Source organism: Chionomys nivalis, chromosome 3 (assembly GCF_950005125.1).
Source record: "Chionomys nivalis chromosome 3, mChiNiv1.1, whole genome shotgun sequence".
NCBI lineage: Eukaryota > Metazoa > Chordata > Mammalia > Rodentia > Cricetidae > Chionomys > Chionomys nivalis.
In genome coordinates, this window is record NC_080088.1 from 11,405,646 (window position 1) to 11,549,824 (window position 144,179).

General features: G+C 39.6%; 1 protein-coding gene across 1 annotated transcript; it reads left to right on the plus strand.

Annotated features, from left to right (window-relative positions):
- Nucleotides 1-113,777: 113,777 nt before the first annotated feature.
- On the plus strand, nt 113,778-115,847 carry LOC130870892 (60 kDa heat shock protein, mitochondrial-like). Its single transcript, XM_057763843.1, has 2 exons — nt 113,778-113,881; nt 114,893-115,847. The coding sequence occupies exons 1-2, from the start codon at nt 113,778-113,780 to the stop codon at nt 115,401-115,403; spliced, it is 615 nt and encodes a 204-aa protein (XP_057619826.1). The 3' UTR covers nt 115,404-115,847.
- Nucleotides 115,848-144,179: the final 28,332 nt, after the last annotated feature.

Sequence of the window (144,179 nt, forward strand, 5' to 3'; positions counted from 1 at the left end):
TCCTAAACTCATTAGGAATTCAGCCGCTTTGATTCAATTTTAGATATTCTAAACTACAATCAGCTTTGTGAAAAGACTCTTAGGAAATCTATGTCAACTTATATTAAATAGCCGTGGAGTTAGAGACTCTTTTAACCACCCTGGTCAAGTGTGAGGTTCTTAAGAAACAGAGACCCTCCACGGGTCTATTTCATCCCACCCTCCACCTTTATACATTGTTTTATTAGCTCTAGTGGAAGATACAAGCTGACTTGATATATTTGGGGTTCTAGTATGTTTGTTCCTTCACTGCTAAAGGTCTGATGTAAATTAATGTAAACCAACATTCTGATGAGGAGGAGATTGATACTATCTGGTTTAAGACATGCCCTGGTTTCTTTACAAACCTCACTAAGCCTTTGCCTTGCCAGTGTGGAATATATAAAATGGTTTCACTGTTTAATCAGAAGACCCATGTGAGATAAGAATCACATACTTCACATTCAGTTTGTGTAAATTCATATGTATGTGTGTATGTGTGTAATAGTTTCATATGACGACGTGCATTTGCTGTACTTCTCCCTGGTTCTCTCACTTGGTGGAATTTTTGTGCTGAACATATTGAATGCCAGATATAAATTTGTTATGGTTTTTACTGCATATATTCCTGGCTTTCTTCCCAGACCACTGAATTCGGGTGGGGCTTGGAATATGTATTTTAAGAGTGACCTGGCAATCAGCAAGGCTTGGAAATTATTGAGCTAGTGGATTTTGAGGGACCCACCAGCACTGTAATAGTAGGAAAAATCCAGCAGGCTTAGTTATTTTAACTAAATGACTAGTTTGTTAATTTAGTTAAAATAACTATATTGTTAATTGAGAAACATTAACTAATTCACTTCTGCTTGCTCACACCTCTGCTGCAGAATTTCCAGAACATACATACACACACACACACACACACACACACACACACACACACACACACACACACCCCTCAGCTGGTTATACAGATAAGCTTTTCGAAATGGTGTATATTTCCTGGTATGGTATTTTTGAAAAAATTTCCCCTAAGCTTGAACCAGCAAATCTCTCTGGAAAGTCAGTCTATAATCACGAAGATTGAGAGCTTAGATAGTAATCAAAATGAGCCTGCATTAGCTCTGAGTCTTGAAACTCGGCCAGTGCCCTCCATGGAGCATGGGCAGAGGCAGATGCACCTTTTCTTTGGAAGGAAAATACTTAGTAGTGATTTTCGGAATTATTTTCAGGCAATGTTCCCCCGAGTAAAGGAAGCATGGAGACTTTGAGGAGACGGTAAATGATTTAGGGGTAGGTAAATTATAGGCATGCTCAGTTCAGGACCTCATTGCAAAGCAGTCCAGCTTAAGGTCAGATGCCAAGAAGAAAAGATGGCTGACATGCTTTTGCCCATGGTTAGCTCAAGGTCACAGAGCACATGCTCAGAAGGTCACAGTGGAGGAAGGAGCCCCTCAGATATGCTCAGTTTTCTCCAAAATGTTTTTGCTAAAACAAAAGCTGAAGATACTTTGAAGGTATACTAACTACTACAGTCACTTCGCCTTTGGAATTAGTTGCCTGGTAACAAATTGTATGCTGAGATACTTCACTTCTCCGTTCTTGAATGGTTCTAAAATGCAGGGCATTCCTCTGAAGATACAGTCAGACGGGGATATGCTCTATCAGTGAATCTCTCTGAATGCCAGCAGGAGACAGATTTTAGAATCATGAAGAACAGTCTATGATACCATAGTTTGAGTTTCTCTTGTAATCATTTTTTAACACATTAAAGTATATGTAATTATGATCTAAACCACAAATAAATCAGTAAAATTAACATCCCTAATTTAAATTGCCCAAAAAGTATGGACTTAATATTCTGGGGAATAGAGGCCAAGCCACAGTTAAGCAAACATGCTGACTAATTGGATAGTATGGAGGCATTACTTAGTGTTGCATCTAGTTATTAAACTGTATTGCATTTTAAGTCTGGTAAGCCACAAGGCAGCACTGTCAGACTTTAGCATAGTAAAGCTAATTTAATGAACAGACCAATAGGAAAAAAATCAATAAAAATTATTTACTGCTTGCCTCTGTTGATTAATTTTGGTGTATTTTTTGTTGTTAGCTTATTTAAGGTGTGTGTATGGGTCTCTTTCTATTTGCACTGGCTGTCCTAGAACTTGCTATGAAGAACCTGCTGTCCTCGAACTCACAGAATGCCATCTGTCTCTGTCTTCTAAGTGCTAGGATTAATGGAATAGACTGATATGCCTGGCATCCAACTTTTGTTATACTCGGTGTGAGCTGTGGTTCTGATTTGTAGGATCACTTGTGTCTTCTAATTTTTGTTTCTTCTTTGTGTTGGTATGATGAGTTCAGGGAATCATAACTTGGTTCAGATCCATGGACTAGAAGTGTTTTCTAACATTAAAAACATAAACCTACTGGCAAGCAGAACAGAGATTTCTTGCAATTTCTTAGACCTCTTAGGAAGCTTTATATTGTCAGGCATCCTTGACTAACAGCTGCTTCAAGCTGAGGACTCCTTTTAATCTGTCAGTCTTCAGATTCAGATCAGATTCAGCCTGGAGATATATATATTCCCAGCTTTAAGGTTTCAGGACTGAGATGAAACCCCTGTCAAATACCTTTGACAGCCTTGCTGTGATTTATAAACCTGTGTCTTTCCTTCACATATTGATCTCCACGAGCTGACTCCAGCATCAGTACCATTCATTGACAGAGAAAAACTTTCAAACCAAAGTTTCCAAGCAGCTAGCAGTTTACCCAGAAGCCACAGTGACTGTTTGTGACCAGGGCGTCTGGCCTGAAGTGTGATTCCTCTTGCCAGCTCTAGATTTGTTTCCACCATTGCAGGGAGTGAGTGCTAGACACTGCTTTTCTTTGTTGCCCCTCTTTTCAGGAATCAAATAGAACCCCCCCACACACATTTAAGAGTAAATTCTAATTAGGGTTAATGATTTGTAATCAAGTGCAATGTGTTCATAACTGTATAAGTACAATATTCATGTAAGGGTGGCTGGCAAGGAAAATACTTTGTAGCAATTCCTGGAGACATTTAATTTAAAACATCATTAAAACAATGATATGCAATGCTTGTTCGAAAAGAGTAGAGAATGATTATCAGAAGGCTTAAGAATAATTATAGAAGGTTTAAGAAAACCTGAAAATTATTTCCAATACAGTACTCTCCTCACCTGTTTCTTCAATTAACGGAAACAAACATGGAAAGTTGAAGAAAGTAGTTATTGTGTGATTCTCCTCTGTATGCTAATATGTTTTATTATCATTGGTTAATAAAGAAGCTGCTTTGGCCTATGGCAGGAAAGAATAGAGTTAGGTGGGAAAACTAAACTGAGTGAAGAGAGGAAGAAGGCAGAGTCAAGGAGATGCCATGTAGATGCTGGAGGAGAAGGATGCTGTAACCTTACTGGTAGACCATAGTCTCATGGTGATACACAGATTCATAGAAATGGGTTAATTTAAAATGTAATAGCTAGCTAGGAATATGCCTACACTATAGACCAAATAGTGTTGTAATTAATATAGTTTCCATGTAATTATTCCGGTCTGGGAGGCTGGGAAACAAGCAAGTATTCTCCATTTACAATCGTAGAGATTAAGCTGTGTTGACTGTCACTACACTAATGTGCCTTCTGACTTGTTTTGTTGGAGCACTGTGTGTGCCTTTGTGCCTTCTGGACTCTTAGGCAAACCCAGACGCTAGTGGGCTGTAGGTGCATGGAGACAAACAATCTTCAAATGACAGGAGGTCCAGAACAGGGGGGTTCTCACCTCACTTTAAGAGATGAAAGTCGTGGTTATTGCTGGATCAGACTTGAATCTTTAAGGTTTTAGGAATGTAGATTTTTAAAATGATTCTTTGAATAAGCTGCCTGTTTGATTTGTGCCCCAGCCTGGAGCCCACTCTCATACGTGTTTCGTATAGCTCTGATTGATATTTGACTATCACTTATACAGCCAACATCCACAAACACCTTCACTTACCTTGGGATCTTTGTTTTGGAAAAGCATATTGGTGTGGGATTTCCCTCTGTGTCTGTGATTACCACTGATAAATAAAGGAACTACTTTGGGCCTATAGCAGAGCTATAGGGGAGCAGAGATAGGTGGGGTAAACTAAACTGACTGCTGGGAGAAAGGAGGCAGAGTCAGGGGGAGACCATGTAGCCCCTCTGGAGCCAGATAGAACTTTTACCTGGAAGTCACAGTCACATGATGATACACAGATTAATAGAAATGGGTTAAATTAATATGTAATAGTTAGCCAATAAGAAGCTAGAGCTAATGGGCCAAGCAGTGATTTAATTAATACAGTTTCTGTGTAACTATTTTGGGGCTAAGTAGCTAGGAACCAAGAAGCGGTCTCCTCCTACAGCATATGACAGAATACATATGGTAAATGGACTGCAGGGTCCTAGATTGAAGTTTCTAAGTGATGTAGACAAACAAGATTACTTAAAACTAATGGATGTAGACACCCTTATTTTTAACATCAGACAATGTCACATTGACTTAAGCTGCCTCTCTGTAGAAGATGTCACCTACTTCCTCCTCTCCAATTATCAGGGATATGGGAAGGGGAATGATTAAATGGAGGGAGGAAAGGAGGGGATGTATGGGAGTGAGAGAAACCTTCTGAATTCAAAGTGTATTAAATGTGTCAAAGAACTTTGGAAACTATCTGCTGAGTCTCTGAGGTAAACTCTACAACTCACATTATGACTTTACTTCCTAGACTTGGCTCGTCTTGACAGTCTCCAGCTGTGAGGAAGATTAGGGAAAGCCTAGCTTCCAATATAGACCCGAAAAGAGTTATAGTTTCTAGGTCTCATGAGTGAGGGAACGACAGACCTTATGAACAAGCAAGTTTGGGAATCACAACTTTAAATAATGCCCTCAGATTTATTCACTTTTATTGCCTGATAAATGTTCAGTAAATGATGACATAACATAATTACATAATGCTGAGTACAAGGGTAATATGAGGCTAATGTTTCTTGGGATTCTATGGAAATCACAGCAGCATGTAACACTTGCTCTAAGCAGCAAGGCCACTGGGAAAACAATTTGTGCTCTTATCTAAAGCCATGAGAATGCAATGGGAGCCAAAATTGGACTTCTTTATAGTCATAGATTTATGATAGCAATAAATAATTCCTAAATTACAATGTTGGAGGAGAAAAATTAATACTATTGTAAAAATACTAATTTGGGGACATTTTAAATTACATGCACCAGTAAGTTAGCATGCCAAATAATAAGAAAGCAAGCTTTTTATAAGCTACCTATACATTCATCTCTATGAGTATATGTAATGTGTATGTGTATCTATATATGGACAGTGTTCTCTACATATATGAGCACAGGTGCTACTAAGTAAAGGGATTTATGGATTGTAGCTGACTTATTTTATTCTTCAAAAACAATTTTAGTGGAAAAAAGCTTTCAGATAATGGTTTCCAACTGTGGTATGTTACCCACCAGGTTCTAAAGCTCAGGAAAACTAAAAGCAGTTATATTTGGTGTATAGCTCTGGACCACTATGGCAAATATATTATTTAGAGAGTATTTTAAGGCAAATTTCCTGAAAATGTAATTTATGTGAGAAAATGCAGATGTTTTAAGTTCAATAATTTTCTGTCTCTCTGAGGTTTGTGTGGTGTGTGCGTGCATGTGTGCATTGCAGTGTGTGCATATGTGGGGGCATAAATTGACTTTGGGTGTCTTCCTTACTTGCTTCTCCACATTATTTAATTTTTTTATTCTTGGTAACTTTATACACAAATACAAATACAAGGCATTTAGATCATATCCACTCCTTATTCATTCCTCCAACTCTTTTTAGACCTCCTATTCTACTCTAAATTTCATTTCTGTTTTTAAATAATCATCCAAGTCCAATCAGAGCTGCCCATATGTGTATTAAGTATAGAGTGCCAATACCTGGAGCATGGGCTACCTACTATGGGCCACACTGCTGAAGAAGACGGACTCTCCTTTCCCCAGCCCACAGTTCCCCAGCTACAGGTCGGACCTTGTGAAGCTCTTCTTCATTCATGCTGGAATATTGATCAGCTGATCTTATGCAGCTCTTGTGCAGACAACCACAGCTGCTCTGAGTTCACAAGCGCACCTCCCTATTACTTCCAGAAGACATTATTTTGAAGCAATCTTCTTTCATCTCTGGTCATTTAAATCCTTCTTCCCACTCTTTTTTGATGTTCCTGAGCCTTGGGGTATGATATAGATTGCCCATTTATGGTCAAATACTCCCTAGTCACTCATTCATTGCATTTTGATCAGTTGTGAATCCTTGTATTAAACCAACTCCTGCTGCACAAGGAAGCTTCTTGGATGAGATCCTCCTTATTATCCTATTTGAATACAGTTTTTTAATTGAGTCTTTGAGAATTTCACATAATGCAGCCCAATTCCACTCATTTCCTGTTTCCTCTGTATTCACCCTTCACTCTTGTAGAGTCTCCCTCAAAAGAAAATTAAAAAAGAAATAAAAACAAACTAAAAAAAATTATTATTTATGCTGGTGAAGGGTCATTAGATGTCTGAGTTATTGTGAGCATTGTGGACTCCTTGGGTTGTGATTTTCCTTCAATTACTTTCTGTAAGGCTGGATTTGTGGCTACGTATTGTTTAAATTTGTTTTTATCCTGGAAAATTTTGTTTTCTCCATTTATAGTGAACGAAAGCTTGGCTGGGTATAGTAGTCTGGTCTTGCATCCATGGTTTCTTAGTTTCTGCAGTACATCTATCCAGGACCTTCTGGCTTTCATGGTTTCCATAGAGAGTCAGGTGTAAGTCTGATAGGTTTACCTTTATAAGTAACTTGACCTTTTTCCTTTGCAGCTCTTAATATTATTTCTTTATTCTATGTTTTGTGTTTTGATTATTATATGGCGAGGAGATGTTTTTCTTTGATCCAGTCTATTTGGTGTTCTGTATGCTTCTTGGACCTTCAAAGGAATATCTTTCTTAAGGTTGGGAAAGTTTTCTTCTATAATTTTATTAAATATATTTTCTGGATCATTGAGCTGTTCTTCTTCTTCTTCTTCTTCTTCTTCTTCTTCTTCTTCTTCTTCTTCTTCTTCTTCTTCTATCCTTATTATTCTTAAGTTTGGTCTTTTTATTGTGTCCCAGATTTCCTGAATGTTTTGTGATGAGAATTTGTTAGTTTTGCTGTTTTCTTTGATCAGTGTGTTTATTTTCTCTATGGTATCTTCAGTGTCTGAGATTTTTTCTTCTATCTCTTGTAATCTTTTGGTAGTACTTGTCTCTGTAGTTCCTGTTTGTTTACCCAGATTTTCCATCTCCATCCTTCCCTCGGTTTGTGTTTTCTTCATTACTTCCATTTCATTCTTCAAGTCTTGAACCGTTTCCCTTACCTGTTTGATTGCTTTTTCTTGTTTCTCTTGGTTTTCTTGGGTATCTTTGAGAGATATACTCATTTCCTCTACCTTTTTGTTTGTAATCTCTAATTGTTTATGGTAGTTTTTCACCTCCTGTTTAAGGTCCTCTATTATTTTCATATAATTCACTTTTGAGTCGAATTCTTCTAATTCTTCTGGAATAGGGTGTACAATTCTTCTTATTTCGGGATTCCTGGATTCTGGTGACCTTGCAGACAAGGCAGGCTGGGGGGGGGGGTGGTCGTGTCTAGGAAAGAAAGCTCTGCAGCAGGAGCTGGGGGAGGGGGGTTTGTGCTCTCTTCCGGGACAGTCCACCCTTGGATAGCACACCCTCACCCATCCAGATGGAACTCCTCAGCACCTAAACAGGGACGCCTGGAAGCCCAATGAGTCAGGGACAAAAGGAAGAACATGTCAGGCAGGGCGGTGTCCAGTAGAGCACAGGAGACCCTGCAGCCCAAGCTGAAGGTGCCCCAGCTAGTACCTTGGGCAACTGAGGAGAGGGAATCTGAAGAGACCCTATCCTATAATATCTTGCATATCACCTTAGAACCTTCATCTGGCCATGGATCGAGACCCAATTGGGAACAACGGACTGAGCTCTTAAGGTCCAAATGAGGAGCAGAAGGAGGGAGAACATGAGCAAGGAAGTCAGGACCACGAGGTAAAAATTAGATTACAGTGACATTTTGCTAACAGGCAGTCCCCTAGAATTTGCAATTCAATGTATGCCATTTGATTTAAGACCCTTCCGAGTTTGTTCTCCATAGGAGCATGTGGCACAGCCTTACCTAGAGAGACACTCAGACAGAAGTCTCATGGAATCTATAAAACAGACTTGAGATTTAAACATATTGCAGGACTCTGAGCATTCCTTTTCTAGTGAGAAGCCGAAGGAGGGAGAACATGAGCAAGGAAGTCAGGACCACGAGGGGTACACCCACCCACTGAGACAGTGGGGCTGATCTATTGGGAGCTCACCAAGGCCAGCTGGACTGGGACTGAATAAGCATGGGATAAAACCGGACTCTCTGAACATGGTGGACAATGAAGGCTGATGAGAAGCCAAGGACAATGGCACTAGGTTTCGATCCTAATACATGAACTGGCTTTGTGGGAGCTTAGCCTGTTTGGATGCTCACCTTCCTGGACCTGAATGGAGGGGGGAGGACCTTGGACTTCCCACAGGGCAGGGAATTTGGACTGCTCTTCAGTATTGAGAGGGAGGGGGAACGGAGTGGGGGGGAGGGGAGAAAAATGGGGAGAGGGGGAGGGGAGTGGGGGGAGGGGGCAATGTGTGGGAGGAGGGGTAGGAAAATGGGAAACGGGGAGGAGGCAGAAATTTTAATTAAAAAAGAATAAAATAAAGAAAAAAACTTATTATTTAAAAGACAAACCACAAAATAAAATAGAACAACAGAAAAGCAAATCAACACTCACACCCACACCCCCCCCCACACACAAACAAACAAGAACACTTTGCTCCTCCATCTTTCCTGTCTCTCCGTCACTCTCATTCATCTTGGTGGCATTGGGAGCTGCATTGATTCACACAGTAGACCCTTTTGTTCAAATAGCTTTACTAGCAAATGTTCATTGTGTAATGAATTGTTGGTAAGATTCAAGGCCTCTGGCTTCTGGCACACCACCAACACTGGAACCTCACCAAATTCTTCTCAGATATCCTGCGGTTGCCCTGAGTTAAAGAGACACTATGTCTATGATTCCTCAGGGCCAGAAACCTTCATGTGGTCCAACGGATCATAGACGGGGCAGATGTTGGGGTGGGCCAATTCAGAGCCCTGGATATGGGCCTGAGTGGTAGCTGAGCTGGGTAATCCAGGCTGCTTGGACCATCCCTCTCACATGTGGGATAAAAATAGCTTTCCCACCCATGATGAAGGATAGGGTCAGCTTTCCCTAGTGTAGTGGCTAGCTCTCCTTTGAGGATCAGGGCCAGATCTCCCATAATGGATAGAACCAGTTTTCTCAGTGACAGAGAGGGGTGGACCAGCTCAGCACAACCCTCAGACTTCAACATGCACGGTTTGCAGGGCCCCTGTGTTAACACGGGCAACAGACATCAACACAGACCTCAACTGCGGCAGGACCATGATCCTATATATGTTCTCCAGCAGTAACTTGGGCCCTGAGGTAGACTGAATGTAATCGGTTCCTATAATCTCACAGTGAGTGGCATTATTAGGAGGTGTGGCTTTGTTGGAGTGGATATGGCCTTGTTGGAGGAAAGTGTGTTGTTTTGGGGGCAGGCTTTGATGTTTCCTAAGCTCAGGATAACTCTCAGGGTCTCAGCTGACTTCCTGTTATCTGAAAGATTTAGTACTCTCACAATAGGTTACCTTGAAGTAAAGAGCATAGTAGTACATAATGGAGGGGTGTATTGAGGGTTAAAATGAACCTCAAACTCTCTGTTGCAGCTAGACTGGCTGGCCAGAAAGGTCTAGGTATCTGCCTGCCTTTGCCCAGTCTTATAGCACTAGGGTTATAGGCATAGGTTGCTGTACCTACTTTCTTAGATAGCTGCTGGGGATCCAAGTTCAGGCTCTCATGTATGCACAAAAGCAGTTTATATCCCTAAACCACCTCTCTATCCCCTCATTAAATTTTTACAAATTTATTAATTTAGGTAAGCTCCATCTTTTTTATTTTTTATTTTAATTTATTTTAAAATACTATCTTTTCTCATTTTACATGCCAAAACTGTTTCCCACTCCTTCTGCTGCTCCTGCTCCCTTTACCTTTCCCCCACCTCTACGCCACCCTCCCCTCTACTCCTAGCTCTTATAAAATAAAATAACACATATATTTTAACCTATGTTCTTTTGCATGGCTTGGTCATCTTTACTTCTCAATGCTCATGCTGCTTACTCAACATCCCTGGCATCTCTGCCCCTTTTCTTCCCAGCATCCTCTGTGTTTGGAAATCCTGCTTAGCTATTGGCCATTCAGCTTTTTATTAAATCAACCAGAATGACATATTTTCATAATGTACTGTAGAATTGAGACTGTTCATTCATTTCCTGACTGACCAGATCTGAATAATCAAAAAAGAAACTATATTAATTACAAAACTGTTTGGCCAATAGCTTAGGCATATTCCTAGCTAGCTCTTATATCTTACATTAACCCATTTCTATTAATCTGAGTATTACCACAAGTCTTACCTACTGGTAAGGTTCCAGGCATCTTTCTCCTTTAGCAGCTACATAATGCCTCCTTGATTTCACCTACTCTCTTTTTCTCTCTGTGTTCTAATTTCCTGTCTGGCATTACTCTGCTAAGCCATTGGCCCAGTTTTATTCATCAACCAATAAAAGCAACACATATACAGAAGGACATCCCACGTCAGTGTACAAAAAGATTATTCCACAATAATCTTACCTTGAAGTAAGGAGCATAGTAGTACATAATGGAGGAGTGTATTGAGGGTTATAATTTTCAAAAGAGGGAAGAGAAGAGGTATGGGGGAAGTAAGGTATCAAGAAACAGGTGAGCTAATCAAAATGAAGACGATATAAGGAAACCATCCAAAATCTATTGTCTGGTAATACAATGAAGAGCATGAGAAGATACCCCACATGGCTGATTTCACTAATGACAGGGTAATTTTGTTTTTTCTAGAATCTTATATAAATGGAATCATATAAAATGGACTCTTCTAAGCAGTATAAATTGACCCAAGGGTCACTGAAATTGGAAACTGAAGTCAAATCAAATTTATGAGCATTCTTTAAGTTGGATTTCTTTTTACTAAATCAAAAGACTCAAATAAAAGGCATTTGCAAAGCATTCATATCAACACCCACTGGCACTTCTTTAAGAGATACAAAAATGAATTAGCAAAGGAGCTTTTTCTAGTTTTAGAGGGAACGGAGCCACTAAACAAATAATGCCAGTTGTAGAAGCAACGGATTACTAAACAAAAATCCTGGGATCAGGTGTACACTTCCTCTGTAGGAATTATTGGTCGGGAAGGACTTGTAAACTCCCCAAACAATATAGTCTCTTGCTATTTCTCTTGGTTGTTGATGACACCATACACGTTGGCTACATAAAGAAAAATCAAGCTGACACTGAGGGGACGTGTTCTCTGTGTTGACTAGGTGTCACAGTGCTGGAGGGAGCTCTGCAGGCTACTACGGTAGGGGAGATGGGCAATGGTATCAACAGTCTTGCCTAGTTGTGAACTTTATGAGCTATAATACTGAGCTTTCAGGCCAGATGTGTCCTTTGGTGCAATGGTGGCATGACTCTTATGGTTGGAACCAACCATTCTCCGATTAAATTTGAAGATCATGCTAAACAAAAACGCAAGCAAAACCAACAAACATCTACTATGGTCAAGCCCATATGAAGAGGTCTTTAGTCCCAGGAGAAACCTAGGATTGCCACATAACTAAACTGACATACCATCAAACCTTCTAGACATCTGCGTTTGCACCTACAGACTAAGGTTGTTTCTACCCTTAAACAGAGAAACCTCTCCCTGGCAGTGATCAGAGGTAAACAAATGCAAAGCCCCGTAGATGTACAAGATGCTGAGAATTAAGGATGATTGAAGGTTATGACACAAACAGAAATGTGATTTTTATACCTTATGAAAGACGATTGACTTAAATTTGTATAAGATGATGAAATATTTTAGTGGATGTAGGAGGCTACTTGGGTCCGGGGTTCAAACTCCTGTGATTGACTTTAGTGAGAACCTTTTTTAAAATCTAAGATATGATCCTAACGTAACATTCCCTTACACGCCCATTGAACTAGATTTTTTTTTTTTTTTTACATTTTTGTTGTTGTTGAGCTTTATCTTTCTTTAGAAGGGTCATGTGAAAACCAAGACAAATCAGAAACTGTTTTGATAATAAGACAAAATCCTTCTGAGTTTCATAGCCTCTTGCTCACAAGTCTGAGCTGCTGGCATTGGCTTGGCACTGCAAACTGGCCTTGGAGTTTTAAGAGACATTTTCACAGGCTGAGTCATATGGTGTTTGTCTCAGATTATGGTTTGTGGGCATAGTAGTTCCTTGACGCTCTATTGATTTGCATGTTACCCTTAGTCCTTAGCAACCCAAACTCAAATGAAACCCACGTTACTTTAATAGGATCATTAATTACTGTTGACAATGGGAGAGACAAGAAAGCAGTGAGTAGGTCGTTCTTTTGTTCTGCTCTTTTGTAATGAAGACGAATTCTGTATACAGAATGAGCAAAAGATTTCTTTTTTTTATTTTTTTTATTAATTAATTTATTTAATTATTAAAGATTTCTGCCTCTTCCCCGCCACCACCTCCCATTCCCTCCCCCTCCCCCAATCAAGTCTTCCTTCCTCCTCAGCCCAAAGAGCAAGCAGGTTTCTCTGCCCTGTGGGAGGTCCAAGGACCACCCACCTCCATCCAGGTCTATTAAGGTGAGCATCCAAACTACCTGGGCTCCCACAAAGCCATTACGTGCAATAGGATCAAGAACCCATTGCCATTGTTCTTCAGTTCTCGGTAGTCCTCATTGTCCATTATATTCAGCGAGACCGGTTTTGTCCCATGCTTTTTCAGACCCCGGCCAGCTGGCCTTGGTGAGTTCCCGATAGAACATCCCCATTGCCTCAGTGTGTGGGTGCACCCCTCGCAGTCCTGAGTTCCTTGCTCGTGCTCACTCTCCTTCTGCTCCTCCTTTGGATCGTGAGACTTCAGTCCAGTGCTCCAATGTTGGTCTCTGTCTCTGTCTTCTTTCATCGCCTGATGAAGGTTAATATTCAGGGGGATGCTTATATGTTTTTCTTTGGGTTCACCTTCTTATTTAGCTTCTCTAGAATCACGAATTATAGTCTCAATGTCCTTTATTTATGGCTAGAAACCAAATATGAGTGAGTACATCCCATGTTCCTCTTTTTGGGTCTGGCTTACCTCACTCAGGATAGTGTTTTCTATTTCCGTCCATTTGTATGCAAAATTCAAGAAGTCATTGTTTTTTACTGCTGAGTAGTACTCTAATATGTATATATTCCATACTTTCTTCATCCATTCTTCCATTGAAGGACATCTAGGTTGTTTCCAGGTTCTGGCTATTACAAACAATGCTGCTATGAACATAGTTGAGCATATACTTTTGTTGTATGTTTGGGCATCTCTTGGGTATATTCCCAATAGTGGTATTGCTGGGTCGAGAGGTAGGTTGAACCCGACTTTCCTGAGAAACCGCCACACTGCTTTCCAAAGTGGTTGCACAAGTTTGCATTCCCACCAGCAATGGATGAGAGTGCCCCTTTCTCCACAACCTCTCCAGCAGAGGCTATCATTGGTGTTTTTGATTTTAGCCATTCTGACCGGTGTAAGATGGTATCTTAATGTTGTCTTGATTTGCATTTCCCTGATTGCTAAGGAAGTTGAGCACGATCTTAAGTGTCTTTTGGCCATTTGAACTTCTTCTGTTGAAAAGTCTCTGTTCAGCTCAGTGCCCCATTTTATAATTGGATTGATTAACCTTTTACGGTCTAATTTCTTGAGTTCTTTGTATATTTTGGATATCAGACCTTTGTCAGTTGCGGGGTTGGTGAAGATCTTCTCCCAGTCAGTGGGTTGCCTTTCTGTCTTAGTGACCGTGTCCTTTGCTTTACAGAAGCTTCTCAGTCTCAGGAGGTCCCATTTATTCAATGATGTCCTTAGTGTTTGTGCTGCTGGGGTTATACGTAGGAAGTGTTCTCCTGTGCCCATGTGTTGTAGAGTACTCCCCACTTTCTCTTCTATCAGGTTCAGTGTGTTTGGACTGATATTGATGTCTTTAATCCATTTGGACTTGAGTTTTGTGCATGGTGATAGATATGGATCTATTTTCATTCTTCTACAGATTGACCTCCAGTTTTGCCAGCACAATTTGTTGAAGATGCTCTCTTTTTTCCATTGTATACTTTTAGCTCCTTTATCGAAAATCAGGTGTTCATAGGTTTGTGGGCTAAAGTCAGGGTCTTCTATTCTATTCCATTGGTCGACTTCTCTGTTTTTATGCCAGTACCAAGCCGTTTTCAGTACTGTAGCTCTGTAATAGAGTTTGAAGTCAGAAGATTGACAAACCCCTATCCAAACTAATTAAACGACAGAGAGAGAACACGCAAATAAATAAGATCGGAAATGAAAAGGGGGACATAACCACAGACACAGAGGAAATTCAGAGAATCATTAGATCTTACTACAAAAGCCTGTATGCCACAAAACTGGAAAATGCAAAAGAAATGGACACTTTTTTAGATAAGTACCATATACCAAACCTAAACCAAGACCAGGTGAACGATCTAAATAGACCCGTTAGTCGCGAAGAATTAGAAACAGTTATCAAAAATCTCCCTTCCAAAAAAAGCCCAGGACCAGATGGTTTCAATGCAGAATTCTACCAGAACTTCCAAGAAGAGCTAATACCTATACTTCTTAATGTATTTCACAATATAGAAACAGAAGAGTCATTGCCAAATTCCTTTTATGAAGCTACAGTTACCCTGATACCAAAACCACACAAAGACCCAACCAAGAAAGAGAATTACAGGCCTATCTCACTCATGAACATCGACGCAAAAATTCTCAATAAAATACTGGCAAACCGAATCCAAGAACACATTAGAAAAGTTATCCATTATGATCAAGTAGGCTTCATTCCAGAGATGCAGGGCTGGTTCAACATACGCAAATCTATCAATGTAATCAACCATATAAATAAACTGAAAGAAAAAAACCATATGATCATTTCATTAGATGCTGAAAAAGCATTTGACAAAATTCAACATCCCTTTATGATAAAGGTCTTAGAGAGATTAGGGATACAAGGGTCATACCTAAATATAGTAAAAGCTATTTACAGCAAGCCGACAGCTAACATTAAATTAAATGGAGAAAAACTCAAAGCCATCCCACTAAAATCAGGAACACGACAAGGATGTCCACTCTCTCCATACCTCTTCAATATAGTGCTTGAAGTTCTAGCAATAGCAATAAGACAACATAAGGGGATCAAGGGGATCCATATTGGAAAGGAAGAAGTTAAGCTTTCATTATTTGCAGATGATATGATAGTATACATAAGCGACCCCAAAAACTCTACCAAAGAACTTCTACAGCTGATAAACACCTTTGGGAATGTGGCAGGTTACAAAATCAACTCCAAAAAAATCAGTTGCCTTCCTATACACTAAAGATAAGGAAGCAGAGAGGGAAATCAGAGAAGCATCACCTTTCACGATAGCCACAAATAGCATAAAATACCTTGGGGTAACTCTGACTAAGGAAGTGAAAGATCTATTTGGCAAGAACTTTAAGTCTTTGAAGAAAGAAATTGAAGAGGACACCAGAAAATGGAAGGACCTCCCTTGCTCTTGGATTGGGAGGATCAACATAGTAAAAATGGCAATTCTACCAAAAGCAATCTATAGATTCAACGCAATCCCCATCAAAATCCCATCAAAATTCTTCACAGATCTGGAGAAGACAACAATCAACTTTATATGGAAAAACAAAAAACCCAGGATAGCCAAAACAATCTTATACAATAAAGGATTGTCTGGAGGCATTACCATCCCTGAGCAAAAGATTTCAAAGGAAGGTATATTAAAGAAGAACCTGGATAAAATGATGGGTTTATTGGTAGCCAGAAGTAAGGAAGCAAAGAAGAGTTTCTTTAAAAGAGTTCTTTTTCGTATTCCTTGGAGAAGTGCCAGTGGGCAAACAGGTAGCCACTTTGCAGATGCCTTTTGTCTGGGTCTTTTGGTTTAGTAAATTTATAGAATGGTCATTAGTTTGATTTGGCTTCAATTTCCAATTTCAGTGACCTTGTACCAGGTTAAAATATTTACTACTAAAATGCCCTTAAAGATATGTAGCCAGAATGTAACTTCTCAAAAATCATTAAGTTATATGAGCTCTCTCTAATCTTTACAAATTCCTAGGGCAACTGCAACACTGGACCACCATGTGGACAACAGCAGGGTAATGTTTCCATGTTCTCCTGGAAGGAAGCTGAAATCAAATTGTTTGCCAGGCTGGTTTCCTTTGAGGGCTGTGGAGAATTTTCTAGACCTTTTTTCCCTGTTTGTAGCGGCCTGCTTTTTTTCTTTCTTTCTTTCTTTCTTTCTTTCTTTCTTTCTTTCTTTCTTTCTTTCTTTCTTTCTTTTCCTTCCTTCCTTCCTTCCTTCCTTCCTTCCTTCCTTCCTTCCTTCCTTCCTTCCTTCTTTCTTTCTTTCTTTCTTTCTTTCTTTCTTTCTTTCTTTCTTTTTTTTTGGTTTTTCGAGACAGGGTTTCTCTGTGGTTTTGGAGCCTGTCCTGGAACTAGCTCTGTAGACCAGGCTGGTCTCGAACTCACAGAGATCCGCCTGCCTCTGCCTCCCGAGTGCTGGGATTAAAGGCGTGCGCCACCACCGCCCGGCTCTTCCTTCCTTCCTTCCTTCCTTCCTTCCTTCCTTCCTTCCTTCCTTCCTTCCTTCCTTCCTTCCTTTCTTTCTTTCTTTCTTTCTTTCTTTCTTTTCTTTCTGGTTTTCGAGACAGGGTTTCTCCGTAGCTTTTTTTGGTTCCTGTCCTGGAACTACCTCTTGTAGACCAGGCCGGCTTCGAACTCACAGAGATCCACCTGCCTCTGCCTCCCAAGTGCTGGGATTAAAGGCGTGCGCCACCACCGCCCGGCGCTGGCTGCTTTCTTATTCCATTCCATCATTGTCTTTCTGAGTATATACTCTTATAAGTGAATTAATTATGTTGGGTTTGGGATCACTCTAATGGCCCCATTTTAACTTCATCCCTTCTGTTAGGCCACTGTTACCTAATAATACCATATTCTATGGAACTGGATATTAAAATTCACTTTAATATTTTTATATGGATATAATTCAATCACTGGAATTTATTACATATCCCACCAAAAGTTAATTTTTTCATATCAAATAAGTGTAAGCTTATAAGATAATAAGGAGTTCAGCCTATTTTCTGTACTATACTAGTAAGTGTTAATAATATCTCTAATCTTTAGGAAGATGTACTGTCAAATATTTTAAGTACCTGAGGACAGGTAGTCTCTGCAAGTTCCAGGAGGACTGCTGGGGCAGTATTTCATAGGCTCTTTGGCACATTTAAAACTAGTTTGTCACCAGTATCAATTTACACAGTAATTATTGGGAAAAGAGAGTTCAATCCAAGACTCCAAAATACACATTGAATGTGGTTCACCTTGGAGTCAATGTTATTTAACTGATGAGTTTAACTTTGCCTCAATAATCAATTAAAAACAAGATTCCAAGTTCAGTTTTAATACAAATCCTTATTTCCATTGGAGTACCTAGAAGTATTTAATAAACCGTGAACCCTGTGTCAACACGTATGCCATTAATCAAGGAATAACTGCATAGTAATTAAAAGAAAATAGGTCAGCAAAGTCTTCTTGTACAAAGTTCAAGCAAAAAACATTTCTTTTTTTGTGGATATAGGGTTGCATGTCATGGAAACCTGAAAGTTTTATTTTGAAAGTGAAGTGGCAGAGAGAAAGGTTATGAGGGCTTTGAAATTCCTGAATGTCATTTCATGTAAAACTGATTTTAGGACGCTTATTGCACTACTTAAACTACAAAGTTGTCTGACACCCTGTGATTTCTGCTTTTCCTGTTTTTCTTTTTGTCTTTGAGATACTTACAAACTCCAAATACCAGAGTATTAGATGTTGGATAGGCATTTCAAATTTGTCATTTCTAGAAATGACTTACACTTTAAATTTAAAACTCTAGAAATGTTTTTACCCTGTCATTCAGTGAGGAAATGCCTCGTGAGGGGCTGGAGGAGAGACAAGAATCAACAGAGCTTATGGATTGTGGAAAAAACGAGTTTTATAGACTTCTGTATAGCAGAGGTCGATTCTTTGGAGAAGATGAGGAGAAGGATGAGGGGAAAGAGAGCAAGCAGGTGGAAGGGACACTCACTGTTGGAATTTGTGGCAGCAAATTCTAGAACTTGTATAAAGATTGGGTGTTGGAAGTCACAGCAATGGTTATGGAACTGTGAAAGGAAGCCAGTGGGGATTTCAGCATGAATATGGCACAGCTGAGGGTATTCACTAAGAAATCAACACACTGTTAGCATGCGATACAAAACCCTTCATTACTTCATCCCTGCTGTTTCTCCAGCACTTTCTGTACTATTCTCCTCCCTTGTCTCTCTTCTTCTCCTGCCAGACCTCAGGGTTATTTCTTTAGCTGTGCCACTGCCTGACAAGTTCTAGATCTTGGCATAAATGTAACATTCTTAACTGAGCTATTCTGATCCCAATCCCTGGTGGCCACCAAGTCATGCTTTTGCCCTGTGATTATATACTTCTCTGTTTAGATCTATATCTATTTCATATTTTCCTTAATTACTTATTTTATTGCAAGCTAAAAGTTTGTTGTGGCTACTCCAGTGGACTAAGCTCTATGAGAACAAGATCTTACCTGTCTTGCTCTGTTTGTACTTATTAACTAACTGCCTGCCACCCTGGCTAGTTCCAATTGTGACTGATGTGTTATGTGCAAAAAAAGAGCAAACTAGAAACTGTCCCAAGCCAAGACACTGGAATTAAAATGGAGAGTAAAGTTGTCTTGTAAGAGGAACGGGTAATATTCACCTTGGGAAATATCTGAGTGGTCAAGAAAAAGAAGCTACAAGTGCACAGAATCCAATTTGCTAAAAGAAAGTATTTTATGATAATTCCCCAGAGTGGAATAGACCAGTTTCCCAGCACAGGAAGAGTTCATGTACAAATGCATGGCTCTGTATCAGGGAAGTTTCACAGGGAACTTTGTAGGTCGAAGTATTTAGAAGAACTCAACAGATCCCTATAAAAATTAACATCTTACCATTGTAGCACTTCTCATAAAATATTGTGTCTTTTCATTAAAATGATTTTTAAAACTTGTTTTAAGTTAATATAGTTGAGGAAAAATTGTTCTTAATTCTACTGGATGTAATCCATGAATAAACTGATTTTTAATGTTAGGGCTATTGGAAAAAAATTAAAAATCTCGTGGTATACTTGACAAAGCATTTGGTTTTAAGGAGAAGCGTCCTTGTTCCATTTCCTTATTTCTTGTATTAGCCCCACCTGCAATCTCCAGTACTCTTTTAAGGTTACGTTTTTGGTGATAATATAAAAAAGAATGTGTCTAGATAATTCAGTCCATTTGTGGTCTGATGAGTGACAGTTTCACTGATCTGTTCATTACAAAATATCCCCCCAGGAGACCGGATGATGATAATTCATACATGGCCTTAGTGAAAATTCCCTTTATGTCATGCTTCAAATAGATTTTACTTCGTGGTATAAGAACCAACGTAAGTTCTAAAACATGTTCTCATTCTCTAGTGTGTTAGCTTCTGTCTCTTGTGATGTATGTGACCCTCTTTGGAGAGCAATATACTGGGTGCTAGATAGCACAAGTAGGAACACTCTAAGAAACACTTTTAAGAACAGAAGTTAATAATCCCAACAATTCCAGCTCTGCAGAGGCAGGAAGACATGACCTTGCATACTAGATGGGTTATGAGTCCAAGAATTTAACTCCGCATGTTCCAGAACAAAATTCGAAGGCTAAGTCAGTATACGGGCCTGGGAAGATGACCCACCTGTACTGCTCTTCCAGAGGACTGCGCTCTGTTCTCAGCGCGCATGCCCAGCAGTTCGAATTTCCTCTTGCTCCAGCTCCAGACATCTGGTCTGGGCTCTATAGGTATACTTCTGCACATCCCCCCACTCTGACCCAGCCATCTGGTCTGGACTCCTGCGCATACCCTCACTCAGACCCAGGCAATTAAAAATATCTTGAAAAAGTCTTTAAAAATGTTTCATTGCTTTTGCTTTTGGAATAGTCGTAAGCATCATTGTTTCTTTGGCAAGACATTATTATATTTTTAGTTTGTAATCTGCTCCTGTTCTCTGGCACTCTTTTTATTTTATTTATTTTATTTTTTGTTGAAAAAAATTTCTGCCTCCTCCCCGCCTCCCATTTCCCTCCCCCTCCTCCCACTCCTCTGTCCCTCCCCCCACTCCCCTCCCCCTCTCCCCACTCCTCTCCCCCTCCCCCTAATCCATTCCCCCTCCCTCTAGAGTCTGAAGAGCAGTCCAAATTCCCTGCCCTGTGGGAAGTCCAAGGTCCTCCCCCCTCCATTCAGGTCCAGGAAGGTGAGCATCCAAACAGGCTAAGCTCCCACAAAGCCAGTTCATGTATTAGGATCGAAACCTAGTGCCATTGTCCTTGGCTTCTCATCAGCCTTCATTGTCCACCATGTTCAGAGAGTCCGGTTTTATCCCATGCTTATTCAGTCCCAGTCCAGCTGGCCTTGGTGAGCTCCCAATAGATCAGCCCCACTGTCTCAGTGGGTGGGTGCACCCCTCGTGGTCCTGACTTCCTTGCTCATGTTCTCCCTCCTTCGGCTTCTCACTAGAAAAGGAATGCTCAGAGTCCTGAAATATGTTTAAATCTCAAGTCTGTTTTACAGATTCCATGAGACTTCTGTCTGAGTGTCTCTCTAGGTAAGGCTGTGCCACATGCTCCTATGGAGAACAAACTCGGAAGGGTCTTAAATCAAATGGCATACATTGAATTGCAAATTCTAGGGGACTGCCTGTTAGCAAAATGTCACTGTAATCTAATTTATACACGGACTTTTTCTTCTGAAAAACATGTCGTTTAGTTTTACAAATTGACTATCATGTTTTTCTTAATAGCTTGACAGCCTAAGAAAATGGTGACTACTCCAATGGAAATCTTGGCTTTGCTTTAAGTGATTTGATCATATTTTTTGTTCTGAAAACTTCTGGAAAACTTTTGAGGTTTTGTTAAATTATGAAATTTTTGATGAACACATTTCAATATTTTTCTCCTGGATGTGAAAACAATGAATTATAAGTAATAATCTTAACCAAAAGTATTCTTTTAAGATAAGAGTTAAAAATGTATAAAAGGACCATAGTGAAAATTAAAAAATCAAGTTATAAATAAAATACAAATTTAGTATATAGAATATTTATAAATAATAAGTAGCTAGGTGGTTCAAAGTTTGTAATCAGTGTGTGATTCATTTTTCTGAGATTATTATCTTGACTATATATTGTATATTATATTATTATATTGTATATTATATATTATTGTTATGTATTATTAATACAATTCTGGATTCAGTCCTGGGGTGAGAGAAAAGGGGAAAAAAGAAGGAGGGAGAAATGGAGGGAGGAAGGAGAGAGAGAGTGGAAGAGAGAGAGTCTTTTTTCCATCATCAACCACTAGCTACATGGGGCCTTTGAAAATATTTTATTAGTTCTTTGAGTATTTTTATACAAGGTGTTTGGGTTATATTCATCTTCGCTTCCCCAATTTTCTCTAAACCTACTTATTGCTCTTCTTTTCCCACTTTGTGTACCCCACATTTTTTAAAGCCCACAAGACCAATTCACGCTGTCCAAATATTTTTGTATGTGTGGTCTTTCAATGGAACAGGGTTGATTTGACTATAGGTTACATTTTAGAGAAAAGTCTCTTTCTCTTCCAGCTAAACATTGCCAATAGCTCCATGGATAGGTGTGGAATTGCGTGTCTAACTTGTTTTCCATGATGGTTTTTGGTCTGGCTTGGACTTTCACAGGTATTGTACATGCTGTCAGTACCAGTGTGAGTTTATATGTGCATTTTCCCTATTGTTTCCAGAGGGTAATGTTTCCTTGCAGTCATCTATATTTTCTGGCTCTTATTATTTTCCAGCCTCCTCTTCCATAATAATACCTAAGCCTTGGAGGGAGGTATTGGTGCAATATCTATGTTCCTTTGGGACTGAACATTCTTCACCCTCATGTTATCTGTATCTTGGCTAGTTTGTGGATCTAGTTACTAATTACCGTGATGGAGGAAGTGTAGCACGCCACGGCGCTCTGCGCACCACGGCGCTGTCAGCTGTCATGTTCCGATGTAGCGCGCCACGGTGCTCTGCGCGCGCCAGGCGCTTTGCGCACCTCGGCGCTGTCAGCTGTCATGTTCACAGGGTCTGGCACTAAGCCCGTTGCCGCCATTTGCTAGTGTCCCTAGTAGTAAACAACTTCTGCGCACGCTCGCTACCGGCCCAAGAGTGGTTTGAATCCACCTATCAATTGCTCACACGTCTTGCTCACGCAATTGCATCAGTGTGGGCCGAGCCAATCAAGCAATGACACATCATAGGCGGACCAGGCACTGTATATATTCCCCGCGCGGTCGGGCTCGGGGTCTTTTTGCCTCCATCTTATCTTCAGTCTTCTGTGCTCCAATAAAGTACGTTCCAAGAAGAATCCTATTGTGGTCGTCTTCTCTGCTGGCAGAGTTGCGTGCCGCAAGGAAGGTCATTGGCTAATAAATAAACTGCTTGGCCCTCATAGGTTAGAACATAGGTGGGTGGAGTAAACAGAACAGAATGCTGGGAGGAAGAGGAAGTGAGCTCAGATGCAGGGCAGCTCCTCTCAGAGGCAGATGCGATGAAGCTCCGACCCAGGATGGACGTAGGTTAGAATCTTCTCGGTGCAGCTGGGGTGGCAGGAACACAGCCCGCAGCTCCCAGGCCGGCCCACAGCTCCTTCTACATTACTGCAAATACAAGCTTCTAAGATTAGGGTTGAGAGATTCACTGACTTATGGAAAAGAAAAGCTATTAGGAGTTGGTTTAGGACTATGTTCATTTAGCAATAAAACAGTGAACAGTGGTAATTTCTTTACTATATACTATGATCTATCTAGTCACATTATCTTGGCCCAATAATGAGGATAGGTATGGGTTTTGTATTGTGAGGCAGTACTTAAATCCAGCTAAAAAGTGGATGGTTACTCCTATGATTTTTGTGCTACTATCACACCAGTGGGCGTGTCTTGCCAGGCCAGTCATTGTTGTAGTTTGTGGGGTTCACATATGGGTATGATTCATGATTGCTTTTCTACTGTGGTTTCATACATAGTATTTTTCAGTGCTTTGAAAACTAGCCAGTAGGGATGAAGGTTCCAGATCAGTGCCAGCTTGATTTTTCCTTGTTCTGATTTAAAATATGTGGTGGCTTCAGCAATAGTCTCTGATAGACTCTCTCTATCGCAAATATTACAAGACATTGACATTGCTCTTGGTTACCTTCAGGGGAGCCTTTCAATACACAAAAGAAACAATCATAAGGGTTTTGGGTCTTCTGAAAAATTCTCACCATTGAAGGAAACACTGAAGTGCTCTTCATCTTTGGAGGAAAGCCCTGCTACCATCCTCTCTATGTAAAATTCAGTTTTGCCATGATGTTTTACAGTAAAAATGTTGACACCAGTTATCACTGCATCTGTGCAGGAGTGCTTTGACATAGATTAAAAACATTGCTTATGTTTCAAATTCAACTTCTTTTCTTTCTATTTTTTAAAATTGCAACTGTAGTCAGATGTTTTTCTCCTGCCCACCAGTTTCCAAATAACCACTCAGAGGCTTAATATTACTTATAAATGCTCAGTCAATAGCTCAGGCTTGTTACTAACTCTTATATTTAAATTAATCCATATTTCTTTTTTAAAATTTAAAATTTTATATATTTTTTGTTCATTTTACACACCAACCACAGTTTTCACTCCCTCCCTTCCTTCTGCTCTCCTGAATTCCTTTCAGTACCCCACTATCCACTTCTCAGAAAGGGAAGGCCTCCTCCCGGCTCATGGGAAGAGGCCCGCAGCTCCCTACTACAATGGGGGAGTCAACAAAGCCTTGCACATCAAGTTGAGGCAGGACCAAGCCCCTTCCCCCATGCATCAAGGTTGAGCAAGGCATCCCTCCATAGGGAATGGGCTTCAAAATGTCAGCTCATGCACCAGGGATAGATCCTGGTCCCACTACCAGGGGCTCACAAAACACGAAGCTGCACAACTGTCACCCATGCAGAGGGCCCAGTCTAGTCCCATGCAGACTCCCCAACTGTAGGTCTAGAATCTGTGAATTCCCGTGAGCTCAGTTTAGCTGTCTCTGTGGGTTCCTCTGCTATGATCTTGACTCCCTTGCTCATATAATCTCCCCTCCCTCTCTTTAACTGAACTCTAGGAGCTTGGCCTGGTGCTTGGTTGTTGGTCTCTGCATCTGCTTCCATCAGTTACTAACCCATATTTCTTACCTATGCTTTGCCACTTGCTCATGGCTTGTTACCTCATTTTCTATGTGTTCTGCTTCCTCAGTGGCTGGCTATTGTCTCTCCTGACTCTGCCTCTCTTCATCCCAGAAACCTCAGGTTGATTGTCCCACCTAACTTTATCCTGCCTTGCTATAAGCCAATCAGCTTCTTTATTAACCAATGAGAGTAATACATACTCATAGTATGTAGAAGCATTATTCCACGGCATACAACTTTGAAGCAAATAGAAGTTTTTAGTTTATTTGAACTAAAGTAAAAATAAACATTTTAATAAAAATTCTCAAATGCAATTGATATGTACCTTAATGTAAGTTTTTAATAACTGGAAGATGAACAAATGCTGAAAAACACAGTCAGCTTATATATAGACCCAGACCTTCCTTTTCCTTCAGTGTCTTCATAGGTATGTTCAGCTGAGTTCTAAACATTTGCATTTGAATACTGTGTCTTCTGTTCAAATGTGTCCTGCCCATAACTGAACTCATTTATTCTCCAGTCACCTGCTGCTATAGATTGTCAATATCTGTCAATAGCATCGTCAAATTTTTAGCTATTTGGAATTGGAAATATGGAGCAGATTAGGTCAAAATTGTTATGCGTGAAAAGACTCAAACAAGAGGCAAATTGATAATATCCTGGTGATTTCCCTTGCATCTCTTACACAAAACCATACTGACTACCTTTCAATGCTTGCGGTATTTCTTCTTCTATTTCTCTGTTTATAGTCTTTAAGTTTTCATTATGTTATGGGTTTGTGGATGGTATCAGCGTCACTCACTAATCCTCCATGAACAAGCCTGCTCGCTGAATAAGGATGAGCGGAGCCTGATGTCTCCTTGCATCCTGTGAAGCTAAGCTAGTTTTGGATGTCAGGAAGCCTGGATCATTTCTATTTTACTTATGAAAATGACACTAATACTCCTAAAACACATTTTTTACTATACTGTTCTTTAAAAACATGCTTGTGGTCTTTTTGTAGTTTTTAAAAAATATTAGTGGACAGATTAATAGGTTTCACAGTGGTATTTTCATGCACACAGCTGTCCTGAGAGCTCCCATTTCTCTTTGTAGCTCTCTTTCTCCCCCATCACACATCGTCCCTCACCTTAATATTCTTTATTCTCCTTTCTAGCTTTGTGACTTATGTTCACAACCTCATACATACATATAAAATTAAAAATTAGAGTCTGAAAACGAGAGAAAATATGTTTTTTTGTCTTTGTGATCTGTTAACCTTATTTAACATCATAATTTCCAGTTTTATCCATTTTCCTGTAAATGTCATAATTTCATTTTTCTTTGTGGCTGAATAAAATTTAACTGTGCATATAAACCACTTCTTAAAATCCATTTATCGACTGTTGGACATTTATATTTATTCCATTTCTTTGCTATTGTCAACATAGCAGCAATGAACATGACTGTATCTCTGTGGTAGGATAGAGTCCTTTGTGTATATGTCCTGGAGTATTATAGCTGAGTCAGATGGTGGTTGTAATCCTAGTGGTTTTTTCAAAACAATTTTCATACTGATTCCTATAGTGGTCACACCAGTTTACATTCTCAGTGGCATTAAGCTTATTATATTTTTTCATATGAAAAGCTTAAATCTCAACCTCCAGTCTGCCCTGAATAATCCCGAGTGTCTCTTTACCTATTCATTACTGCATGTCTTACAAGATGGTGGGTTCCAAAGGAGAGCTTTCTCATAGTTCTATGCTATGCCATCCTTTTCCTTGTCTTTAAGCCTCCTCTTATGGCATGTCACCATTGTCTTTTAAACCTTCTCCATTGCCTTTTCTGTCATTCAAAGACCTAGTCATGGTGCTGGAGAGATGGCTCAGTGTTTAAGAGTTCTTGCTGCTCTTCCAGAAGACTGAGGTTCAATTCGTATCACCCACATTGGGTAGTTTATGATTACCTGTAATTCCAGCTCCAGGGAAATGAACATGCTCTTTGGCACCATTGGCACTGTGTATATGTGTGAATGATATGTGTGTGTGTGTGTGTGTGTGTGACCATGTGTCACAAGAACACAGAGACACACACACAGATACAGACACACAAAGTAATAAAAAAATTTAAGAACTTCTGGTCAAATCACAAGAAAACTCACAGAATCAAAACACCTGGGCTCATAAGAACTCACAGGACCTGCATGGGACCAACCTAGGCTCTCTATATTTATGTGACAGTTGTGTAGGTTGTTCTACTTGTGGAAGTCCTAGCAGTGGGAACAGGGCCTGTCCCTAATGCTTTGACTGGCTTTGATAACCTAGTTCTCATTAATACAAGGGGAGGTACTTAGTCCTACCACAACTTGCTACTTGATAGGCCATGCTTTGTTGCTATCAGTGGGAGGCCTGCTCTTTTCTGAATAGAAAAGGAGAAGGAGTGGATGGGGGAGGGCAGAGGGGGTTTGGGGGGAGGGACTGGGAGGAGAGGAGGGAAGGGATATTGCTCTGGGATATAAAATAAAAAGACTTTAAAAAGAAAAATAATACTTTGCCTTAACAACTGGTTCAAATATAATTCAGTGTACTTCAAAACATTCACTAATAGGTCAATATTTAAATTTCTTTGTACCAAACATTATAGAGTCTTCCTTTTTAAAATTAAAATTTATGTGTATAGGTGTTTTTCATGCATATATATCTGTACCATGTGATTGCCTGGTGCCTACACAGGCCAAAAACGACATTGAAACTCCTAGAACTGGAATTACAGGTGGTTGTGGGTGACCATGTGAGTGCTGGGAATTGAACCTGGGTCCTCTGGAAAATCATAGTGTTCTTAACTCTCTAGCACTCTACAAAAATGTCATGATGCAAAATAATTGTTATGATTTTATTGATGCTCTATAGGTCTATTATTGAAATAGAAAAATAGTTATGGAATTTACCTGTAAACTATACAGAACTTTCCATTCAAATCAGCTTGAGACAAATATTTCCGTACATAACATACATGCATGCACAAATATGCATGGTACCTACATTATCTCACAGAAATACACACGTGCAGGATGTATATGCATGTAAGTACTAAAAATCTAAACAAAGGAAAATTTGGACTGTCCATTAGGATGATGAAAAATGTTTCGTGACTGAACAAAAGCTTCTGGGTGCATTTCATCATGCTTCGATAGCCAAAAACTTGTTTTAGTTAAAATAAAACACCCAAACCCCCACAAACAAGCAAGCAAGCCAACAAACAAAACCTCCCAAACCTCTCATTCTCCATGGCCTTTATTCTTAATTAAAACAAGAATACTTGACACATTTCAAGTCATTTGACTTAAAAATAGCCAAGCTGAGAGTCCTGAGGATTGGCGCCCGACTGTCGTTCTCGGCTTCACTACCCGCTCCATCTCTGATGCAGACACCCATCTTCTTGACTTCAAAGACAGTTCTTCAGGATGAGATCTCTGCGTACCGAAGTAGTCCGTCATCCTTCCTCCTTCATTGTATTTGTAACTTTTTATTAATATCCGTATACGATTGAGCCCATTGCGATCTGGTGTATGGAAACATGTCCATGCACCACACCACACACCAAGGAAGTGCTTTACAAAGCTTTGGGTTACTGAATGGAAACCTTGATTCGCCCCAATAAAAGCACCGAAGAGCCATGAGCAGGTGCAGATCAAGGCATGAACAGTAAACTTACATAGGTTTTTTGTTGAAGTATTAATATGAGTACAGTAATCTGGGGTGTGGTCTCTTTTCAGTAAAAATCAAAGGCAATTGTTTCCCCTCAAGGCAGTGACACATAGAAATCAGTCAGGTCCAAGAGCAAGTTCCTGGAGCTCAGCACAGATCTGACGCATTGACGCAGGTTTTACTTCTGACCACTCTACTGTATTACCGAGGCAGCAGGGTGGAAAAAGACATTTTAGGAAGAGCTGTGTAAAGCTGGAAGGAAAACGGCATAAGTCTCTGGGGAGACAGGAGAGTAACGTGTTGAATGTAGGCTTTGAGAGCACATGGGTTTGCGTTTGAACCCTGGACATAGCGCTTAGCACTCAGTCCTTGGGCTAAGTCACTAAAACTTACCTTGATCGTACTTTTTCATCCTTAAAATCAACAGGATAGTACCTTTCTTATTGCTCTGCTTTGAAGTTTATAGTAATTCTCAACATGCAATAGATGCTTGTATCAAAATACATCCAACAACATGTATGTGTGTATATGTGCACACATATGTGCCTGAAAAGAATTATAAGCAATTTGGCACATGATTATTGAGACTGGCAGTGTTTGAGATCTGCAATCTGCAAGGCTGAGACGCAGACGGAGTCAGTGTTTTGTCTAGTCCGAAGGTCAGAAGAAAGCTGATGTTCCAGAGTAAGCTATCGGGAGGCATAAATGAGCCTCTCTATGAGGCGGACCAGCCTTTTATTATATTCATCCCTTAATCGCTGCAATTTTGACTGGGGTAAGATGAAGTCCCAATGTAGTTTTAATTGATAAATAATGCTTACCCACAGGCACAAGATCAGTGTGCATTACTTGGTCTTTTTTCTTACTTTTTTCAACAAAGAAAACAAACTATGTTTTTCATTTTAGATATCAACCCCAGTTCCTACTTCCTCCCCCCTCCCATTTCCTCCACCTTCTCCCCAAACTCCAGCTGTGTATACATGTGTGCTTGTGTTTGTGTGTATGTGAGCAAGGGTGTGCACCTGCCAAAGCATACACAGAGAGGTCAGAGCACTTCCTCTGGTGTCAGTCCTCACCCGCTGCCTTGTTTGAGATAGGGTCTCTTGTTCACTGCTATGTATGCTGGCCTGCAGGCTTTCAAAGATCTTTCTGACTCCATTTCCCATCTCACCATAGAAGGACTTAAAAAATTTCCTTTATGCTATTTGTCCTTTTGGGGATCTTAGCTTAGGGATGCACACTTACATGCTAAGTACTTTATCCAATGAGCCGTCACTCCCACCATTACTCAAGCTATTAATTTCAATATTTAGCTTTTCAAAAATAATTGCAGAGAAACATTCATTGTAATGTTTGAACCAAACTGATATATAAAATTGACCATTACAGAGCTCCTCAAATATGTTCTTTTAATAATCTATGACAAGGAATATGCTCAGTTTCCTTTAGATCCCCGATTCTATTAATTAAAGCTCTGCCAAAATTCAAATGTGATATTTTACCTCCTACTAAATTTACTTAAACAATAAAAAACATAATTTATTTTGATTGGTATGTATATAATAACTTTGCTACTAATAAAATGATTGTTCTAAGTTCAGAAACTTAAACTTGAGATAATAAAAGTATGTCAATGGTTATTAATTTATTTTTGAAATATTCAGTCATAAAGAAAACAATACAAAGTTCTTGTTTGTACAATCACAAAAATTCTGTTGCTTGGGTAACTGCAATGCTATATAAACAGTTCCCATTTTGCAATCTCAGGTATTTATGCCTTCCAATATCCCACACCTTGCTGGGGATTTGCATTTAGGTCATTCACTGGTCAGCATGCTCTAAAATGGACTTTTCCAACTTATACTGCTCTAGGTATTTGCTCTGTGAAAAGATAAACCGTGACTCACCTGGAAGGCTTCCATCTCTCTTTCCCATAAAGGGAGTGGTAAAACCACCAGGGTCACAGGCAGAAACTTGAAGGGCCTCTTTGAGGAGAGAGAGAGAAAATAAACCTTGCTGAATATTAAATAGAGTAGACTGAGAGTCTGGATCCCTTGATGCTAATCTCAGACCTGGCACCAAAACCAGGTGTAACCCCGAGCAGACCCAGAAAGTAGAGATTAGACCAGGAGAGCTTGCATGGTCTGTTAGCCACAACCTCCTTTGGGTCTAATGGTCGTCTTCTCTTCTTCGGCAGTTGGCCTAGAGCTCAGCACATTTCAAGTTCAGACAGGCCCTGTAAAGCTCTCCATCCTCTGGTAGACACACATCTTAGAATGAACTAGGTCAAACCTGTGAGGATAACAATGCCGTCATCCGCCTTTAAGCCAGGAGACAAAAGTACATTTTTTGCAAGTGCTGACACCAGCTGAGCAAAGCGATAGCACAGCACGGAGCTCACTCAGAGAACAAAATGTAAGAAAACAGGAGCCTTTCTGGCCTGTAGTCACAAAAGTGTGAGGAAGAAATGCAAAAGAGAGATCCACTTGAATATGACAACTAATGTTCTTGGTCATTTGAAGCTCTTATCTGACATTTTTTTCTGAAAAAAAAAAAACAATCAGACATACACAATTGTGGGCATGCATTTTCTCAGTAAAGAAAATCAGCAAAAATTCAGTCATGATATTGTGGAAGAAACTCTCTGTAAGATGCCTCTTCAAAGACAGCATCGTCCTTTTCTGTGTCACAAAGGAGTTGTCTAGGAATCTTCTATGTCCCTATAATATAAGGAAACGGGTTGTTGAGGATGCAGTTTGGTTTGAATGTATCCTCCATCCAGAGATCATGAGCTGGAAGTTAGGTCCTCATTGGGAAGTGTGTTGTAATGTGAGCGGCAGGGCTGCGTCCCCGGCACCCAGTCGCCCGCATGGCTAGCTTATGCCCCGAAATAATTACATGGAAACTGTATTCTTTTAAACACTGCTTGGCCCATTAGCTCCAGCCTCTTATTGGCTAGCTCTTACATATTGATCTAACCCATTTCTAATATTCTGTGTAGCACCACGAGCTGGCTTACCAGGAAAGATCTTAACCTGCGTCAGTCTGGAGTGGGAGAATCATGGTGAATCCCTGACTCAGCTTCTTTCTCCCAGCATTCTGTTCTGTTTACTCCACCTACCTAATTTTCTGTCCTATTAAAGGCCAAGCAGTTTCTTTATTACTTAACCAATGAAACAACAGATAGAAAGATGACCCACCTTCATCTTTTTCTGTTTAAACAAAAAAGAAAGGCGTTCACTTTGACATAGTAAAATTACATATAACAAAACAGTTATCAAGCAAGAATTACAGTTACAATATTTATATCTATTTTATCCTTTAACATAACTAAGGAAAACTATAGCTATAACTAACCATTCTTCAACTCCATCAAAGACTCCAGAAGGATATAATATTACCTAAGCAAACAAGAAGTTCAAAGTTCTAGAAATGACAGAGACATCTCGCTGTCTGGACAATCACCCAAAGTTCCTCTGTACTGTTGGGGCATCCATCTTCAGTTTACAGGCCCATAGTATCCAGCAGACTCTTCCATGAAGCAGGAAATTTCAAAGACAGTTCAGTCACTTTCTGCTGTGTCCTGCAGAATGTCTCGTAGACTCTTTCATAAATCAGGAGCCCCAAAAGATCATCTCACCTTTAGGCAAGTTCAGCAGTCCTCTCTCTGAGGGTTCTCTGTGTCCAGTTTATGCAATAGTCCAGGCAAGAACAGTTTCTTCCCCAAATGGCTATCAAACTCCATAACGAGCCTCTTCGATGCCCATCTTCCTCTCGAAGTAGATTGGTGCTGCCAGGAGCAGACATGTCTCATTGTCATGAAAAGCCCAGGAAGGATCTTAACCTGCGTCAGTCTGGAGTGGGAGAATCATGGCGACTCCCTGACTCAGCTTCTTTCTCCTAGCATTCTGTTCTGTTTACTCCGCCTACCTAATTTTCTGTCCTATTAAAGGCCAAGCAGTTTCTTTATTACTTAACCAATGAAACAACAGATAGAAAGATGACCCACCTCCATCAGGAAGTGGGAGGTGCTGGATCTTTAGGAGGTGGAGCTCATGGGAGGGGTCCTTAGACCATTGGAGACAAGCCTTCTGAAGAGATTGTAGGATTCAGCTTCCTGTGGTTTTATTCTTGGTGTGATTTCTCCCTCCATCTGCTCTGGTTATTGTGACACCTTTGGCCATAAGGTTCGTACCAGAATCCAGTTGATGCTTGTACCTCTTCCTTTGAATCTCCAAACTGTGAGTAAAATAAGCAGCCTGTTTTAGATGTTTCATTTTAATAACAAAGAAGGGGACCAATACAGGGGAAGGCTTGAAAGTCATGCTAATAAAGCTGTCTTAGATTGGGTTTCTTAGAAGCAGATTTTGAGAAAATTTTGGTGGTCAGTCATATGTGAATAATAGCATAGGTCTGGCTTTGAAGAGAATCTCTGGTGTTGAATCTGACTTTGCCTCCATGGAAACCCAAGGGGCTGGGCTTTCTTTACTGGGATAGAAAATCCTTAGTACTTGCTGATCACTGAGGCCTATGGCCAAATGAGTTCCACGAACCCTCCAAGGCAGTTGTTCAAATAAAAGTACCAGGGCTTAAGGGAGAGCTGTGCTGTTAAAGGCTAAGTTTCACAACCCAACTGTCAAGTAATAGTTTCAGAGGCTGGCTGTTGGAAGGAAATGGGCACACAAAGCACTGAAATAGTACAGAGTGTCCAAGAAGGGGCATGAGGGAGTCTGTGGGTGTCCTCTACAGCTACCTCTGTCACTGCTCAGCTGTACCACACGAGGCTCACTCCATCCTGCTGTGATTTCTTCATTGTGCCATCAGAGCATCTGTGGGTGACTCCAGCTCTTCCTTTCTTCATTGTTGGTGCCAAGACTCTCGTTAATATCTGTCAACATTACCACCCACTTAAAATTCCTTGTACCCTGTTGGAGTCAGATGGCTTGCTTTGAGATGTGACTCAGATTTTCCTAACTCGGCCCAGACTTTTGTTCCTGGAGGTTAGTTTAACTCCTGATTATTATTCTCTCTCCAGGCTGTAACTGTAATAACCCATTCTTAGTAAAATCTTTACAATTGGAGCACTAGCGATGACCTAGTAGGTTCATGGAGGTGTGGTCTTAGAAAAGCAATGACTATGACTTGCTTTAGGGTTCGTACACATGAATGTAGATTATAACAAAATACCTCTTCTCTAAATAAATTATTATTTCAGAACAAACCCTTCTACTTTTTTAGGCTAGTACCCAGACATATGACTGGTATAATTCTTTGTAATTCTTTATCTCAAAGTTCTTTCAATTCAGAACTTTCTTCTTTTTTTACCCCCAGCATCTCTTAGCTTGAAATTCATCAAATATACAGTTGAGACTGAAACCAAATTGGCTCCATGCTTCCAGTGTCTGCCGGTTCTCAGCATTTCCCTAACGTCTGCCATAGAAAGCATCTAACAGCATCTCTAATCCACTAAACTCTAGCGGTTGATGCTTGTCTACTGAGTAAAGCAGAGAACATTGAAAATGATTTGAAAACTATTTCATAGTGTGGAAGCATTACTTACTTTTTTGGGCATTACAAAAGAAATCATTTTATTTTATAGGCAGAGAAGAGAAAGAATCCTCTGAAGCCACAATATTAGCAAAATAGACGCATTTGATTTTATTGCAAATATTAGTAAGATTTATTAAGGATGCACAATGAAGATTATATCCCATTACCAGGTAAGCTCATGGATCAGAACACAAACAATGGGTGGTTTCTTTGTCTTAGGGAAACATACTTTTCTTATTGCTGTAGCAAAACAAATACTTGGCAAACCAACTATGCCACAGGGGATTTCAGCTTGTGCTTTATAGGACACATCCCACCATAGTAGGGAAGAAATGGCAGCAGGAGAGAGGTGGGTGGTCACATTGCGTCTTCACTCAAGAACCAGAGAACAGTGAATACTGGTGTGTCATTTGCTTCCTTCCTTGTACTTGGTCTAGGACCTTAGTTCATCGGCTGCTGCTACCCATGCTCAATGAGGGTCTCTTCTCTTCAGCTAAAGCTTAAGCAAATGCCCTCAGACACATGTAGAGGTGTGTCAAGTTAACTGAAATCATTCTCACTTTCTACTGCTGTCCCTCCCCTAGTCTCCTCTACTTTAATCGTAACAGGCCCCCAGCATTTCCAGAAATACAAGAAGAATTTGTTGTTCAAGGCATCCTTCCTTATTGGTTGATATATGCCTGTCTCAGCTTAAGTGACACATTGCCTCTGAAGCTTTTGTGAAGCCCATGGATGAGCTACCTCATTCCTTTTGTCAATTACAGCTCATCATCTTGAAGGAATTTCTTTTCCTGTTGATCTATCAGAATAAAATGCTTTGAAAGTAATTGTCTGGACATTAATTTTTCAAGTTTAGTGACAGAGTAGGAAGCAAATAGATAATTAACCATAATGGAAAAAATATGAGAAGACAATCTGTTAAGTATTATAGTAATTCTCAATATTAATATATCTGGTGTTTAATTTTAATTATAGGTTACCATTGAATATCATCATATCTATAAATATCTATAAATAAACCTATAGGGTTATTTCTTCATTTGCAGTATGGAACATACATGTGTGTGTTAAATTTTATAAAATATTAAATACAGTGACTTCTTGACATTTCTTAATTTAAAATTAAGAACTTCTAGCTACCAAGAATAAATTGCATTATCTTTTGTGTAAGTTAGTTACATTTACTGTAGGAAACAAAACCTAAAATGATATATAGTTCCTCCAAATAGGAAAAAAATTAGGCAAGCTTCTTTTTTTTTATTCTTTTTTAATTAAAATTTCCAACTGCTCCCCGTTTCCCATTTCCCTCCCCCTCCTCCCACATATTGCCCCCTCCCCACGCTCCCGTCCCCCTATCCCCATTCCACTTCTCCTCCCCCTAGTCCACTCCCCCTCCCTCTCGATACTGAAGAGCAGTCCAAATTCCCTGCTCTACAGGAAGACCAAGGTCCTCCCACTTCTATCTAGGTCCAGGAAGGTGAGCATCCAAACAGGCTACGCTCCCACAAAGCCAGTTCATGTATTAGGATCGAAACCTAGTGCCATTGTCCTTGGCTTCTCATCAGCCTTCATTGTCCGCCTTGTTCAGAGAGTCCAGTTTCAACCCATGCTTATTCAGTCCCAGCCCAGCTGGCCTTGGAGAGCTCCCAATGGATCAGTTCCACTGTCACAGTGGGTGGGTGCACGCCTCGTGGTCCTGATTTCCTTGCTCATGTTCTCCCTCCTTCTGCTCCTCATTTGGACCTTAAGAGCTCAGACGGTTGATCTCTGTCTCTCTCTCGATCCATCACCAGATGAAAGTTCCTGTGCCATTCTCCTTGGCCTCTCGTCAGCTCTCATTGTCCGCCACATTCAGAGAGTCCGGTTTTATCCCATGTTTTTTTCAGTAGCAGTCCAGCTGGCCTTGGTGAGCTCCCAATAGATCGGCCCCCCTGTCTCAGTGGTTGGGTGCACCCCTCATGGTCCTGACTTCCTTGTTCATGTTCTCTCTCCTTCTGCTCCTCATTATAACCTTGGGAGCTCAGTCCGGTGCTCCAGTGTGGGTCTCTGTCTCTATCTCCATCCATCGCTAGATGAAGGTTCTATGGCGATATGCAAGATATTCATCAGTATGATTATAGGATAGGTTCATTTCAGGTTCCCTATCCTCAGGTGCCCCAATGAACTAACTGGGGACATTGCCCTGGGCATCTGGTAGCCATTCCAGGTTCAAGTCTCTTGCCAACCCTTAGGTGGCTCCCTTAACTAAGGTATGAGTTTCCCTGCTCCCCAATCCAACCTTCCTTTAACCCCAATCACCCCGATTCCCCCAGTTCCCCTCATCCTCTCCTTCACACTTTTCTCTCCCCATCTCCCCTCATCCCCATCCCACCCCACCCCCCAAGATTCCAATTTTTTGCCCATCAATCTTGTCTATTTCCCATAGCTGGGAGGATATCTATATGTTTTTCCTTGGGTTTACCCTCTTGTTTAGCTTCTTTAGGATCACAAATTATAGACTCAGTGGCCCCTATCCATGGCTAGAAACCAATTATGAGTGAGTACATCCCATGATCTTCTTTTTGGGTCTGAGTTACCTCACTCAGGATTGTATTTTCTATTTCCATCCATTTGCATGCAAAATTCGAGAAGTCATTGTTTTTTACCACAGAGTAGTACTCTAATGTATATATATTCCATACTTTCTTCATCTATTCTTCTATTGAAGGGCATCTAGGTTGCTTCCAGGTTCTGGCTATTACAAATAATGCTGCTATGAACATAGTTGGACAAATGCTTTTGTCATATGCTAGGGCATCTCTTGGGTATATTCCCAAGAGTGCTATTGCTGGGTCCAGGGGTAGGTTGATCCCAATTTTTCTGAGAAACCGCCACACTGATTTCCAAAGTGGTTGCACAAGTTTGCAGTCCCACAAGCAATGGATGAGGGTACCCCTTTCTCCACAACCTCTCCAGCAAAGGCTATCCTTGGTGTTTTTGATTTTAGCCATTCTGACAGGTGTAAGATGATATCTCAAAGTTGTTTTGATTTGCATTTCTCTGATCACTAAGGAGGTTGAGCATGACCTTAAGTATCTTTTGGCCATTTTAACTTCTTCTGATGAGAATTCTCTGTTCAGTTCAGTGCCCCATTTTTTAATTGGGTTAAATATCCTTTTAAAGTCTAGTTTCTTGAGTTCTTTATATATTTTGGAGATCAGACCTTTGTCTGTAGCGGGGTTGGTGAAGATCTTCTCCCAGTCAGTAGGCTGCCTTTTTGTCTTAATGACAGTGTCCTTTGCTTTACAGAAGCTTCTCAGTTTCAGGAGGTCCCATTTATTCAATGTTGCCCTTAATGTCTGTGCTGCTGGGGTTATACATAGGAAGCGATCTCCTGTGCCCATATCTTGTAGGGTACTTCCCATTTTCTATTCTATCAGGTTCAGTGTGTTCAGATTGATATTGAGGTCTTTGATCCATTTGGACTTGAGTTTTGTGCATGGTGATAGATATGGGTCTATTTTCATTCTTCTACAGGTTGACATCCAATTGTGCCAGCACCATTTGTTGAAGATGCTTTCTTTCTTCCATTGTATACTTTTAGCTCCTTTATCGAAAATTAGTTGTTCATAGGTTTGTGGGTTAAAATCCGGGTCTTCTATATGATTCCATTGGTCGACTGCTCTGTTTTTATGCCAGTACCACGCTGTTTTCATTACTGTAGCTCTGTAATAGAGTTTGAAGTCAGGGATGGTAATGCCTCCAGAAGTTCCTTTATTGTATAAGATTGTTTTGGCTATCCTGGGTTTTTTGTTTCTCCATATAAAGTTGATTATTGTCCTTTCAAGATCTGTGAAGAATTTTGATGGGATTTTAATGGGGATTGCATTGAATCTATAAATTGCCCTTGGTAGAATTGCCTTTTTTACTATGTTGATCCTCCCAATCCAGGAGCAAGGGAGATCCTTCCATTTTCTGGTATCCTCTTCAATTTCTTTCTTCAATGCCTTAAAGTTCTTGTCAAATAGATCTTTCACTTCCTTGGTTAGAGTTACCCCAAGATATTTTATGCTTTTTGTGGCTATCGTGAAAGGTGATGATTCTCTTATTTCCCTCTCTGCTTCCATATCCTTTGTGTATAAGAGGGCGACTGATTTTTTGGAGTTGATCTTGTATCCTGCCACATTACTAAAGGTGTTTATCAGCCGTAGGAGTTCTTTGGTGGTAGGCAAGCTTCTTGTAAAAAAATTATAATACAATGAATATTTGTGAATATTGTAGCATTTTATCAGAGCTTCAATAACTTGACAGTGGTTTGAAGTACTCTCTGTTTCATTTATGACCATTGGGTATATAATAGCACTATGTAGTTCAGGGAGTGAAGTATCAGACCTCATATTTAAAATAAAATAAAGATATAACGCATTTAATATATTTGATTATCAACCTGCCTGTGTTGAGAGATGTCTGTGTTGATTTTAATGAGATGTCCCGTGCATTCTCTAGCATCTGAACACTTGGTTTCATAACCTTGGAGGATGGATGGCACTGGAGGTGGACTGCGAGGTTTCAAAGCCATTTTGCTATTCCCAGTTTGCTCTTTCTGCTTCTTACTTAGAGTTCAGCCGTGCACTTTCAGTTGCTATTACAGTTTTTATGCCTCCACTCCATCATCATGAACTCTAGCTCTCTGGAACTGTAATCTGAAATAAACCCTTTATTTTCTAAGTTGCCTTGGTCATGTTGTCTTATCACAATACAAAAGTAACAAATGCAATGCCTAAGAGATTAGCAAAGCATACCTTTCGGTATATCTGCAGAAGATCCTTTGAATCTGAGGGCTCTCATCTAACCAATGGTTTAAGCCAAGAATGGATTTAAAATTTGAACAGACTATTGGCAGTTGTGGAGGAACTGTGATATATACAATACTTCCTGCTTGCCCTGCCTAGTCCAGCATGGCGGAGCTGCTCACCACTTCTGAAAGCCACACACACCACCCTACTTTCAGGCATACAGCTGGTCCACATTGCCATCAAGCAAGCTGCTGCACCCTGCTCACAACCCCCATCCATATATTCAGTCCCCAAAAGAGCTAGAGATTATGGTAGCAGCACGGCCAATAGCTGGGAAGCTGCCATTTTGAAGCCATGCAACTACTACCGCTGAATCAGTAAGACCTCTCTTAAAAGAGCCGCAGCATGTTGCCCCAAGCAAAGCCCATTTGGAAAAAAAATGCGGCTAAACTTTGTGTGTGTATGTGTGTGTGTGTCTAGAGTTCCTTTTTAAGCCCTCTCAGGCTTTTAAGTGGATTTTAGTTGGCTACGTGGGTGCCAATTTGTAGGAGGAGAGAGCCATGTGTTGGTTCCTGCTGCCCAGAGCTGAAATAATCACATAGAAACTGTATTAACTAAATCACTGCTTAGCCCATTAGCTGTAGCTTCTTATTGGCTAACTCTTATAGTAAAACAGATAAATCCTTTTCTTCCCAAGTTTCTTTAGGGTTTCTATTTTTATGATAAATGCTGTGACCAAAAACAACTTGGGGAAGAAAGGGTTTATTCCATCTTCTAGTTGTAGGCCATCACAGATGGAAGTTTGAACAAAACACTCAAAGCAGGAATCTAGATAACTTCCACATCAAGCATGAATCAGGAAAACGTCCTTTACACTTGCCAAGGGCAAATCTTATGGAGGCCTTTCCTCAATTAACATTCTTTCTTGTGAAATAAGTCTAGGTTTGTGTCAAGTTGACAAAAACCAACCAGAGAAGTTCTAGCAACAAAACAGAACAGTTAAAAACAAACTAGGGCTAGTACCAAACCGTATGTATACCCCCAAGAACCCCGATTTAAAAAGGATGCAGAGGATTCTAACTGTTGCTTTCTTTTACATTTTTGTTGGTGGTGATGCAAATTAAACTCAGGCCTCATGTATACTAAACATGCACTCTCTTACTACGTTAGCTCCATAGCCCTATAAAGCTTATAAAAAGCACCAACTAATTGCAAGACATCTGCTACATGAAGTACAATGAAAAGCTTGGGCTTGTAAGGGGGAAGCACTGTGTAGAGAAAAGTCTAGTTATTAGAGCCTGGGTAGAGCACTCTGTTTCCTGCATTTCAGGAATGGTCATATTGGTCTCTCCTTGCTGAAACTGACCATGAGTGGTTATTGTGGTCATGGTTTTCAAAAGATCAGGCACTGGTGGTTTAAGCAAATAATTCTAATTATAGGCACATGAATATATTGGCTCCTCATGCATGAGAAATTATAGCCCAATCAAGATAATGTGGTTTTTAATTGTGTTTTAAGAATATTTTTTTTAGAAAATTATGCAGGGCAGTTTATACTATAATTTTTTTAACTCTTCTATTTTATTATGGTCAGAAGTACCAACTACCCAATTCAGATGAGGCATGGAATACTTTCCTTACTAGTGTAGATATAGTCCAATATAAACAAATTCTCACTAGATTTTGTGAAAGGGGCACTCTGTATTCATGTCCTATTACTTCTATAAACTTCTCTCTCTCTCTCTCTCTCTCTCTCTCTCTCTCTCACATCTATCTATATCTATCTATCTATCCACCTGACTATGAGAGCGTGTGCACATGTGTGCATGGGGAAACCAAAAGGGGGCAAAGGATCCCTCTGTGCTGGAGTTGCAGCTGTTTGCAGAACACTCATGGATTTGTATGGGAATCTGAACTCAGTGCCTTATGCTTGGCCACTCAACACTCTTAATCATTGAATCATCTCTCTGGCATCAGCAGGGGATTGGCCCCTGGACCCCTGAATATCTAAATTTGCAGATGCACAAGACTGATATAAAACGATAGTATCTAACTTTGACATGCCCTCATTTGATTTCAATACTTATGTAAATTTTATGAAAATGCTTGTTAGATTAGTGAGGCAAGGAAGGAAAAAGTCTTTACAAATGCTTTCAGTACAGATGCATTGTTTTAAATACTCCCAAAGTTCGGTTCATGTGCAGATGTGGAATCTGTAAATATGTGAGTCTAATGGAGTTACATGTTTGAATGTGTATTAGGTTCTGCTTGTGTATAGTCTCATATATATTTCTTTGCGTACTTTTGTATTTAATACACATGGAATTGCTATTGTGTTATATTCTTAGGTGAATCACAACATTTTGCAAACATAGTTATGTAGAAAGATAAGATGTACTTTTATACACAGAAAACTTATGTATTTATGTATTATTTATACCACTAATAATAGCTGTTATTATTATTTGGTTACTTTGAGACCAGATCTCTCTATGCAGCTTTGGCTGTTTTGGAACTTACTGTGTAGATCAGTCTGGCCTCAAAATTAACCACAGGCACTGGCCTACCTCTGCCCTCAATTGCTAGGATTAATGGCATGTACCACTATGTTTGGTACTGATGGATTTGTTTTGACACATCATTGACTTCAACTTAATTTTCAATGTGGCATAATTTTGACAACTAATGAGTTTAGTTGACCAAACTGTACTGTTCATGATACATGCCTTCCATTTTTTTTGGAAAAATTAAAAAATTTCAAAATAAACTTGGACTAAAAAGAAGTAAACAACATAAAATAATTATTTTATTTTTTCAAATAACAAAGTTTTAATTACAGTAAGAATTTCCTCTTGACTCATTTAAGGTAGACCTAGGTACTTGATAATCATTTATAATTGTAGAAAAAAAATCACCTTAATAGTTCAATAAGTGCAAAATCCTTTAGATGGCCAAAGCAATTATCTTGAACCATCTAAAGTAGAATTTAAAATAAACAATAATAAAAATTAGAAAAAAATGGAGGTAAAGAAGGCTGGAATCACCATCCTGCCAGGTTTGCTTCCCCCGAGGGTCAGCTGTGGCATTTGTTTGGTTTATAAATGGAGCCATCTTATGCAGCATCTACAGTTGACTGGACATCTCAGCTCCTAGCAGTGAGAACATGATGCTCTTCTGAGACCCTGCAAAGGACTGGACATCTCAGTTCCTAGCAGTGAGAACATGATGCTCTTCTGAGACCCTGCAGTGGACTGGACATCTCAGCTCCTAGCAGTGAGAACATGATGCTCTTCTGAGACCCTGCAATGGACTGGACATCTCAGCTCCTAGCAGTGAGAACATGATGCTCTTCCAGGACCCTGCAATAGACTGGACATCTCAGCTCCTAGCAGTGAGAACATGATTCTCTTCTGAGCCCCTGCAGTGGACTGGACATCTCAGCTCCTAGCAGTGAGAACATGATGCTTTTCTGAGACCCTGCAGTGGACTGGACATCTCAGCTCCTAGCAGTGAGAACATGATGCTCTTCTGAGACCCTGCAAAGGACTGGACATCTCAGCTTCTAGCAGTGAGAACATGATGCTCTTCCAGGACCCTGCAGTGGACTGGACATCTCAGCTCCTAGCAGTGAGAACATGATGCTCTTCTGAGACCCTGCAGTGGACTGGACATCTCAGCTCCTAGCAGTGAGAACATGATGCTCTTCTGAGACCCTGCAATGGACTGGACATCTCAGCTCCTAGCAATGAGAACATGATGCTCTTCTGAGACCCTGCAGTGGACTGGACATCTCAGCTCATAGCAGTGAGAACATGATGCTCTTCTAGGATGCTCTTCACAGCATCTTGTGCTGCTGGCTTTTGCATATTTTCCATTCTTTGATTATCTACTAGGTCTGAAATCTTTGGAGCTGGGTTTCTCCATAAAATTCAGTCAAACAAATTGACTTCGATCATCATGTCTGATGGAGTAGAACTCTTGTTTGGCTCTCATTACCTACTGCGTGAGAAGGCAAATTCTTCGCTATTTGGTCTCAGTCAAGATTGTTGGGTCAGAGAAATTATGTGGATGGATATTTGACAAGGAAAAGCGATATCCCTAGATGGAACCCCATCAATGGTTGCTCCTTGAACAAGGCCTGTGCCATGAGGGTCACAGTTTCCTATACATTTGAGAAACAGGTGAAGCTTGCAGCTTCACGGGACCTAGAAGTGCACAGATTTATCCCTGTTCTTATATTTTTTTCAACCTAATCTGAGTACAGTGTCAAGAAAGCAGAGGGTCCATTTTAACAATGTGAGAATTTTATTTGCACATAGCTTATGAGTCTACCTTTCAAAGACGTAGAAGGTTGTATTTTGAAATCTGTGAACCCTCAGCCTTTCAAGAGCTTATATTAATCTCAGATGTTCATTAGGGAGGAGAGAGAACACCCCTGTATTTAATAGCATTGGTTTATTCACCAGTCCCAGCTGGAGCTGGCATGCGAGTTGTGTTGCAACATCACCCTTTCCTTGTTCTTTTGCTAAATTCTCCCCAGTTATTTCCTACACAGGGAGAAGAGCAAAGGAGACCACATCTAATCCCTACAAGCCAATGAGTCACCTCTAGGGGTGACTCTGGTAGTCAACAGAATTTGAGCCATTTGGGTGTTTGAGTTAGAAGAGTTTCTGGGAAGTATGCATTTAGAAAATTTTGAATATTTATTGTATATTAGGCAAAGAAATATGATTGTAAACAAAAGGCTTTTTAAAATTAAAAATATTGAAACTCATTGGCATTTGTAGATTGTAAATGTCATCGGATGAAGGACAGCCGTAAATTTTTGAGTAATGGGGCATACCCACTGGTAACCACAACTGGGAGCTTGTGGAGAGGAAGGAAGAATAGCTTACTCCACAGGAACAGTCAAGTTTGTACATGTGGTAAACTGACTTTGTGGGTGGATCACCTGCTAGTTATGAATGTCCTATGAGTACCACTAGATGTTATTTTAAAGAAGATTGGTTCATGTGCCATATCTATAATTACCATACACAGATCTAGCCTCTCCAGGGACGGTAGTGGGATAATGGAAAATAAAGAGTACTGTTCACTTGCAGCCGGTGTGCATTCCAGGCAAAGAGTTAGCTGGACAGAGGATAGCATGACTATTACAAACAGGAAGCTGAGGAGCTGTAAGTATTGGTTTGAATTCTAGATTATCCCCTTAGCAGACGACCTTGAGAAAATCGTTTGACTTCCAAGAGCTTGCATTTTTTATCTGTAAAAGAATAGTAGGACAATTTACTCTATAAATTGGTATGAAGTCATTATAATATAAGCAAGCAGTCTAGGATGTGGCCTTTAGTATGTGTTCAATAAATATTGCAGAGATGTTTGTGGAAAAATATGACTCATACATGAACTTTTGTTTATTTAGAGGGAGAAGAAACATAACAAGCCTGTTGGGGTTAGATGCCTGGAAAGAAATTAATAGGGAGGAATAATTAATTCTAACTTTGGTGTTCAGAAAATTCATTGGACTTTTGACCATACATTATAAGAAGGAAGGCGCCACACAGTTCCAAAAATTTTGGCCATTCTATATTTTCCTATAATGCACATTACTTTTGTCTCGCAAAAAGAAGATGCTGACCGTAGAAGTTGTTAGTGATAGCAAGACTTCCAGGTATATAATGAAGTCAGAGAAACTTTTGAAATTATTAAGATCCTTTGATGTGTTCAGAATTTGAGGTGACAGGTCCAGGAAGCTACTGAAATGTCTCTTTGGATGCTGTGGTTTTCTTCCAACAGTCTGTTTCAATTCTCATCCTTTTCATCGCCTGTGATTTGCTCACCTAGTGGTCAGCAGACAGAAGTAAGGGCTATTTCTGCGGGCAAATGCTCTGGAAGAAGGGAAAGCAGGAATTGCTGGAGGTTTTTCCCCCTTGAGTCTTGTCACTGTGCCCAATTGTCTAGAGCCATTAGATGTCATTTGTCCAACATTCAGTTTGACATATCTCCAGCAGTACATGTACTGCTGCTTAGAAAGACTCATACCCAGCACATCATGTAATGATGTCATATTTTTGTTTTACTTAAAAAGTTACTTATTACTAAGGGCATGAGTGGTGTGTGTGTGTGTGTGTGTGTGTGTGTGTACATGTGTGCCACACTGTAATATGGAGGTCAGAGGAAAACTGAGTGAGTCAGTTCTCTCCTACTTCTATATGGGTTCTGGGGATTGAACTAAGGTTGGCAGGCTTTCTGGGCAAGCATATTCACCACAATACAAATGAGCCGTCTCATCAAACCAAATACTTTTATTCTAAAATTTTCATTTCATAGTATTTTAAGTAGGTAGTTTATATGGAGGAATATAATTTTCCTTATTATGTTTTTTTAGTTATATAAAATGCTAATTTTTGAAGAAATTTGTTCAAAGAAGTTGCTGGCAAGTACTCTTTGAGATGCCTTTGAATTATGATCAACTCTTTAGATAAACTTTTCAACTCAGGAGTCTTTGATGGTTACCAAAAATAGTGTCTGTGTCATCAAGAATGTTGGCTGTACAGCATGTCTCTTCCCCTTTTTAGAATGATTGCTATCAGTTATTTTTATATTTGAAAATGTTTTATTTCAAACCGACACATAATAATTGTACATATCTATGAGATGAAATGTGACATTGTATGGCATGTCCACAATATGTAATGATCAGATTGGGGTAATTACTGAATAAATAATCTCAAATATTGATTTTTTTTTGCTTGGTGGGGTGATTTCAAACCTCTTTGAAGGCTACTTTGACATTTATAATGAATTGATATAAGCCACAGTCTTTTGTTATCAAGACGCTCACTAGAAGTCACTCTCTGAGCAGCACCTATAGAATAATGCATTAAGAGTGGCATTGCTGAATGACAAAGTAGCTTTCATGGCTGTTTCTGAGGAAATTACATGCTGTTTTTCACAGTGACTGTACTAACTAAATTTCTACAAATGACACAATAGTACTCCATTTTATTTACCTCCTCACTAGTGTCTGTTGCTTTGTTTCTTTCTTATAACAGTTACTCTAACCAGGCTAAAGTGATATCTCAGAGTTCTTTTGATTTGTATCTTCCTGATAAACAGGGATATGGGATATTTTTATATATGTTTTGGAAAATTGCATTTATTCTTTTGAGAAGATTCATTTCATTGTATTCAAGATCATATTCAGATCATTTGACCTTTTATAAATAGGATTCTTTTTTGTTCATGTTTTGAGTTCCCTGGATCCTATGGATATGAATCTCTTACTGGATAAAGGGCCTGCCAACGTCTTCTCCTGTTACAGTGTAGTATTAGTACTTGAGAGTGTTTCTCTCTCTCACAAATTCTCTTTCAATGACATCTATTCTGTAGACTTTATGTGTGTACTCTTTACCTTACGAACCAGTATCAAAAGACAGTTTTCAGATAGCTGCAAGGATTCATACTGCCTTAAAACATTTATTCACTGAGATTTTTTTAAATAGGATCAGGAAAAGTGTTCATTCATATAAAGATAATGGCAACTATGTGAAGAGAAGACCCCCGCCACTGCTGGTTAGAAGATAGGGTGACATTTGCATCTCTTGGTCAGCTAAATAAGACGTTTTATGTAAGAGGCTAACGTATTTTCTCCTAATATTTCCAAATTCATCATCTGCCTTACAGTCTTAATTTGAATTTCTTAATACTTTCAGGAAACTTTATTCTTACACTGACTGTTTTGCTTTAGGACATCTGCAAAAGCTTGAAGCCTACACTTTCTTGTAGAATTCTCACCCTAAAGGCCACAGTGCATTTGCTGAAAGCCATTTTACTGGTAAAAATGTGCTTGATTCTCCAGGTAATTTAAGAGGAAATTTCAGTTTCAAATTACAACGTGACATTAAATCAAAGAAGTGGCCTTGGAAGATCACCATCTAAGAAAAAAAAATGTGATATTAATATGTCCCTTCTGAATTAAGTTATATAATCCCAAAGATGTCCATGTGTGTGAACTGGACTACTGTCTGGTACTGGAACAAAGTGAGACCAATAAATTAATTGAAAGTGTCAGCTTTGGTTTAAACTACATGAGCTGAGTGGTCCCCAAACAGAAAACCTGACAGCTCAGCCTTTTGCTTTTCCAGTTTCTATTACACTCAGCAATAAATGGAGTCCCCACTGGCAGAGTAACCACTTCAGTGATTTCGACTCTTTTCTCAGTGAGTTTGCATAATATGCTAGTTATTCTAGTAAAAGAAAAAGCATAAAATAAGACAAATATAATTTACATATTTTTCAAACATTCTCTTGATTTTTAGGAAGGGACAGATCTACTAGGTATTATTAATAATGATTTTTTGGTCATTTAAAATTGTCTTCCCTCTTTTCTTGCTGTATCAGCCATACAAGCTCCCTGTCTTGAATTTACTAAGCTTACTAAGGTCTATTTTTTTTTGTATTTTTCTGGAATAAAAAAAAAACATACAATCTCCAGGTAACCCAGGGCAAATCATTTATCTCTTTCTTGCTTGGAGTTCCTTAGAACAACTGTAGAATGTTCAGGGAATATTATACTTAGTGATAGTTAAGACCTACCTGGAACAGAACTTATGTCCTTCAAAAGGAATGCAGCACAGTGAGTTAGGCAGTATGCCCTGGATAGCTTGGACTTTGTTCCCTTCTTCCTTGGAAGCACAATGCTTTTCAAAGTTCTAACCCAGCGAGTCAAATTGCACTTGACATATGTGGCCCGGGATCATTGCTTTCCAGAGTCCCTCAGTAATGATGTAAGCAGAGCACGCACAGTTGAGATTCAGCCATCTGTAGCTTTCTTGTGGAGCTGCTCTCAGTGAACCATGGGTTTCTTTTGTTCTTAGATGCCTAAGTATAAACAGCAATTCCTTTCGTGTGACTAATATTATGGTGTGTTCTGCCTCACTAGGCCCACACTTATGGTAATTGTGATACAGTGAATCTGTTTCATAGAAAGACTTTCCTAGGTATGAGCAGGCAAGATATTTACTCTTCTTCTTCTTCTTCTTCTTAAATTCACATAAGACTCATGGATACCAGGGGGAAGATAGTGCTCATATCAGGGTGAAGACTATAGTAAAAGTACTATTATAAAGTTTCATTTACTCAAGATTAAGGTCATATCGGAAATTTAGGGAGGAGAGAGGCATCATTTCCCTCTGAATTTACTCTTTAGAAATTCAGAAACCATAACACGATCAGAACGTGTACATGGCAGGATGAAGATGACAGCAGCAAATGTTCCGAGATACTGAGTAGCTTCGTGGACTGATTAATTGTCGATAATTGGATGGCAGGAAGTTTCAGACAAATGTCATGGCAAGATTTTTGTATCATTTTCTTCTCACTGGTTTTGCAAGAAATAAGGAATGCACTCGTGTTACATACTATAGGTTGCTTTACTCCATTAGGGGTGTATGCTGCAGCAAAGCCAGCTGCACTTGGTAAGAGGGTAAGACGATGCCCTAGGAGCCAGGGAATGCTGTCATTTGTGCTCAACTGGGTGTGGATGCCAAGCAAGATTCAGCAAGTAGCCTGCCGGAGAGTCCTTCCCTGCCCATCCTAACCCTTCTCTTGGGTTACATTCCTTTTCAAAACCACCTGATGTGGCAGAGCCCTTGTACAGAGCTGCTCCCTGCCCTGAGGCAGTGGAATGGGAATGGGCCAGTGTCAGCCAAGTGGGTGCTGTCCTAGGGTCTTTCTTTCCATGATTCTCCAACGGAGAGTGAGTTGCTTCTCTTGGAGACCCTTTTCTGCCCAGTTGTGCCCTGTAGGTCCTGCTGCCTTCCAAGTTCATCATGTTACAGTTGTGTGAAGTGAGGAACACAGTTACATAGAAACTGTATTTGCAAATTGGTGATGTTTGCGTTTGGCAAGAAAATCTGTTTTTGCCTACTGTCAGATTTCTCCATCTCTTAGGAGTTTAGAATAGTGGTCTAGCAACCATTTGTTTGTACAAGGAAACTTGCCATTGTGTTTCTTTTATGCGTTGTCAGTCAAAACAACACTTGAAAGTTTTAGGCATGACTTAAGCTACTTTCAAAGTAAGGAAAGCTTGGGAATTAAGCCTTTGCAAAGAACATTTACTCACCAGAGTCAATAGCCAAGCCTTGAAAGTGAAGGAAAACAAAGCCATGCCTTTCAATTCCCCATGGTAACATTTTTCAGCACTACCAAGCAGACAACTGGACCAAGACTAATGTTCTTACTGTTAACTTTGACTATCAAAGATGTATAATTTTACTAAAAATTACTTCTCTGTCCAGTTTCATCTGTGTTGTGGTGTACTTCTGCAGCTTTCTTAAGAATTTATAATTTAAATGTACAAGTTAATAAAGGTATATTTTAAAATGAAGTATTAAATACTACTTACCTTCATTGCCTTATGCAAGTATACTTTCATTGCATGTCATAAAATGGTTTCCTTTATGTTGTGGTTTATTTTAAATCATGTTTACTGGAAAATTATGAAAAACATAATTTTCCGAAAGGAAAACAATCACCATACTCATGCAAACATCTACACACATTAGCATGTTAATAAAATGTATATACAAATCAATAGACTTTTCTCATTGTTGTGACAAAATACCGTACAAAATTACTCAAGGAAAGAGATGTTTATCTTGGCTCACACTTCAAAGATGCAGTTCATCATGGTCAAGTGTTTGAGGTAGCTGGACATTGCATCTGTAGTCAGGACGTTGGGAAAGACCAATGCTAGATCTCAACTTTGTTTCCTGTTTCCATTCAGTTCTGGAGTCAGCTCAAAGAATGGTGCTGTCTACCGAGGGCGTGTCTTCTTATCTCAACCTCTCTAATCTCTCCCAGGCTATCCCAGGAGTTTTGTCTCCCAGATGATTTTAGTTTCTGTGAAGTTGGCACTCAAGTTAACCATTACTTACATACATTAATTCATGAGAAAAATGTGAGATGTTCAAACACATTCAAAGGATAATCACAATGTAGATTCTATGTATTTTAAGTATATATAATAGTCATATATTTATATAATGATTTGCATCCATATTTCCCAAATGAATGTTATGAGATAATGCAGAATTGGCTAGCATATTGTCATAAAGTATAATAGGACATTATACAATGATGCAGAAGTCAAGTTACTTATGGGAATCAAGACTACTGCCAACAACATTTATTATGTTGATATGGGAAAGAACCATTCACATGACTGTCAACTTTCTGACTCTTAATCTCTAACTCTACTGAATTTAAAGTATCCTAATCATTGAGAACACAGTCAAGAATCATAATTTAGTGAAACCAGAGCCTCTAGACCCAATAAATCCACTGAGAAGGTCATTTTCCAGGTTCCAAATCTTGGACAATGATTCTGACCTGAAATTTTTGTACAATTCCGAATTTAGGCAGAAGTGTGTCTAATCTCTTCTGGATGCTATCCAAAAAGGAGGTGTAAACAGGCACACATTTTTATACCCATGTTAGCAGTGACATTGTGCCTAGAGCAAGGCTCAGGGTGTTGTGTTGTATTGATATCTGGTGAAACTGAGGAACTGGTCAAATGTAATTTCTCTTCTGTAATGATTAATCTTCAGTTTCTAATTGGTTAAACTAAGAAGTGTGTAGTGCATTAATAAGGCATGTTTTCATGCATATCTGTGAGAGAATTTCCAGAGAGTAGTCAAAAGGAAAAGGCATACCCTGAATATAGGCAGTACCATCCCACAGGGTAGAGTCCTGGATGGATAAAGGAGAAATATAACTGGGCTCCAGAATTCTGTTTCCTGATATCATGAGATTTGAGCAAGCAACTGTACACTTTTGCCACCACAGTCCAAAGCCAGTCTTGCATTCATGCTTTCCTGCCGATCAGGAGCTAGAGTACATTCTTCCCTTAAGTTACTTCTTGTTGGTATTTGACCGTGGCAGTGAGAAAAGAAATGGATATCCATTCTTTATTGTTCTCCATAAGCTCCCCCAGCCTAAAGGTCTTCTTATCAAGGGTCTTAAGAGCAGCTTCTGCTTACAACTATGTAGAGAGTTCAGAACCCTGGTAGTCTATATAATTTAAACAAGTTATTTACACTCTTCCTTTGGATCTTGATGCCATCTTGTCTACTGACTCTATAATGCCTGCCTCCCATAGCTCCTGGTGGGCCACACTGATCATGAGTGTGAGGATAGGTCCTGCATGTCTCCTGTGGCCTGCAGTGTCCTTTTCTCCAAAGTTATAAATATGTGTGACTTAGAAGGACTGCCAATCTTGTCTGTTCAGAGAAACTATCAGATGTTCAGCTATCCCCACAAGCAAGATGAAGGCCACATGATTTTGTGAAGTGTTGTAGCAGAACAAAACCGAATATGTCTGAGAATGAGCAGACCAAGGCATAGCAGAAGGGTTAGTGTGAAGCTCAGTCAGCAGTGAGGACTGACAAGTTAGGAGTTAGACTTTATCCTAAGAGCAAGAAGAGGAATTGAATGTGTAAGATATAATGAAGATTGTGTTTGAAATTATTTTGCTTTTAACAGATGGTGAAAGGCATTATAGTTACAGTTTGTGAGCTAACTAGTTGGTTCCTGAAATGGAGTGTAAATGAGGTGTCTTCTTTGAGAGTCTTTTTCTTGAAGACAGGCAAGGACTGATTAAGACAGAAATGGGCTGATTAAGAAAATATTGATGAACTAGGATTTAGAGGGTTGGATATTATTGGATGTAGGATGAATTCCAGATACAGCAAACAAGAACACAGTGTGTTCAGTTACATTTGCATTCCAGATTTTTAGTATAAATTTATTTCATGGAATATTTAGAGCATGAATTATAACTCTCTATTTTGTTTTATTTGAGATATTTAATTAACTTTATTAAGTCTGTCTTTTCTTATTGAAATTCAAATATAACCCAGTGACCTGAATTGTACCTGGCAATCCCAGTTGTTGAGGAATGAAGAGCTTAGAAGTGGAGTTCCTGGTCATAAAAAGGATCCACCTAGAAAACCAAGGTCCCTCCATAAGTCTGTCATGAAAGGAAACATAGTGATCAGGGTGAGAGGTCAGGACCTTCTGATCTTGGCTTGTTTTGATGTCAAGTGAAGAAAGATTTATGCATCACTTCCACTTGCTATGACTGCACATGAGGACTGTTTCATATTAGTCAAGTTGCCCTGATTGTCACTGTGGCAATGTTTCTCAATTTTCAAGGGCAAATAGATTCTGAAAATTCACCTCTAGGTAATAGATCAGAAAAATTAACCTGGGAAGAATCACAGAACAAAAAATAAAGATAAATGTAATGTATAAGATAATAGAAAGAAGTCTTAGCAGACACATCCACCATCAAATGGCAATCAAAAACTTCGTAAGTAAGATATAAAAGAGAAAGATCATAAAAGGAAAAATGGCTTTACTTTATAAAAGCTAATTTATTGAAGATGCTGTTAATAGGCAAAAAATAATCCACAAATTTAGCAAAATATTAAGATATGTGTATCCACAATGGTGTTAATCAATAATATTTTTAAAACTTCAAATACCAATAATAAAAGATAAATCAACTTTAAATATGGCAAAGTAGATCAAAGAGCTATTTCACAACAGAAAACACAACACTAGCCAGTAGGCTCATGAGAATATGATCAGTCTTATCAGTGTTTGGAAAACACCTTTTTCTAAATTTTATTGTGAGGTTACACTTCTCAATAGAATGGATAAAATTTCAAAGGCTGAGAGTACTGTGTAGCTTAGGATATGGCACAACTAAAACTCATATTTGCTGGGCAGATGAATAATTTTTTATAACAAAAATACAAGTCACTGATCTTTTGCACATATATTACAGTTTATAATTTCCTTCTTTTATGCTTTTTGTGTGCTTTGCTGTTTTAAATTTATATATATATGATTTTCCAAAAAAAGTGAGAAAGAAGGCCTGGAGTTGGATGGGTGGAAAGGTGGGAATGACCTGGGAGGAGATGGATGGGAAAACGTGATCAGAATACATTATATAAATTTTTAATTAAAAAGTTTAAAAAATAGAACAACCATGCCATGGTTGAAGCACTTGGTACTTTATTCTGAACCATTATGTGTGCAGTAGAAACAAGCAAGGGGACCCCCTCACCCTCCCACAGTCTCCTGGAGGGGTCAGCTTGCCCACCTCAGGTACTAGGGCATGGTTGGGCTTTACTCCCGTAACTTCTGCTGGTTTCTCGTTCTGAAATGACCACCACAGAAACATCACCATTCAAACATCTGCAGAACACCTACTACATGCTTCTGTGTAGTTAGTTTATCTCATATGATCCACAGCCGTGTAGTAGGACATCGAGGCCGGATGAGCCTAGCTTCAAACACAGAACCCATGTCCTTCCGTGAATGGCTAGGGAGCTGGGTCGCCTGAGAGGGTGTTCTAAATAGACTAAAGCCAGAGTGGAAAAAAAAAGCAGAACAAAGACAAAATCCAAAAACCTCAATCCTAAATCATCAGCTACTGCTCATCCTGTAGATCTGGTTGAGACTGGATTCTGAAGTCAAGTCCACGCTTAGGAAATGGGGCTCACAGTCAATGGTAAAGCCACCTGGGAGCTGAGGAACTGCCTCCAGCTGAGCTTTAGCATTTGGGCCTAGAGCTGCTAGGTCTTTGTTGTTGAAGAGAAACTGGAATTAGATTTTTGTTTAAATCAGACTTATTAAAGCATAAAGTTAAATAAAAATAATTTATTAAAGCAAAAAAGTTTAAAAAAATAAAAAATCCTAAGTTTACTAAACAACTCAGATATTTCTTTGATTCATTTACACAAGAGAAGTGAAAACCTAGAAGTACAAAGATTTATAGATCTGTATAACAATGTTCATTGTAGGTTTGGTCATGATAAACATGACAGAAAAATATTCCAGATAGTCATCAATGAGTGAATGATTTCATTTTGCGTCTGAATTATAAAATTTATAAATTATAAAATTGGTACTACTTAATGGAAAAAGGAATAAATTGCTGATACATGGAATGACATGGAGGTAATTCAGAAACTATTCAGAGTGAAGGGTATTTCACACTAATGAGAATATGGATCTTTTTGTGAAGCAAGGCAGAAATCAAAGTATTAGTAGCTGTTTCTGAGATGCAGTGGAGAGAGAAAGCTGGAAATGAGAAGCATAAGGGCCTCTGGGATGCTGAACATTTTATGTGTATTCATTGGGTGGTGGTTATGTGGTTATGTGAACCATATACTTAAAAACTACTTATTTATTTAGTGTAAACTATACTTGAGTTAAAACCATAGCAAAAATCTTTATATTTAATTTTATATATCATCTTTACTGGGCCACTAGGTACCAAGTAATTGGGTTGAACATTAATTTTGGATATATCTGTGAACTGCTATAGTTAATGATACCTGAAGGAAAGGTGTCTCTTCAGTATTGAAGCACTAATAAGTTTCCCATCCTTCAGTAAATAACATCCCATGCTCATACAGACAAGTATTTAAGTTCAGAGGGATACACACAAAGAGAGACACACACAGGCACTTCAAAGTAGGAAGGGGACTTGTTGGGAAGGAGGAGGCTTCAGTGGGAGAAGAGGTGGGGATGAGACTGAGTAGCAGGAGGTAAGAGGGACTAAAGTTCACTGTATATATGAAACTGCCAGAAACTACAAAAGATAAACTAATTAAAATATCTGGGAATTATCGTACATTCCTGTGCACACACTGGACCCATCTACATTTGGAGATGGGGACCGACCACATTTTGTTCATGTCTCATATGTACTTTATCATTTGTTTTTTAAGATACCTTGTCATATTGTGGGTTTTCAGTAATTGCTTATTCTATAATGGCCCAATCTTGAGGCCCTGATCCAAAACAGCACTGGGACACATTCCTGAACTTATTTTTTATTTTAGAAGTTGAAAAATACATAGCTTAACTATCTGGTGTTGGATACTCCTTGACTTATCCTGTCATAGTTTAATTATCTTTACAGAGAAGAATGGGGTTGTCTGGTCTAGGAAAGAGGAAACAAAAGTTAATTTGAAAGAGGTATCAACATATTAAGGTTTTACCCTCAGAAGAAGGTATGTTATTAGTGTACACCATTATCATAGAAATGAAAAGAAATATCCTGGTCACTTTTTCTGCTTTCAGCTACCACACTCAAGTGCACCACTTATTGTATGTATATAACATAATGAAAAATTCATTTCATATATATGTAATACTATTAGTAATCAATAGATCACTGATTTTCATTTTTATATTTTTATTACAAATTTGGCACCAGTTATCATGTTCATACACACAGTAGAACAATGTCATTCCCTTTTTTTGTTATGTCCTATTTATTTTTGCATCATTTTGACAAAAATTCTTTACAGACTTCAGGGAGAAAAGGTGAATTTTGCCTTGTTGCTTCAAAGAGCCTCAATCCATTCTAGATGAGAAAGTGAAGGAGACAGGGGGGAAGTCAATGGTCATGGGAATATTGCATATACTCTCCATATAGTGCCAGCTACTGAAAACCAAATGTTATAAACATGAGTTCCAGGGGGACACTTCAGATCCAAGCTGGAGCAAGCTATTCAAATTCTGAAACCTTTTCTCTCTCTTCTTTTTATCCCAGGACCTTACCCATGTTCATATCTGTCTCAAGATCAGCCAAACACAGTCTCCAGAGGAGGTTCTGCCTGTTTTCATTCTCTCTGGATTTTTCCTATATAATAGCCTTCAGCCTTCCGTACTTTCATGACAATGCAGAAGCAAGTTTCTTTCGTATGATGTAAAGAGCCCTGGGTTTCTTGAGTAACCAATCACCGGTGATATTCTGGGTGCTTTCTCAACTACTTTTCACTTCAGGGAAAACCAACAAGTTAATGGATGATGGAAAAATTACATTGGAAACTATCAGTGTCATATGATCACTTGTACGTCACTTTAATTACTTAATGAAACCACCATAAACTAAGATGACAAGGTCTCCTTTTACATGTTTTCAATGTCACAAGTGATCTTCTGCAGTCTGGTTAGATTAATTTCAGTTTTGAAATAGTCCACTCTCTTTTTGTTTATAGTCACTTGCCTGACTTTCTACAACATCTTCCTGGTCACTTTCTACAGAACTGAGGACGTAAGGGGGTCACACTGACCCTGATTTATTTAAATGTTCCAAGTACTCTGTCCCATCCTGTATAATTTGTTGTCTACGTATCATTAAAACATCACTGCCAAAGATTTATCTTGGAACATTTTAAGGGGGATAGTGCATTTATTTTGTGTAGTGAGTTTTTGTTCATGTGAGATAAAGCAAAATTTTAATTCACCAAAACTAAAATTTTATTTTCCAATAGGAGCAAACTTATTCACCAAGTCATTATACATATATGTATTTTGAGATGTAAGATATTGAAACCTATAAAAGATATTATTAATATAAAAAGTGATTGAACATGACCTTAAGTGTCTTTTGGCCGTTTGAACTTCTGTTGAGAGTTCTCTGTTCAGTTCAGTACCCCACTTTTTAATTGGGTTAATTAGAGTTTTAATGTCTAGTTTCAGAATGGCTAAAATCAAAAATACCAATGATAACATATGCTGGAGAGGTTGTGGAGCAATGGGAACGTTCACCCATTGCTGGTGGGAATGCAAACTTGTGCAACCACTTTGGAAATCAGTGTTGTGGTTTTTCAGGAAACTGGGAGTCAACCTACCTCAAGATCCAGCAATTCCAGTCTTGGGAATATACCCAAGAGATGCCCAATCATACTACAAAAACATTTGTTCAATTATGTTCATAGCAGCACTGTTTGTAATAGTCAGAATCTGGAAACAACCTAGATGCCCCTCAATAGAAGAATGGATAAAGAAGGTGTGGCATATATACACATTAGAGTTCTACTCAGCGGTAAAATCAATGACATCTTGAATTTTGCATGCAAATGGATAGAAATAGAAAACACTTTACTGAGTGAGATAACCCAGACCCAAAAAGATGAATATGGTACTCACTCATAAGTGGATTCTAGCCATAAATAAAGGACATTGAGCCTGTAATTTGTGTTCCTGGAGAAGCTAAATAAGAAGGTGAACCCAAAGAAAAACATGTATTTATCCTCCTGGATATTGGAAGTAGACAAGGTCTCCAGGCAAAAGTTGGGAGCACGGGGTGGGGGTATGGTGGGGGGAAGAGAGGATGGAGAGAGAGAAGGGAGCAGGGAAAGACTTGGGGGGAGGGCTTGGAGGAGTGGGATGGTGGAGATGGTGGAAGGATGTTTATAGGAGCATGGAAGAGGATATCTACATTAAGGGAGTCATTTTAGGGTTGGCAAGAGACTTGGCTCTAGAGGGGATCTTAGGTGTCCACGGGGAAGTCCCCAGCTAGGTCCTTGGGCAGCAGAGGAGAGGGTGCCTGAACTGGCCTTGCCCCACTATCACGCTGATGATTATTTCAAATATCACCATAGAATCTTCGACCAGCAAGGGATGGAGATGGAGACAGAGACCCTCATCAGATCAATGGACTGAGCTCCCAAGGTCCAGTTGAAGAGCAGAAGGAGGGAGAAGATGAACAAGGAAGTCAGGACCACGAGGGGTTGGTCTGTTGTTCCTTTGGAGACAAGGCCACGCATGCGCAAAAATACAGTCTCCAAGTGGACTACAAACCCCAAAATGCCCAGAGCCCTTTAAAAATGGGCGTTCCAACCCGCCCGCCCCTCTCTCCTCTCTCCTCTCTCTCTTCTCTCTCGCTCTCCCCTCCTCTTTCCCTTTCGTCTCTTCACTCCCGTTCCTTGTATGTTACCCTCCCCCATTAAAGTTTACCCACGTGGGACCCCGCGTGTCTCGTCTCTCCTTCCCCAACCCCGCGCGTCTCGTGTCTCCCCCTCCCGAACAACACCCCCGCATAAAAAATAATAACATTGGTGCCGTCTGCTCGGGGACCTTCTCGCCCCGGGGCCCTCACCTGAGGCCTTGGCTCTGGGTTTTGGCGCCTCCTGGAGCTCGGGGCCTCCCCCGGGACAAGGTCAGAACCGGACTACCTACAACCACTCCACGTGTTCCAGCCATCTCGACACGGCCCTCCCTCTCCAACCGTCAGCGGCTAATTCGTGAGTTTACCTGGGCTGGCTAACCATCCCCTCTCACCTGGAGGAGGCCGGCCGAGCTCCCGGCTTCCTCTGGCGTGTCCTGGGTGTGGTTGCTAACCCCCCCTTCCCCCGGCCTTCCGCCCTAGGCTAGACCTGTTTTTATCCGCGCCCAAAAGTTCGATACTTTTGGTTCTCTGTCCTCTGTTTCATTCCTTTTCTTTCTTCTTTTCATCGTGACCGCCGCTACGGTGCGGCCCGCCGCCGGTGCGGCCTGACCTTGGCTGAATTCGACTCAGCCAAGGTCCTACCACCCCCCCTGTGAAATCGGACGCCTTTTCACAGGGCCTGGGTGTTCGTTTCGGCTGCAACGGGCAGCCTTCGGGCTTAACTGTCCCCTCCTAGCCGAGACCCCCGTCTCCCGTCGAAAACTAGGACTGGGTCAGCTAGCCCATAGCACGGTCCCCTGGGTACTCTGACGCCTGTGTCCAGAGCAACTGTGTTCGGAGCATCTTCGGGTGCCTTCTGCGGATATTTTCACGGTTCTAGCCATGGGCGCTAAGTCTTCAAAACCAATTCCCCCTTCCTCTCCTCTGGGACAGCTGTTGGAAGCTCTACAGCCCCACGCCTTAATTCCTTCTGTTAAATTATCTACACTCATTCGTCTTTGCTCTAAGAGGTGGCCTTCCTACGGCCTACAGGGGAACTTTAAATGGCCATCGTTCGGGTCTTTTGACCCCGATATTCTACGGGAACTAGCTAACTTTTGCCACCGTTCTGCTAAATGGAAAGAAATGATGTATATTATGGCATTCTTTTACATGGCTTTAAAAACGGATCCTTCTACTGTCTCTCAGTGCTCACCTGCTCACATGTTCTTAGCAATGCCGCCCCACCCGTAACCTTCTGCTCCTGCTATGGACCCCGCGGACGAACCTCCACCTCCCCGGCCTCGCGGGGCTACTCCTTCCCGTTCTCCCAGATCTAACGATGGTTCTTCCATTCCCCTTTCCTCCAAAGTTTCTTTTAGGCACAGAAAATCCTCCTCCAGGTCACCTAACCGTTCTCCGTCTAGTTCCCCAACAAGCTCCCGTTCTGGATCTACAGGTCACCTAACCGTTCTCTGTCTAGTTCCCCAACAAGCTCCCGTTCTGGATCTACAGGGATTTCGCCCAGTTCCTCCGAGGAGGCTTCCACCCGCCCCCGCCCATCACGGGAGCGGCTGGAAAATTCTCCCCACCCCCACCACAGGTCGCGGGGGGGGGTGGAGGCTTCCACCCGCCCCCACCGCAGGACATGCAGACAGTCGGAAACGTCTTCGGATTCTTCCCCATCCCTCTCCCGCCCCGTCCCTCGGCCGCGATCTTCCAAAGCACCTCTGGGCTCCACTCCCGCCCGCCGCCTCGCTCACTCCCTGAGGATACCAGGTTCCTAAAGGCTACCACTGCCTCCTGTGAGATCTGCCAAAAGTCAGATCCCAGGACCAAATATCGTAGCTTTCCTTTCCCTACTCACCAAGCCAGGGGCTCCCTTCCGGGAACTGACTGGCAGCTGGATTTTACTCATATGCCCACAGTTAAAAAAATTAAATATCTCCTGGTGTTGGTGGATACAATGTCTGGGTGGGTTGAAGCTTTCCCCACCTCTAACAAGAGAGCCCAGACAGTTTCTGATATCCTCCTCCGAGAAATTGTTCCGCGGTTCGGGCTCCCAACTTCTCTTCAGTCAGATAACGGCCCAGAGTTTACTTCCCAGATTTCTCAGAATCTGTCTAGGGCACTTGGAATCCCCTGGAATTTTCATATACCATACCACCCCCAGTCTTCAGGTAAGGTAGAACGGACTAACCGCTCTTTAAAGGATGCCCTCGTTAAGATGTCACAAGAACTTCACCTCGACTGGGTAAGGCTTCTGCCTCTGGCCCTTCTCAGGCTTCGGGCTCTCCCAAAGGGCCCTCCTTTCATTTCACCCTTTGAACTCATGTATGGGCGGCCAGTTTTAACCCCTGGCCTCCCATCGGGAACCTCTCCCCTTCCTGATCACCTGCTCACTCCCCTCCTTTTCCACCTACGTTCACTGCTGTGGGACTTCACGGATCACTCACTACCTCAACCATGTGCTAACACATGTCCACCGCCGGTTAAAATAGGAGATAAGGTTTTATTCTCACCTCCAGGTCAACGTCCCTCACCCCTTTCCCCTAAATGGCAGGGTCCTCTCAGGGTAATTCTTCTAACTCCCACAGCTGCCAAGCTCGAGGGAATTCCTCACTGGATTCACCTGTCACATCTGAAACCGTTCATCCCTACAGCTCAGAACAATCCTCCTTACACGGTAACTCAGACGGGACCATGTTCCCTCAAGTTCCAAAGGACAACAGGTCCAACCCCCTCTACTCCAGCCTAAGGAAAACAATGGTCTCATTTTTCATTTTTTACTCCTGTGCTAAATTCCTAAATAACCATCCAGTTGTCTCTACAGAAATCATCATCAAACACAGAGCCAAGAGGTTCAGGTGATAAGCAAATGCTTAACCAAGTTCCTGAAATAACAGGTTTTGTCACTGACTGCAGCAGTGACCCCTAAAATGTTAAGGAATATATGATTAAAATCTATTTCTTTTAAGACATTTTCTTTAAGCTCCAAGACACCAGCCGGACCCACCTGGACAAAGCAGACACAAGCAAAACGGAATAAGTATCATTCAATTAACGGAATAAGTATCATTTACCTTTTTTATTCTTATTCTTAACCCCTGGCCTCCTAAAAGCCCCCCCACTCCACCCCAACCCCCTCCACCCCAAATCTCCCCTCTAACTTTTTTCTCTCTACTAATGCGACTTTTGCTTTCCAGCATCCTAACGGTGACCCAGCTACTCAAGAGCCAGACAGATACAATCTCCAGACAGATGCGATTTCTTCAATCAGCCACTTGATGCCAGCGGACAAAACATCGATATGACATCATCAGGACAATAGGACGCTCCCCGGACCCCTCGACGCCCAAAGTCAGCAGGAAGCAGTCATGAGATACCGGGCTACGCCCCTATTCCCTACCCGTTAAGACCCTCAACCCCCCCCCCCAATTTTTTTTTTTAATAAAACCAAAAGGGTGGAATGTTGTTCCTTTGGAGACAAGGCCACGCATGCGCAAAAATACAGTCTCCAAGTGGACTACAAACCCCAAAATGCCCAGAGCCCTTTAAAAATGGGCGTTCCAACCCGCCCGCCCCTCTCTCCTCTCTCCTCTCTCTCTTCTCTCTCGCTCTCCCCTCCTCTTTCCCTTTCGTCTCTTCACTCCCGTTCCTTGTATGTTACCCTCCCCCATTAAAGTTTACCCACGTGGGACCCCGCGTGTCTCGTCTCTCCTTCCCCAACCCCGCGCGTCTCGTGTCTCCCCCTCCCGAACAACACCCCCGCATAAAAAATAATAACATGGTCCACCTGTTGAGGCAGAGTGCCTGTTCTAATGGGAATTCACCAAATCCAGCTGAACCGGGAATGAATGAGCATGTGATCAGATAGGACTCTCTGAATGTGGCTGACAAGGAGGGCTGACTGAGAAGCCATTGATAAAGGCACTGGGACTCATTTCTACTGCATGTACTGGCTTTTTGAGACCCTAGTCTATTTGGATGCAAAGCTTCCTAGGCCTGGATGTAGGGGGGAGGGCCTTGGACTTCCCACAGGGCAGGGTTCTCTGCCCTCTCTTAAAGGAGGGAGGGGGAGGGGAGAGGGGGAATGGGAGGGGAATGGGAGGAGGGGAGGAAGTGTAAATTTTTGAATGGAAAAATAAAAAAAAAATAAAAAAGAGGATTATATGAACCAGATAGTCAAGAACTTCACAAGAGAACCCACAGAAACAACTAACCTGGGCTCATGGTGCTCACAGAGTCTGGGTCAACAACCAGGGAACCTGATGGGACCACTGTAGGCCTTCCACAAACGAGTGACAGTCGTGTAACTTGGTCTACATGTGGGACTCTTAAGAGAAGGAGCAGGGTCTTTCTTTCATGCTTTGTCTTGCTCCTTGGAACATATTACTCAAAATGGGCTGCCTAGCCCAGCCTTAATACAAGGAGATGAACTTAGTTCTACCTTAACTTAGTAAACCATACTTTGCTGATACCCATGGGAGGCCTTCCCCTTTTTGAACAGAAACAGAGGAGGAGTGGATTGGGGGTGCTGGAGGAGAGGTGGGGGAAGGGATTAGGAGGGAAGGAGGGGAAAGTGTAGTTGGGATGTCAAATAAATGAATGAATTTAATTAATAAAAATGAAGTTAAAAAATAGTTAAACATGAAGCATAGATATGATGCAAAGACAGATCTCTATTTAATTACTCCCTATTTCTTTTTGTTGCATGCATAGGTGTCCTGTACACATCTCATCTTCAACTACTTACCTTGTGTCTTTTCAAAAATTATATATATATATATATATATATATATATATATATATATATATGTATGTGTGTGTGTGTGCATAAATACATACACATATCTAAGTATCTAATCAGCAGAGATTCATTATTCTGGTTTAAATGTTTGTGTTTTAGCAAATTTATGTTGAAATTCTAATACTTAAGGTAACAGTATAGAGTAGCGGTGAGGGATGATTAGATCATGGGCATAGTAAGAAGCTTCCTCAAGTTTAATCTTCACCAAGTGTCAAATCTGCTGGCACTTGTAAGATTTAATTCTTACAACTTTTAGAACTTTGAGGAATAAGCTTGTGTGGTGTTTTTTGCAGGTTGTTGTTGTTGTCATTGTTGAAAGGACCTCATTATTTCCACAGTGTCTTCAGATTCATTATAAAGCAGAGGATGGTCTTTCCCTCACCTCCTGAGTACTGGGATTACAGAGATGTACCATAAATACTCATTTTATGGAGTACTAGGAACCAAAACCAAGATTTTTAGCCTGCCCATTAGATAACTGAGTTGCATCACCAGCCCAGTGGTAGATTCTAGCAGTGTGAATGGAGTGAGGCAGCAGGGGACCAGGTGAACCCTGACCCTAGGGTGTAAACAAAGTATCTTTGTTCCCAAAGATTAGATTATTCGTTTTAGAGGATTTTTTTAAAATATTTATTTATTTATTTATTTATTTATTTATTTATTTATTTATTATGTATACAATATTCTGTCTGTGTGTATGCCTGAAGGCCAGAAGAGGGCACCAGACCCCATTACAGATGGTTGTGAGCCACCATGTGGTTGCTGGGAATTGAACTCAGGACCTTTGGAAGAGCAGGTAATGCTCTTAACCTCTGAGCCATCTCTTCAGCCCCATAGAGGATTTTTTTGTTGCGCAAAATAATCTTATAACAAATACAAGTAGACTTTGTTAGGAGAGTACAGTCCAAAAATTTATACAGAAACATAAACTTACAACACAAGTAAAAAATGTACTTAGAGGGAATCATAGGGCTGATATGAAAGAAATGTGGAAGAATTCTCCTAGTTAAAGATTCAAGTGGGGCTGGGGACAGAGGATTAGAGGAAATCAGGCTTAGAGGGTAAGTTAATCAAAGATATGGGTGTATGAAGAAACATTATGCAAATCCACTATTCTGTAAGTGAATTAAAAGCTTTATATACTAAAAGGTAGTTTAATCAGAGGTATCCTACATGGAAAGACAATACTACATCCAGAAACACAGCTTACATATGTAGGAGGAGGGCCCACTTGTTTGTCCTGGCCACCTGGCTAGTTTAATCCTGAAATACCACACAGAAACTGTATTAATTAAAACACTGCTTGGCCCCCATTAGCTCTAACTTCTTATTGGCTAACTCTTACATCTCAGTTTAACTCGTTTCTATTAATTTGTGTATTGCCATGTGGCAGTGGCTTACTGGCAAAGATTTGGCATGTCTATCTCTGATGGCTCCATAGTGGCTCCCTCCTACTCCGCCTTTCTTCCTCCCAGAATTCAGTTCTATCTTCTCTGCCTACCTAAGTTCTGACCTATCAGGCCAAGGCAGTTTCTTTATTCATTAACCAAGGAAAGCAACACACAAACAGCAAAACTCCTGCACGATACATATATGAAAATTATCAGTGCTAGGCATAGGGTATCTCCCTAAAATCTTTTTGTCAGGGAAGCACCAAAGATAAGAAAACAACATAGGCTACTGTCATTGACCTTGGTTGCTCTCTATAACTAACATAGCTACATGCTAAGACAGTATTGCTGAAGAAACCTTACACTTTTGTTGCAGTACTTTGGATGATGAATATCAACTGACCAGGAAGCTGTCAGCTTCCTAATGCTGGAAAATCCTATGCAGGCTGTTGAGAAATCAAAAAACATCAACAGTCTTATTCAGTGATGAGCCATCTCTGCTGCAATACTTACCTGTCAGGCAAACTGTACCCTTGGTGTAATAGTAGCACGGTGGTTGTGAGGGTAACCAATGGCTTTCTGTACTCACAGGTGTAATAGTGGTTGTGAGGGTAACCAAGTGCTTTCTGTACCCACTGGTGTAATAGTGGCATGGTGGTTGTGATGGTAACCAACTACTTTCTGACTGGACTTGAGGCCTACTCCATGGGAAAAATTCATGTGTGGCACCATTAAACCTTGTCAAAAGCTCCTGGCTGAGGAAATCATAGGACATAGGAAGAAATCTACTTATGTTTCAATAAATGTTATTTTGTCAAGCTACTTTCTTAATATTAGAAATTTATACTGCTCTGAACCTTGGTCAGAGAAACTTAGTTTTTCAAGAAGTAGTGGTCAGTGAAGAGACTCATAACTAGGTAAAGAGCTGAGATTATGTGACAATGAGCACTAGGCTATAGAGAGGTCATCTATATCAACCTATTCCATTCCAAGCCTCAGGGAACATCTCAGTAGAGTGGGCAGCAAAAATGTAAGGATAGGAGGATGGGGAAAAGGTCTGTGGAATTCTCTCCTGGATGTGACTCTACTGATGCACACATCAATTCACAATATATGTGGCTGTTGCTATAAGACCTCACAAGATCAAGTCACCATAATTCTATCAAGGATCATGGAAAGGACCCTAAGGCTGTGGCGCTATTGGCAGTTGACAGTTGCTGAGGGAAAGAGATCCACTTTTCTTTGGGGATATGGTTTGTACATATGACCTTTGCTAATTTTACACAGAGGGTATTAAAAAAGCAAAAGGGTATAAAATCAGGAGAGAGATGGTTGGGGATTTAGATGGAAGTTGAATGAAGGCAGTAGGAGTGAATGAGATCAAAATACATGTTATATACCTAAACAAATTTAGAAGAATAATACAAATCTGTGTTTTATTAAATGAAGGAATACAAGTAATTGGAAAAGGCTACTTGAGTTTAGATTTCTGCATTAAGAACAAAGTTATTAAATAAAACAATCAATGACTTAGGCATCAGATTATATAATATTCATAAAAGTAAAGAAAGTATTGCTGTGGGAGCTCCTTCCACTTCTTCAGCTGTTAAGATACCAGCCCACAAGACATGCTGTTTTGGATTTTCTTGTTTTTGTAACTTCTGTGGAACTTATGCATCTGGAATTAGTTGGTTGAATGTGGGTGATATTTTGGAGACTGCTTACTAGGTGCTCGGGAATTGTGGAAGTGTTGGCTGGTGGCTTATCCAAGGATCCAGAGACCCTCTACTTGCCAACACCAAGATCTAGTGGGACAGCAGAATTTAGGGTACAATGCTCAGATATGGGGGACTATTAACTTGAAAGCTTTGGAAGCTGGGGACAGTGAAAGTTTGGACCATATATTCAAGGTTCAGGAACCAATTATCTATCAGCACTGTGGGCTGGGAAGATAGTAGAAATTCAGATCCAGAAAATAGGGATGACTTTCTTTTCTGTCAGAAGCCAGCATGGAGTGAAATTTTGGACTAAGTGCACGGGGCCTAGGGACCCATCAGTCCTAAGAGTTGTGTGGACAGAGGAAGTTTGGGCTCAGTGATACAACGCTGGAGGTCTCTTGCCTTTTAGTACCAGGAGCTGTGCCTGCAATCTCACTCTTTTCTTAACTATGCCAAACCTTTTATTCAGATTATGCCAATTTTACATGAAAATAATTTTAAGTTGAAGTCACACTGTAATTTATTAGTCCATTTTGAACATTTGTGCAGTTTATAGTTGATTTAAATGTCGGCAGAATTAACCACTATCTGCACTTCATAGTATTTTCATTATGACCTTTGAAAGCATTTGAGTGTAGTATCAAAATCTATGATAAGACTTTTCTGGATATGAACAAAATCAGTGTAGTTAGCTTAATGTCCTTTGATATCTTAATAGGGTTCATCTGAGTGAGAGATAAGAGAATGACATTTAATAAAGCATTGATGAAAGAGAAAAATAGTAAGACTTCAGAAACAGGTTGTTACTGCTGTAGGCAAAGTGAGACTTAAGCAGCCAGAAGGCACATATAAGCCTATACAACTTAAGTCTGAATATAACAATAAAAGCCTCGAGTGGTCACAGGGAATATAAAATACTAGGCCAGTTTGCCAAAAGGGCACAGGAAAACACCACAAAATAAAGAAAAGGCAGAAATTAGCGTATATATTCTAATAATAGCTGAGTATTAATAGTCCCAACAAATTGTCTTCCCTGCTTCCTCACCCCCTATAAAAACAAAGGACCCCTATAAAAACCCAAGACAGACAATCCAATTGAACTAGAAAATAACATTTATCTTTTTACTGCCTCCCAAGAAACACATGATCATTAATTATAGATAACTACCTTAGAGCAAAAGGATTTAGAAAGGTATTTCAAGGAGCTAGAGCTACGAGACAAGCAGATACAGTATCCTAATATCTGACAAGACAGATGTCAAATGAAAAATAGTCAAAAAAGATAAGGGAAACCACTTTATAATCTTCATAAGAACAATGTACCAAGAAGATACAGGTTTAAACATATCTGCACTCTACAAATGCACTCCGTTTTATAAAAAGGAAATACAGATAGATAAGAAACCACATATTAAGCAAACACAGTGATAGTGAGTGACTTCAACACCCTTCTCATATCTTCAGACAGATAAACTCTGTACAAAACAGAGAAACACTGGAGTTAAATGATACTATAAATCAAATGGACCTATACCATATATTTATAGAACATTCCATATAAACACTAAAGGATATACATTCTTCTCAGAAACCCATAGAGCTTTCTCCAAAAGTAGTCACATATTACTAAATATTAAAGTGAACACAAAGCAAGTCTCAACAAATATAGGAAAACAGAAATAGCATCCTGTATTTTATCTGGCCATAATGTAATAAAGCTGGATGTCAACAGCAATTAACTACAGAAAATACACAAACTCATGAAGACTAAACAATACATTACTGAATGATAACGGGGTCACTGAAGCAATCAGGAAGTACTTTTAAAAATCTACAGAATTCAAGAATGAAAAAAAAATCATCAGAATGAAAATAAAAACACATTGCAAAATCTATGAGATGCAATCAAGGCAGTCCTAAGAGGAAGGACTATAGCAATTAAATACCTACATCATAAAAGTTGAGAGCTTTCAAGTCAATAATACACATGAAGTTTTTGAGAAAAAAAGAGAACAAATGATATCTAAAACTGTATTTGGGAAGAGATAGCTAAGAAGGGCTGAAATTAACTGAATAGAAGCAACAATAAGAACAGCAGCAGTAACAAAACCCCACAGAATTAATGAAGCCAAAACTTGGTTCTTTTAAAAAAATAAGGTTGGCAATCCCTTAGTCAAATTAATCAAAAGAAAGAGACAGGAGACAAAATTAATAAAATTAGAAACAAAAAACAGAAGACAATACAAAAATATAAATGAAATTCAGAAAATCATAAGGATACACTTTAAGTAAAGTTATATTCCATGAAATGGGAAAATCCAAAAGGAATGGATATATTAGGCATACAAAATACCCAACTATACCATCCTAAATATATATAAGTACAACAAGCTCAGTTTATACAAGGTCATTTGTATGAGGATGATTTTAGGGCTGACCACTTGGTATCAGACAACAACCATTGGGGCCTCTTTCCTGGGGATGATGATTTCTCCAGCTCTTAGTATTCTGTTATCTCCTTTTGATGTCATAGAAGTGTATGTCTACAAGGAAAACTCCAAAACAGTTGCTGCCGTCCCTTTGGGTGGTATATATTTTGTTGTTTCATAAGTTTCCACAGTCCTTAGTCGTACCCATGGGTCATATTTCACCAATAAGGTAGAGTTCCACAAAAACAAGCTGACTTGAGAGAACATGAGACGTAAGGTCATAGGGAAGAGCAGGGCATGTCCATAAATCAAGTAATGGTGACAGTTGGGCAAGTGGAAACCAGATGAGGGAGAGAGATGGCCTCTACAACACAGTTGAAATCATTTCCAAACACTTAAGTAATCCACATTTCAATCCTCTCAAGTAGCACACACTAATTTTTATAAATGGCATGTTTATGGGTGCCTTTATTGCAAAACAAGAATTCCCAGACTATCATTCTGAAGGTACAAAACACATCAGGAATCAATAAAATCCCAAGTCTACAAGACGTAGATAGCCATATAATCATGTTAACCCAAGACTGCATGGTGAAGGTGTTAGCACAGCCTAGCAAGAGTAACTCAAATGTTCTGGGGACTTGACCAAGACCTCATGGGGAGGTGCTCCAGAACTGTCAGGCAGTGTTACCCAGAGGAGAATTATGTGTTCCGGGGAAACTGACCTTACTGAACTAATCTTTTGTGGAGCATTGTTTTGTGGTAATTTTTTCACAACTATTACCTTACTTTAACCACAAACCAATGTAAGTATATCTTCATTTTTGAGCTCTTGAAATGGTCACAAAGAAGAAAGTTTCATGTTATTCACTAGAGGTAGAATCACTTCTGAGTCTGGGATCTTTTGATTTTATGTCTTCTTTTTCATTCATTCCAAAACATTTTCCTTAGGACATTCTAGGAAAATACTTAAAGCCCATTTATGGTATTTTGGAAGAAAAATACCATATTGCAAATTAAATTCAGTTTAAATGTGTCAGAGTCACTGGAGCGTGTTGCTGGGGGGAAAGCAAATGCCTCTGTAAAGAAATAAAACCGGACTCTTGGATTCTCTTCTGTTTCAAGTTTTGCCTTTAATTTTGTTTATATAAACTCATATGTATTCATACCCCTCTCTCCCCATAACTCCCTTATCAAAGATTCTGAATCTATCACCCCATGACCTTAGGTGCAATCTCTCTTTGCTCTTTTCTCTGATCATTATCTCTGAACTTACACAAGCATACTTTGTTAGAGATTTTCAGTTCCTCCATTCATACCTGGGAGCACAAGCATTGCTTCCCCAAACTCCTGAATCTCTCTTACTCTGAGCTTCAGAATGAATGTTAAATGAACTATGGAATTTATATGTAGTTATTCACACTCTTGGAAGCCAGTTTATACGGTGTATATTTGTATTGAGAAGTACTCTGAGAAAAAATGAACTACAAGCTAAACTTTCTGGTTAAAAATTCACTTGGTTAGTCATTTGTAGTGGTGTTCCACTCCACACAGAGGTGACTGGGCAGCTGTAGTCTTGATCTAGGCTACGCATTAAAGGTTCCATGGCACTGATTTTGGAAGAGCCTGTCAGACCAGCATTTGGGCCAAATTCCAGATTAGGTCATTGGGTTATGCCTTGTAAATTTTATGTGTCATTTGATAAAATTCCTGGTTATTTTCTTGGTCCTCTCTTTAGACCGTTGGTAATCTGTTTTCAATAGTCAAGTGTATATGCATACTTGTTCATGATCCTGTTATCTAATTCAGCTGGTCAACAGGTCTGAGATATTGCTACAAAGTTCCCTTTGTGCAGTAAGTGGAGAGTCTTTGATTGTCCCTATTTTCCACTAACCAGTTGTTAAGCAACAAGTCACTCAAAAAACTTTGTGGCTTAAAGCAATGGCAGTTAACATACTCAGATTTCTGCAATCTAGCGGAGGCTTTCACATATAAATGTCCCTCTCCAGTTGGCATCTACTGGGTCAACCCAAAGTCTGGGGATTAGAATTATCTGGTGGCTGGCTCACTGTTGTGCCTGGCACATGATGCTGGATTCTGGCTGGGCCTTCTGTAGGGGTCTGTGGTTGATAAATGGCCTTTCCATTGGGTTACTTAGTCCTTTTACAGTGTGGTTCCTGTGTTTTAAGGATTGATTTCCCCAAAAAGAATCAGATTGAAATTGAATTTTCTTTTCTAATTTAGTCTTGGGATGTCTGTGGCATTTTGTTTGTGTATGCAGAATCATTATATTAAGTCCATACTCAAAAGGAAGGGAATGGATTATTTCTTTCCAGAAAATACATTTTTATTAATTAGAATCATTTTAACAACTTCATCCATGTATATAATGCATTCTGATCTCCATTGCTCTTTTTTCTATTTCCCTCCCATTCCCATTAATCCGCTCTCTTCCCTAAAAGTCCTTTCCCCTCATTCATGCTTTTTTTTTTGGTTTGGTTTGTGACCCATTTAATTTAATAATGCTAGGGTGTAGAACTGCAGCCTGGCAGGTTTACTTGTGGACAAGCAACTGAAGACAGATGCCAGTTGGCACATTGCATACCTGACATACACTGAAATACAGAGAAAATACAATTGTGGTGAGATCCAGGGATTATTGGAGGAACATTCCATAAATTCTCAGAGTCCGCATGCATTCATCCCACTGACCCTCATTTTCTGTTCTAAGCGTGTTGATAATGCTGCAAGACCCAGCTGTCCAAGCCAGGGGTCTGTGGCATTTGCAGATATTTCCTGTTCTTCAGCTTGTACGTCCCAAGAGCCCACTCTACCTCTTAAAACCTAATCTTTTCTGGAAACAGAGACTGCACTTTCGTTTCCTGGCTGCCCAGACCTGAATAATCACACAAAACTATATTGATTACAATACTGTTTGGCCAATGGCTCAGGTGTATTTCCAGATAACTCTTACATCTTAAATTATCCCATTTCTATTAATCTGTGGATCACCGTGAGGCTGTGGCTACCGCTAAGGTTCTGGCATCTTTTTCCTTTGGCAGCTACATGGCGTCTGCCTGACTCCACCTTTTATCTTCCTCTATCTCTGCTCGGATTTTCTGCCTTGCTATATTCTGCTCTGCCATAGGCCAATGGAGATTCTTTATTAACCAATGGTAATAAAACATATTCACAGCATACAGAGAGGAATCCCACAGCACTTTTCCTTCCAACCATCACCACGGTCCTTGAGATTATTACAATGACATGGTATTTCAGGGTCTCTTGTTTGCTTATCCTAATCTCTGTCAATCATCTTCCTTACTGCTGTAACCCCAGGATGTCCAAAGCACAAGCATGGCCAGCTCTAGTGAGATAATTTACAATCTTACCATTTTGAATTGACATTAAATTTTCATATCAGCATAGTGCATGAAAACATTCTTACTTTGAATTTGTAGTCTTTGGTTATTCTTTCCTGACACTGAGCTCTGAAATCTACTTCTTATGATTAGAGGACTTCTCATCTTCTGAAATTTGGTGGGAGGCAAAACCTACTTCCTAAAAGAAAGTATTTAAACATTAGATGCCACATGTTCTGGCTTCCCTAGACCTGGAAGAGCTGAACGTCTAGATTTCTGTAAGTACTGTGAGGAACAGAGGTGGTTTGTTTGATGAAAAAGCAATATTTGTACTATCTTGTTTCAACCCACTACACATAGTGCTTCATCTCTGTTCACCAAAATGTGTTTTATTTTCCCTTCACATCATTCCTTAATAGTAGAAATTTCTTTCTGGCTGAATCACTAGTTGGGGGACACTGTTTGCAATTTCTCAGTCTGTGATTCAAGGGTAAGAAATAAAAGCCCACATAGGTATTCAAAATAGCTGGGAAACTTTATTTTTACCAAGACAATAGGAAAGATCATCTTATAGTTCAACTCATTTTTGATATTATCTGCCTGCCTAAGATTTTAGATCGACTGGGTTGAGGGAATAAAAACATCAGAAACAGGAAGAACTTTTAAGAGCTCAGGTTATCTCTTTATGTTTTTGTTCATGTTGAATGCCATATTATCTGCTCTAAATGCTGTGTATGACCAAGACATACAGTTTTTGCCTAAATTAGGCAGTATGAGGCCATAGTTTATAAATGAAATATACTGTTTTAAAAGTCGCTATAGTAATCATTTTAACTGTTTCTGTTAGCAAAATTTTACTGGTATGTAGCCTTAACACTTCCCCCTCACCACTTCAGGTGGCAATCCCAAATCCTAGACCACTGTAAAGTGTCATAAACTTGGTTGTGCAAATAATAGAAATGTGTTGATTCACAGTTATGGAGGCTTGAAGTTTAAGGTCAAAGTTCCAGCAGGGTTACCTTCTTTTGAGGGCTCTGTGGGAGAACATATTTTATGCCCTCTCTAGTTTTTGGCAGTTTTCTGACATTTTGTGTTTCTTGTCTTGAACACACATCTTTCTAATTTTCAACTTCTTGAGTTCTCCATGTGTCTATTCCTATGTTCAAATCTCCTCTTTTTACAAAGACACCAACTATCTATATTGGATTAGAACCAACGTCAAAGCAATATGTGTTTATCTTAACTATTTATACATGTAGCCATCTTTACTACAAATGGGGTCGCATTTTAAGACATTATGGCCATAACTTGCCATGTGAATTTCTGGAGACACATTCCAAACTGTGTGTGTTAAAAGTGAATTATGGTAATAATGTTCATAATATGCTAAGCACAGAGTGACATATTTGTAGACAGATTCACTGCTTGATACTCAGCTGTCACACTCATTTAATATGATAGGAGACTATCCTTCATTTTTCCCCATGTTGACTTGTGCTCCTTCAGGGATCTTAGGAATGTATTTTTGACTATTATTCTTTACGTTGTGGACCTTAGCCAAGCATTGCATCACCAAGAGGCTTGTGTTGGAGCTGACATATCAGCAAGACAGGCTGTCTTTCCCACCATAGCTAGTCTCAAACCTAGCATTTAAAGTCAACATGGCATTAAATTCCCAAATTCTTGCAATTGTTGGTAGAGATGTGCCAGAAAATGTCATAATTTGAAGAATAGAAAAAGAATACAAGTAGTATAGGATTTCTGGTATAGGGTCCAACCTGAAGTAAGTATGACAAAGCACTCATGGAAAATAGAGTTGCTTGAAAATAGGTTCCTTATAGGTCAGTGTATGTCTAGTATATTAATACTCAAGCAGATTTCTGGGTGGTCTTGAAGTTGATGCTTCATAAAATTCTTTTTGACAAAGGTCTTCATCTATCAGAATAATTTATTTCTCCACTGAACTTTTATACATAGTATTAGAGAAAAATATATAATGACTCAGATGCATTAGTAACCACAATGGAAATAAAAGTTGCTGTTCAAAGGACCATTGTAAACATCATTTGGAAGATGAACAATCTAAAATGATATTTCTCTTGGAAATTTCAGTTACTCTCTCCTCTCTGCTTTTTTCCCTCTTACTGTCAGCATGTCAATGTTATTTTGAAACTGTAGTCAGCGGGACCACACTAAAAGCTTTCGTTCATATTCAGCTTTTCATCTCCCTTGTCAGCCATTAGTCATCATTGTTGATGACAAAGTCTTAATGTGCAGAGATCCATTATCTTGACATAGCAGATTAGGTAGCACCCAGCCTGTATCCAGTTTGTTGGCCACTGTTTTAAAACCAATTAGTCCCACTAAGCAGCTGACACTAGTGAATACAGAACATCAAAGGACAAATCACTAAAGTTTAGTTTATAGTTTTTCTTAAAAATAAGAGGTGACTCTATATTGCCATCTTCTCGATGCTCTGCTCTCAGTTCTTAGTCTTCTGTCTTCTACTCTTCTCACCTGTGGATCTTACTCTCAGGAATTTGAAAATAGTATTCACTTATTTTGTTTTCACCCCCCCCCCCATTTTCTTCTTGTGTCTTTCGACTCTCACTATGATTGACCACATATTACCTGTGCTGTGTCCTACTGCTTTGATGTCCTCTTGGTTTCGTCATCTTTTTTATTTTTCCCAATGATTAACATTCATTGTTTCCAAGTTTTTGGCCTTTTATTGAAGGAACTAAAATAAGCTCCCACACATTTGCAAACAGCAAAGGAAATTTTATTGAAAACAAAGAAATACAAAGGATCAGAATGTACATCAGAGGAGTGCTAAGCCATATGAATGAAGACACTCAAAGGCCCTGGTTACTTTGGTGGGGAGTTCTTTATTGTGTTAAAGATGAGGAATGGTTTGGTTGCTAAGGACATAGTAGGATGGTACTTTGTTTTGACTGATGAGTTGGGTCATATGTTCATTTATCAACTGTTCACTCCCCTTCCCATCTGATTTTAATCATATGGCTGATAAATAGGCTCCTCATATCATCAAGGTGACGTAAGTGTTGTATGGTCTGATTTGATCGTCAAAGAATATCAGTTATATTTTACATGTATTATATGACTTCTTGATTCAAATCAGATAGCATAATTAAATTCTTTGTTACATCAGTTTGATTAAAAAAAATTGACTATACCGACCAGTGGTGGTGCACACCTCTAACCCAGCACTTGGGTGGCAGAGACAGGCAGATCTCTATGAGTTCAAGGCCAGCCTGGTCTATAAGTGCTAGTTCCAAGACAGCCAGGACTATTACACAGAGAAACCCTGTCTTGAAAAACCAAAACCAACCAACCAACCAAACAAACAAAAAACAAAACCCCCCCACAAAACCCCACAAAAAACCAACAAACTAACAAGCAAAAAAACAACTGACTGTATTACTTCTCTTGTGACAAAATCCTGTAAAAAATTAAGAAACAAGGTTTATTTTGACGTACAGTTCATGAACTAGAAATAAATATACATTTCTTCATGGTAGGGAAGATAGCAGGGAAGATGTTTCAACAGGGGCAGGAGGCAGCTGATCATGTCTACTGCTAGGAAGTAGAGAGCAATGAATGCTTACTCAATTTTCTTTCTTCTGTTTATACAGTCTATGGCTTCCAGCCAATGGAACTGTGACTTAACAGTAAGTCTTCCATCTCAATTTACCTAATCTAGATACTGCCTCACAGATATGCCTATAGATTTGTTTCTAAGATGTTTTTAAATCCCATCAGGTTGACAAGAATAGCCATCATACTGAATATAGAATACATAATCAACATGCTTTTGGAATATTTTAAATGTTATCCTTATATCACGCTAAATTAGACCACATATTTGTTTGTTTAATAAGATTACTTTAAATAATTTATGTTAGAATTATGTTATCAGATTTGTTCAAGGGACATGGCTTGGATGTTGCTCACTACATACATGGTGCTCTTTTCTTGAAAATTCATGAAAGGAATTTCTTAGGTTTTTCTATTTGAAAAAAAAAGCATTTCTGAGGGGATGGGTATTTTCTACTCTATTTTATACAGTAGAAATCTTAGATTCCAATTATGGAAAAGTTATATAAGCAGAATTTTTTGTCAGGCACTTTAAGATACAACTTTTACCTTAAATCTTATTTCAAATACTTGTTTTTTTAACCTTAATTTCTTCAATTTTCTTGTTTCGCTTTCCTAGTTTTCCATATATTCCACTTTAGATAAATCTTTAAAAATTGTGTAACTTAGCAAGTAAGAAATAAAGAAAGAATGACTTCAGAAAATATCTTTTGGAAAGGCAGGTGTTACAAGTGTCATTAAAGCAAGGCTATTCTGTTGACCTTGAGAAGAGGAAAAAACACATTGTAAAGAGTACATCTTGGTAGGAAATGATAAGTGGTTTATCCAAGGTGACAAGACAGTGTCCTTCAGATTCAGTCAGCAAGAAATTAGGGTCTCAGCATTATGAGTATAAAGAAATACATTTTCAACAACCAGTCACTCCTGGTACTTGGGAGAAATAACACATACCTAAGAAAATACCCACCTTACAAGTTCCATATCTATCTTTTGATAGTCTACCTAAAATTTCCAGGTCTTTTATTCTGTGGATTTGGTAGCAATTTGTTATGTAGTAAGACAACATTTATATGACAATAATCTGGATATACCAACATTATTGTATACATCCACCCACTCTTGATAATCATACTAAATATAATATTTGAAGTCTCATTTAAAGTAATAATATAAGAAAAAGAAACAAAGGGATACAAATACAAAATAATTGTACTTTGGATTTTATTTCTAATCCTATATGCTTGAGTAGGATACTCTCTTCAGATTTATGCTAAAATTTTATTGTTATGGGTTAAGAGTGACTGAAGTGAACACTTTTCTTATTCATTGCCTTCAAAGTTTACACATTGCAAATAGGTAGAAAGCTGACAGGAGAACTTTTAAATACCACAAGTCAATTATATTTTGCTACTCTGATGGATTTTTCTTGTTTCTTTCTCAGTATTAATAATTATAGTTGAAATACATTTTTATGTAAATAAGTAAAATAATTTATTTTTAGTAACCAATAACTTTAGTAGAGAGGCTTCTTGTCCATTCCCTTCTGCTCAGCCCTGAAATAATCACACAGAAACTGTATTAATTAAATAACTGCTTGGCCTATTAGCTCTAGCTTCTTATTGGCTAATTCTTACATATTAACTTAACCCATTTCCATTAATCTGTGTATTGCCAGGTGGCTGTGGCTTACCGACTAATATTCCCAGTGTCTGTCTCTGGTAGGCTACATGGCTTCTCTCTGACTCCACTCTTCTTTTTCCCAGCATTCAGTTTAGTTTTCCCAGCCTAGGTCTTATCCCCTATAGCTCTGCTATAGGCTCAAAGGAGATCCTTTATTTATCACTGGTAATCACAGCACACAGAGGTAAATACCACATCAAATATCATGAGAAACAATGTTAATAGATTTGACTTCTCTCCGAAACATACACATGTAAGTAATGATCAAGTATTTGTCATAGCAACAAAATTTTACTAATGGACTTAGGGTATTGAAAGACAGATTAATGACAGGTGAAGAAATAAAGAAGGGGAATGCTGGATCTCGGAGAACAAATCATCCATCTCAAGGGTCCAAGGAACTCATGATGCAAAGAAGATCACGCATTAGGGGACCATTAACTATAGGGAGCACTGTTGAGGCCATCTCAGAGCAGGAGCCTAGATTTTTAAAGCAAAGTGATTTGCTTTCTTTTTGAAGAGTTTCCAAAAAAAAAATCACAGTAATAACAAAAATGATGAAAAGAGAATCCACAGTTCAGAGCTCTGGAATTTCAGTCACAGGAGTGTGAAAGTCCTTTATCTGGTAGATCAAGCTACCATGGTCTGGTTCTAAGTTCACCATATCCATTGAGCTGTGAGATTATTGGGGTTTAAACTTTGGGTGGAAAATATAAAAGACAAATTTAGTTCTTAAAGATAAGTTTTATTCATTTTCATACAGAGATGGGTAAAGCAGTAACAGTTCCACAGAATTTCTCTTTGTGTAGAAATTTAAACATTCCATTTTGTTCACCTACTAATTAAATATTTATTAAGCCAAACGAGAAAAGGGTTCAGAAATAAGAATTCACTTTATAGGGATGCACAAAGTATAAATCTGTAGAATTCATTGCAAATTCATGGTCACTTTTCTAATGAGAGTAAAGGAGGAAGAAAGTAGTTATTGTCAAAATAGTGCTGCATGCCAAAGAAGCCCAACTTGTAGGGATTTAAAAGAAAGCTTACTTAGGATGCCTCTAAAGTTTATACCTGGGCTGAGTTGTTCTTGTTTGTGCCACTAATATACAGTATTTTTGGGGCTTGTTCTTATTTTTCTGTTGAAACTTTAGTATGGCTGAAATTGGCATCTCTAGAATAGCCTCGACTGGGTTGACCTGGCTATCTGCTCCACTGGACCTCTTGTCCGTCCAGTAATCTTCAGGTTTTGTTATTTTGAAGGGAAAGAGAGAAGGAGGAAAAACTGGGGGAAGAAGAAAGAGAGGGAAAGAGGACAAAGGGAGGAAAGGAAGAAAGAACTTAAGGAAAGAGGGAGGGAGGGAAGGAGGCACTAGATGAAGTAACTTGCATCACACACTGACCATTTTCAAGGGAAACTGGAAAAACAGTTTCTGACGCCAAACCATAAATTAGTTATTCTTTTCATTTCATGACATAGTACCTGGTAAAAGATCTTGAGAAAGGAAGATTTTTTTTTTTTTTGGTTCACAGTTTGAGAGGTACAGTCTATCATGGTGGGAAATGCATGATGCAGAGAGAGGCGTTAGTTGTGGCAGCAGAGACACAAGGCAGCTGGTCACACTGCATTTTAAGTCATGAATTAGAGAGAGGTGAACACATGTTCTCAGTTGATTTCTTCTTTTTCACCCTTTTGAATCAGTGCCATATTCCAGCCCATGGTATGGTAATATGTACATTCTGGTTGGGCCTTCCCATCTCAATTAAACTTCTTTGGAAAGGTTGTCCTAGACATGATTATAGGTGCATCTCTTAGGTGATTTTTAAATCTTATCAACTGGACAATGGTGATTAACATCACAAATTACAAAACTATGCTAGAATGTTAAAGGGGAGGCAGACCATTAATGTCTTTTGTGCAATCCATTTCTTTCATAGAGATTTATCAAGAAAGTATTGTAAGAAGAAGATGCAGTTTATCTTGACTTTTGGAGAAAAAACACAAGAGAAACAGAGTAAATGGCACAACATAAGTGAAGTCATAGCTAGATGTGAGTAATGGTAGCATGGAGTCTCCTTTTACAATATTTGATACAGTGTTGTGCATTTGTGAAGCTCCTTAGAGGGTGCATAGAATTGTTTATATTTAGTAAAAATCAAACTCTCCATGTAAGATGGATGATATGCTCATCAAATAAAATACAGAAATACAAGTATGTGTGTTACTAAACCCCTCTATGGACTGATGTGTATGTGTGTGTGTTTTATTTGCTCCATCTCTAATGGTAAGATTGTTAACATTGATAGTTCAGACCTACTTATTACAAAAGAACATTATCTTCTGTTGTTCCTTTCTGCTTACAGGCATATAGGTTGTAAATACCCTTACATGTTGTTTACAAACCAATTGTGTTTCAAAATTTTGGAGAAATGTCTTTAAGAATTGTGCTGAAATTCCATTCCTTGCTAGAAATGTAAGTACAGCCTGAGAAAGGGTTTCTGTTCCAGCAATTTTCAGACATGGTGGTATATTATTTTTTCTTTTAATAAATAATAAAGCTTGCCTGAAGATCAGAGGGCAAAGTAGCGAAACTAGTCAGCCATAAAGGCCAGGGAATGGTGGCATACACCTTTAATCACAGGACTTGGGAGACAGATGCAGATGGATCTCTGTGAGCTCAAAGCTACCCTGGGCTACACGTGGTGGGTGGTTCACACCTTTAATTCCAGAGTTTTGTAGTCACACCCTTTTAATCCCAGCACTAGGGATATGGAGACAGAAACAATATGGCTTGATGGAGAGAAGATTATAAAGGGGAAGAGATAGGAACTTGGTGGGCTGTGGAGTCTGAGGATTCATGCAGATAGGATCTCGCCCTTACGGTCTGAAGCTTTGGTAGGGGTAAATGTCTCTCTAGTGGTTGACTGCTTTGCATTTCTGATCTTCAGCTTGAACCCCAATATCTGTCTCTGAGTTTTTATTACTCATGTTACACTCAGATTTTTGGTTTTAGATTTCTCTTTTATATGAGAAGATTGAGGAGCCCCAAGAATTCTTGCTTGGGTTGGACATATAATGTATTATTGCTATTTTGGGAATGAAAATAACAGCACATTTCAAGTAACAGTCATAAGCAAACAATAAAATTACTGATGTTTTTACAAAAAGTTAGAAAGATTCTTAGAGGCTGATAGCCAGGACACTTGCTAGTAGCATCTTCTGGCTAAGACAGGAAATCAGCACCCATGACATCTCAACTATATGGTTGCCTAAACAAGACACGTACTAAGACCAGACCATTTTACATTTCAGTGTTAATGAAGGGCATTTTACACCACTCCTAGATGAAAAACTACAGGTATTCAAGGCCACTGAAGGAGGGAGAACTTGTCTTCTCTAGGGATAATTTCCCAGATACATTATCCAATCCTAAGTGGTGAGCTCTAAATGCGTATTTATAAAAGCAACACTAAATGGGCTCATCTTGTTACATACAGGTACCAATATTAATTGTGCAAGAAGAGATAATGTATTCCAAAGTGAACGGTGATGACGGAAGGGGGGATGTGACAATAGCCTGATGGGAAGAGGAAGAAGTATAAATATAATACTCATGTATGAAAGTATAAAAATAGCATTAAGCAAAAATATGTTTCCGTGAAGTGACATTTTCCAAAAACAGTAAGAAAAAATTGGTATTGTTTTATATTTTTCAAATCTCTTCTCTGTTTTTTCATGATTTATTACAATATGTTACTTGGTTTAAAAATGAAAAGAAATTTTGGCTTCATGAAGTTGTTTAGATGGGAAAATGTGGTAACCGCAATGACACTGTGAATGTGTCCTAGAGATGCCTCGGATCTTCACAGCATTGTTTAGGGAAAGAACTAAGAATGGGAAAATCTATAACAACTTTGGTTCCCCCATCCCTATTGAAATGGGCTATTCACTGTGAATTTTTTTTAAAAAAAATTTCCTCTAATTTATTAATTGGTTGTAGCACAACAACAAAAAGCCACTATGGTTTTTCACTTTGCTACCATGCCAAAACTGGAACAAATGACCAACTTTAGTCATAGGGAAAGGCTTCAAAGAATCTGGTTAAATGGTTAGGTTGAATTTTATGAAACTGTGGCTTTACTGACATGTACCTAGCTTTAGTCAAATGATGTTTTCTTCACATTAAAAAAGACTTATTATATACATGGCTCTTTCTCAAAACTGGCCTTTCACTCCCTGGTGACCTAAGCAAGAATTTCTCAGAAATCAGAAGCTGGGTGGGGAGTGGCACTTCCTAAGGTTTGTAATAGAAGAGAAACGTTGAGTTCTAATGGATGCATTTAGAAAAGAATGAATTGAAGTTGCTCTTGCCAAAAGTCACAAAAAGTTCACTTCAAATTCTTAATTGCGACAAGGGATGAAGAAGGTGGATGTTAGAGGCCCAGTTTTAAAATCTTGAATCACCCATATGATTGTAATCTGCTCTAAAAGAAGGCTATGTGCTGTAGAGTTAAGTGATTTTAAATTGCCAGCATGTAATAATTCAATTATAAGTATATAGAATGTTTCTGAAAAGAATAACACGAACAAGGGAGTATACATATACTCAGTCTTCTCCAAACACTACTGCCTTTACTGACTAGTCTTTTGGCATTTATGTTTTGCATTGTTAATAAAAAGGCAATTTATTGCGGCGAACTCCCTGACCAGCAGGAAAGGACGATCACCAGACGAGGATTCTTCCCAAATCACGCTTTATTGGAGCCTCTTGGTTGAAGGGAGAGTGGAAGCGAGGGGGCCCTGAGCGCCAAATGGCGGCTGCTTATATAGGGGGTAAGGGAACGAGTCGTGCCTGGATTGGCTGATGCGCGCCTGCCGATGCTCCTGGCCACGGGATTGGCCCTAAGCACATCATCGTCACTGCACATACGAGAGGCACGGTTCCACTGCATTGCCTAAATGGAGCTGTCCAGCAAGTGAGGCTGGGGCCAAGCGCCATCTTGTAATGGCGGCCACTCAATCGGCTCCCAGCAATTTATGGAGGTTCATAACTTTCCTGTTTAAAATATATGCTATTTTTCCTTGTAATCAACTATAAAAACAACTTTTTGTTCTAATTTAACAAAGATATAGTATAACTTTTGAGAAGGCTCTTATCTTGTGTGTATGAACAATGAGTTTAAAAATTGTTACAAATGACTTCTATGGGACAGATGGGAACAAAGATCCAGGAAGCCTTAAATCCTTCAAGGATGCTGTATCTCCATTTCCTTCCCACACCGCTTCTGAGGGAGGTGAGGTTTGTCCTAGCCTCCTGGGAGAATAATTCTGTCATTTCCATTAGGAAGATGATTTATTGAGGGCATTTCCTTTCTGTTTTTAAGAATTGGATCCAAAAATAGTAAAAAAAAAAATCATCATTGCAACGTGTCAGTGTGCTTCCTTTGCAAAAATCCTTCTGTGTTAATGTTGTAGCAATTACTTTGTCCTTAATCTGAGTCACAGACACCTCCCTGATCCCTGCTGTAATCTTATCTTGTAACACAAAGCAGTAACTACTGTGCACTGTGGTTTGTGGAGGCTAGGGGAGAGATGCAGAGAATACAGTTCCACAGTTTCTCATGAGAGATCATTTAGCCTGTAATAGATATACCCTAGGGCCATCCCAAAGAAGCCCTGTGCCATGGGGGTCAGGACTGAGGACTCAGTTGTTAAAATGAATTTCATTGCATCTGGAAAATAGTTTTTCAGAAACCGTATGGCAAAACATTTTGTTTACACATATCAGTATTTCTGCAAACCTCTTTTAGTCCTCACTGAACCTCAGGGGACTTTAAACAGTTCAGGATGTATTTGAAAAACTACCTCTACCTCCCATCAGGGGGCACTTTCCTCAGACCTACAGCAGGCCCTTCCGTTTTTTTTTTTCCTCAGAGGTTATTCACATCTTGTTCTCAAGAAAAGGAAATTTGTAGTCAGTCAGCAACCTGGTCTTAGAGCAGCTTGGGTTGTGTGAATGCAGTCATTCACATGGACACTTCCTTCAAAAAACAGAGTGTGGCTTGGAGGAAGGAGTACCACTGAGAGGAAAGAGGTTCAGGTTCAGGTCTTGGAGTCATCACAAGGCAGCCATGGGACATTAAGCAAGCCACTAGCTCAGTTCTGTATTTCCAGTAAGGTATTTTAGACATCATGCTTTAAAGATTTTGGACACAATAAACATTTCACAGACTGTCTCTAGAACGCAGGTGAAAACATTTCAAGATGAGTCCAAAGATAAAACAGCTGTGATTTAATTGACCATGAGTTAAGTAGTCTAACAGATGCATGTGCAGGTGCTATAGGCTTTCCCCACTCTGCGAGAGGTGGGCTGAACATTGTTTTATAATTTTCAACCGGACTCGACTTCTTTTCAGCTGACATCAAGTAAGTTACTTCAACCCTCTGGTCTTCAATTTTCTCATTTGCAAAATTACAAAACTAACACTGAACAATATTTTTCAAAAGTGAACTCAGGATTGAGTCTGAGGAGAGAGTGAAGATAAAGTGGTTGGTCCTGCCCCATCCCTGACTCTTTTCCACAGTTAGTCACATAAATTGATTAGGAGCCCCCAACCTGGCATTGCTTCGTCTCTGGTAGTGATTTTCATTCTAGTTAGTGCTCGGTCAACCTGTCACTGACCAGTAGGAACAATGCTCCAGCTGTAGCCATGAAAAGTGCTTCTAGTATATGCCAGATCCTGGAGGGATACAAAAGGGATAAGTATTAAATCCTTGATTGTTCAGTGGCAGGCTCTGAAATATGACAATGTTTTTACAACATCTTGGCTCTAGACACCTGCATAAGTTCATTACTGAGCCTTCTGAGGGAGCGGTGGTCTCTCAAAGTGTGGCAGGGCAATAACAGCTACAGCAACCCCTAGAAGACCACCATGTCTATAGTTTTGGATGATAAATCTCAGGGTGTTGAGAATGGTAGGGAAACACTCTACCAACAATGCTGCATCCTATCTCAAGAAGAGGACTTCCCTCCTCAACCTCCTTCTCTGCCTCCATTTTTTTTTCTCCATGAGGCAGTCCTCAATTGCAATCTTTAAAACGTAGCTTCTTCAACAAATCTTGGAAAGGGCCTTTGATCATGGAACATACCTTAAGACAAAGCTCACTTTGAGAAACATTGAACTTTTTGTTCTCTGAAGCTTTTCCTAGATGATAAAATTCTCTCAAATTTCTGGTTTGTAATATTTCCCAAGTTTGTTTCAGTAAAAATTGGATTCATTAGTGAATATGAAAATTGTCTTTAAAATTTTTTTTAATTCAAAGAATATTATCTTGCTGAGAAAATTAAAAGAATCTACCATCCGATGTGTTTTGTGGGGGTTCAGAGATTCTTCTAGAAAAGTATGCATATATTTTATAGCTTTATTTGCTCTAGATGGATTCAAACTTTTTTCCTTCTTGTTCTCTTTGAAAGAACCAGAAAAAGAGACAGAGTTGCAGTTCTCCAATTTCATCTGGACTCTATAAAAGTTGAAGCAAATTATTTTATTTTGATTTGACTAAAATATAAATAACTGTTATTATCTTATAAGTACAAATTTTTAGTTTGAACTTCCTGTTTAGTTTATGGTTTCCAGTCCGTTGAATATGTTTGATTTCTTTCTACTTGTTTGCTTTCTGTTGAAATGATTTATAGCCCCGGCAATTATATTAGTGGGTTCTTGTGGAAAAACATGAAAAAATGGAGAAATGAAAACTGCTATTTTTATAATAGAATGACTTTTTTTCAAATACTTCAAAAACTTCAGATTTCATGAGTTTCCATTTCTGGTGAGATATTTCAACAGCAATGGTTCTCAGGTTTGCAGGCAAGCCTCAGCTTAACTTTGTTGCCATATTTATCTAAAAATGTCTTTTCAGCTATTTTTAAATTAAATGCCAGTTTAAGAAAAAATACTTTAAAGTTAATTTGTGTGTGTGTGTATAATATTAATAACAGTTGTGGTCCATAGAGAACTCCAAGTATAAAGTTGGCTGCTGCCAAGTCTGATGGTCTGAGTTTTATCACGGAGACTCACATGGTTGACGGAGAGAACTGATTCTTGCAACCTCTGACCTCCACAGGTACATCATAGCATGAACCTGCCCACACATATATACATATACATGTACACACATACCACATTAAATGAATAATCAAAATTAGTAAAAGTTAATGAAAGACTTGCTCTTTTCTGAGGGAAGACAGACTCCGGGGATGGATCTGGGAGAGGAGGGGAGAGACCAGCAAAGGGGAGGGAGATGAAATTGTGGTTGGGATGTGATATATGATAGAATACTAAAAAAAGTTAATAAAAGAAATATTACTAGCACCAGGATCAAATGTATTAGTCATTTATTGGGATTTTAGAATGAGGTTTACTTTAAGGTAGAAATTTCTTGATAAGAAAGTTCTCAGGTTGATTGGATGGAACATAAACATGAGGTAGGTGTATGTGTATGTGTGTGTGTGTGTGTGTGTGTGTGTGTGTTTAGAGGTGAGAGTCAACAAGATTGGAAATTGGTCTCCATACCACAACATGCCAGCTGTAGTTATATTTATCTTCATGTTTAACTCCCAGTGACAATGCTGTAAATGGCAATGTTATATAATAATTGCTGAGTCATCTTTTCACGAGCTACCTATCAAAGTCAGGGGCTATGATAAATGGTTTTAAACCAAAAGCCAAGGCTTTTTGGCATTATTGCTTTGTGAATAAATGGCTGTCCTTTGCTGTAGACTTTCACTGTAGCTAACTCCCCTTCTGTTACATATTTGGGAATTAATTACCACAGCTCAGAACTGTTTCCTATTCCTTTGGTCTACATGTGAAAACAGTTTTCCACTCCCAGGCCCTCCTTCCTCTCTCTTAGGTAAACACGGAGATCTGCCTTCCTGCAGATATATTTATCAGCAGGCGGTTGGTCAGTGCTTAGGGTTTAGGAAAGAGCATCCCATTTAAGGTATTCACAGACATCCAAGGACTTAGAATTACTACCTGCCCAAGCTGCTGTTCTGGTTTTATTCCACTTAAAAGATTCTTAGCTCCTTATACTCACCTTCACCTCAGTTTACTGATGAATTTAATTCAGAAAATTTACTGCTTATGTTTTACTCTCAAGCCTTATTTATAATTTTAATGAAAATAAACCTTCTAGCTCTTTACTAAACACCTGAAAATGTAGTGTAGCCCACTAACCTTCTCCTCTAGAATTCCCTAATGATTTAATTCCTTCCTTAATGAATTTTCTCCATGCAATAGCTACTCCCACCTTTTAGCTAACAGCCATGGGATCTGTGTGTATGTGTGTGTGTGTATGTGTGTATGTGTGTGAAAACTCTTATCTGATTTTTATGGGGCAAATGAATTCCAGCCCTGGAACCTGTTAGGGCTGGGGAATTGCTGGTTTTGAGGATATATATGACTGGGAACATTTGTAATGGGTAGAATAAGGGAAAGCAAGGAAAAACAATGCAGAATAGAGAATAAGATTGGAAAATGAGAAGAATAAAGAAACATGGGCAGATGGATCCCATTGTGAGTAGATTTCTTACCCCTTAGATTTTTAGCCCCCTTTTAGCTTATTGTGGAGTCCTTTTTTGAACCCTGGGAGGGATTTCTAGAAGCTGGACTTTTAGGGACCCATTATGACAACATACCTCAACATGGATATTATATAAATTTATGTCCCTTTGATTTATTATAGGACATTCTTTAGATTTGAAAACAAAGGATTTTCTTTATTTTCAGATCTCGTAGGCAAAGGCTGGATTTTGCCAAACATCTTCAGAAAATTGTCCTAATCTTAGCATTGTGTTCCTAATACACCCCAGAGTGTTTCCTAAAACCTGGGTTCTATACATCAAGGAAATTCTCTGGGTAATTCACGGTCAACAAAGTGAAACAATCACAGTGAGAACATGGATAGTGAAATAAAAGAAGACTGTCACATGAGTTAACTATACTTTATGAAATCTATTTAAGGGTTCATAATTCTTCATGATTGTGATGTATTACCTTGATAATCATTTTTGCTAGTGTATGTTTTACATAGAGTTAAATATGACGATCCCCACATTATGGATCATGTGAATTTGTTCAAGCACAGAATACACAACCTATTTCTTCACTGTGTGCAAGACCAGAAGCATAGTGCCTGCTCCTTTTTGTGTCCCCTTGCTCCAGTGTGCTTGTTCACCTGGGTTGATAAAAGTTCTGCCATGCTCTCTAGTGTCACTTTTGCTTTGTTACATTCTCCTTGTAGTAGAGGTCATGTTGCCCTTGTGAGTACTTGCAGTGCTGGGAAAGCATGCTTAGGATACTTTTGATACTCAAGGAGAGGGCATTGAAAATATAAACTCTACATATTTGACATCCTAGATTCTTGACTTTGGCAGGGACTGTATAGCTCCTATGGCTCAGTTGTCAGTTTAATGCATGAACTTTCTCCTTCACCTCACCAGCATAATGTCTTCTAACTTGTGCCTGGATGTTTCTACTGTTGGAGACTCAAAGCTTCCAAACACTCAACTAGAAATGTCTCTCAGTAAGCCTAAATTGAGCTTTTCTGTCATCTATAGCAGCTGTTAGTCTGTCTGTGTATATATGTGTATATGTATATATATGTTTATGCATGTGTGTGTATGCATATGTGTGTATGTATGTATATGTGTGTGTACGTGTGTATGTGTATATGTGTATGTGTGTATGCATGTATGTGTGTGTATGTGCATATGTATGTATATGTATGTGTGTATGCACATGCATTCACACACACATATTGAATATCCAGAATCATTTCTGTGGTCCAGCCTGGAAGTGTTTGATGGCACTGAGTTTGTTCACCTGATTGTTCTCATTTCCAGGCTAAATAACCTCAAATCCTCTCCATTGTACCACAAGGTCAATGATATCAGCTTGGATTTTGGATGCTGTCACACACATCATTTCCACTGATTTCTCAAAAACATGTCAAATGTTTAAGGGTTTGTGAAAATTTGCATTTGCATTGAGAAAATCGAGGGATAGCCATTGTTCAGGAGTACTGATAGCTGTGCAATTTACTACCCGATCGTTGCCTTGTCTTTCTCTCTTTTGATTTTGTATTTGAAGAAAGGAAGGGTTTTAGCTTACGTATAGTTTGGTATAATGCAATTGCACTAAAGTTAATTTAAACCATCTTAATATTTAGCCAGGCAAGCATGTATCATGAGTTCTTAGTTTTAAGATGGTGAAGTATAATTTGAGGATGAGAAATAATCAATTTTTATCAAATTAGTGTTTGTTTAAAAAAAGTGCTTCTAACATGCTGCCACTGGGACCATACTGATATGGGTGACTTTGTTGTCATCTGGTGCCATGGTGTCAGCTAGGCTCAGACTCTAGCTGGGGACTATTTCTGGGTCCATAGTACCTCAGCTGAGGTCTGCATTGAAGCCCATGGCCCCATGGTGCCACAAAAGGCCACATGAAGACTGGGGTCTGGACTGCATCCTGTGACCTTGTTGTTGTCCAGGGGCCATGCTGCCATTAGAACCACCCTGATCTGAGTGCCCTGAACTATCACTTAGAGCAAAGTTACCCAGGCCTAGTTGCTGAGGCGATGTCTGGGTAGTCGTCCAGCTCCAGCTGGGGTCTGTGCTGAACTCTGTGGTACAGGCTGCCACTAGGGCCAATCCAGAGGCCCTGGACCTGGGCCAGAGCCTGCAGCTTGTGTGGAGTCAGGAGGCCATGCCACAGCAGGGACTATACAGACAGATATGGGTGGCCTGTGCTACAACCCGGGGCTAGGGTGTCTTCTGGACCCAGACTATTGCCAAGGACCATCTCTGGGTCCGTGGCCCTGTAGCAGACAGGGCCCAGACTGACATAAGTGAACCCAGTTGCCACTGAGTGCCATGAAGTACAGGGTCAAACCAGCCACCTGAGTACAGGTTGGGGTCTGAGAACCAGAATGTATTCAGACCAGAGTAGCCTGTGCTGCCAACCAAGAACATGGTGACATCTAGTCCCGAGCTGCAGCAGAGGACCATATCAGGATTCATGGCCCTACCACAGCCTGTCTCAGTGCTGATGTCCAATGCTGTTACCACTGAAGGCGTTGCAGATACCCAAGATCAAGGGCCAAATTGGTGTCTCATGGCAATACCACCACTGGGGGCAGTGGTGACATCCAGACCTAGCTCCTGCTGAGGACCAGGTTAGGCTCCATGGTCCTACTGTGGCTGGGGTCTTAGTTGAAGTCCGGGTCCTGCATTGACACCAATAGTCACGTAGAGGCCCAGGGTTGTTTCTACAGGCTACACTGCTACCAGACATCGTTCTGGCCCAGGCTGCTGCCAAAGACCATGTCTGGGTCCGTTGTCCAGCTGGGGTTCTATGTTGATGTCTGTGGCTAGTGCTACCTCAGGAGACTGTAGGAACCATAGAAGAAGAAATCAGAGGACCATGCTGAGCTGGCTCTGCCTTTCCCTTTCCGGGAAAAGCTGGTTTTGCCTCTTGCTGGCCACTACACGGAGAAAATTGGCTACATTCAGGAGAGAAGGCACCCAACCTTGACCATAGGTAAGGATGAACCTACTCTGAAGGCAGGCATATAGGGGAGCTGACTCTACCCTCACACCAGAGGCAGATGGTACCAGTGGCTCCATCTGACTTACCTGGCTAACACCCAGCCCCACAAATGGGCCTTGGGTTGACCTACCCTAACATCTACCCTATCTGGGACTTGCTGGAGCCTGAGAAGGGACTAGTCCTGTGGAAACATACCTGTAAGATCTCCAAGACTCCCATCTGCCACAGGATACCCCAGAGGAACTCTGGTGAGGACCCAGTAAGGATGGTGTACCAAAAACCAGAGGCCTTGAGCCAGACCAGTCAAGCTGATGGGACAAAGGGGTATACTATATGACACACTGAAACCTCCAGTGCCATCAGGATGGATGAAGAGGTGTTGGAGAGTTGAGGGGGTGGGGAGAAGAGATTTCTTTGTTCTTGGTGTGGTTTTTGTTCTTTTTTGGTATTGAATTTTTTGCTTGCTTACTTTTTTTGTTTTCTTTTGTAGGGAAGTCGGGGTGAGGGAGGATATGGGGGGACCAGAAGGTGAACAGAACTGGGGTGCATGATGTGAAATGCCCAAAGTTTCAATAAAGAAGTTAAAAACAAAACAAAGAGTGCTTCAATTAGATCTTCATGCAGCTAGAAGGATTTCTGGGCTCAGTTAAAAAACGGTACCATTTCCTTAAGCTCCTTTGTCCCTCTTTACTCTAAGTTCTGTGGTTTTTATTAGTATTGCTCCCCCCACTAGCTATTCTGAATATTTTATGAATGAGCTCAGAAGTTTCCAGTCACTTATTCATGATTAAATACCAAAAGAATACTTTTCTTTTTAGGTAGAAGTGCACTTTCTCATGGGAAACATGCTTCTACCTGAGAGGTACAATCCCGTTTTGTATGCTCGGCCTCCTAAATGTTACCTTTCACGCTGTAATGAACTCAAGAGGAAACCCTACCCTTTCCTCTAGATGACTCATGATGTAATGCCTTACAGATTAACACTACGGTGTGACTAACAGGCCTCTTTCTCTTTGGTAAGGTGGTACACATTTCATCGCAGTCACTGGAATGCACACAACCACAGGCTATTGAGCTCTTTCTAAAAATAGAATTTGTGAAAGGGGTTGCTTCAGAATTCAGAAGTCTCATTCAAATCAAGTTTTGTGTTGGGGTATAAGTATCAAAATTAATGATGCTGTACTCCTATGTGTTAGAGATAATATTGCAAAAAATCTAGGACAACCAGCCACGGACGTGTGGGCGCGACCGCCGCAACCATCCTGGAGTACCTCACCGCAGAGGTACTAGAATTGGCAGGAAATGCATCAAAAGATTTAAAGGTAAAGCGCATTACCCACGTCACTTGCAGCTCGCTATTCGTGGAGATGAAGAATTGGACTCTCTGATCAAGGCTACAATTGCTGGTGGTGGTGTCATCCCGCACATCCACAAGTCTTTGATTGGCAAGAAGGGACAACAGAAGACCGTTTAAGGATGCCTGGATTCCTTACTATCTCAGGACTCTTGTTCTTAACAGCTGTCCAGTGTCGGTGATTCCAGTGGACTGATCTCTGTGAAAAACACAATTTTGCCTTTTGTAATTCTATTTGAGCAAGTTGGAGGCTTAGTTAGCCTTCCAAACCAACCAAATTTCTGCATTCGAGTCTTAACCATATTTAAGTGTTACTGAGGCTTCAAAGAAGCTATCGATTCTGAAGTAGTGGGTTTTGATTGAGTTGACTGTTTTTAAAAAACTGTTTGGATTTTAATTGTGATGCAGAAGTTATAGTAACAAACATTTGGTTTTGTACAGACATTATTTCCACTCTGGTGGATAAGCTCAATAAAGGTCATATCCCAAACTAGTTTTAAACCTGCTTACTGAAAAAAAAAATAAAGATCTATTAAGTCCTGTTAGTGCTATGTAAATACCTTTGGGTGAATGTGACCATCCACTGGAGTGTGTTAGACCTACCAGGAACCACACCCATAGAGAAGGCTAATTCTCTCTCCCAGCCTCTGTTGATGGCCTCCCTCCTCCATGTTGGAACTTCGTTTGGCTTGATCTAGTGTAGGTGGGTGAATGCTGTCACAACCCTATGAATTCTTGGGTGAAACTGTCCTGTTGTGTTCAGAAAACACTGTTTAGTTGTCATCATTCACGGCTTTTGCCTCTTACAGTCCTTCTGCCTCCTTTTCTGAAATGCTCTCTGAGTCTTTGGAGCAGCGTGTGATATGGATATCCCATTCTCTCTGAATGGTGACCAGTTTTGAATTTTGAGTTCAACTCTATGTCATGATAGAAGAAGCTTCTCTATTGAGGCTTGAGAGATGCACTTTTCTATAAGCATAATGAAAAGTACTCAGGGGTGGGTTTAATACTCTGTCCCATAAGAAGAAATAATGGTATTAGGTTCGCCCCTAGGGCCTATAACCTGTCCCCATTAACTGTGCTAGATATGGGTTCCATTTTGTGGCATGGGGCCTTTAATCCAATCAGAAAGAGATTGGTTTCTCTCATGACTTTGTACCACTATCATATCAATGGGTTTATCTTGCCAAGAAAATTATTTAATTCTATGTCACACAATTCAGAGCTAGATCAGATCAATGGTTACTTCTCTTTTCCAGCTTAAATAGCTACTTCCCACACTCTGAGCCAGTGGAGACGAAGCATTCATGTTAATACCAGCTCGATTTGTCTTGGTTCTATGGCTCAAATAACTCACATTTGTTTATGATAAAGAGTTATGTTTGAACATTGCCTGGTAGCACATGTTTGTAATCCAAACAGGCAATAACTGGAGAATAATGGGTTGAATGCCAACCCAGGCAGTTTAGTGACATCTCGACTCAAGAAAAATAAATAAAAAGAAAAAGAAAAAGGAAGGGGGAGGTGGTGGTAGAAGGGGCTACGAAAGTAAGTCAGTGCTAGAGTAGCTTGCTGAGATTACACAAAGAAAAAGAAAAGAAAGCAAAGCAAATTTGCTTAGGTAACTGACCACATTTATTTTTATTAATTGATCTTTAAAATGGCTAAATAATAAAGTGATATAAAAGGGGATAAAAGAGAAATGTGGGACTAGGTTGGGAGGAGACAGGTGACAGGTGACTCTAATATTTTGGAGGAAAATGGTGTTATAGGGATAAGAATAATGGTATGTAACTATAGCTCCAGTTCTAACAGGTCTGAATTGTAAAAGCCCAGAGTCAGATATTGGGGAAAATGCCGAGAGGTCAGAGAGACAAAGGAGCAAAACCACAGTCACCCTACCTACTTAACTTCCCAGCCAAAAAAGGAACTGAGTTCCTGTCTCCTCTTGCCTTATCACTTCCTCTCTCTGCCCAGCCATATCACTTCCTGTCTGTCTGTAAAGACCTCCAGACTTCTATGGTTAGGTAGTGGCCAGCTGTGCCTCCTGTTCTTCAGGTACCACCTGAAGATATCACCACATTTAATGCCTTTGTTTTAACCTAGAAACTACCCATGACATTAGGAAAAACAAAGAAACAAGAAACGCTCTAAAAATATTGAAATATTAGTATCCCCATCCTCTTATAGTTCATTCAATTTAAAAACGTATTTTCAAATACGTGTTATATGTATAGATGTTTCCTCTGCCCACATGTCTGTACATGTTGTGCATGTCTAATGCTCTGTAGCTTTTGGATATCCTAGAGGTAGAGTTACAGACGACATAAGCAGCGCCGTGGGTGTTCACAATTGAACCCAGGTCCTCCGGAAGATCAAACAGTGCTCTTAATGGCCAAACCATGTCTACAGGTCCTCACTCTCTCTTTTTTTCCTGAAACAGTACCTTATCCCACTATTACATCTACTTGTTAAGCACGCATTTGAGTAGACACAAAACATCTCTTTTAGGAATTTTAGGTGCTTGTTTCATTTGTTTTGTTTTTCCCAGTTATTAAAGAGTCGCTGATTTGGACATGAGATTTGATAGTTTTGAAACATTTGAATAATGATGTCAAGTTGCATTTTGATGGGCAGGAGCCCAGCAAGAAGCCCAAACTAAAATGTGGAGATGAAATGCTGAGGCCATATTCAAGAAAATCTATATTACATTCAAATCTTCATAAGAGGAAAACTGTAATGATGTGGGAGTGATTTCTTTTTAATCTGTTGCTTTTATTGGTTAATTAATAAAGAAACTGTCTAGGCCCATTTGATAGGCCAACCCTTAGGTGGGTGGAGTAAACAGAACAGAATACTGGGAGAAAGAAGCCGAGTCAGGCAGTCGCCATGATTCTCCCACTCCAGACAGACACAGGTTAAGATCTTTCCTGGTAAGGCAGCTCGTGGTGCTACACAAAATATTAGAAATGGGTTAGATCAATATGTAAGAGCTAGCCAATAAGAGGCTGGAACTAATGGGCCAGGCAGTGTTTAAAAGAATACAGTTTCTGTGTAATTATTTCGGGTAAAGCTAGCCGAGTGGTGGGATGCAGCCCGCTGCCGCGCTCTCATTACTACACTGTAAGTTTAGTTTTTTATATTAACTGTTTTTATGAGTTCATTTCTGCTATGAATTGTAGTCTTTTAGTCCTCAACATTTCATCTTTTCTAATTCTCTTGCTGTATTCTTACTGGTAATTTTATTAGGTCATTTTTCAAATTATTGTAAATTGACTTGTACTTAATTTTTCACAAGTAAGCAGCAGTGGGGGAATGAGAATTCTATCCAGATTATAAAATGTATGTAACACAAAGAGTGTTTTGTCCTGGGATTGTCCCATTTAGAGTGGACAATATATCAAGCAGTTGTCATTTATATTGGATGGAAAGTTTTGTGCCAGAATTACAAGAGATGACAACTCTGATGTTATTCTACAAAAGAACGAGTAGGTAGGGGTGTGCCTGTTCCCTTTAATATATCTGGAAAATGATTTCTATTTATCAGGAAGGATTTGGAAATTTCTTTGAAAAGTTGATAATTTCAGAATATCAATTGCCCACGACTAGGCTGTTCCCTGTTGAAACAATTGAAATCTTCAGGAAACTGATTTGTGCAGCGGGAAAACCCTACCTGTCCCCTCCCTTTTTATTAGGTCCTTGGGAAGGGCGAGGACAGGAAGAGAAATGACAGGTATTCACAGAACTTGCCAGAATGGAATATAAAGTTGAACATGATGTTCACATCTGTGCATGAGAGGTAATAGTTCTACTGTATTTGACCTTTAGAGGAAGAGATAAGAAAAGTTGGATCAGTTAGTTCTTGTGCAGTGTTGCAGAGTTCCCATACCTTTGTTCTGAGATGTACCAAACAGCAGATTAGCAACCAGCTGCTGGTAGCTCCGGCTTTGATTGCCTTATAATATTAGGCATTCTTTTCTTTATTTAATTTCAAAATCACTATTTTATTTGAGTTCTTTCACAAATGGTCTAAAAAATCACATTTTTCTAGTTTGTTTTTTGACAATTTAATAAAAAGGGCATGTATATAATGTATTTATACTACTCTCTCTACCATGCCTTCTTTTATCTCCCTTTGTATCCTAACATGAACACACACACACACTCACTTCTTAAAGCCTTTTCTGTCACTGAAGGATGCGTAGGAAGTAGCCAGGCTGTATAATAAATTGGACTCAGCCCACTACCCACACATCTGTGTGCAAGTCTGAGAACTGTCATGTATTAACTTTGAGTATACATCTTTCCTTATTGGATTCTTACCTGCAGCATGGAGATAATTGCTTTGATATGTATAATAAAGCACCCTATACAGTCAATAATTATACCTGCTCATACTAATTTGGGCACAAAAATCCAAAAAAATTGACATGAAATCCAGTTTGTTTATCTAAGAAAGGCAACAAAAAACATCTGTGACTCGCTGTAAAGCTCAGGACCTCTGTCCATGATCATAATGGTTTTGCAGATTGCCTTAAGTCAGTTGAAATAGTTGCAGACTGTGCCTTAAAGAAACAACACTGTCATACCCAGTTCTGACTGTGATAGCATCTTCTTTTGCTGGGGAAAACCTGATTTTCCAATTTCAGTCATGATGGCTATGCATTTACACTTATTAGTATTTAACTTTTGCCAATCCAGGTTTATATCTCTTTCTCATTTCTCTCCTTACTTCTTGGGAATAATTTGGATCTCAGGGGTGAGCTTATGCACAATCTTGACTTTTAAGATATGAATTTTTAATTTGTTTCTGCAAGAGATTTATAAGATCTGTCCAAAGTGGTTCAAAGTTACTCAATGACTAGGGAAAGAGAGTGATAAATACAAAATCATAATGATAAGAGGTTAAATACAAGTTAACTCAATGTGAGTACTCTCTTATTCCTTTCATAAAACATTGGAGCCGAGGACATGGTGACAGCTCACATTAGAGGCCCCAACAGATTATTCCCTAAGATGAACATTGCTTGGGGTAAGTGGTCACAGGAGAGTCCATGGAAGGAGAAACTTCACTCTGGCATCTCCAGGGTGTTCCTAGCGATGGCAGAACAGAGAAATAACTATGGTGGCAGAAGCAGTGGGGGTTGTAAGAATGGCCTAGGCATCAACTTGGGGACACAAGCAGATGGAGGCAGCAAAAGGAAGAATGCCTTCATGAGAACACAGGAGCAGTTCATTAGGAACCCTAACCCTAACCCTAATGAACTGCTCCTGTGTTCTTGATGACTTGTGAAATCCAAATCAGAGTCAGCTGAACAGACAGAAGGCACGTCATAGAATTTAATTTATTTATGATTCTTTCAAATATGGAGTGACTGTCAATTGGAGCAGAGTTTTCTCTCAAGGGACCTTGGCAACCATGGAATAGAACACAAGCAAGTTATCACAGATGGATTGAGAAGTTGCACTATAGATGCCTCCTGGGTAATGGCCATAGATGCTGCTACATCTACCACACAAAGGAAAGCTCCACAACAAAGAATTATATGACCCAAATGTCAACAGCACAAGGGGAAGAACATTGAGCCAGCAGAAGGTATTTGTAACGGTGAATAATTTACAAATAGGACTGCAGTCATGGAAACTTTTGGAAACAGAATAAATGTTGTGATGACCATATTCGACACAAAGACAACAGTCAATTCAGACTTAAAATTTATATAACTAAAACTTAGTTATATAATATCCTCTCTCCCTTTCTTCCCTTTTACCCCTCTCGTCTGTCCCCCACGCCTCCCACATTTAGTCTCTTCTTTAACTATTGTTGTTAGGAATAAATGCAAGTGAATAAATATATAAATTTCTGTTTATTTAACTTTTAAAAACAAAAACAGAAAACAAAGAAAAATTAAAGTGAGCGATCAGTACGTGCTCTGCAAGTTCTCAGGCAATCGGATAAATTGACACTGCTCACTAGGATTGTCTGTGGTGCTATGTGAAGTTTTCAGAAATTCCTACAGAGTAGCTCAGATGTAGGATTAAAACTTTATTGTTTCAAGAGATCTACATAAGTCTCTCAGTGTTCAAAAGAACATTTTCTGTCACTTCAAGAATGTCAATCTGGGAACTGGCGTGATGGCTCAGGTGCAGAGGGCAGTTAGTGCCCTTGCAGAGGATGCTGATCCATTCCTATCACACAGATGGTCACTGGCAACAGGTTATAACTCTATATGAGAGACCCAATGCCCTTTTCTGACCTCAGCAGGTATGGACGTGGTGCACATACATGCAGGCAGGCAAACATACACACATAAAATAAAAATAAATACATTTTAAAAAAGGAAGGTTGACCTGATTGATGCCATCCTCTGCTGGTTACAAGCTGATTGTTCAATGGTTTGCATGGGTGAATGGCTCCTGGATATGTAGAAACAAATCCTGTTCTCCTACATTCTGTATCTATTCAGAGTATAGGTTTAAACAAGAACCACAGTGGCTCTGGAGCATTTTGAAACTTGTACTTACAAAGTGTTTTCTTTCTTTTACATTTTAATTGATTTCTTAGAATTAAATTCATTTTTAACTGATAGAAAAAGCCATGAAATTTATGCATATGAATGGGATAGCATAGGATGTTTATATATATATAATCTGTAAATCATATTAAACATGTCAGTATCTTTGGATATTTTTAAAATTTCAACATTTTTAACGTTGAACACTTTTAATGAACTTCTTTATCTAGCTTTTAAAGATGCAAAGTGTGCACCCATGTAGACTTGATGAGATACTCAGGCAATTAGCATAATGGACCTGAAAAAGTCGTTCGTTGTATTTCTTCTTTTGCCCTCTTAGCCTCAGGCTGACCCCTGTCTCAAAACACATTCATATTTTTGAATAACGTTACTGCTGAGGAAATGGAGTGGAGAGATGAAGGTCTCAAGATTACATGGTAAATCAGGGCTTACTGAGATCATATTTCCAGCAACCAGTTCAGAAATCCTACATAAGCATTTCATCCAGAGTTTTGTAAGTACTATCTATGCCAAAGCAGGTTTCTAATGAAAGAACTCATGGATTGGTTTGTCCATTTGAAGGAAATACACTCAGACCTGCATCCATGCACACAGAAAGACACAGCTTTTTCTTTTGATTCCCTTCATTGTTTTGTTTTGTTTTTTTTGTTTCTACAGATGATTTTGAGCAACATCCACCAGATACAAATGAACACAAGATTATATTTTTCCTGTCTGTATGAAGTGATGCTGTTTTCTTCTTTCGTTCTGTTCTACTTGCATGTTCTCCTTCTCTTCCTATCTTCAGGAAAGACTTATTCCCTAATATCACCAATGATGAGAAATTACTGAGAGACATCTTAAACATTTGGAAAAAGAATTATTTTCAGTTTTGTTATTGACTCTGAAGAAGCACACTCAAATTGATTCAAGACCTCTTCATCTACATGGAGGAAAGGACTAAGATTAATAATGGTTTTCTGAAAAATTTTGATGACAAGTTAATTGGGAAATGTGAATATGGAAATGGCCATCATTTGTGCCTCTCAAAACAATGAAGAAAGTAAAAGCATCACCATGTCCCAAAGTTTTGCTTTTACAGTTAAGAATGAAAATGGAATAAAGAGGAAAGACACTGTTATGTCTTCCAGATGAGATTTTTTACCACATGACCACAGAGAGTGGGGCAGGATCCTGAGAAATAAATGAAAGAGATGGAATAAATCCAAGCTATAACCACTTTATGAGTTATCAAAAAAGTCATATTCTGAGTCGTGACTCTAGAAAATTGGTAGCCAAGCAGTAAAATTTATTGTCAGACACTGAAGGTGATTATAAGTGTCAGAAATATTTGCCTTTTGTTCTTGACTCTGGGAATGATGAGTAGAGCAGAGTATGAAGAATCACAGGCTGTGCTGAGTTGTACTTCCACCTGTATACACTAACTGCTAATGTGGCCATGGAGGTTTCTCAACTTCTGGTCTTTGTTTCTAAACAGTGGAAGGCACAGTCAGTCAGTTTCACTGGCCAGCAGGCAAGCCTCCTGCATGTAGGCAGCTCCAACATGCCCCAACTCCATTGACTGGGCCCTGTATCTACAAGTACCACTCCATGTCCAAACCTATCCATCCCTGGTGACCTCAGAGGATATCTGAGGCACAGACAGCAACTGCCCAGAGTGGATCAAGAGATGAGTGGCCAGCTCTCCAACTGGACAGCCTAGTCTCTAGGTCTTAGACTCTGGGTCAAAACCCCGGGCCCCTCCTTCATCCATCTCAGCTGCAATAGCTGGCCAGCAGGTGAGCCTCCTACAGGCAGGCTGAGCCAACATCTCTCACCAGTCAGGTCCTGCAATCTACAAGTTCCTCTCCACCCCCAAATCCACCCATCCTTGGAGACCTCAGGATTCCCTGAGACATACACAGTGACTGCACAGAACAGACCAAGAGTGGATCCCTAAGATACAGAGAGCAACTACAATTATTGGTCCAAGAGAGGATCCCTGAGACCCAGACACCGACTGCAAGGATTGGACCAAGAGGCAAAGATAAACCACCAATTAGAGGAAGAGGTGTATAGGTGCCAACGTGAGAATACATTCACCAACCTACAAAGCAACATGTCTACACCAGAACCCAGTGGTCATACAACAGGAAGACCCGAACATCCCAACCCAGAAGAAGCAGAAGAAAATGACCTTAAATATATATAACCTTATGAAGTTGATAAAGACTCGTAAAGAGGAAATGAAAAATTCCCTTAAAGAAATGGAGAAAAAGACAAAAAAATTATAAGAAGTCTCTTAAAGAAACTAAAAAAAAATAAAGAATAAAACAATAAAACAGATGAAGCAAACAATTCAAGACTTGAAAACTGAAATAGAGACAATAAAGAAAACATAAACCAAGTGAAATCTGGAAAGGGAAAATCTGGGTAAATGAATAGGAACTACAGAGGCAAACATAACTAACAGAATACAAAAGATGGAAGAGAGAATCTCAGATGTTGAAGATACAATAGACAAAATAGATTCATCAGTCAAAGAAAATACTAAATCCAATAAATTCTTAACACAAAACATCCAGGAAATCTGGGACACCATGAAAAGACCAAACCTAAGAATAATAGGGATAGAAGATGGAGAAGAACTCCAGTTCAAAGGCACAGAAAAAATATTCAACAAAATCATAGGTGAAAACTTTCCCAACACAAAGAAGGTAAAAGAAGCTTAGAGAACACCAAATAAACTGGACCAAAAAAAAAAAAAAAGCTTCCCTTGCCATATAAAAATCAAAACACTAAACGTACAGAATAAAGAAATAATATTAAGAGCTGCAAAGGAAAAATGTCAAGTAACATATAAAGGCAGAACTATCAGAATTGCACTTTATTTCTCAATGAAAAACCAGATTTAAACAATACCTATCCACAAATTTATCCCTACAGAAAGTACTAGAAGGGACAACTACACAATGAAAAAAATAATGACATCTTGAAATTTGCAGGCAAATGGATGAACCTAGAAGACATGATGTTGAGTGAGGTAACCCAGACCCAGAAAGACAATTATCATATGTACTCATTCATAAGTGATTTTTAAACATAAAGTGATGGAGGAAGGTTATTGGCTAATAAAGAAACTGTCTTGGCCCATTTGATTGGCCAGCCTTTAGGTGGGTGGAGTAAAAGAAAAGGGCTGCTGGGCTCATGCCCGGCAGATTTATCCGTAAACATTAGCCCGAGGCGAACACGCCCCCAATGGGTGGGGCTATGTCCCTACATCTCCCCCTTTTGTCTAAATAAGATAGAACCAAACCAAATACAACTATATACAATAATAACAAATAATAAATATAACAAACAATATTGAGAACAAAACTTTTGTTAAACATACTATCTCAAGGAGTCTAAATAACATAGAGAGTAACTACAATTATATAATCTTTAACTCCGTCAAAGATCTGAGAAGGGAATAAATATTACTTAACATCCCATGTTCCCAAATATGGTTTATAAATGTTCTTTTACATTTAAAGGGGGATATGATATAGATATAAATAATTTGCATTGGTATAGATTATAAGGTCAATTTTGTTATGTGTATATGTATTTCTGATCTTGATTAAGGTATTGTGATTGTGTAGTTCATTTAAAAATGTAATGTATAATTAGGAAATATAGGTTGCTAATGGATAATCATCGATAATAGTAAAGCTTGTAGTCGTGCTAGTTAGATTTTCTAGATGAACATAGGTATATTTCAGTTAGATAGGCATTCTTCATATCTTTCAAAGACTACAGAATATGGCATTTAAATGTTTTAATAACTTAGGACTGTTATAGTGAGATACGTCTGCTCCTGGCAGTACCAATCTACTTCAAGAAAAAGATGGGCATCAAAGAGGCTTCTTATGGAGTTGGTTAGCCATTTGGGCAAGAAACTACTCTTGCCTGGACTGATGCATAAACTGGATGCAAAGAACCCACAGAGAGAGGACTGCTGAACTTGCCTGAAGGTGAGATGGTCTTTTGGGGTTCCTGACTCATGAAAGAGTCTGCGAGACATTCTGCAGGACACAGCAGATAGTGACTGAACTGTCTTTGGAATTTCCTGCTTCATAAAAATGTGTCTGCTGGATACTATGGGCCTAAAGGCCAAAGACAGATGCCCCAACGGTACAAAAGAACTTTGGGTGACTGTACAGACAGCGAGATGTCTCTGTCATTTCTAGAGTTTTGGATTTCTTGTTTACTTAGGTAATATTACATCCTTCTGGAGTCTTTGATGGAGTTGAAAAATGGTTAGTTATAGTTTTCCTTAGTTATGATAAAGGATAAAATAGATTAAATATTGTAACTGTAATTCTTGCTTGATAACCATTTTGTTATATGTAATTTTACTATGTTAAAGTTAAAGCCTTTCTTTTTTGTTTAAACAGAAAAAGGGGAAATGATGGAGGAAGGTCATTGGCTAATAAAGAAACTGCCTTGGCCCATTTGATTGGCCAGCCTTTAGGTGGGTGGAGTAAACAGAACGGAATGCTGGGAGAAAAAAGCCGAGTCAGGGAGTCGCCATGATTCTCCCACTCCAGACAGACGCATGTTAAGATCTTCCCTGGTAAGCCAGCTCGTGGTACTACACAAAATATTAAAAATGGGTTAGATCAATATGTAAGAGCTAGCCAATAAGAGGCTAAAACTAATGGGCTAGACAGTGTTCAAAAGAATACAGTTTCCGTGTAATTATTTTGGTTCATAAGCTAGCCATATGGGCGGCTGGGTGCCGGGGACGCAGCCCTGCCGCTCATATTACAACAATAAAGCAAAGAAAACCAGCCTAAAAATCACAATCCCAGAGAACCTAGACAACAATGAGGACCTTAAAAGAGACATACATAAATCTAATCTAAATGGGAAGTAGAAAAAGACAAGATCTCCTGAGTAAATTGGAAGCATGGGGACCTTGGGAGAGCAAGGGAGGGAAGCAGAGAAAAATTTATAGCTCAATAAAATAAAGTTCACAAAAAGAAAATACTAGAAGGAAAACTCCAACCCAAGGAAGTTAGCTGCACCCACAAAACATAGGCACCAGATAGCCTTACACCATCAGACTCCAAAGAAGGGAAACACACAAACACTACCACCAAAAAATAAATATTAGGAATTAACAATCACTGCTCATGAATCTGTCTTAATATCAACGGACTCAATTCACCTATAAAAGATACAGGCTAACATAATGGGTACAAAAACGTGTGTGTGTGTGCTTTTTGTTTTGTTTTATTTTGTCATTTTTGTCTTATTGATTTTCTTTCTTTTTTGTTTTTAGTTGTTTTATTTTTATTTATTTATTTTTTGAGAGAGAGAACAAGAGGTTGCTTGGGTTGGGAGGTGGAAGGACCTGATATGAGCTGGAGAAGAGGAAAAAATATGATAAAAATGCATTGCTTAAAATAATTTCTAATTAAATTTTCTGAAATTGTGTCTAATATGCTTGATGCTAAGAATTTACCTTTAATTAATTAAAGCTCTTATTGTTTGTTTGTCAAAATTGACTTAAGCAATTACTGACATTACTTCTTTTTTATTTTTTGAGGTCATTATATTTCATTTTCTTTGATTTTAGTTAATATTATCAGTTAGTAGAAAAACAAGTTCATTGTGAAATTTAGCTACAATGTTAAAAGAAGGACAAAGGAAGGGTAGTTTAATATCTGAAGAAAAAACATGTTCATCAAAAATATCAAAGAAGAAATTATGACTAAATTATTAAAATAATTTCCTATAGACATTTGAAGATACAGATTGTGTAAAATGTAATTTTGTATATGTTCTACAAATAAATATTTTAAATGAGGCAATGATGTGTTAAATGTTTCCCACATGAGCAAACATACTGATATTTTCTGATATTACTTATCTGGTTCCTGACATTTCTTCACAACCTAGAATCAGTATTATTGACAACATTGGAAACTCCTTCACAAACACAGGAATGTTGTTCCCCGTTCTCTTTTGTACAATGCCCAGCATATATGAATAGTTTTTGACCAAGGCAAGTTTTAAAGATTATTTGAAAGGATTGTCATTAAATAAATGTTTTTCAACCTTCCTAATGGCTGTGATCTTCTAAAACTGTTCCTTATTTTGTGGTGGCCCTCCACAATCTAAAATTATTTTGTTGCTACTTCATAACTGTAATTTTGCTACTGTTATGAATCGTATTGTAAATGTCTGTTATGGAGGATATCTGATATGCAATCCCCTGTGAAAGGGTCATTCAACCCTCAAAAGGCTCGTGACCCACAGGCTGATGTGTGTGTGTGTGTGTGTGTGTGTGTGTGTGTGCTTGTGCACTTGTGCATCAAAGAATAATTGAACAATTGGTTTGTGGTCATGTTGCAAGGAGAGGGTCCCTTGTTTGTCCCGGCTGCCTGGCTAGCTTATACACGAAACAACCACATAGAAATTGTATTAATTAAAACACTGCTTGGCCATTAGCTCTAACTTGTTATTGGTTAAGTCTTACAAATTATTTTAACCCATTTCTATTAATCTGTGTATCACCATGAGGTCGTGGCTTGCCAGCAAAGGTCTAGTATGTCTATTTCTGGTGGAGGATCCATGGCATCTCTCACTCTGCCCCTTTTCCCAGCATTCAGTTCTGTCTTCTCCACCTACCGAAGTTCTGCCTTATCAGGCCCAAAGCAGTTTCTTTATTCATTTAACCAATGAAAGCAAATATCAATAAGAAAATAAGAATTCAAATTCAATCTAAATTAGATGTGTGAAATATTGGAGTGACATACGTAAAATACTCAACAAAAAAGAATTTATAAATTCAAAACCTTGTGGGATGGAACAATCAAGAAAGCAAATGGAGTTTGGTCCAATGTAAATAATATCTTCCAGCTTGCATATCAATACATGATAAGTTTGACGACTAAAAAGCAAAAGTCAGCGGCATTTCCTAACAGCCATCTCAGTGCTGTGCAGTCAAAAAGCCACTAGAAAGAAAAAGCATTTTCTAGTTTATTCAGTGGCGGAGCTTTGTTCATCCTTTTTATTGGGTTCCCTCCCTAAATATTTAAAAAACGGCAAAGTGGATCCATGCTAAAGAAAGTTATCGGCTGGCTGTAGCAAAATCTTAATGCTGCAAGTCTCTATAAATAATAACACACGTGGCATCATTCTAATACTGGTCATCCATATTTCACTATGTCTTAGCTTAGACATGAGACAGCTCATTCACTCATGTCATAGGCATATATCTGTGGTCATATTTGTGTTCATAAAGGAAGAATTAGACAGTCTCTGTAATTTGTAATAGCTTTTGACACAGGCAGTTTACTTCTCTAGTTTCAATATTCCTTAAGTGATATATTAAGGATCCATTGCCTGATCAACCAACTTAATTATTAATTAGACACAGACTATGATGAAGAATAAAATAACTTGAATCTCAAGACCCAGGAGTCTCATAAGGCATGGGCCATAGAACAGTGTTAAAGGTGTCTTTGCTTTGCTTTTCCTATGGTTCACTAAAGAGCATCTGTAGTGATACTTTGTAATCTAACAGATAAAGCTTGCCTGAGGATCAGAGTGCAGAGCTAAGTCACTAGTTAGCCATAGAGGCCACACAGTGGTGGCTCAAACTTTTAATCCCAGCATTTGGGAGGCAGAGGCACACAGATCTCTGTGAGATTAAGGCCACCCTGTGCTTCATAAAATCCGATTCAGTCCTAGAGAAACAGAGCCTGATGGTGGTGGCTCACACCTTTAATCCCAACCCCAGGGACAGGAAGTGATATGGCTGGGCAGAGAGAGGAATACAAGGTGGGAGGAGACAAGATCTTAGGACACTCTAAGGATGCAGTCTGAGGTGTGGTGAAGACAGATGCAGTCTGGGGTTCTGTAGAACAGGAGCACCCTTTCAGCCCGAGGATTTGCTAGAGGTAAAAGTTCTCTCTAGTGTCTGACTACACTGCTTCTCTGATCAATCAGCTTTCACCCATTAAGATTTGACTTAGGGTTTTATTACAAGAACAATTAGAACTGGTGTTGTGAAAATCTTAGAAAAAACTGGCTACTATAGCCTATTGCTGTTATTTGTCAATAGAAAACCAAGACAAATCAAAATTAGGAATGACCCTCTGGTATTTCTAGACAGGGGTGGGTCTGAGTCACTAACCTAGAGTATAAACTCATGAAACAGGAGATGACCCAGGAAATAACCCAAAATGGTGATTATAAAGTTTCTCAAGAGAAAGAACGGCTGATGTCCAGAAATCAGTAACATATTGCTGTGTTCTTGAACAGGACATTTCAGTTCTGTGCAAAGCCTTTGCAATAATTTATGTTAATGTGTCATGTTTGCCAACACTCATGGTGAGAGCACCTTGACAGCTTGGCTATTTGCTTCTGGGACAAGGACAGAGGTTATCCAAGAGCCCATCTTTAGAGAGTCCAGTGGTGTTGGGGTTGCAGCAATGTTGGGCTGATGTGACTGCCAACTATTGAGACTGTGAAGTGTAACTTTAGCTTGGATAAATTCTTGGTGGAGAATATGGCATAAGAAAAAGGGTTATGGTTGTATAACAATGATTATCTTTGGTTTCAAAACGTTTACTTACAAAATGATATTCAGGGCCATGTAATCACTGTGAAATTATAGAGTGTAACTTTCCAATCAGGCTGTATATGATCATCAAAGCAAAGAAAGGAGTGAAGTCAGTTGACTCAGTGAGCCATGCTTATGAGAAAAGATTGGATTCTAGCAATAGCTGATCTTACTGACTCCAAGTTGACAGTTAAATCACAAAATTTCCATGTGTCCCAGCTTTTCAGCTGAAAAATTAATATAGCATTATGAATTTGTGGCCCAGAAGATCCATTCAATGGAAGACTAAGAAAGTCTTTCTGTAGGCTTTTTATTCCAAAAGAAGCAGCTTTAAAGTCATAATGGTGTCAAAGCACTGCTCTCAGTCCATGGACTATGTTGTCATATTGTTTTCTCTGATATTCTAGTTATATCGTTTTCTCTGATGTTCTGAGGACCTGGAGCAGCTACTCATATGTTTTGTAAGTTTTGGATGCAAGGATGAAGTTTATCTATGTTTGATTCCAAGGCCCAAGTTATTGTCTATCTGGTGGTAAAGGACTGAATGCAGAAATCTGAGTCACCAGATGGGTCCAATCCAGTGTGGCTGCTGTTTTTATATGAAGGACCAGGCTGAGAGTGTGACTAGAGAGATGGTGGTTTGTAGACACAGCATGACAGCTGCCATCTGTGTCAGAAGAAACCTGCTCTATTGACACACTGGCTTTCAATGTTGTGAGAAAACTCATTTCTGTTATTTTTTAATCAATCAACCAGTATATATATCTATATCTAAACAAATAATATGTAGATTATACATATTTTCATACATATATTTGTTGTAGTATAATATATATGTAGTTATATATATATAATATAAACAAATACAAATAACATTATTCTATGCATTCTTGGCAATGGCATGGTGTCTACCCTCAAAATTTCGCATTGATCTAAGGAAAGCTTCAGACCAAGACAACATCACCTTTGTTCTGTTTCTCCATAATGTGTCTAGCTACAGAACCTTTGTTTCAATCTACCTGTCATAGATTAGAGAAGCAGAAATATTTTTGCATACCAGCTTTGCCTCCTTTGACCTTGAATGTTTGGTTCAGGTTGTACAATGAACATTTTCTTAAGTGTATATTATTGATTTAGGAAGACTGTCTATATTGAACCTTCCCTAAATATTCCCTAAGCCTTGGAGCTTAATTGAAGATTCAATAATAGTTTAATTCTTCTGGAATCTCTTCCTAAAGGGAAGCTCGTGCAAATACCAAGTTAATGAATACTGTAGTACTGTGTGAATTGCTAAGTCAATTCAACCACCTATAACTCGTGAGAGGGAAGGATGGGTGAAGATAGGCATTGGAGAGTGTAAAAGAGAAAAAGAGCAACATAAAGGCAGGCTTCATCATCTCTTCTCCTTTGGGGATAACCAAACAGCCAACATCAGCAGGATGAATTAATACACTGTGATAATCTGCATCTAACCAACTGTGTTCTAACACTCATTATGACTTCCAAATCCGTATTTTGAAGTTCTAATTGCCAAAACTACATGTATACATGTAGTGTAGTCAAGAAGAAATCACAGTGGGATGGAGGTGGTCCCAAATGCTACATGATCAGTATCTTCTTTAAAGGGACAGTGTGATAAAAAAGAAAAAAGGGAGGCACACCTCATGTCAGCATGAACGCAGACTAAGGCAAGATCTAAAACAAGAAACTTTCAACCAACCATCAGAGGCCAGAAGGGAGGCATAGCCTCGGACAGGAAACTATCCTGTTCACACCTCTGCCTCAGACTTCTGGCCCTTAGACTTCAAGAAAGTGAAAGGGTGTTGTTGAAGCAACCCAGTTAGTGGTACTTTAAAACTCATATGGCCACGAAATCCACTGACTTCTGTCACATAGCATAGAACCCCCAGACTCATAGCCATCTCAGCAAATATCAGCATTAGAAATTCATGTATAAAAGTCATTGTATAAAAATTTCATATAGGAAGAAAATTAATATGATATCCTACTTTAGGAAAAAACAGGAAATTTTATTTTGGGGGACAATTAGAAGACCCAATGAACCAAGAATATTCTCATTCTCAGCTGTGTAGTAGCTAGAAGAAGCATGCTAACCTTAAACTATTTTGAGTCTTGTTGTTATAATTTGGGCATTTACTTACACGCATACTGTATATTTATACTGATGTTCATTTAAAAATATTGATTGGGGGAATCAGTGAAGGAAGAGGTTGAAACAATCAGACGCAGGGGCAGCAGCTTACTTTGCTAATGAGTTGCTGAGAAGAGGTGCAGCACCTCATTCACAGCTCAGAGCAGGGCTGGGTTTAGCCACCTCTTGTTTGTCTGGCAGAAAGTAGATACGAAGACCTTTAAAAATCTATCTATCATGACTTCATCGGAGTTTTCTTCTTTATCTTGAGTAGAAACCAAGTTTACTATTTCAAAAATATTGTTTTTGGCAAACTTCTTTGCATTTTTGAAAAACTGATTGAAAGCACTATCCACATTTCTGGTAAGCCAGGGAGCCCTCGTTCCTATATGACACAACTCCAGTTGCCATGGGTAACGGAATGTTTACTAGAGAAAATATTACCAGTTAATAATAGCCTGTGTGGAAATAATAGCCACTGCTAGGATTTCAGATTTACACACCATCAATTTCCAATTTGCTGAAATAGGTGCAATTTGCTTTCTAAGCTTGAATGCATGACTTTTTCCAGACCTCTGTGATCCTTCCCCAGTACTGTGCACCACAGACCCACACCCACAGGCCCATATGCTTCCAAAGAATGTTCTGCCTGTCTCCAACAATGACCGAGGCAAACTGTTCTGTTAGAGGTTAGTCCCAGCTTCAATGATAGGGATAAGGAATGTGTTACAGGGCTGCTACTTATCTGCTTTTGTTAATAGCAAACTCGCATAGGCATAATCACTGGAAGAGCATACTTCGTGCTACTTCTTAGACTCAGCGCTTTGCCAGTATCTTGTTCCCAAAGAGTGTGCCAGGAAACAGATTTGAACTATTCTGTGAGAAAGCATGTCTGTGCATAACAGAATGCCTTTCAAACAATGCAGCTCGCTCCCTTCCTGAGTCTGGACTATTTATGCATATGTTAATTCACTTTTTTCTATTATTATTCATTCATTTAGCAGATATGTCCTTAAAGAGTCACTGGCCCAGTTCCTAGGGATGCAGACCCCGATGCTGTGCTTTACTGTCAATGATTCTTCCCAACATAGCGTCAGATATCCCACTGACTGCCATGGAGTGCAGCTCAGGAGGACAGAGTTCACGGATTGAACTCTACACCCTCCCTTAGCCTCCTTCCAACCATGCATAGGAGGTTGTGTACAGGCACAGGGGTTGGGAGACTGGTGCCTAGGCTTTTGGGAGGAAAATATCCCCTCTAACATCATGGAAACAAATAGCACCCTTGAGAACGTTGGTTTATGCCTCCAGACAAAATCTGGAGAAACATTCTGCTACCATGGCAACCCATTCTACCACACGTTCCCCAGATATAAAAGAGTAGAAAATTCACTGAATTAACCACTTTGTCTCTATGTAAGAATGGAATATATTCCTATATAAAATATTTGGAATATCACATAATAGGTAGAGGCCCGCTGTGGGGAATAGATGTTTATTTCTAAGCCAGTGCTTACTAATGCACAGTGTACATGGGAATGCGTAGGCAGGAGAGAGAAAAGTTAACATATGAAAAGCAAATTTTTCAGTCTCACACCCAGAGATTGTAATCTAATACTTCCCAGAGTAGAGCTTAGGAACCCATACTTTAATAAGCTTTCCAGCCCATCTGAATGATGGTGAACCCTGGGCCACGTGCAGACCAAAGAAACGAGAGACTGGCATTTCATATTAAATCTGAGTAGGCAGCAAAACACAGGAAACCCAGAAGCAAGAGATGTGAGTCTGAACAGTGTTCCTCCTGATAGATGAGAAGCCTGGTGTAGCGGCAGTGGATGTAGAGAGGGAGTGTGGTATCTGGAGAGGCGCTGGACTTACAGAGTCAAAGAATCCCATAGAAAGGTGAGGAGTGTGACGTCAAAGAGTGTAAGCAAGACTCTTCGCCCTACTGGTAAAGAGATAGCTTAATGAAGGGCCAGGCTGTGTGAACTGCCCTCCAGTTCCCCACCTAGTCACGCCCTCAAGAGCCTTCAATAGGGATATGACAGCGAATGAAAGGGTATCATCTGGGCTTGTGTAAGATGACATGCTGAGACCAGTGTGCTTGAAAACTTTTCTATTTTTAGTTTTATTATTATTATTATTTCTAAAGGTATCTCAACACATCACACCAGGATCCAGTGTTTAGATTGATATAAAAGGACATAGTAGAGGCCAGGGCTGGTCAATATGCCAGAAATTAATTATGCTCATTTGGGCCTGTCAAAATAGGTACACAGGCTTAAAGCTGCTTATTCCTAGGTAGCATGTTCTAACAAACAAATTGAATTATTGGGCATTTTCTTTTTGTCCTTTAATATCTGTTGGTGGGTCCAGCTCTTCCGAGTTAGAGTTAAAACTAACAAAAGAAATTCTTCTGTGGTGGCCACAGAGCCAGGCAGCATGAGAGCCAAATGGGCGGTGAATGCACCGTTCTATGGTGCACTCAGTAGGCTGAATGGGGACACAGCACCAGGGGTGAGAATACTTGGAAAGAGGAGAGCTATTGTCTGGAAAGTGTGTTTTCCTTTTGTGCTGGGAGCCGATTGAGTGGCCGCCATTACAAGATGGCGCTTGGCCCCGGCCTCGCTTGCTGGACAGCTCCATTTAGGCAATGCAGTGGAACCGTGCCTCTCGTATGTGCAGTGACGATGATGTGCTTAGGGCCAATCCCGTGGCCAGGAGCATCGGCAGGCGCGCATCGGCCAATCCAGGCACGACTCGTTCCCTTACCCCCTATATAAGCAGCTGCCGTTTGGCGCTCGGAGCCCCTCGCTTCCGCTCTCCCTTCAACCAAGAGGCTCCAATAAAGCGTGATTTGGGAAGAATCCTCGTCTGGTGATTGTCTTTTCCTGCTGGTCAGGGAGTTCGCCGCAACTGGTGCCGGAAACCCGGGACGCTGGGACAAGCTTTGGTACCGAGTGAGGGGCCAAAGAGGATTCAGAACTTGACACGCGGAGCGGCGACGTCGGTTAGTCTCCCAGGTATGATGATTGCTGGGGTTGCACCTGAGGTGTTTTGCTTGATCTTTGTGGCCCTCATAATTGTTGTTTTTCTGTGCTGCTTTTGGTTGCACAGGGAAGGGAGGAGGGCACAGCAAGCACACCAGGACAGCCTATCAGAGTCGGATTCAAAAGGGGGGGACTTAGGCAGGTCTAGACAGAAAAGAATAAAGATAAAAAAGGATAGTAAAAAGGAAAAGGATAGAAAGATAAAGGGTATACCTAGAGAAGAAACTCAAGAGGACCCTCAACGGGAGGAAGGGGCTAAAAAGCAGAAAAACCGGATTTACCTACTCCTCACAGAGTTCACTGACTTAAATTTGTCAGACGATGAACTCAGCTCACAGGAAGAGGGGGAGCTAGAGGAGGAGGCTGCTAAGTATGAGGAAGAAAGGTATGAGCGGGACTGTCACCGTCCCCCAGCCTATAACCCACCCCGTGCTCGCGCACCGATGGAGGGTGTGTCTCGCCCCTCGGCACCGCCGTTAGGTGCACAAGCGGCTGAACCAGGAAGGGGTTGCCATTATATTAGCCAGAGCACTTGGGCACGCTTAGCCTCAGCATACCCGGTGATGGAGGATCCCGTCACCCATCATAGGTGGTATGAGCCAGTGCCATATAAACAACTAAAAGATCTGGTAACAGCAGTTAAGGATTTTGGGGCTACTGCAGATTATCCAATCGCCCTCCTGCGCAGACTTTGCACCTCGGTGCTGAAATATCTTCATGTTTCTGTCGATACCTATTCGGGTATCATATTTGCCACTCCATTGGCAGGTGAAAAGGTCACCCATGTCAAGACCCACTGCCTAGAGGCCTGGGCGGCTTGGGGCAAACCCACCCGCCTTAAAACTGACAATGGCCCTGCTTATTCCTCAAAAGGTTTCCGCGCCTTCTGTGCACAGCTTCAGGTGGAACATTCCACTGGCATACCCTACAATCCCCAAGGTCAGGGGATTGTGGAGAGGGCAAATAGAAGCCTTAAAGAACTCCTACAGAAACAGAAAGGGGGAATAGCGGAGATAGCTTCCCCCAGGAACAGAGTTGCACTGGCACTCTTTACTTTTAATTTTTTGATAGTTGACGGCCGGGGCAGGACAGCTGCTGATCGGCATGCTGCAATGACCCTTGAAGATAAAGGAGAGGCCGTCATGTGGAAGGATGTGTTGAATAACAAATGGTATGGCCCGGATCCTGTCATCAGAAGATCCAGGGGAGCTATTTGTGTTTTCCTGCAGGGTCAAGAGGTGCCTCACTGGGTTCCGTGCCGATTGACAAGAACCATTAAGGATGATTCAATTGCTCCCCAGCCAATGGAGGAAGGCCATGATCCAGTCGAAGATGACGCCGCTGCTGTTCCTGATGATGGTGGCGATGACAATCTGGATTCGGGCGGAGCAGAGATGGGGAATACTGTCTGCCTTCCCTAAGCCGATTCCTGTTTGCCACAATGCCGTGGTTTTCCCCTGCTTTTTTATTACCAACAAGGATTTGGGCCTCCCCATGTTACAGGCTTTTTGGTTCAATGGAACCTTCTTAAAATCTGCTAACGCCCTATAATAGATGGCTCCTCTGCAGGGTTAATGGCAGTTGCTCTGATCTCTCCCCTTTTTGTGTTACTTCAGGGAGGGCAGGCTGGACAGAGCAACTTTACTTGTGCTACCAATACCACTAATAAGTGCAAAGTGAGTAATGGTACAGGCTATTCTGGGCCTCAATGGGCCCCCGCTAATTTCACTAGAGGCTGTAACAAAAGGTTTTCAGATATAAGGATTGTTTTTTGCATGCTGCATGGGAGAATGTATAGTCTGCCTTTGGGTAATATGCCGCCTCTGAGCTCAAACATCTCAAGATAAGGTTGCAGTTCTACAATCATTAGCCACTTTGGAGAATGGCGATTCACCCCAAGTATGGTTAAAAGGCCAGTTGATTTGTTCCTTGCATAGCCTTTGCACTCTCAGGGAGAAATTCTCCATTGCACTGAGGAAGGTGTGCATTTTTACTCTGAGTACTGCCTTTGCACCTCCCAGGAGTTTATTCCATTGTACGGGAGGAGTACCAGGAGTTTTGGGCCTCCTTTGATCGGTCCTCGCATCATGAGGTGAGGACCTGAACGGGAGTAAGACCTTTTCACTGGCCTACAGAGAAAAACAGAAAGGGGGAGCTGCTGGGAGCCGATTGAGTGGCCGCCATTACAAGATGGCGCTTGGCCCCAGCCTCGCTTGCTGGACAGCTCCATTTAGGCAATGCAGTGGAACCGTGCCTCTCGTATGTGCAGTGACGATGATGTGCTTAGGGCCAATCCCGTGGCCAGGAGCATCGGCAGGCGCGCATCGGCCAATCCAGGCACGACTCGTTCCCTTACCCCCTATATAAGCAGCTGCCGTTTGGCGCTCGGGGCCCCTCGCTTCCGCTCTCCCTTCAACCAAGAGGCTCCAATAAAGCGTGATTTGGGAAGAATCCTCGTCTGGTGATCGTCTTTTCCTGCTGGTAAGGGAGTTCGCCGCACTTTTGCACAAGAAATAATGGACAGCTGTATCCTTCTACTAGAGGCACATCCCTTATCATTTACCTGGAGATGCTACTCAAGGGAGATGTTATGGAAGCTGTCTCTTCTCTAGGACTACCTATGGAGTCTTGACCTCACCTGGGTCATCCAGCAAATCTGGGTACCATGTAGTGAGAATATATGATACTACTCTAAAAAGTTACCATACTTTGTAATTTTATTTATAGTTACTTGCTAAATAAGTTATTTTTAGGGTAGTTAGGGTTAAAGATACAGAAAGAGGTATTGGAAAGTGTCTGTCTTCTAGAAGTGGGGAAATAAATGGTTAGGTTTAAAACAGATATCTTGGCTTGTTCAGATTTGTAATAAACATATATCGCATTCTGCTATTTTGTGTTATAGAATCAGCTTGGAAATAGGGTCCTCCACCCTCATTGCTATGCCTTGGGCAGGGTGAGCATGCTGTGTGTGGCTATGCTGCTTGCGTTTTCAAATAATGTATATTAAGAAGCATTATTACCTGTATTCTAATAAGGTGATGTGCTACTCTGAGCAGAGGGAGATGTGTGACCAAGGGCATAGCAATGAGGGTGGAGGACACTACTTCTAAGCTTGTCCTGGACACAGATGACAGATCTGGAATGGTCACCGAACATCAGGAGGACAGAAAAGGACAGGAATCCAGAAGGTGATGAATTCACTCATCCCATTCATAAATCTTTTGCTTAATTAGCGCTAAAGAGAGAGGAGGGTGACTAGACAACTAGACCATATGGCTGTTTATTCTGCTGATCATTCCATTCATAACATTCTTCTTTGCTGCCCAATTACTAGCCTCATGTTTTATTTCATTGTTGCTTGGAAACTCACAGCCTGGGAGCTGACAAGTTCCCAAGGATGAGAATATTGGCTCTGTAAGAACTCTAGAATCATGTCTATAAGGATATTTTTCACTCAGAGAGTGTCATCAGGGCAAATTTGTGGTCTCTTAATACTCTCTAGTGAACCGTAAATTTTGGACATGTCCTTATCAAAGGAAAAATGGGACCCGAGGAAATGTCACGAATGAATAGTTTCCAATTAGAATGGAGTCAGTGTGACATTTTGTATGATACACTGTGTTCCCTGGTCAAAGATGTTCCTGGGATATAAAAGAAACTTTGTCAACTTTTATGCCAAGTTATGAACAAGGGAGACACTGGATGAGAAGAATCAATCTTGTACTTGAGTGCTGTTAGAAAGAATCTGGAATTGTGACCCCTTCTATTGGTGGCACCATCTTCTCAATGTGGAATTGACGTGGTTTTCAGTGTCACTTTTCAACAAGTGACAGAAAAGCTATTGTGTATGTAATATGAAAATTTTCTATTTAGAAAAAATAACTTTCTGTAAAAAACAGAACTGAGTTGCAAGTCTTCTACATACTGAGATCTATATTGGACTTCATAAATAATAAATAAGAATTACATTTTAATGCAAATTTTAAAATAGCAAATACAGAGTGAACTTATTGAGGTTAATTTTACTACTTACAGTTTTCATAAAATCTGGAGAAAGCCAAAGTTTTAATAAATGACCTATAACCATCAAATTTTTCCAATGGTGTGCTCTGCCCTTGATCCACTAATATGGCAGAGACTCTCTTTTTGTAATGTTGGGACTACCATCTTCTGCGTTCCATTTCTGCTTTTTATCTTAGCTGGGTTGGAGGAACAAGCGATGTGGAGGTGAATGAGAAGAAAGACAGAGTTACAGACGCACTCAATGCCACGCGAGCAGCTGTGGAAGAAGGCATCGTGCTAGGCGGGGGCTGCGCTCTGCTGCGCTGCATCCCAGCCTTGGATTCCCTAAAGCCTTCTAATGAGGATCAGAAAATAGGTATAGACATTATTAAAAGAGCACTCAAAATTCCCGCCATGACCATTGCTAAGAACGCGGGTGTTGAAGGGTCTTTGATAGTCGAGAAGATTCTGCAGAGTTCCTCAGAAGTTGGGTATGATGCCATGCTCGGGGAATTTGTGAACATGGTGGAGAAGGGAATCATTGATCCAACAAAGGTCGTAAGAACTGCTTTACTGGATGCTGCTGGGGTGGCCTCCTTGCTAACAACAGCAGAAGCTGTAGTGACCGAAATTCCTAAAGAAGAGAAGGACCCTGGAATGGGCGCAATGGGGGGAATGGGAGGGGGAATGGGAGGTGGCATGTTCTAATTCCTAGAATAGCGCTTTGCCCTTACCAATGAACTGTGACAGGAAGCTCAAGGCAGGTTCCTCACCGATACCTTCAGAGAAGCTCCTGAAGAAAATGAAGAGAAGGCTGGCTGATCACTATAACCATCAGTTACTGGTTCCCATTGACAATACATAATGGTTTACTGCTGTCATTGTCCATGCCTACAGATAATTTATTTTGTATTTTTGAATAAAGACATTTGTACATTCCTGATACTGGGTGCAAGAGCCATATACCAGTGTCCTGCTTTCAACTTGAGTCACTGAGGCAGGCCTGCTGGTCCGTCCGCTACGGTCAGGACTGTGGCGCTTGTGCCACCAGACGAGAGGTCAGAGGCAGCCTTTCTGTGGAGCGAGATAACTGTACAAAGTAGAGAAGTATCCAATTATGTGACAACCTTTGTGTAATAAAATTTTGTTTAAAGTTCAAAAAAAAAAAAAAAAAGAAACAATGAATTTTGGTTACCCAGGTTTCTTATTGGTAAGAGATTGAACAAGCCCAAGTTTTCCTTTAGCCCCCAGAAGACCCTTGTTGCTTACCTCTGTGCTTCCTCTGACCATGGATGATGGTCAGCATTCCATTGCTTTCCCATGGAACCTATGGATCTTTGCTCTAGACCCAATTATTTTACTATTTTACTTCAGATTCCTCTTCCTTCAGGATTATTCTTCCTGATTATTTTTGAACTTCGGTGTGATTATTGTTTTCAAGCAATTTGAAGATACAAAGGTGAAAGACTCACCTTTTAGTCAAAGCTAGTAGCTACTGGATTCCCACTCACTTCCAGGAACAAAGAGCCAATTAGTTCCAGAGTTTCACTTATTTATGCTGGCTTACTTTTCCTTGTCTCCAATATTATCAAAATCTTATGTAAGTTACTGACATATTAGATTTATGTAGGGATGCAGCTATTCTATTATTTTTTTAAAACCCATTTATTTGGGTAATATAATAGCTGATTGACTCTACAAGAGTGTGTTCCACAGCCTTTCCAAGCAAAGCTTATGAATCATTATGATTTCAGCAAGTTTGAAGAGAAGGAATGACTGATCAGTGGCACGAGTCAATGCCAGCAAGTCCACCAAGCACATAGCTGTGCTTTTTAACATTTCTGAAAGCTTTACACAGACAGTTTTGGATCATAAAGGAGGAGGAATGGAGTAGGAAGAGGAGAAGGAGAATGACAGTGAAAGGGAGAGAAGAGGACTGGTCTAACTAATGGCGTTGCACATGCTCAAATGAAGGGGCAGATGGTGTTTCAGGCTGAATCCATTGCAGTGGGGTGAAGCTGGAACATTACTTAGTTTGAGCTGGTGGATTTTTTCTGCTTTATCTCAGTTGTCTGTAAAGCTTGGAATAAGATGACATTTTAGTCACAAACCTGCAGTTACACAGGACAGCAAGCTTGGCAGCTTAGAAGCTCCTTCTGTGGTGAAAAGGTTTCTTCCATGCTGAATGGCTGTAAGTTTCCTTGGGAAATGAGGGTGAGACAGGGAGTTTGTATTTTAGCAGGAGTCAAGCTCTTGATAGCAAAAAAAAAAAAAAAAAAAAGTTCTAAAAACAACAGTGGTGTCTTGAGGCTACTATTAGGTATCAAGTGCTGATAGAGTAAATATCTCTCCTGACTAGTCAAGTCAGGATGTGACTGATGCTGGTAGACTAGTTCAGCTGTATTAAATCACATTAAAATGCATCATTAGACCTTCAAGTCTTAAATATGGTGCCAATCATATTATTTGAAATAATATAACTAATCTATAAATAGTCAAGCTTTAATGTTAGGACTTGAGGTTGAATTTCTAGAGGCACTATTTCTCCAAGACACACACACACACACACACACACACTAGTATGCCAATGAAATAAAATGATTGATTAGAAATTTATCAGAATTGAAATCTAGAGACAGGAGAAGTCAGGGAGTCTTTAGTTTTTGAGTTAGATATTAAAAACAGCATGCCGAAACACACAGGACAAAGGCATCTGTGACCTTAACTTCTAATTTATTTCAAATGTAGCTGTTCCGGTAATAACATCCCATGCTTCCAGGTCTACATTCATCCCACAAATGTTTCCTGTGTTAAAAGTGGGAGGCATCTTGGCTGTGTATGTGTGGGGGAGGGTAGTGGAAGATGGTATTTCCAGATGGTTTTTTTTTCCTACCTTTTAGTTTGATTGCAAACTATGTTAACTATAATCAAGTGTTGATGTGCTAAACTCATTTGCTCCCAAAGTGAAGCTTTTTGGAGTGTCATTTTAACAACAACTCAATCATGTTTGCTGTCCCAACTTGTTATCCCCACAAAGAAAGATCCCAAATAAACTCACATGTGATCATTGGTTTCGGCAAGCCCTCTAATCTACAAAGCAGATGCTTTTCTGTTATATATATTTTCTTTTAGAGTATAATTTGGAATTATTCATTGGAAAGAGCTGCTTCGATGGCTACAAAAATTAGAAGTGAGGACTTGAAAGGGGATTAATAGCTTGACTTGATTAGCATTCAATAAAAACTTGGATATAACTCAAGAATTTGAAGGACAGGTGGGCATTTGGATTTTTCTTGAACTATGACTCTATATCCGACTGCAATGTGTAATATTTATGTATTGAAAGTAAACAGCTGACAAAGGCTCTTTACCTGCAGCCTTGGCCTGTGTGGACAACGTGCTGTGGATATTGCTATTTCCTTGTTGCCATCATTATGAGAGTGGTATTGTTTGACAGAGTATTTTATCCCAGAACAGGAAAAGGCAACTTAAAAGAGAAAGGATTTAATTTGGCTTACAGTTCAGGGCACAATCCACTGTGGCAGTATCTTATTTTTCCATAAAACTGGAAACTGATACTCCCAAAATCTATGATTTCCAGGAACAATTTCCTTTTGAACCTGTGAGGTAACCCTGCTTTGTGTGTTTTTTAGTTACTTGTGGTTTCCAGGCAGTTTTTGGTATTCCTTGGTTTGTAGGTACATCCATAGTAGAAACACCCTGCCACAGTGATGCAGGAGGTTAATGAAGAGGGATCACTTGAGCTCAAGTGTTCAGGATATCCTCAGATAATGAAGTGAAACCCAGAATAACATAGTATAAACAAAGTTGTAATTGAGTCCTGTGGCAGAGTCTGGCCACCAGCAACACACAGACACAAGAAGATGTGTGTGTACACAAATCATATTTGCAAGTAAGATCACAATATGAAGAACTGGGGTTAGGGTGTTAATACATCTTTTGGGGTTCATGTAACACAAATCAGAGACATGTCTTACCTTTTGAAAATCTGTAAGACTTCCTTAAGTCTTATAGATGTTTAAAAAAACATCTATAGCCATTTTCCCCCATAAAAATATCTTTCTATTTTGATCAATAAGTAAAAAAATGAGAAATCAAGAAATTTTAGTTTATAATGACCCATTAAATTTGTAGACATAGAACCACAGGGAAAACATCAGTAGAGAATGCTACAGCAAATACCCCTCCCAAACTTTAACCTTGTTGTTTCAGGGTATAGGAGTAGAGAGAGCTTTGATTTTTGGGTAAGTCATTGAAAAATCTAACTCAAGTTGCCACTTTTATGTTCTGTATTTGATGAATTCTTTTTCCCCAAGGGAAACAGGAACCCTTTGGCACTTGGTGAAAAAGGGGTGGTTGAGAAGATAAATAAAGTTTACAGAGGCTTTGGAGATTAGTAAATATACAGTGGAGATGGTCATTATCTGCATAGTGTAGGTCTATACTTTGATTATAGATGCAGAGTTATCAGTAGTATATTGATTGACAAGTCACTCACAGCTCATCCAGGGCTGTCCAAGCCGATCTACAGGCCTCAGGTCTCTGCCTCTCTCCCCTCCCTAAATTTCACAAAGGAGCAAAAGAACTTGAAAGTCAAAGGGATTGTACTTAATGCTGTTAAAGTATGTGTTTTCATTCTGGAACTCAAAGGAAAAGTTTCCTCATAGGAAACTTTTGTATTTGTATTGTTTTGTTTGTGTATTTTAATGTCTGTCATTATTTTCTTTGTTTCAACTGCATTTACTACACATGTGTGTCTCGGGCACACTAAGTCCATTTAGTGCTGTTATTATGTACCTGAGTATGGGGCCATCCACTAAAGAATAAGCAATCTCATTCAGGGGCCACCTCTGAAGTAGAATAATTCTCCGTCTCCCAGAAATTGTCTACTAATAACAGCTCCTCAGTTATGGGTGCGACCGTGTGAGCTCCTTCCATGTCTATGCTGTGATTTTGGCAGGCGTGATCCTGTATAGGTCTTGGGTGGGTAACTAGAGTTGCACGTTTGTAAGTGCAATAGCCCTGTCATATCCATAAAGCAGCATTTCACATCGCTCCTTCCTATTCTCTGGCTCTTGCATTCTTGCTGCCTTCTAGGCCATTAACCTGAGCCTTGGTGAGGGGGTTGATAAAAATAATCAGTTTAGGGTTGAGCACTCTCAGCCTTTTGTTCCTACTTCTTTGACCAACTCTGAGTCTCTTCATTAACTGCTCCCCATGCATTTAAAATAAGTTTCTCTGAATAATGTCGAGAACAGTTTGGCAGTAAGAGCATTCTCTTTAAGTCAATTTCATATAAAGAAACATTATCTCCCCCACCCCTCCGTGTACAATGTCTGTCTGAAGTGAAGCCAGAAGATACCACCATAAAGGTCTTTTCTCTTGATGCTTGGATAAAAGATGATGCAACCTTTCACTTAGTTAATATTTGACTGCTCATGACCTGATTCTTCCTTTTGGAGAAGGGCCTTTCAAAGCAGAGGTTGAATGATACCAGGCTATTTCCTAGGAGGAAAGACTTCAGTTACAAATACATTTATTTTCCAAATCCTGGTGACTCTTGTGCTGCAAAACTAAAAAGACAATGGTTGGCAAGGATGCTGTTTCCACTCAAATCTGAAAAGCTATGATTTGCTTCTCATATGCCAACCACACTTGTAGCTACATACCCTGACAGTAATATATGCCATAGTGGAAACTCCCTCCTCACGTTTCTGTTAATGTTGGGGCAGGCATCATTTCCAAGCTGGCCTGTTACTGTAGGTCCCTATAAACTACAGTAAACTAAGAAACTAGGAGGAGAGAGAGCGAGAGAGAGAGAGAGAGCGAGAGAGAGAGAGAGAGCGAGAGAGAGCAAGAGAGAGAGAGAGAGAGAGAGAGAGAAAGAGAGAGAGAGAGAGAGACAGAGAGGAACATATCAGAGAGGAACATATGGGCCAACAGGCATGGGATGTTCATGCTTCTACATTTTTGTACTTAATAATTGTGAAACATAACGTAATCTTCAGAGAAAAAGGTGAAACTTTTTCCGAAAAGATTATTGGCTATTCTCCAAAACGCCTCTGGTAAAAACGGTCTCAGAAGAGCCAAGTTAAAGTCAAATCATTTGATTTTCAAGTCAAGACAAGAAGCTCAGTCATTTCAGAAGTGTAGCTGACTGAAAAAGAACAAGACACTTGCATCTGGTTTGACTCAAGTAGTTTCACATTTGTGAGCTGGCTTCTAAAGGACATAAACTGGAGCCAGTGAAGGAAAGGCATGCTCGTAACTGCAGCCTGAGGAGTGCTGCGTGCTAAGTCATTTCTCCAGGGAAGGTATTTGAAAGTAAACCACATACACCTGGGTACTTGGGTTAGTTTTGGGGGTTAAATTAGGTCAGCCTTGCCCACCTTGTGCCTCACTGAACAATGTGCTCAACTTTCTGTCTTCTGTATGGAGAGTTACTGTGTGTGTGAGGTGTTAAAATGGCTCTAGCTCTCTTTCTTGTGTGTGTGTGTGTGTGTGTGTGAGAGAGAGAGAGAGAGAGAGAGAGAAGAGAGAGAGAGAGAGAGAGAGAGAGAGAGAGAGAGAGAGAGAGCATGCTCATACACAAGAGTGTAAAGACAAAAGCTCCTGCTCCTGTGTGGGAGACTAAGTCATGTAATATTATTGAAACTGATAAATACTGACAAATGAGAAGAAAGTAGACTTGTTCATCTGCTTTGGGCAGATCCAGGTCTTCCTAACTCTGCATGGGTCTTTAGTGTCCTGCGGGACCTCAAACCCTCCACGCCTCCTTGAACTCACTTCCATCACTGCACTCGCCAGGACATGCTGCTGCCAAGGAGAACTTCTCCGAACTTGTGACAGACAGGCTTTCCCAGAGTGATGTCATCCCAAACTGTAAGCTAAATAAGACTCTTGAAGTTCCTGTCTCAGGTGTTTTTGTTTGTTTTGTTGAGACAAAGTCTCATTATGTAACCCTGCATGGCCTGGAACTCACTGTTTAGACAAAGCTGGTTAATCTCACAGAGATCTGCTGCCTCTGCCCCTTAAGTACTGGTATTAAAGGCCACCAGGCCTGGAGATATTTTTTTTTAAATTTTTTATAGTAATGAAAAGTAGATGAGTACATAGGATGCACTATGCCAGCCTTTTGTCATGAGAAGTTGAAAGGAGGGTTTTCGCATAGTAATAAAAAGACAGTGATAGTGTCAGGTACTAAAACACTTATTTTGGCTTTTTAAAAATGCAGAGTTCTTTACCCCTACTCTCTGCAGTACATGATTATACAAAACAAATATCAACAAAAAAATCCCCGAAGCAAACATCACCACCATGCTAACAATGATAAATACAATAAACACCATACACAGGCACATCAAACACACATACATACATACCACATACACAGATATACACACCACACACACACACACACATACACACACGATACACAGAGAAAAACACATACCACATACACACACAGATACACACACATACACAGATGATGTGGTATTCCCCTCTGTATGCTCTGAATATGGTTTATTATTTCTTAGGCCTATGGCAGGGCAGAATAGAGCAAGGCAGGAAAACTAAACTGAATAGAGAGAGATAGAAGGTGAAGTTAGGCAGACACCATGTAACCGTCCAAGAAGCAAGATGTGAGGTAACAAACCATTAGCCTCATGATAAAATATAAAATAATAGACATGGGTTAATTTAAAATGTAAGAGTCAGTTATTAAAAAGACTGAGCTAATAGACCAAGAAGTACGTAATTAATATTAAGCCTCAGAGTGATTATTTTCTAAGTGACTTTGGAAACAGGCGGGCAGAGAAAAAACAGTCCAGGGGGTCCAGGGGGAACCACACAGATACCACACATAAACCACACACACACACACACACACACACACACACACACACACACTTATATACAGATACAAATGCACCTATCCAGGCTTTGTGGGTGAAGCCTCTTCTCATTTAATGTAAAACTCTCTCCTCCCAACTGAACCCCTTTCTGTCAGGTGACATTTCCAAAGGATCTTCTTTCTGATTGAAATTTCTCCTTAAAGGCTATCTCTGATACCAAATATGTTACTTACCAACTGCTGTAGTATTTCCTTATTATTATTATTATGTAAATGTCATAGAAACAGAGATTCATTTTGTTTACTTTTATTGTCAATGATTAGAGATTTTTGTGGCACATAATAGGTACTCTAGAAATACTAAATAACTCCATTGTTTGAATGTAGCCAGATTGATTGGATAGGAATTTCATCAAGAAGAGACAACACATATAAGAAGGCAAAAAGTGTTCTCTACAGCCAGACTTACCTTCTTAGGGCTAAGAGAGTCTTAAGTACCAACCAGCTTCAGAACCTGGCAGTTTCCACTCCAAAGAATCCGGATCCAGATAGAACCTTGATTTCATCGTTCTCAGGATGAACTTTAAATGGGGAAAACTTTCTTTGTGGGATGAAAATAGTGTGTTGAGATGGTTTGTCTTTTGTCCACTTAGGGTTGACAGGCATCTTGTGACAAGGAAATGTGATATGTATTGGGATGGCAACAAAAGCTGGAGTTGTTTTCAAGACATTTCCCTTGCTACCTTTTTCAAAATGTAAAGTCTGCTGAAGAGATTGAGACAAATATCCTGAAGGGGAAAGAGTGGGGAATGGAGAGAAATGAGAAGGTCCAATTTCAGAGTCATGTACTTAAGGAGCCTTCCCCTGAGGCTGGATCTCAACCAGAGACAGAGTGCCAAAGCCACCAAGCACCACTAGCTGCAAACCCCAGACCTCTACCATGGCTTAGCTGGCAGCCCGTGAGAACTCCTCATCTTAAACACCCCGTCACAGTCCTAGGGTCTGGACTTGCTCTGTGCTGTTAGAATCACAGGTTGATTGGTGGTTGAAGTTCTTTACTTTTAGATTAGAAAATCTCACTCGTGGATTTCAGGTTAAGAAAAATTGATGTTAAAGTAATTTTGATTTTTGAGAACTGTGAGCCACAGGTGCTAGATTTATAAAACTAGGCAGAAAATAAATAGTAGAGGAAGAGCCCAGAAAAGTGTTGAATTAGTTACTTTTTCTGTGGTAAAACACCGCGACCAAGGAGGCTTCAAAAGTGTTTAATTGGGCTTATGGGTTTAGTTATGTTTCAGTGGATTGATGACAGGGTGACAGGCAGCTGGAGCAGCAGCTGAGAGCTCACATCTCACAAACAGGAGGCAGAAAGAGCTAATTGAAAGCAGCCTGAGCCTTTTGGAACCCCAAAGCCTACCCCTAGTGACACATCTTCTCCAGCAGGGCCACACCTCCTAATTCTCTCCAAACACATTACCAAACTGGAGACCAAGGATTCAAACCTATGAACTTGTGAGGCCACTCTCATCCAAATCACCACTAAGGTGTTTAAGAAAGGCTTCAATAAGGTATTAAGATCAGGTTAGACTTGAAGACTTTGTGCTCTAGTTTGATTTCTGTTGCTGTAACAAACACCATTACCAAAAGCAAGTTGGGGAGGAGAAGGTTTATGTCATTTTACAGGTTAACGTCCATTAAAGAGGGAAGTGAAGGGCAGAGCAAAAGGCAGGAGCTTGAAGCAGAAACCATGGAGGAATAGAGTTTGCTGGCTGGCTTGGCATGTTCTCTGTGGCTTACTTTTTTTCCTTTTTCTCTTTTCCTTCCTTCCTTCCTTCCTTCCTTCCTTCCTTCCTTCCTTCCTTCCTTCCTTCCTTCCAGTCTATCATTTTTTCTTGAGACAGGGTTTCTCTGTAGCTTTGGAGCCTGTCCTGGAACTAGCTCTTGTAGACCAGGCTGGCCTCAAACTCACAGAGATCTGCCTGCCTCTGCTTAATGAATGCTGGGATTAAAGACATGTGCCACCACCACCCGCCTTGAACTTGATTTTGCACATAGCCCAGACCTATTTGCCTAGGGATAGTGCTGCCCACAGTGGGATAAGCCCTCACACATCAGTTATCAATCAAGATAATGCCTCTTAGCCTTGACCCCAGGCTAATCTGATGGAGATAGCTTTTGAATCAATGTTCCCCCTTTCCAGGCGACTCTGATTTGTGTCAAATAGAAATGTAAAACTAATCAGTGTGTTTGTCAGCACATGGGCACTTCACTACTGCTTATTCTCTGAGGATAGAAAACTCAAGTCTCTTTCTGTGATCCCAGTTTACATCTTATCCTCTTCAGACTTTTCCCAAACAGTAGATGTCTATATTCCACACACTGCTTATCCATCTTATGTGTCCATTTTTATTCATTGTGTCTCCAAACTACTTTCCTGGAGCTCTGAGTATGGATATTGCAGAAGTCCTGTGCTAAGTCCAAATGGCAATTGACAAATATATAGTTGCCACTCTCTTTAGGGGCTGGCTCCAGGACTCTCAAGAACACTAGAATATCCAACATATCCATTCCAATAAAAGGTATTGAATTAGGCATGTCAACCCTTTGCCATTGCAGAACATTGTTATACATCACAAAGTTTGGTTGTGTGACTTTGTTTTCAGGAGACATGAACAATAGCTCCTTACCTCGGGGGGTGGGGGAACAACAGTAGTTCAAACTCCAATTTGGTGAATGCAATGAGTTCTATTGGTAGATAGAATAGAAAAAATTATTTATGTGCTAATTGCAGTTTCGCCTCTCCATTTTCTCCCATTCTCTTCCTCCACATCTCCTCTGAGACACCCCCACATCCACTCCTTCTTAGTTTATATATATATGTTAAGAAAGGGGCAGGCCTCCTGTGGATATCAACAAAACATGGTATATGAAGTTGAAGGAAGACTAAGCAGCTCCTCTTGTATTAAGGCTGAATAAGTCAACCCAGTATCAGGAACAGGTTCCCAAAAATCAGCCAACATATTAGGGGCAGCCCATGCTCCTACTCTTAGGAATCACACAAGTAGACTAAGCTACACAACTGTCACATAAATGTAGATGGCTTAGGTCCATTCCATGTAGGCTTCCTGGTTGTCAGTTCAAATTCTGTGTGTGCCTACGAGCTCATTTTAGTTTACTCTGTGGGGTTTCTTGTGATGTCCATGACCACTCTGGCTCCTACAATCCCTCCCTCCCTCTCTTCTGCAGCATTCTCTGAGGTCAGCCTAATGTTTGGCTGTGGCTCTTTGCAGCTGTTTCCATCGGTTAGTGGATGAAGCCTCTCTGATGATAATAGGGGTAGGAAGCAATATGTGAGTATAGCAGAATATCATTAGGCATCATACAAGCCCCAGCAATACCACTCTTGGGTAGAAGGGTGCTCAATCATACTACAAGGACACCTGCTCAGCTATGTTCATAGCAGCTTTATTCATAATAGCCAGAACCTGGAAACAACCTAGATGTCCCTCAACCAATGAATGGATAAAGAAAATGTGGTACATTTACACAATGGAGTATTACCCAGTTGTTAAAAACAATGACATTATGAAATAAAATGTGTATTGTGTGAGTCTGCATTCCTGACTTACATATTTCTCCCCTGTAGTGGTTTAACGAGAATGGCTTTCATAGGCTCATATATTTGTGTGCTTATTCCTCAGCTCGTTAACTGTTTGAGAAAACTTAAAATAATTAGGAAATATGACCTTGTTGAAGCTGGTGCAGCCTTGTTGAAGAATTGTGTCACTGTGGGTGGGATTTAAGGTTTCAAAAGCCTATACTAGTTCCAGTGTTTCTCTCTTTCCATCTGCCGTCTGTAGTTTAGGATGTAAAGTTGTTAGCTACTTCTCCAGTACAATGCTTACTTGCTGCCATGCTTCCTGCCAAGATGATGATAGACTAATCCTCTAAAACTGTAGGCAAATGTACAGTTTAAATGCTTCTTTAGTAAGAATTGCCTTGATCATGGGGTCCCTTCACAGCAATAGACCAGTACTTAGGACATCGTCCATCAGGTCTGCTCTTCTTCAACCACTCCTGTTATGAAGCAAATGGGCCTCAGTGGTGGACCTTGAGGGTTTTCTTAGCTCTTCCTTTAAGTTATGGCTCTGCTCTAACTCCCAGCCCTAAAATTCTTATGTGATGCTTGCCATACTTCGATCATGAAGATGGTACCTATATCTTGTATTTGTACTCCAAAATTATCATGTTTAGCAAACAATGATGCCGTCACCCACTCCATGGGACACTCTTGACTCTAATTACAAAATCCACAACATCCACAAATTTCAATCATATTAGTCAAGAAAAATAGAAATTACTTCGCATGATGTCTTAATTAGAGCTTCCATTGCTATGAAGAGGCACCATGACCACAGCAACTCTCACACAGGAAAACATTTAGTTGTGTTTTACAGCTTGTCCTTAGGCAAGACCGCATGAATTCTGATGAGTAATGCAGAGGTACTCTGCTTTATGTTTACTTCCCATACTGCTGAGATAATACGAGAGTGTCCTGAAGCTGTCTTTTTAATTCAAAAAGTCTTACGTTGTCATTGGTGTCAGAAGGAGCGGAAAGCATGGAGCTGCTCTTGGATTTTCTAAAGGCTGTTTTATTTCTTGCTTCCTGTAGTCTCAGGAGGCAATGCCATTTTCTCTGCGTACTTGACTTTAGAAGATGAGGTCTTAGATATATGCATTATAATATACTGATATGTGCATTTTGGAAACTTGCAATAAAATATTTCCCTGTTAGCTTTACTAATTATAAATAATGCTATTATGATAACTCAAGTTGGAAAGAAGAGAGAGAAGTACACTTCAAGTATATCTGGATAATAATGTTTCTTCTTTTTTAGTTGTTGAGTTAGAATTTTCTTTAAATAACTGTCCAAAGATTATTACCTTTTTGCTTGAATGTCTTGCAAGTTATTGTTCTATGAGTAAAAATAATGATGTAGATAACTTAACTACATCCCTAACTCAGTTCCTCAATTTATTTTAATGTGTTGAGTTTATGTATTATTAATGCTTTAGTTATCAAAATGATTAATCTGAATGATATATCGAATTTTTAATTTATTGTATTTGTCTACCTAATGAAAAATGTGCTCAGTGTGGTTTTTAAAAATCATCTGTTATTTGGCATACATTCAGCAGAATCTTTTATATGAATGCGTTTAACAGGAAAAATTATGCAAGGACTAAAATTTTTATTCTTCCATAGTGTATTCAGATTTTTTTTTTCTGTGTTAAAATACGTTGACAAAAGCTGTGCAAAGGATAAGGGCATTTTTCCCCACTGCAACTATATGCTGTACATCATTATGTTGGGGAAATCACAGCAGCAGGAGTTGCTTAATCTACTGATGACATCATGTACACAATCAGGAAACAGAGAGCAATGAACGCCTGCTTCTATTTAGTTCTCCCTCCATTTATATAGATTGGCACTCCAGGTAGGAAATGGTTTCATCCTCAGTGGTCAAGTCTTCTCACATTAATTATCCATAATCAAGATAATCTCTCAAAGGCAAACTCAGAGACTACCCTCTGATGCTCTTTCAAAATGAAAAGCTTACACTACAAAATTTGCAATCTGGATTTTTAAATTTGTAGGCTGTGATTTCAACTTGGTTAATAGGCAGAGGTCTACTAACCTTGTAGAGGATGAAGTTATAAGTTATTTAGTTATTCTTAGGTAATCTCTTAAACTGCTATAGTTTTTCAAATTGGAAGATGTGACTATAATCCCACTGTCTCAGATGCTCGGGCATCAGTTGTGTTGGTGAGTAAGAACAGATCTGACTAGATCTCCTTTAGCTCAAGTCACACAGCATAGCTTATGTCGACAGCAGACCTGGACCTTGTCTGTGTGAGGCAGGTAGAATGCAAGAGTTATGAGATCATGGAGTTTTTCACCGAAATTTCAGAGGAAAACTTGGGTGGCCAAATATTGTACGATTGGATTGTCATTTCTGTAGCAGCTTCTGTGTGGTCAATTGATGAAGTCGTGGTAGAGATTACAGCTGCAGTGAGAATCAGGAAAGCTAGACATTCTGGCACCATTGACTCTCTGAAGTAGCCGTGGGCAGCGCATAAAGCTAGTAAAGAAGGAAACAATATGCACAGCTACCTATATGGGCCTGGTAACTTAGGCCCCAAGGAGCCTGCATCCTGCCACAGCATCTCAAGATGCCAGACATCCTGGATGTTTGCTCTGCTTATATTTGGTCTTGCTTTTCTCAATCCCCTCATTTTTTCCCTTTTTGATTAGGGGATATTTATTCTTTGTCATTATTTCTTGTCAATTTGTAACTTTCACATTTTTGTTTTGTTTTGTTTTTATTTTCCAGGAGCACCCAGCAGAATTTAATACAGACTTATTCTGTTATCTTCTGCCTCATCCCCTCATTGATATTTACATGAGTTGAATTGTGTGAAATGAAAGTGGGTCCTTTTGACAGTGCACAGAGATCTCTAAACAGACAAATCAAATTGCCTTTCTTATATTTTGACTTTCTTATATCTTGATTATGTTATTGGAAAGGTAATTAGCACTGTACATGAATCACAAACTTCATCAATTTTTATTTGTATGATATTGTGTTTTCCTCATAAGAACCATTCATTTCAAGGGGTAGAACATTACAAACACACCAGTATGTGCTCCCATTCTGTCATTGTATTCTTTCTTTCCAGTGCAGCAATTAATTCACCCGCTAAAACATGCTAGATTATTTTCAGTGTTGTGTCCTCTTTATCTAACATCCAACTCAGGAATTCTCTGTTCTATGTGACCTTGTGTTAAGCAGTTAATATCTCCAGTTCAGTCTTTCTGTTTTTAAACACTGGTCCTGGAGTTGGTTTCATGCTTCTGGTACCACAACATAGAACTGAGACATTGCTATTCATTTCAATAGGGTGTGTCTATAATGTCATATCTTGCTATCCATTATATTAACTGTATTTATTTGGTGAATCATAATTACTGTAAAGATGATCTCCAATAACTTATTTTTAGTAGTGGTTTGCCTATTCTTTTAACTTTTTGATAAATTTTCTTTGTATTGCTGGTAGTTTATGATTGACTATGATACATTTTGTATATTGTCAAGATCATTTGAGTGTCTGGCTACTTTTCCCATCCTCCAGGAGAATTAATTTTTTTCTTTTGGCAGAGTTAGAGTCAGTAAAGTTTACTTTAATTCACGGTGGGAATGAACTGGTTTGAAGCTGAATTTTAGTTTTAGAAAGCAGGCCCATTTCTTAGTATGTATTACATTCTTTGATTAAAGACTTCCAGAGAACTTCAAAAAGTTAACCTTTTTGTTATTGTCTTCAAGCCCATGAGAAAATTAAAATTTTTTCCTATCTTTTAAAGTGACTAAGTTTCTTCAGTTGGGTTTCTTTCTTGCTTCACTTAAGATGTGGCAAACAACAGTTACGAGGTTAGACAAGTCCATTTGTAAGGCTCAATTTCTTTCCTTTCATTTTCTAATGCATCAAGGTTTGTATATTTCAGAAGTCCTTTAGTATCTTTGAAGATATATAAATGTATACATAATGTTATTATAATTTTCTGTTATTTAGAGTGGCTTGAGTTGTAGTATGTGAACGTGTTCTATTACTAGGTAAAGAATTAAGCCAGATAAATCCTTGGAATTGGAGGATGTTGAATTATAAACAAAAACTTGACTATAATGATCCTACTGGGAAAACAATTTAGCTTGTAGTAAGAGCTAACTTCTTCACAGTGAGGGTCGATAGTGAGTCAGTGCACAGATGGGTGCTGACGCAGACTTGTTACACATGTCAAAGGCTCTCCAGCAGCAGAGCCAAACCAAAGGCTATTCTGGAATTTCAGAGCAATACATTTAAAAGGTTTCTGAAACTTATTTCCTCACAACGATAATGTCTTTTTTATTGCTTAAATTTAACACCCAACACCATCTGTGTAGAGTAGTAAACAACACACACAGATGAGGCAAAACCTCTAGAAATTCTCTAAGGATACACAGTTATATTTTATTTTCCATGCTATATTGCAGTTAATTCTGACATACTTGAATACTATGTCCTAAAATTGAAGGGATTATATTTTATAATGCTATCACAACATATGACTGTGGCAATTTAGGCCATTATAGGTGGGAAGCCTTCTAGAAAACACAGTACAAAATTAAAACGTCCAAAATAGCAGCACATTCTGGAATGTGAAGATTGAAACAAAATTGAGTCCAGTGTTAAATTATCTTTCCTGAAAACATACACACAAGTAAAGGTATACAGACTAAGCAGGTTGTTTGTAGGAATATATATACATATATACACATATACACATATAAATATATGTCTATATACATGTCTGTATCTATATATTCATTCATACATACATGTACATACATGTATGTATATGATAACAATTAATGAAATGAGAGGCCATGATTTTAAAAGAGAAAAAGCAGGGGTATATGGGAGGGCTTGGAGGAAGAACAGTAAAGGGTAAAATGTAACTATAATTTCAAAACTTTAAAAAAGTAAAAAAAAGTACTCATTCTGAATTATCATTCTTTTTAAAACAATCTTCTCTTTTCTAAGGCACAATACATTGCCCTCTGGTTAACTGGCACGGAGCTTCTTTAGAATCTGATTGCCATGATCGAATCCCTTATATTGGGAAGTGTGAAGGACAGTAGTGAATGGAGCTGGTATGATACCCTTTGATGTTTACTTTAAGATTACTGTCACTAGTCAAAATGCTAAAATGTCTGATATTCATGCTACCTCTTAGTTTCAAAGGTTTGCTTTATTTTTATTTTCTGTTATGCTAAGATTAGCAGAAAAGACAATCCCCAAACTCCACATACTAATCACTAGAATTTTCACATAGCTTCGGATGATTAGTGACCTACATCTCTGACCTAGTTATATTTCTTTCTGTTTAGTGTTGTTGTGATTAGAAACTATCACAGCTGCCTGTGACCTAAACAAGCAAAGCCTGTGATTTTGTAAAACGGAATCTCAATCTTTGTGTTGGTTAATAGGATTACTTTTATTTTCAATAGATATTTCCTCTTTTCATGGAAAGTCTGATACTTCCCACTTTTATTGATCAATTTTTCTTATTCACTTGGATAACAGTCCATATGAATAGTTTTGTTTTTGTGAAGGCCATGGTGACTTCTCCATTTCTCCTCAGCCTTGTTTTCTGACGCTTTTCTTTATTTGTCTGGATATTCTAGTCAGTGCCTGGGATCTGAGTATATTGTGTTGAATTCATTGGTGTTAACTGCCCCTTCCAGTTTCTCTAGTGTGAGTGCTCTTACACAACTATCCCTTATTGTGGTAAGATCAAGTTCAGCCAATGTACTTGAGAAGCCCAGATGAATATTTACATATGTAAAGGACATTCTGGTGCTGTAATAATGATGCTACACTGCTTTAAAATTATTAGGTCATGTTTACTTCTTCCTATTAAGTCTGAATTTATGTGAGGCAAAGACATGGCTGTACTATGACTCTTTGAGTTACTGATATTATATTTGGCATTAGGCCCATATAAATAGTTAATAACACTCACTGGAAAAAAGATAATGAATCAAAATTAAAAGCTCAAAGGCCAGCATTTCTTTCAGCATAGTATATCTTATATTCAGTTTTCCATAAGTTTTTTATCATTTAATTAAATATTTTAAGGAAAGAACAAAAGTATATTTGTAACAATGTGAAGTTCTGTGAACATGTACAACTTTAGTTTTTATTTACTACATATACATTATAATAAATGAGACATTTATTTGTAAACAGAATGTCCATGTGGTTTTTGTTTGCTATTCCAATTTCTTATCCCTTTGATAATCATTGTCATTACCAAATCAAGTGATAAAAACAATGAATTTTTTGGTTCAAATCTTAGCAGATTGCCATGCCAGCTCTCAGAATTAACTCTCTGGATGTCCACTGGATAGACTTTATGTCCCTTAGTCAGGATTCTTTTTATAGAGCCTCAGAACTCAATTATATAGAAGTAAAAGATGCATAGGATATGTTTCCTCACTGTGAAACAAGACCTTGCACTCATTATCCCATTGTAGGAGATGACTTCTAGTCAAGGAATTTTATTTAAAGGTTGTACTATACCTAGGTACAACCAATCATACTTATTTACAAAGACTCACTGATCACAATGATCATGTTAACTTAAGAAGAATTTAAAAATAATATTAAAAGACTTAAATGAATAAATAAATATGGTTTCCATTAGTAAAAACATTGTCTTTTTAAGACAATGATGGCTTGTTTTTAGGGAAAATCTCCTGATATTACTTAAACATTCCCTGTTAGAAAGTAAATATTGTCTGTTTACTTTTTTTTTTTTTGCTTAATACTACGGTGTCTAGAGCATTTCTCACCAATTTATTAATTCTAGGTTCTACTCAAATGCAATCAACAGTCATATTCTTCCACTTTGAATTTTCCACAATTAGTAACAGCCGTCTTGCGTTCTACATCATTTCAGGTAATCATCCGTAACCATCACCAAGGCTACCAAATTTATTAAGCCCTTTCAGGCTTCCAACTGTGTTTGTTACCATGAAAACATTCAGTTCCTAGAAGTTAAAAATGTATGTTTAAGCAGCCCATAAATTCTGGCCTTAGATTGAATCCTAAATCATGTGCCAGAGTCAATAACTCCTTAAGTCAGTGTGATCTCAATTCCTGATGGCCCGATTAACCCTCTTGATCTTTATATAAAAATCTCTACATGGGTGGCTACTTGACTCAGGCCATGCATACAGGGAAGCAAAGGGTCTTTAATTTGTATGCATACAGGGACTTTGTCATTTTCAGGCTGTTATATTTGAAAGACGTAGAAATATCTAGAAGGAATCTAAGTATTTGAAGATTTCAATAGAAATGATGAACTTTATTCACTGGCAGCATTTACAATAGATTGCAGGATCCCATCTGTGCTAGTCTGAATGTAATTGGCTCATATAAGCTCATAGGTAGTGACTTTATTAGGAGGTGTGACTTTCTATGAGTAGATGTGATCTTCTTGGAGGAAGTGTGTCACTGTGCAGGTGGGCTTTGAGATCTCATATATGTCTGCCTGCATGTCGCTATGTCCTGCTATGATGATAATGGACTGAACCTATGAAGTGTAAGTGAACCACCACAATTAAATGTTTTTCTTTGTAAGAGTTGCCATGGTCATAGTGTCTCTTCATAGCAATAGATAACAACTAAGACAGAAGTTGGTACTAGGGAGTTCAGTATTGCTATGATAGGACAGACCATGTGTTTGTTTGAAGGAATATGGACTTTGAGACTGTGGATTAGAAAAACAGTTGAACACTTTAAGTGTTTTTTATTGGGTCATACTAGTATGAGCATGGAAGACAGTCGTACTGAATGTGGTTTCAAGGACTGTGGGGAGCTGTCTCAAGAGGTTTCAGAGGATAATATTTTTTTGTTTGTTTGTTTTTGTTATTTTTTGCTTTGTTTTTAGAGGATAATATTAATATATGGCCTAGAGAATGTTCTTCTGACATTATGGTGAAGAATGTGACTACCCTTTACCCTTGTTAAAAGAGTCTGTCTGAGGCTAAAGTGAAGAGTTTTATATTAATTCTCTTGGCAGAGAAAATCTAAAACAATATTCTTTTTATCTAAAACTCTGTAGTTCAATTTTACCAATAAAGACTCGGGAACTAGATGTTGGGGTTAAAAGTCCACTAGCTTTGAGAAGCAGACCAAGCACCCAAATGCTTTCTCCTCCACAAGCAAAAAGCCTTTCTCTTCTGCTGTCTCAAGAAAAACTCCTCAAGCTCAATGCCCCCCCCCTTCTGTGTCCATTCTCCTGACTCCTTACTTTCTATAGATTATTTTTTTCATTTGAGCTGGTTGCTTGCTCCACCTCTTGAACTATGGTTGACTTTATTTAATACTCTTGACCCTTTTTTGTCTAAATAAAAAGGTTTTAAATTTGTATACAGTAGAACTATTCACAATAATGCAGTATTTCTGTCTAGCTTTCCCCAGTGTCCAGACTGCTTGGATTTGGCACTTTTTGGATTAACTATTTTTGAGTTTATAGTTCATTCATGTCATTCTCATACAAACTCAGCAATTTGAAAGTCCTGAGAAGTTTGTAGTTTGAAGCTGACCTTTGGCTGGTGTTTGTCAGCCAGTGTCAGCTCTACTGGCTAGTTAGAATACATCATCAATCCAAAGTTGTCCACTTTCTGGGCAGAACATCACATGACTGTCCAGAAGAAGGGGCATCCACTTGGGTAACATGGTGGCATAAATGCTGGTGCTAGTCTGGGGATCCGAGCTGGAATTTCAGGCCAGGTAGCTGGAGGTGGACAATACCACTTGACCAATTTACTCTTTTCTTGAAAATTTTCTCTTAGTGATCTGTCATTTTTACTTCATATGTTTCACTTGTACTGGGGTGTGCAGATTTTTTAGTTGGATGCTTTTATTTTCCTGGAAAAATACAATCAAAACCCTACATCAACTCTAACTCTGGGAGATTCCTTTTCTGTATGTTATATATTTCCTAGGGCAAAATGCTTTTTGGCAACAGAAGAAGTATGAGTTTTCTATTAAAAATTTCTTTTGAAACTAAATATACCTTAGTATGTGTGGATAAATACACCTTATTCTACTTTCTCTTTATATATAAATTTAAGGTTTAAGTGTATTTAGTTTCAAAATCAAGGACAATTATTTTGAATCTCAGCCTATCTTTAGCAAGTGACTTTTAAATTTAAATCATGATAATTCTTATGTTCCTGCCTCTGCCTCCCAAGTGCTGGGATTAAAGCTGTGAATCACCACCTGGAGAAGAATTCCTCATAATAGTTATTCTCATAGGGTTTTCCTGGTTTAATTCGGCTCTTGTATTTTTATAGTGTTAGGGATAAACTTTCAAGTTTTTTGAATGTGTAATCCATCATTCTTACTAATTTATTCTTGCTAATTATTCAAATTATTAACTTATTTCCTGGCAAATTTTAACATTCTGGTCTTAACTAAACAAGATCCCAATTTGTACACTATTTCATTATTTTCAGATTGTCTACCTTGCCGATATGGGTTCTATAAAATTTCATGTTTTTGCTAAGTTTTAATAGGTTTTGCTATTTCCAGTCATGCTTCCTATGACCATATATCTTTGCTATTTATCTGCTAGTTAGTGGCTTTTCATTTTTATTATCATATAGGTATACCATTGCACATGTACCATGAATTGGAGAAGATGTAGATTTTCCTTTTGCGTTCCTTAGCTGTTTGCCTTGTAGCCAATAGTGCTGCTCTTACTTCAGCATGTTGTGCTGATCTGGTGGTTCCTTCTTGTGACAGCCATTTCACCCCTTGCTCTATAGGCTGCCACTTTCCATTTAGTTTTGGTTCCATCAGTGGTTGATGAGCCATGAGTAAACCACGCATTAGTCAAATCCTGTGACCATTCTGCTGTGCCCCAAGTCCAACAGGACTCTGTGGGGGAGGGGGAGTGGCTTAGGGATAGGAATTATAGGCAGCTGAGCTATTTCCTCAGCATAGAAAGGCACGGACCCCTTTGCTACCACATCCTGGTTGTGAAGGAATCCAGATAGGTATGATTTCTGCTGTAATACCTTTCCTTCCATGTATGGCTAAGCTTGCAAAGGACTTTGCCTGTGAATGGATCCAAGCCATCATAGTAAGAGGTGCCCTTATTACTATAGCATGGTTTGCAATGACTGAGTATAAAGTTCTCCATGCCTAATAAAATGGCCAGTTCTCTTTCTTAAAGAAATAATATTGAGACTCTACCCTTAGAACCTTCATCTGGCGATGGATCGAGGTAGAGTCTCAATTTGGAGCAACGGTCTGAGCTCTTAAGGTCCAAATGAGGAGCAGAAGGAGGGAGAACATGAGCAAAAAATCAGGACCACGAGGGATGCACCCACCCACTGTGACAGTGGAACTGATTTATTGGGAGCCCACCAAGGCCAGCTGGTCTGGGACTGAATAAGCATGGGTTGATTCCGGACTCTCTGAGCATGGCGGTCAATGAAGACTGATGAGAAGCCAAGGACAATGGCACTAGGTTTCGATCCTAATACATGAACTGGCTTTGTAGGAGCTTAGCCTGTTTGGACGCTCACCTTTCTGGACGTAGATAGAAGGACCTTGGTCTTCCCGCAGGGCAGGGAATTTGGACTGCTCTTCAGTATCGAGAGGGAGGGGGAATGGAGTGGGGGGAGGAGAAGAGGAGTGGGGATAGGGGGAGGGAAGTGGGGGGAGGGCAATATTTGGGAGGAGGGGAGGGAAATGGGAAATGGGGAGCAGGTGGAAATTTTAATTAAAAAAGAATAAAAAAAAATAAAAAAAAAAGAAATAATATTTATCCTCTGTATATGGAAAGCATTTGCAATAGAAACTAGTAAGCAAATATTGTTGGGCTACTTTTCACTTTATGAAAAGTCTCCATTTTCCAATTTACCAATAACTATTTTATCCATAATTAGGGTTGCAGGACAAGATGTAGAAATCTCAACTCTTCCTCCAGCACTATGTCTTCCTACTTGCTGCCGTGTCCTACCATGACAATAAACTAAATCTCTGAAACTGTAAGCCACCCAAATTAAATGTTTTCCAAGACTTGTTGTGATTATGGTGTCTCTTTATAGCATTAGAAACTATTTCTAAGACAAATACCATGCAGAAACAAGTTTCTTAAATGGGGTTTGATTGGAGTAGACACTGTTGTAAGTCACCAGAGGCATGCGTTCTCCAATCCTGAATACGTAGACTGTGATGGAGACCAGTATAGTCCCTCTCTAGTAAGCACCCAGGGCTAGCCTCTCACTCAAGGTTGTGTTTCCATGCCATCCTCACAAGTCAGGATCTGGCGACTGGTTCAGTTATGAATTCTAATACCTGCCACATTGTCTAATTAGGATCTTGAAAAGTACCATCCCCTGTGCAGAATTTTCTTTCTAAGGAATGAGACTTTGATATAATAGTGACCACAGTTCACCATTCATTTTCACAAATTCTTGCTTGCATCACCTAAACACATTATTCCAGAGAAGACAGATAAATAAAGCCGATCAAAGATAGGTCAGCAATTCACTTTCCTTTAAGTCAGTTTAGGCAATTTAGGCAATGTAAGCAATAACCACATGCTACTTTAGGTTTTGGATTTACTGACTATGGAATAAGGGTGAGAAATTTCATGCAAGAAATAGTTAAGACATGAGGCAACTCCATATCCTCCCAGAGTAGAAGACCAAATCAAGGTGGGAAGTTGATTTTCTTCCTGCATAAGGGAGGTGCCTTCCCTCACTTTTCCAAAGCTCCATTGTCCTGTCACCCCAGGGCAGGGAGGGACTGTTGTGTCTGTAGGATGAACAGCTCAGCATTGGAAAGGCAAAGTGAAAGCTAGAGAGTCAGCACCTGAACAAATGTCCTTGTGGTGTGATTGAGCATCCTTTGGGTATATGCCCAATGGTGGTATTGCTGGGTCTTCAGGTAGGTTGATTCCTAATTTTCTGAGAAACCGCTACACTGATTTTCAGAGTGTTTGTATAAGTTTGCATTCTCATCAGTAATGGAGGAATGTTTCCCTTACTTTACTTTCTAACAGCCATAACCTGGAAAAACATAGATGTCCCTCTACCAAAGAATGGATTAAAGAAAATGTGGTACATTTACACAATGAAGTACTACTCAGAGGTAAAAAAAACAATGACATCTTGAAATTTGCATGCAAATGAATGGATCTAGAAACAAAAAACATCTTGAGTGAGGTAACCCAGACCTAGAAAGATGAAAATGGTATGTTCTCACTCATAAGTGGATACTAGCTGTAAAACAAAAGATAACAAGCCTATAGTCCACATCTCCTGGGAATTTTCCCAAGATCTCTTGGGAAATTTGGGAGCATGGGGGTGGGGATAGAAGGAAGAGTAGAAGGAGAGGAAGAGGGGAAAAAGGTAGGGGGAAGGAGAGCTTGTTGAAACAGGATAATAGAGATGGGAGAAGGACAGAGACAAAGAGCAAGGAAAGAGCTATCTTCATGAGAGAGCCATTATGGGACTAGCAAGAAACCTGGCAATAGAGAAACTCGCAGGAGTTCACAAGAATGATCCCAGCTAAGACCCTAAGCAATAGTGGAGAGGGTGTCTGAACTGGCCTTGCCCTGTAGTCAGATTGATGACTATTTTAAATGTCATTATAGAACCTATATCATGCAACTGAAGGAAGCAGAGTCAGAGATCCACAGTGGAGCACTGGGCTGAGTTCCCAAAAGTTTTGTCAAAGAATGGGAGGAGTGAGAATACAAGCAAAGAGGTCAAGACCATGATGGGTGCACCCACTTAATCAGTCTACCTGAGCTAATGAGAGTTTACCAACTCTGGCCAGACAGGGAAGGAACCAGTAAAGGATCAAACTAGACCCTCTGAGTGTGGGTGACAGATGTATGGCTGGGTCATACTGTGGGGGCCACTGGCAGTAGGATCAAGATTTATCCCTACTGCTTGTACTGACTTTTGTGAACCTATTCTCTTTGGAGGGATACCTTGCTCAGCCTAGATATAGTAGGGGCACCCTTGGTCCGTCCTCAAAGGAATGTGCTAGACTTTGTTGACTCCTCATGGGAAGCCTTATCCTCTCTGAGGAGTGGATTGGGGTGGGGTGGGGACGGAAGGTGGAGAAAATGGGAGGAGGTGAGGGAGTGGGAACTGGGATTGGTAAAATGAGAAAAGATAGGTTACATTTAAAAAAAAAATGAAAAAGAGTCAGTGCCTGCTGTTCACTGCCCTTTTAGCTGTTGGCTCTCATTCTAGGCAAGCTTGCCCAGTCCTTAAGGCTAATGAGTTGTGTTCTTGCTTTGACTCTGGGCAGGCCACACACTTTGCAGGCTGGTGTCAGATGAGAGCAATGAAAAGGAATTGCCAGAAATCACCTCTTTTGTCTTCTTGCAAGTTAAAGAAACCTGGATAAAGTCTTTCTTCTTACCATTCTGTATCATTTTATGTCAAAGCCAATTCTGACCCCCATGAAGAGCAGGCATGAAATCCTGATACTTGACTGAATTTCTTTATGTATTAGATATTCTCTCACTCTGGTAATGTGCAGCAGTTGCTGGCAGCCCAGAACTCTCATTCTCCCTTACTCCAATCCTGTTTCCAGGAAGTAGCACATTGATGATTAACAGACCACACTATAGAAAGCTCTGCTTTCTCGAAATTCCTGTGACTATATTGAATTGTCTGCCAACCATATACATATGGATAACTAAAAATGTGAGAGGCATGTACTTTTCCAGTCACATTTAATTGCATCAACTTGGCGTTCTCACTGGCTTTTGTAGCAACAACTAATGAGCCATATGTGGAAGAGTCCAGATGTTTAGATTATACGCTTTTCCATTTTGCAAATATCTGTTTATGATAACGTGTGCCATTGTGTGAAAAGGAGAAGGCTGTATCACCAGTAAGAAAATCAAAGTGGAGGCTAATTTCACTGTCGCTGTTTGAAAATGGGGATTTTCTTTCCGAGAGTGTTATTTCCAATGTGAAATAATGGGGTCAAAGAACGATTTGTGGCTTGTGTTTTCATGAACCCTTTTACTTGTTATTATTTATGTAACTATATGTCTATTCTAATAGCTATAATATCCATTATATACAGAAATATAAATTGTGGAATAATCTAATGGATATAAACTGCTAAGTGCACAGTGACTTTCAACTTTCTTTCTTTCTTTCTTTCTTTCTTTCTTTCTTTCTTTCTTTCTTTCTTTCTTTCTTTCTTTCTTTTTTTTTAACTAGCTCTTGTAGACCAGGCTGGTCTCGAACTCACAGAGATCCGCCTGCCTCTGCCTCCCAAGTGCTGGGATTAAAGGCGTGCGCCGGTGACTTTCAACTTTCTAAAGGGGCTACATGGGCTAAACATTTTGATAACTGAAAGTGTGGGATGGGTATAATTATAAGTGGGAAGAACCAATGAACCGAAGGAACAAAGGTGAAGGGTTTTTCAGCAATTACTGTATTACTATGAATATCTACATTTTTAGGTTCCTTAATTGAAAGCAGGTATGGGATATTTCAACAACTCAGTTTGCATTCTAATGATACTGAAACAAAAGCCCTCTAGTTAAAGCTTACTATTTTATGTAAAAAAAAAAGTACTCATGCCTCCTTGTTGAAGTTCCCTACTTTATTTGACCAATAGTCAGAACAAGTTGAGAAACTCAGGTTCCTGAGCACAAACAAATGATAACATGAACATAAGAGACTGAAGAGTAAAGAGAGAAAACAACTCTGGGCAAAGTTGCCTCCAGCAAGGCTGTGGCAAGAAGGTCTTGGATTATGGTCATCCTTCCTGACTGGTGTCTTTATAGCAAAAATTAAAAAAAAAAAAACAGTGTTGATTTTCTTCTCCAAATTACTGTTTACACAGAAAGGAAGACAGATTGCTTCTAATTTTCAAAAATTGCATTTAATTTACTTAGTGTTTGTGGCACTACACTCATGAAAAGGTAGGAGGATTTTTTCTGGGAGTCATTTCTCTGCTTCTTCTGTTTGGATCCTGGGAGTGTACTTAGGTTTCTAGAATTGGTTACCCACTGAATAATTTTGTAGACCCTAGATTGTATGTGGTGTGTGTGTGTCTGTCTGGTTTTAATCTCTATGTCCCTTTCTTCTCTTTCCCCCCTTTTCCCTAATAAATGACTTTACTTTTCTCCTTTCTATTGTTCCCCAACCCTTTACTCTGGCAATTATCCTTTTTTACTTTCCTCCATTATATATACTCATACCCGAAGATTTTGAGTTAGAAATCACAGAGTGGTAAAATTCTTAAAATAACAGAAAGGACAGAATTCAGTCAACATCTTGCTTGTCTTATAAATGGAAATACAAAAGCCCTGGTAACACATTTCTTAGTTGTAATAGAAGAACAAATTATGCTCTTAGATGTCTTCATTCAGTAATTAAAAAGATCAGCAAGTGATGCTCCCATGGGCCAGTATCACCTGATTTGAATTATGGCACTGATGGGAAAAATGATGGTATGTGTTTTCTCTGACCAAAGAATACCTGCTATCTTAAGGTTTCTATTAATATGAAGAGACATTTAATCGAGGTGGCAGCTTACAATAGAGGTTCAGTCCATTATCATCATGGCAAGGAGACTGGGAACATGTAGATAGTCATGGTACAGGCCACATCTTAATTAGAAGGCAGCAGAAAATTGACTGACGGTCACACTAGGCAAAGCTTGAGGAAAAGAGAGCTCAAAGCCCACTCCCACAGCAATACACTTCCCCCAGCATGGCCACACCTTCTTCCGCAAGGTCACAACTCCTAATAATGCCACTTCTTTCGGAGTTTTGCCATTTTTTTCTAACCACCTCATTCCATTCCCTGTCCCCCAAGGACTTGAAGCCATATTATATCACAAAAATGAGTTCAGTCCAAATTCTAACTTGTCTATCTAACTTTCAGACTTGTCTATCACAGTCTCAAAAATATTTAAAAGTCTAATGTTCAAATTCTCTTCTGAGATTCATATAATCTCTTAACTGTAATCCTTTATAAAATCAAAATCACAAATTAGATTACATATTTCAAATATATAATAGCACAGGATACCATTCCAAAAAATAGGGAAGGAATCATAGTGAGGAAATACTGGGCGAAAGCAAGATGCAAAAGCAACTGGGCAAACTCTGAACTCTGCATCTCCACATCTGTTGTCAAAACATTCTTCAGATCTCCAACTCTGTTCAGCTTTGTTGAGTGCAGCACACTTTTTTCTCTTGGACTAGCTCCACTTCCTGTTAGCAGCTTTTCTCAGCAGGTATCTCATGACTCTCGTATCTCTAACATCTTGGGTTCTCCAATGTAATCCAGGCTTTATTTCACAGCTTCATACAATGGCCTTTCTAGGCCTACATGCTGGGATAACCCTGAAACACAGCTGGCTTCAGTAGCTTTATTCCATAACTCTTTTCTCTTATTCTTAACTCCAGAACCATGTGACTATTTCACTTCCTGGTACCCCCTTTCTAAATCTGTACATTTTTGCATTTTTATTTGCTCAGCTTTTTCCTTTTCATTATAAATCTTCATTGGAGTTAACACTAAGAATCATACAACAGAGTCTATACTGGGCTATTTTGAGACTTTCTAGTCCATGGAATTAACTGAAAACTCTTCACTTTAACCTTAGACAGACTTTGTGGCCAAGGACAAAAAAGAAGCCATATTCTTCACCAAAATATCACAAGAATGATCTCCTCTGAAACTTTTTGAGCCAATATTCCACAGTTCAAATAACACTTAGCACCATCACCTTCTATACTTCTACCAGGATGGCCCATTAAACATTGCATAAAACATTGCATTGCTTTTCTAACCCAAAGGATCAAAGTCCAAATTCCTTCAAACAGAATTATGGTAAAACCTACCACGACAATGCCCCAGTCCCTGGTACCAACTTCTCTCTTAGTTAGGATTTCTATTGCCATGAAGAGACACCATAATCATGACAGCTCTTATAAAGGAAAACATTTAATTGAGGTGGCAGCTTGCAGTTCAAGGTTTTGTCCATTTTCATCATGGCAGGGAGCCTGGCAGCATGCAGGCAGACATAGTTAGTGCTGGTTAAATCTTGATCAGAAGGAAACAGGAAATGAACTGGACTGTTTGTCACACTGAGTGAAGCCTGAGCAAATGAGACCACAAAGCTCGACTCCACAGTGACATACTTTCTCTAACAAGGCCACACCTACTTCAACAAGTGTTGTAGGAGCAGCTGGCTGCTTCCCATCCCAGCTACTGGCCACGGGCTCGCTCTATCCAAAATAATTACATGGAAACTGTATTCTTTTAAACACTGCTTGGCCCATTAGTTCTAGCCTCTTATTGGCTAGTTCTCACATCTTGATTAACCCATTTCTAATAATCTGTATAGCACCACGAGGTGGTGGCTTATCAGGAAAGATTCAGCATGTCTGACCTGGTGGTAGGCTCCATTGCATCTGACCTGGAGAGGAGAGGCATGGCGTCTGGCTCACTTCCCCTCTTCCCAGTATTCTGTTTAGTCTACTCCACCTATCTAAATTCTGCCCTATCGGGCCAAGCAGTTTTCTTTATTAATTAACCAACGAAAGCAACAGATAGAAAAAAGACACTCCCACATCAAACAAGGCCACACCTCCTTATAATGCCACTCTCTTTGGGGGGCACTTTCCTTCAAATCATCACACTTCTTATGTTTCATCTTGTGTTTGAAATCAGGCAAGCTGTGATTCTGTCAATGGCAGAGAATCACTGGGTCAGGTGAACACAGGGATAAAGTTATTTTTGATTGAATTATTTTCAAAAGTTTATCAGTTATTTTTGGATAGGAAAGTCATACTTTATACATGTAAAGTCCCACTGATCTAACTTTACTAGTGTGTGTAGTTTTGTTATTGTGTTATCTTTTCAAAAATTATAGACATTCTTTTAAAGATTTAGCATCCCATTGACAATAATGTAGCACTGACATAA

Bases quoted from the DNA above. Each gene is read 5' to 3' on its own strand.
- LOC130870892 (XM_057763843.1), top strand. From the start codon at position 113,778: ATGAGGGTGGAGGACACTACTTCTAAGCTTGTCCTGGACACAGATGAC. The intron at 113,882-114,892 runs GTGATGAATTCA...TTTTTATCTTAG, and splicing joins AAAGGACAGGAATCCAGAAG to CTGGGTTGGAGGAACAAGCG.